We start from the raw sequence: 144,179 nt of genomic DNA, 5'->3' as shown, positions 1-144,179 counted from the left end.
TTGATTTGCGTATGTTGAAGAATCCTTGCATTCCTGGGATAAACCCCACTTGATCATGGTGTATGATCCTTTTAATGTGCTGTTGGATTCTGTTTGCTAGTATTTTGTTGACGATTTTTGCATCTATGTTCATCAGTGATATTGGCCTGTAATTTTCTTTCTTTGTGACATCTTTGTCTGGTTTTGGTATCAGGGTGATGGTGGCCTCGTAGAATGAGTTTGGGAGTGTTCCTCCCTCTGCAATATTTTGGAAGAGTTTGAGAAGGATAGGTGTTAGCTCTTCTCTAAATGTTTGATAGAATTCGCCTGTGAAGCCATCTGGTCCTGGGCTTTTGTTTGTTGGAAGGTTTTTAATCACAGTTTCAATTTCAGTGCTTGTGATTGGTCTGTTCATATTTTCTATTTCTTCCTGGTTCAGTCTCGGCAGTTTGTGCATTTCTAAGAATCTGTCCATTTCTTCCAGGTTGTCCATTTTATTGGCATAGAGTTGCTTGTAGTAATCTCTCATGATCTTTTGTATTTCTGCAGTGTCAGTGGTTACTTCTCCTTTTTCATTTCTAATTCTATTGATTTGAGCCTTCTCCCTTTTTCTCTTGATGAGTCTGGCTAATGGTTTATCACTTTTGTTTATCTTCTCAAAGAACCAGCTTTTAGTTTCATTGATTTTTGCTATTGTTTCCTTCATTTCTTTTTCATTTATTTCTGACCTAATCTTTATGATTTCTTTCCTTCTGCTGGCTTTGGGGTTTTTTTGTTCTTCTTTCTCTAATTGCTTTAGGTGCAAGGTTAGGTTGTTTATTCGAGATGTTTCCTGTTTCTTGAGGTAGGCTTGTGTTGCTATAAACTTCCCTCTTAGCACTGCTTTTGCTGCGTCCCATAGGTTTTGGGTCATCGTATCTCCATTGTCATTTGTTTCTAGGTATTTTTTGATTTCCCCTTTGATTTATTTCTTCAGTGATCACTTCGTTATTAAATAGTGTATTGTGTAGCCTCCATGTGTTTGTATTTTTTACAGATCTTTTCCTGTAATTGATATCTAGTCTCATAGCGTTGTGGTCGGAAAAGATACTTGATACGATTTCAGTTTTCTTAAATTTACCAAGGCTTGATTTGTGACCCAAGATATGATCTATCCTGGAGAATGTTCCATGAGCACTTGAGAAAAATGTGTATTCTGTTGTTTTTGGGTGGAATGTCCTATAAATATCAATTAAGTCCATCTTGTTTAATGTATCATTTAAAGCTTGTGTTGCCTTATTTATTTTCATTTTGGATGATCTGTCCATTGGTGAAAGTGGGGTGTTAAAGTCCCCTACTATGATTGTGATACTGTCGATTTCCCCTTTTATGGCTGTTAGCATTTGCCTTATGTATTGAGGTGCTCCTATGTTGGGTGCATAAATATTTACAATTGTTATACCTTCCTCTTGGATCGATCCCTTGATCATTTCGTAGTGTCCTTCTTTGTCTCTTGTAATAGTCTTTATTTTAAAGTCTATTTTGTCTGATATGAGAATTGCTACTCCAGCTTTCTTTTGATTTCCATTTGCATGGAATATCTTTTTCCATCCCCTCACTTTCAGTCTGTATGTGTCTCTAGGTCTGAAGTGGGTCTCTTGTAGACAGCATATATATGGGTCTTGTTTTTGTATCCATTCAGCCAGCCTGTGTCTTTTGGTGGGAGCATTTAATCCATTTACATTCAAGGTAATTATCGATATGTATGTTCCTATTCCCATTTTCTTAAATGTTTTGGGTTTGTTATTGTAGGTGTTTTCCTTCTCTTGTGTTTCTTGCCTAGAGAAGTTCCTTTAGCATTTGTTGTAAAGCTGGTTTGGTGGTGCTGAACTCTCTCAGCTTTTGCTTGTCTGTAAAGGTTTTAATTTCTCCATCACATCTGAATGAGATCCTTGCTGGGTAGAGTAATCTTGGTTGTAGGTTTTTCTCCTTCATCACTTTAAGTATATCCTGCCACTCCCTTCTGGCTTGCAGAGTTTCTGCTGAAAGATCAGATGTTAACCTTATGGGGATTCCCTTGTGTGTTATTTGTTGTTTTTCCCTTGTTGCCTTTAATATGTTTTCCTTATATTTAATTTTTGACAGTTTGATTAATATGTGTCTTGGCGTGTTTCTCCTTGGGTTTATCCTGTATGGGACTCTCTGTGCTTCCAGGACTTGATTAACTATTTCCTTTCCCATATTAGGGAAGTTTTCAACTATAATCTCTTCAAATATTTTCTCAGTCCCTTTTTTTTCTCTTCTTCTTCTGGGACCCCTATAATTCGAATGTTGGTGCGTTTAATGTTGTCCCAGAGGTCTCTGAGACTGTCCTCAGTTCTTTTCATTCTTTTTTCTTTATCCTGCTCTGCAGTAGTTATTTCCACCATTTTATCTTCCAGGTCACTTATCCTTTCTTCTGCCTCAGTTATTCTGCTATTGATCCCATCTAGAGTATTTTTAATTTCATTTATTGTGTTTTTCATCATTGCTTGGTTCCTCTTTAGTTCTTCTACATCCTTGTTAAATGTTTCTTGCATTTTGTCTATTCTGTTTCCAAGATTTTGGATCATCCTTACTATCATTATTCTGAATTCTTTTTCAGGTAGACTACCTATTTCCTCTTCATTTGTTAAGTCTGGTGTGTTTTGACCCTGCTCCTTCATCTGCTGTGTGTTTTTCTGTCGTCTCATTTTGCTTATCTTACTGTGTTTGGGGTCTCCTTTTCACAGGCTGCAGGTTCGTAGTTCCCGTTGTTTTTGGTATCTGTCCCCAGTGGCTAAGGTTGGTTCAGTGGGTTGTGTAGGCTTCCTGGTGGAGGAAACTAGTGCCTGAGTTCTGTTGGATGAGGCTGGATCTTGTCTTTCTGGTGGGCACGTCCACGTCTGGTGGTGTATTTTGGGGTGTCTGTGGCCTTATTATGATTTTAGGCAGCCTCTCTGCTAATGGATGGGGCTGTGTTCCTGTCTTGCTAGTTGTTTGGCATAGGGTGTTCAGCACTGTAGCTTGCTGGTCATTGAGTGATGCTGGGTCTTGATGTTGAGATGGAGATCTCTGAGAGATTTTTGCCGTTTGGTATTATGTGGAGCTGGGAGGTCTCTTGTGGACCAGTGTCCTGAAGTTGGCTCTCCCACCTCAGAGGTACGGCCCTGATGCCTGGCTGGAGCACCAAGAGCCTTTCGTCCACACGGCTCAGAGTAAAAGGGAGAAAAAATAGAAAGAAAGAAAGAAAGAGGCTATAATATAGTGAAGTAAAATAAAGCTATTATAAAGCAAAGCTATACAGACAAAATCTCACCCAGAAGCATATACATATACACTCACAAAAAAAGGAAAAGGGGAAAAATTAATATATCCTGCTCCCAAAGTCCACCTCCTGAATTTGGGATGATTCGTTGTCTATTCAGGTATTCAACAGATGCAGGCATATCAAGTTGTTTGTGGAGTTTTAATCCGCTGCTTCTGAGGCTGCTGGGAGAGATTTCCCCTTCTCTTCTCTGTTCGCACAGCTCCTGGGGATCAGCTTTGGATTTGGACCCGCCTCTGCGTGTAGGTCGCCTGAGGGCGTCTGTTCCCCGCCCAGACAGGACGGGGTTAAAGGAGCAGCTGCTTCGGGGGCTCTGGCTCACCCAGGCCGCGGGGAGGGAGGGGTACAGAGGAGGCGGGGCGAGCCTGCGGCGTCAGAGGCCGGCGTGACGTTGCACCAGCCTGAGGTGCGCAGTGCATTCTCCCGGGGAAGTTGTCCCTGGATCACGGGACCCTGGCAGTGGCGGGCTGCACAGGCTCCCGGGAAGGGCGGTGTGGAGAGTGACCTGTGCTCGCACACAGGATTTTTGGAGGCGGCAGCAGCAGCCCCAGCGTCTCACGCCCGTCTCTGGGGTCCGCGCTGATAGCCGCGGCTCGCGCCCGTCTCTGGAGCTCGTTTAGGCGGTGCTCTGAATCCCCTCTCCTTGCGCGCCGTGAAACAAAGAGGCAAGAAAAAGTCTCTTGCCTCTTCGGCAGCTGCAGACTTTTTCCCGGTCTCCCTCCCAGCCAGCTGTGGTGTGCTAACCCCTTCAGGCTGTGTTCACGCCGCCAACCCCAGTCCTCTCCCTGTGATCCGACCGAAGCTGAGCCTCAGCTCCCAGCCCCGCCCGCCCCGGCGGGTGAGCAGACAAGCCTCTCGGGCTGGTGAGCGCTGCTCGGCGCCGAGCCTCCGTGCGGAATCTCTCCGTTTTTTCCTCTGCGCCCCTGTTGCTGTGGGATCCGCGCTGATAGCCGCGGCTCGCGCCCGTCTCTGAAGTTCGTTTAGGCGGTGCTCTGAATCCCCTCTCCTCGCGCACCAGGAAACAAAGAGGGAAGAAAAAGTCTCTTGCCTCTTCGGCAGCTGCAGACTTTTTCCCGGACTCCCTCCCGGCTAGCTGTGGTGCACTAACCCCTTCAGGCTGTGTTCACGCCGCCAACCCCAGTCCTCTCCCTGCAATCCGACCAAAGCCCGAGCCTCAGCTCCCAGCCCCGCCCGCCCCGGCAGGTGAGCAGACAAGCCTCTCGGGCTGGTGAGTGCTAGTCGGCACTGATCCTCCGTGCGGGAATCTCTCCGCTTTGCCCTCCGCACCCCTGTGGCTGCGCTCTCCTCCGTGGCTCCAAAGCTTCCCCCTCCGCCACCCGCAGTCTCTGCCCACGAAGGGGCTTCCTAGTGCGTGGAAATCTTTCCTCCTTCACAGCTCCCTCCCACTGGTGCAGGTGCCGTCCCTATTCTTTTGTCTCTGTTATTTCTTTTTTCTTTTGCCCTACCCAAGTACGGGGGGAGTTTCTTGCCTTTTGGGAGGTCTGACATTTTCTGCCAGCGTTCAGTGGGTGTTCTGTAGGAGCAGTTCCACGTGTAGATGTATTTCTACTGTATCTGTGGGAAGCAAGGTGATCTCCGCATCTTACTCTTCCACCATCTATCCCACCTCCTCCAATAAGTACATACTATTAATATATACTAACATAAGTAAATATAATATTTATAAATATGTATATTAGTAAATTGTCCAAGTCTCAAAGCAAGCACATCAACTACAGAGCTCTGCCATAAATTTTCTGACCCTAAAATGTCTATACTCACTAGCTCTTTCTCTTTTTATTTTATATATTTAAAATTCCTGGCATATCTCAAATATAAAGAAATATATAAGGATAAAACAAATATCCTTTTATAAGCCATCCAGCTTTTGTAAATCCACCCAGTTTCCACCATGCATTATAATCTCTCCATTCCTGTGGTCTGTCTACTCAAAGGAATATAATGCAGCCATTAAAGATTAATTTCATGAAGGATGTGGAACAGTGAAAGGCACTTACTGTGTATTTCCAAGGAGGTAAATAGAATACTTTAAATATCTAAGGAATCAATGCAAATGAAATATATTAGGGAATTCTAGTTTCACCTTAATTTAATCCATTTCCCAATTTTTGTAAATCAAAAGATGGGAGGGATGGGAACCTGAAAGAGACTATAAACATAAAAAAGAATCTAACTTTATTTCAAATGAATCATATAATTGGGTTGAATGGGGATAAAAAGAACTAGGTGATGTAACTTTTAAACAGAGTACTTCATCTCTACATATGATCTAAAAAGACCTGTAAAAAAAAAAATTCCTGAACACAACCATGTGTGTGCTTTGCAGTGACATTATTTAGCAACTCTAAAGCTACTTGCTGCGTATTGGAGGACTGAACAAGCAGATTGATGACTGGGAGCCTACTTCCAACTACTGAAGACCTAAATATGGAATAGGGAAAGACCAGAAAGCAACAGTTACTTGAAATGGAAGCTATCAGTATTTTACACACACACATGAAGGACTGCTATCCCAGTAACAAGGAGAACATATAGCCCCTAGATCTTGGTTTCCCCAAAGGATTCAGGGCTCTATAGAATCTGTGGTTGCAGCAGACAATATACAAGATAAACCCAATATCTTATTGACCAGAAAACCAAGAGTTCATACTGATGATAGAGAAAGAGACGTGGGGGAGAAGGCAAAGCTCTTCTAACAGTAGAAAGCCAATTGCTAAATATAGAAGGGAGGATGGAGCAAGAAAGTCATACTTTTGCAATCATGACAGTAATAATTGATTCACAGAAGAATATCCATGAATGCTAAGACTAGTAGGTGAAGGTTATAATGAGGCAGTTATTACATGGTCTCCAAGATTTCCCCACAAATTAGTTACTAATTTCAAAGGCAAACAGCAATTCTACTGTGGAGAAATCTAGTAACTATCAGTGTATCCAAGTGATCAAAGCCACCATCACCAATGAAACAAATACATCTTTCCTGTTCTAATGCACTGAGAAGTATGCATCATTCATGGAACACTCATGCCACAAACAGTTAACTTGAATCTAATCATGATGAGTCAAACCCCCCATTTAGGGACACCCTACACAATAATTAGCTTGTGTTCTTCAAAATTACCAGTTTCATGAAAGACAAAGAAAGGCTGTGGAACTGATCCAGAATTAAAGACTAAAGAAACATGACAATCAAATGCGGGTTATGACACACCTTAAGAGTAGATCCTGATATAGGAAAAAAAAATGCTACAAATATATATATTGGGACAACTGTGGAATTTGAATAAACTGTAGATTAGAAAATATCATAGCAACGTATGACAGTCTTAAAATATGTTTGCAAATTCTTTCACACTCCTCTCATGAAGTAGGGTCCACGTCCCCTCCCCTTGCTCCTGGATAGGATTTTGTGACTGTCTCAATAGACTGGCAGATTGACTGTTACTTCCAAGGTTAGATTAGCAAAGGCCACAGTACTTCCGCTGGTTTTTCTTGGCAGACTTTTGAGCCACCATGTAGTGTCCAGTTAGTATGAAGTTGTCATGCTGGAGGCCACACAGATTTGTAAAGACAGGCCAAGGCTGTCTGGGTTCTCAGTTCAGGTACTAGATAAACAGGTCTGCTTGTAATCACATTAGATACCCAAAGGATATAAAGGAATTCTATTATTCTTACATCTTTTCTGAGTGTTTAGAATGAACTGAAACACTCTAATAAAAGCATTTCAAAAAATTTAAAATTTACTGTAATGGGGAATTCCCTGGTGGTCCAGTGGTTAGGACTCCACACTTTTACTGCCACTGGCCCAGGTTCCATCCCTGGTCAGTGAACTAAGATCCTGCAAGCCACGAGGTGCAGCCAAAAAAAAAAAATTACTATAATGCCCTTAGGTATCTGATACCTATATATCTGATATATATACCTATATATATATATATAATGACATACATGTATGATATTATATGTATGGCTATGATCTGGTTACTTTTACAGGGAGGGCATCACAGTAAATTTATATACCATTTCATAAAAAATTCTATGTCTCTGCCCACTTTCCTCAGCATATTCTGGATATCTACTAATGTCGGTAACTATGAACTTATCTTTTCTCATTTGATTCTGCATAGTATTCCATGAATGGCTAAGCCACAAATTATTTTTGTCAGATCCAACTGATGAATGCAAGGTGTGCTATCACCAATAATGCAATAGTGAACATGCTTTATGTACATCTGTAACACAAGTTTACAGGCCATGAGATAAGGCAGTTAAGATTTAGCTGTAAGGGATTTTCATTCAGTAATTTTATTGTCCCAGTTTTACTGCTTTGGTAAAATGGATAATGGCCATTGTAAATAATTTTTCAAAAAGGTAAAGAAAAATCATCCCAACCCTCTCTGCCAGAGTAAACCAGGTAGCATATTAATCAATATCTTTCCACCTGGGACTTCCCATCTGGCACAGTGATTGAGAATCCGCCTGCCAATGCACGGGACATGGGTTCGATCCCTGGTCCGGGAAGATCCCACATGCCGCAGAGCAACTAAGCCCGTGTGCCACAGCGACTGAGCCTGCACTCTAGAGCCTGAGAGCCACAACTACTGAACCCGCGTGCCGCCAACTACTGAGCCTGTGTGCCTAGAGCCCATGCTCCGCAACATCAGAAGGCACCACGATGAGAAGCCCATGCACCGCAACGAAGAGTAGCCCCCGCTCACCACAACTAGAGAAAGCCCACACACAGCAACGAAGACCCAATGCAGACAAAAAAATAAATATATATCTCTTTCCACCTATTAGTGCTATGCACATAATCGCATCTTCAGGTACACATCCCCTTATTACTTGAATTATACCAGGAAGGCTCTAACCTAGTTTTCTCGTGGATGACAATTTTTTTCCTGTCATTATACATCTATATCATATTTTTTCATGGCTATATATTAGAATACATTTATGTAAATATTTTGCTGATACTTATTTCCTTTTTTAAAAATTCAGTATAAACATCTTTGTGTACAGTCTTCCTTACTGTTGCTATAATCTCCTAAGCAAAACCTCTAATGCTAGGATTTACCAGGGCAGACTATTTTGATACATATTGACCAGCAAATGTTCACTCCTACTAATAGGTGTTGAACACAGAATGCTGTGTATATGACAATTAATCTAAACTGATAACTTTAATGAAATCTCAATCACAATCCAACAGGTTTTTTGTCTACCCCACCCCATTTTTAGAGGCAGAACAATGGGGGTGGAATGTGACAAAATTAATACCCTTTGTTTCTGCCAAAGCTCCTGCTTAAAGAGGTCTGGATGAAGGACCATGCATAGAAAAGGCAATGTGACCTGAGCCTGAATAGAAATAATGCAAAGAAACCGATTATTAACAATTCAAGTTTACTAAGAAACTTTCTGTTACTAGTAACTACTTTTAACACTTTCAGAGTTACAGTAAAACCCTACCTTAAGGAATTAATTAGGGTTCAAAGTTTCCAATCATATAAGTTGCAGTATGTTATTAGATTAATAAAAAAGTCTTTCAGTCTATAAAATACAAACTAATGATGCTAAATATTACACTGCACACAATGGGTGATTCTGTACGTATAACGAGCTGGATGGAGGGTGGCAGCCATTCATAAGCCTTGTCCAAATCTGTACTGTTGTGGATGGCGATATTACACGATTCTGATTTTAGGAAATATTAATTGAAGTACAGTCTCATTAAGGCGACTTGCAGGATTCCTCTTGAGTATGTTATGAATTTAGGATAGGAAGCCTACCAGAATTTTCAAATATTTGTCCTAATTAGAGAGATTTTTCTCCCCTTGGTTCAGTAATTGCCAGGCACCTATTAGGAGCCAAGCACAGTTCTACACGGTAGAGACAGAATGGTGAAAAACAGCCCTCCCTACGTGGAGCGTACACTGCAGTTGACATCAATTGTTTGTCCATCATTACACTTTTGTTCAAGCCCTGCCCATAACCTTCATGTATAAGCCTTCTCTCCTGGGTGGATGCCAATGATTCTACTCTTGTGTCACATCTTGAGAATTGGGGCATTCAGAGCTCTGGTATAACCACTGACCATATTTATAGACTATGTTTTCTCTCCTCTGTGAAACCTGATGTTAGTAAAGAGTTCACCTCCCAACTGGATCTTTAAAAACACAGCATTTTATAGAACTTCTTTCCCATGAAGATTCCTTGATGTTTCCAAGTTCTGCAGGAACTTCCCACAACTACCAGCACAGACTTTCCAAGAGAGATGAAGACGTGGATTATCTGGAGGCCATTCCTCACCTTCCAGTTCTACAGGTTCCCTCCAGTGTGGACCCTCTGATGGTAAACAAGATGTGACCTCTGGCTGAAGCCCTTGCAACATATATCACATATGTAAGGCCTCTCTCCAGTGTGGACCCTCTGATGGGTGTGGAAATGCGAGGCCTGGCTGAAGCCCTTGCCGCACTGCTGACACGTATAGGGTTTCTCTCCTGTGTGGACCCTCTGATGAGCACTGAGCCCGGCACTCCAGCTGAATTCTTTCCCACACTCCTCGCATTTGAATGGTTTCTCTCCAGTGTGAATTATCTGATGGACTTGGAGATTCGACCTCTGGCTGAAGGCCTTACCACACGTATCACATTTATATGGTTTCTCTCCCGTGTGGACTCTCTGATGGGCTTGAAGATGGGAGGCCTGACTGAACCGCTTTTGACACGCATCACATTTGAAGGGCTTTTCCCCCGTGTGGACGCTCTGATGAGCTTGAAGATTTGAGGCCTGACTGAAGCCCTTCCCGCACTCCTCGCATTTATAGGGTTTCTCTCCCGTGTGGACCCTCTGATGGTTGTGAAGATTCAGGCTCCAATTGAAGCGCTTCCCACACACCTCACACTTGTAGGGTTTTTCTCCAGTGTGGACTCTCTGATGGGCTTGGAAATAGGAACTTTGGCTGAAGCCCTTCCCACACACACTGCATCGAAACGGCTTCTCTCCTGTGTGAACCCTCTGGTGGCTCTGGAAGCTTGAGGCCGAACTAAAACCCTTCCCACACTCTTCACATTTGTAGGGTTTCTCTCCCGTGTGGACGCGCTGGTGACTGTGAAGGTTGAAGCTCAGGCTGAAGCACTTGCCGCACTCCTCACATCTGTAGGGTTTCTCCTCAGTGTGGACGCGCTGGTGCGTGTGAAGATTTGAGCTACAGCTAAAGCGTTTCCCACAATCTGCACACTTGTATGGTTTCTCTCCAGTGTGGATTCTTTCGTGGGCCTGAAGGTGGGACCTCTGGGTGAAGCCCTTCCCGCACATCTCACACTTATATGGTTTCTCTCCCGTGTGGACTCTGCAGTGGATGTTGAGGTCTGTGCTACGACTGAAGCCCTTCCCGCAGCTCTCGCATCTGTAGGGCTTCTCTCCTGTGTGAATGGGCAGGTGGGCGTACAGGTGTGAGGTCTGATTAAAGCTCTTCCCGCACTCGTGGCATGAATAGGGCTTCTCCCCCGTGTGGACTCTCTGGTGAGTTTGCAGGTTTGAGCTCTGACTGAAGCCCTTCCCGCACTCATGACACCAATAGCGTTTCTTCCCTGGGAGGACACCCTGTTGAATGGGAATAGCAGAGCTATAACCACTGTCCTTCTCATGTGTCCTGTATGTAGGGGACTTCCTGCCCAAGTGTACCTGCTGATGAAGTTCAAGGCTGGTGCGGTCACTGAATCCTTTCTCACGTTCGTTACACTGGTAGGTTTTCGGTCCAGTTTGAATAATACTGCACGGGGCCAGAGGTGATGCCTTTAAGAGATCTTTACCACACTCTCTGTTGCCGTGAGCTTTCTCTCTTTTGTGCACCGTGTCATCATCGAGGTGGGGGGAGATACAACTGAAAATATCAGCACATGGAACAAACATACAGAACTTGTTTTTCACTGGAGTCAGCTTACAACTTCTCTGATAATTCTGAGTCCCATTCAGATAGAGTTTATTCCAGGAATTCTGAGCTCTCCCAGTTGAAAATTCTTGATTTTCAATAACATTAGAATGATCCTCTAGAAGAGTCATTAAACAGCTGTCTTCCACAGAAGCCTGAATGGACGCTCCTGCAGAGGAATTATGTTGTTTGGCAGACTGAGAATTCTTTCCATGAATATTTATCACGGAGTCCTGTCTTTTGGTTAATTTGCTCACAACGTGTCTCTTGATGTGCCAGCACGAAAGCTCGCCCAATGAAAGAAATCTTACTCCTGTTTCATGAAGAGTCTCCATCTCATTGTGATTCCTGGCTCCTGAAAGGAAAACAGTAAGGAATTAAGGACGGAGAGAGTGACAGCACCAAGATGTTGGACTAGGAAGCTCCAAGCCTTTGCTCCTGCCACGAAAACATTAAATAAACAACTAGAGAGTAGTGAAAATGACTTCATAGGAATTCTGAAAAACAAAGGTCTACAGCAACCAAGAGAATGTCCAATCAAGAAAAAGCCAAATTTGAAAAGGTGGGATATTTGGGATCAGTCCAGAGTGAGGTTGCCCATATCCCTGGCAGATCTCTTAAGGATACAGACACGGGAAAGACTAAGGGCCTGGACTGAAAAGCAGCAGCTAAAAGCCAGCAGAGGCATGGAAGTGTAATACCAAAACATATTTGATCTATCCGAAAGAACGCAGAAAAGGACAGAGATGAACAAAATAGATGAGACCTCCCCCAACAAAAGTAATTGCAAATATACCCGTTTCAATAAGTATATTATGTGGAAGTGGACTCCCCTAAAATCAAAAGGCAGAGATTGGCAGAGAATATAAAAAGCAAGATTAAACTACATGCTGTCAACAAGGGATATATTTTAAATACAAGTAAGTAAAAGAAAAAGGGTAGGAAAAGACGTATCATACAAATATATCATGCAAAGCCTAAGAAAGCTGGAATGGCTAAACGAATATCAGACAAAAAGACTTTACAAAATAGAGCACTTGTATTAGATACAAAGGCATTTTATGACAAAAGGATTAGCAGATGTAACAATTACAAATGTGTATGTATCTAATAAAGGCTCCAAAATACATGAAACAAAAAGAGGGAACTAAAACGAGAAATGGACAAATCTACAGACTTGAAGATTTTTTACACACTTATTAGACCATTAAAAAAAAATCAGCAAAGCCATACAAGATCTGAACCACTATAACCAAAACGAAACTCATAGGTCACTGCACCTAACTGCAGTACATACATTTTTTTTCCAAGTACATATGCAACATCCATCAAGATAAACCATACCCAGAGCTATAAAACAAATTTCGAAAGACTGCAAGACTGGAAAATTAAAGACCACAGTAGAATTAAATTCAAAACCCCAGAATTAAATTCAACACCCAGAAAACTCCTATAAGAAATCACAAGGGAAATTAGAAAATATTTCCAAATAATAATGAAAGAAAATACTATCACAATTTCTGGCATGCAGTTAAACAACTATCAATTTCTGGCACGCGGTTAAACAGCACTCAGATTACTTATAACTTTAAATATTTATATTAGAAAGCAAGAAAGGCCTAAAGTCAATAACCTAAGGTTCCATTTTAAGAAGCCATAAAAAGAAGAGGAAATTAAGAAGGAAGGAAATAGTGAAAAGCAATTAAACAAACAAGGGGGGAAAAATCAAGGAAAAAAAAACTGAATCAAGGAAAAAAATAGAAAAGACAAAACACACCACTGTAAAGCAATTATACTCCAATAAAGATGCTAAAAAAAAGACAAAAACTATCAACATCAGGCATAAAAGATGGGATATTACTAAAGATCATAAGAGGCATTAGAATAAGGGGATATGTTCAACAACTTAGATAAAATATACCAATTCCCTGAAACATACAAATCTGTTACAAGAAAAGCAAAAAATGTAAGTAGTTCATGAACTGAAATCATAAATAAAAACATTCTCACAAAAGGACCAGACAACTTCACTGGTGAATTCCATTTAGCACATAGGAAAGGAATAATACCAGTCCTACACAAACCCTTGCAGAAGGCGGAAGAGGAGGGTATACTTTCTGAGGTATTGTGTATAATAAGGCCTTGATATCAAAATAGGCAAAGACATTAAGTACAAAGAAAATTACAGATCAAAATCCCTACTTAATGTAGGTGCAAAAATCCTAAACAAAGAGAAAATCTTGTTTTTTATAGTAAACAATAAAAGGGTACTACATAATAAATAAGTGGGGTTAATCCCAGGAATGCGAGGTGGTTTTAACATGTGAAATCATCAGTGCTTCATGCTCCTTTAATAGCATAAAGGAGAAGGAGGAAAAGATGGCAGAGTAGAAGGACTTGAGCTCACCTCCTCTCGTGAAAACACCAAAAATCAATTACTTCTCAACAATCATTAACAAAAAAGACTGGGACCTATCAAAAAAGATATTCTACATCCAGAGACAAAGAAGAAGCCACAACGAGATGGTAGGAGGGGCGATTTTGTGATATAACCAAATCCATACCTGCCGGTTGGGTGACCCCCAAACTGGAAACTAATTATATCACAGAGGTTCTCCCACAGGAGTGAGTTCTGATCCCCATGGCAGGCTCCTCAGCCTGGGGGTCTGGCATTAAGAGGAAGAGCCCCCAGAGCATTTGGCTTTGAAGGCCAGTGGGGCTTGATTTCAGGAGCTCCACAGGACTGGGGGAAACAGAGACTCCACTCTTGGTCGCATGTGCACTGGGACCCAGGGCAAAGCAGTGACTCTGTAGGAGCCTGGGCAAGACCTACCTGTGGGTCTTGGAGGGTCTCCTGGGGAGGCAGGGGTCAGCTGTGATCCACTGCAGGGGCAAGGACACTGGTGGGGGAGCCCCCAGGGAATATTCCTCAGCGTGAGCTCTCCTGGAGGTCATCATTTTGGCACCAAGACCTGGCCCCACCCAACAGCCTTCAGGCTCCAGTGCTGGGATGCCTCAGGCTAAACAACCAACAGGGTGGGAACACAGCCCCACCCATTGACAGACAGGCTGCCTAAAGTCATCCTGAGCCCACAGTCACCTTTTGACATGTCCCTGCCCACCAGAAAGCCTGCACAAGCCCCTGCACCAACCCCACCCACCAGGGGGCAGAAACCAGTTGCAAGAAGAACTACAATCTGCAGCCTGTGGAATGGAGACCACAAACACAGAAAGTTGGACAAAATGAGATGGAAGAGAAATATGTTGCAGATGAAGGAACAAGATACAACTCCAGAAGAACAACTAAGTGAAGTGGAGATAGACAACCTGCCTGAAAAAGAATTCAGAATAATGATAGTGAAGATAACCCAAGATCTTGGAAAAAGAATGGAGGCACAGACCAAGAAGATACAAGAAATTTTAAAGAACAAACAGATGAACAATAACTGAAATGAAAAATATACTATCAGGAATCAACAGCAGAATAATAGAGGCAGAAGAACCAATAAGTGAGCTGGAAGACAGAATGGTGGAAATCACTGCTGTGAAACAGAATAAAGAAAAAAGAATGAAAAGAAATGAGGACAGTCTGAGACCTCTGGGACAACATTAAATGCACCAACATTCGCATTATAGGAGTCCCAGAAGTAGAAGAGAGAGAGAAAGGGCCTGAGAAAATATCTGAAGAGATAAGAGACTTCCCTGGTGGCACAGTGGTTAAGAATCCGCCTGCCAATGCAGGGGACACAGGTTTGAGCCCTGGTCCGGGAAGATCCCACATGCTGTGGAGCAACTAAGCCCACGCGCCACAACTACTGAGCCCACATGCCACAACTACTGAAGCCCACGTGCCTAGAGCCCATGCTCTGCAACAAGAGAAGCCACTGCGATGAGAAGCCTGTGCACCATGACGAAGAGTAGCCCCCGCTTGCCACAACTAGAGAAAGCCCAGGCTCAGCAACGAAGACCCAATGCAGCCAAAAATAAATTAATTAAATAAATTTAAAAAAAGAGAGAATAGACAAAAACTTCCCTAAAATGGGAAAGGAAACACTCAAGTCCAGGAAGTGCCGAGAGTCCCATACTGGATAAACACAAGGAGGAACAAGCCGAGACACATATTAATCAAACTGACAAAAATTAAAGACAAAGACAAAATATTAAAAGCAACAAGGGAAAAGCAACAAATAACATACAAGGGAATTCCCATAAGGTTATCAGTTGATTTTTCAGCAGAAACTCTGCAGGCCACAAGGGAGTGCCAGGATATATTTAAAGTGATGAAAGGAAAAAACTTACAACCAAGAATACTCTACCCGGCAAGGCTCTCGTTCAGATTCGATGGAGAAATCAAAAGCTTTACAGACAAGCAAAAGCTAAGATAATTCAGCACCACCAAACCAGCTTTACAACAAATGTTAAAGGACCTTGTCTAGGTGAAAAAGAAAAGCCCACAACTAGAAACAAGAAAACTACAAATGGAAAAGCTCACTGGTAAAGGCAAACATACAGTAAAGTTAGGATATCATCCACACACAAATATGATATCAAAACCAGCAATTGTGAAAAGAGGAGAGTACAAATGGAGAATATTGGAAAAGCATTTGAAATTAATAGACCAGCGACTTATAGCAGTCTGTGTATATATACAAGATTGTTTTATCAAAGCCTCATGGTAACCACAAACCAAAAAAATCTACAATAGATACACAAAGAAAAAGAAATCCAAAAACAACACTAAAGATAGTCATCAAATCACAAGAAAAGAGAACAAAAGAGGAAGGGAAGCAAAAAGACCTACGAAAACAGTCCCAAAAGAATTAACAAAATGGCAATAAGAACATACATATCAGTAATTACCTTAAACCTAAATGGATTGAATACTCCAACCAAAAGACACAGACTGGCTGAATGGATACAAAAACAAGACCTGGATATCAATATATGTTGTCTCCAAGAGACCCAATTCACATCTAGGGACACATAAAGACTGAAAGTGAGGGGATGGAAAAAGATACTCCATGCAAATGGAGATCAAAAGAAAGCTGGAGCAGCAATACTCATATCAGACAAAATAGACTTTAAAATAAAGACTGTTACAAGAGGTAAGGAAGGACACTACATAATGATTCAAAGGATCAATCCAAGAAGAAGATATAACAATTGTAAATATATATATGCACCCAACATAGAAGCACCTCAATATATAAGGCAAATGCTAACAGCCATAAAAGGAGAAATTGACAGTAACATAATAATAGTGAGGGACTTTAACACCCCACTTACATCAATGGACAGATCATTCAGCCAGAATATCAATAAGGAAACACAGGCCTTAAATGACACATTAGACCAGATGGACTTAACTGATATTTTTAGGGCATTCCATTCCAAAGCAACAGAATACATATTCTTCTCAAGTGCACATGAAACATTCTCTGGGATAGATCACATGCTGGGCCACAAAGCAAGTCTCAGTAAATTTAAGAAAATTGAAATCTTATCAAGTATCTTTTCTGACAACAATGCTATGAGATTAGAAATCAACTACAAGAAAAAAAACTATAAAAAACACAAACACATAGAGGCTAAACAGTACGTTACTAAACAACCAATGGATCACTGAACAAATCAAAGAAGAAATTTTAAAAAAAACCCTAGAGACAAATGAAAGTGAAAGCACAATGCTCCAAAACCTATGGGACACAGCAAAAGCAGTTCTACGAGGAAGTTTATAGCAATACAATCTTACCTCAGGAAACAAGAAGAATCTCAAACAACCCAACTTTGCACCTAAAGCAACTAGAGAAAGAACAAACAAAACCCAAAGTTTGTAAAAGGAAAGAAATCATGAAGATCAGAGCAGAAATAAATGAAACAGAGACGAAGAAAACAAAAGATCAATGAAACTAAAATCTGGTTCTTTGAAAAGATAAACAAAATTGATAAGCCTTTAGCCCGACTCATCAAGAAAAAAAGGAAGAGGACTCAAATCAATAAAAATATTTACACAGAAAAAAAACAGCATAAAGGAGAAACCCTTACGATTGTCTGAAAAAATGAGAATAAGCATTTGACAAATTACCATACCCATTCATGATCAAAATGTGCATTAAATTAGGAAGAGAAAGGAACTCAGTCCATTAAGGACACTAAAAAATCACCTCCAGTTAACACCATACTCAGTGAGGAAAGACTGAATGCTGTCTACCTGCATTCAGGCAGAAGGAAACAAGAGGCATACAGATTGGGAAGGAAAGTAAAATAATGTACTTGCAGAAGTTATGAATCTATATATAGAAAAATCTTTAGGAATGTACAAAAACACTTCTAGAACAAGTGAATATACGAAGATTGCAGGCTACAAGATTGATGTACAAAAATCAACTGTATTCCGACATAGAAGCAAATAACTGAAAAACAGAATTAATTCCATTTATATAGCATCAAAAAAATAAAACACTTGTGAAAAATTAGAGATACAATTCCTATAGGCTACATGCTATAAAAGGTGACATTGTGATTTATAATAAATGTTTCGTCTTCTTCCATGGTTCCTGGCTCACAGCTCCCAAAACCCTTGGAATTTCCTGAGATAAGAGCAATCGGAGCATCTTTTGTTCTAATATTTAGTCTTTTATCCTCTGTTCCTGAAATGGCTTCAGAGCCCTAAGGGTGAAATGGGTGTCTTCTTATTCATGATGAGCCCCGGGATGCTGAACCTATGAATAAGGCCAACCAGATCTTCAAATTTACTCAGTTGAATTTTGTTTTTTTTATCAGATTGGTGGCAGTGACAAGATCCCAAGTGGAAATTCTGAGCGCATTCAGAAGAAATACAGGCACGGTGCCCTGGAGAACGATTCTGAGTTCAGTCTTTCTTGCCGTTTCTGAGGGCTGCTGGTATGTGTTATAAGTGTTTCAGAAATTGTGTGATATCTCCTGGCATAAAATGTTGTCTGTCACCAAAATTGAGGCTCATACCAAAAGGACTGAACCCTAGCATCAGGGAACTGCCCTCGCTCTCAGGCAAAGGCAGTGGCAGTAGAATCTACAGATTGTGGGGCATGTGGATGAAGTCCATTCTGCTTCTGCAAAGAAAGACCCCTCAATGCCAAACTTTTGCCACACCGATGTCCTTGTCACCTGGCAACAGTCTGCTCCTGTATCAGATAAACTGAGATGGGTAAACAATGGCTGTAAATGCAACGAACAGTCGGGGCTCTGGGAAAACCAAGATATATGGCCACTTGGTTTTTCCCAGCTCCCCGGAAAACCCCAGTTTTTGGTGTTTGCATTCCTTCACCCAACACGGTGCATTTAAGAAAAACTTCTTTTTATTTTTAAAGTCAAAACTCTCTGTACAGCATGGGAACTATAGTTAATAATACTGTATTGCATATTTGAAAACTGCTAAGAGTAGATTTTAAAAGTTCTCATTACGAGAAAAGAAATTATAACTATGTGTGGCGACGGATGTTAACGACTCATCGTGGTGATCGTTTTGCGACATACACAAATGTTGATTCATTATGTTGGACATCTGAAATTAATGTTATATGTTAATTATACCTCAATTTTAAAAATTAAAAGAAAAAAAAAACTATCTTTGTCCCTGGAGGCGTCCTCTTTCTGGACCCTTTGAACACTTTGCAGCTGGACTTCATTCAAGTGCCACTCACTGTGGGTCATCAGTCTGGATGTTTTCCAGATGGTAAAGCCTTTCCCTGCTGCAAGACCAATGCCCTCGTGGTGGCAAAGAAACTATTAAAGAAGGTGTTTCCTGCTTGGGGTACACCTTGCACAATCTCCAGTGATCGAGGTACCCGCTTCATCGGGTATATCACACGGAAACCTTGTAAACTTCTGGGAATGATCACGGCCCTACTGGCTTCAATCATCAGGGCAAGGTCGAGAGAACTAATGGAAAAAAACAGATTCAAGCAAAATGAGTGTTAATTATGTGGGACAACATGAACTGGAGAGGATGCTCTGATATTTTCATTTTCCAGTTTTAAGGAGACCTTTTCTCTTAAGTTATATATGACTTACAGAAATCTGGTAAAATATACCTTTGTGAGCAAAGATGAAACATCTACTTTTTCTCCCTACCACCTGATCCTTCCAGAATTCAGAAAGTCTCAGTGAGTACCCTTATTTTCCTGACAGTATATTTGTTCACATAAGTTCAGTAAGCATCTGCTCTCCTTGTGACAGGACACAATTAGAAACACTGGCTGTATTACCAAGGCTTTGATTGAAATGTCATATTTGAGATATGCGTAGACTCATATATGACCACACAGCTTCAAGGAACTGCTTGGAAAAATCGAACTGGTACCTTGCTTACACGGTCCCAGGAAACCAATCCTAAAAAAGAGTTTAAATAATCAGGCCAAATTTAATACAAACCTTTGTTTAAAAAAAAAAAAAAAAAAAAGGGAGGTGGAGTAATTGTAGAGAAAAAAAATTATCTTTCCACCTTTGTAGATATTAGATTCTAGTCCTGCTAATTGTCTTGGAGGTTCTGTTATCTGTAAACTGGACTGGATTCTGAATTTTTTCTAGTTTCCTCAAATATCTGGCTCTGACTCACCAAACTAACACTTCCAATTTTCTCCTACCCTTCTGATTTGGAATCAGGAAGAAGGCAGGCAGACCTCGAGCTCCATCAGAAGGGACCTCACCAAGTGCTCCTGCCCACTGACACTGCGGGGAAACCAGAAGGTACTGAACCCTGGATGCACGTCCACAGCTAAAAAGACACCCCACCCGACACCTGGTCCTATACAGACGCTGGGGACCTCCAAATCAAGGTGACAGGGGCGAGAAGTAGCTGACACCAAGGTAGACTGCTTCTGCCCAAGAAGCCAGACCCAGACTTTAACTAAACGTGAAACCCTTTCTTTCCTTTACTCTGGCATTGGCCTGGAGAGATTATGCCCTCATCTGCATCCCCCAGGCCACTGCTAAGGGGGTTAACCTCTGGAATTTAGAATAGATTTTCTCCCAGCCTGAAATATAAGTTAACTGACCCCTGGCTTGAATAGGCCCAGGCAACAATTCTTACAAATGAATCCATTAACAGTGCCACCTTCATGGAAGTAGTTTGTGCCCTGACAAGACTTATCTTTGTCTGTGGTGGTGATGTTTCTCCTTGGGCCTGTGGATGCCTAGATGGCTGGTGCACAGCTGGGCAATGCCTCTTGGTTATCTAACTGCGCCCCTACCCATTCTAGAAAGGACCTACCAGGAGGCTTTTCCTGATTCAGGGTTCGCTTCCTTTGGTAGGGACCTACTTCCCCGCTTAGGAATAGATATAAATGAGACTGTCATCAGAAACCGCTCCTTAACTCTTGAAGAGACTGCAGATTCTATTGCTAAGACATTAGCTGCCCAGCAGAAATATGTGGACCCTCTGGCCAAGGCCATTCCTGATAACAGGACAGCCCCTGATTATCTTTTAGCTGAAGGAGGAGGTGCCTGTGCTGTGGCCAACACCATCTGTTGTACCTGGGTTAACACTTCTGGGGAAGCTGAAACTCAGGTACAGAAGTTCATTGAGGAGGCCACTTGGCTTAAGAAGATGACTCTTTTGATACTATACATAGAAAACCCTAAAGATGCTATCAGAGAACTACTAGAGTGCATCAGTGAATTCGGTAAAGTTGCAGGATACAAAATTAATACACAGAAATCTCTTGCATTCCTATACACTAACAATGAAAGATCAGAAAGAGAAATTAAGGAAATAATCCAATTTACCATCACATCAAAAAGAATAAAACACCAAGGAATAAACCTACCTAAGGAGGCCAAAGACCTGTACTCTGAAAACTATATTTAAGGCACTAATGAAAGAAATGAAAGATGACACAAACAGGTGGAAAGATATACCATGTTCTTGGATTGGAAGAATCAATATTGTCAAAATGACTGTACTACCCAAGGCAATCCACAGATTCAATGCACTCCCTATCAAATTACCAATGGCATTTTTCACAGAACTAGAACAAAAAATTTTTTAATTTGTATGGAAACACAAAAGACCCTGAATGCCAAAGCAATCCTGACAAAGAAAAATGGAGGACTTCCCTGGTGTACAGTGGTTAAGAATCTGCCTGCCAATGCAGGGGACACGGGTTTGAGCCCTGGTCCAGGAAGATCCCACATGCCGCAGAGCAGCTAAGCCTGTGCACCACAACTACTGAGCCTGCGCTCTAGAGCCCGTGAGCCACAACTACTGAAGCCCGTGCGCCTAGAGCCTGTGCTCCACAACAAGAGAAGCCACTGCAATGAGAAGCCCACGCACCGCAACGAAGAGTAGCCCCCGCTCGTCACAACTAGAGAAAGCCTGAGCACAGCAACGAAGACCCAATGCAGCCTAAAATAAATAAATAAAATAAATTAAAATCCAACAAACCTATGGTTACCAAAGGGGAAACGTGGGGGGTAAGAGGGATAAAGTAGGAGCTTGGGATTAACGTACACACACTACTATATATAAAATAGATAACCAACAAGGACCTACTGTATAGCACAGGGAACTCTACTCAGTATTCTGTAATAACCTATATGGGTAAAGAATCTGAAAAAGAATGAATATATGTATATGTATAACTGAATCCCTTTGCTGTACACCTGAAGCTAACAACATTGTAAATCAACAATACTCCAATAAAATTTAAAAAAAAAGGGGGGGGGGGGAGCTTCAAGATGGTGGAGGAGTAAGACGTGGAGATCACCTTCCTCCCCACAAATACATCAGAAATACATCTACATGTGGAACAACAACTACAGAAGACCTACTGAACGCTGCCAGGAGACCTCAGACTTCCCAAAAGGGTCTTGGTGCTCCGGCCAGGTGTCAGGCCTGTGCCTCTGAGGTGGGAGAGCTGAGTTCAGGACATTGGTCCACCAGAGACCTCTTGGCTCCACGTAATATCAAATGGCGAAAGCTCTCCCAGAGATCTCCATCTCAACACTAAGACCCAGCTAGCTCCACTCAACAACCAGCAAGCTACAGTGCTGGACACGCTATGCCAAACAACTAGCAAGACAGGAACACAACCCCACCCATTAGCAGAGAGGCTGCCTAAAATCATAATAAGTTCACAGACACCCCAAAACACACCACTGGATGCAGTCCTGCCCACCAGAAAGACAAGATCCAGCCTCATCCACCAGAACACAGGAACTAGTCCTCTCCACGAGGAAGCCTACACAACCCACTGAACCAACCTTACCCACTGGGGGCAGACACCAAAAACAACCGGAACTACGAATCTGCAGCCTATGAAAAGGAGACCCCAAACACAGTAAGTTAAGCAAAATGAGAAGACAGAGAAACACACAGCAGATGAAGGAGCAAGGTAAAAACCCACTAGACCAAACAAATGAAGAGGAAATAGGCAGTCTACCTGAAAAAGAATTCAGAGTAATGACAGTAAAGATGATCCAAAATCTTGGAAATAGAATGGAGAAAATACAAGAAACGTTTAACAAGGACCTAGAAGAACTAAAGAGCAAACAATGATGAACAACACAATAAATGAAATTAAAAATTCTCTAGAAGGAATCAATAGCAGAATAACTGAGGCAGAAGAACAGATAAGTGACCTGGAAGATAAAATAGTGGAAATAGCTACTGCAGAGCAGAATAAAGAAAAAAGAATGAAAAGAATTGAGGACAGTCTTAGAGACCTCTGGGGCAACATTAAACGCACCAACATTCGAATTATAGAGGTCCCAGAAGAAGAAGAGAAAAAGAAAGGGACTGAGAAAATATTTGAAGAGATTATAGTTGAAAACTTCCCTAATATGGGAAAGGAAATAGTCAATCAAGTCCAGGAAGTGCAGAGTCCCATACAGGATAAATCCAAGGAGAAATGCACCAAGACACATATTAATCAAACTATCAAAAATTAAATACAAAGAAAAAATAGTAAAAGCAGCAAGGGAAAAACAACAAATAACTTACAAGGGAATCCCCATAAGGTTAAAAGCTGATCTTTCAGCAGAAACTCTGCAAGCCAGAAGGAAGTGGCAAGACGTATTTAAAGTGATGAAAGGGAAAAACCTACGACCAAGATTACGCTACCCTACAAGGATCTCATTCAGATTCGACGGAGAAATTAAAACCTTTACAGACAAGCAAAAGCTAAGAGAATTCAGCACCACCAAACCAACTTTACAACAAATGCTAAAGGAACTTCTCTAGACAGGAAACACAAGAGAAGGAAAAGACATACAATAATAAACCCAAAACAATTAATAAAATGGTAATAGGAACATACATATCAATAATTACCTTAAATGTAAATGGACTAAATGCTCCCACCAAAAGACACAGACTGGCTGAATGGATACAAAAACAAGACCCATATATATGCTGTCTACAAGAAACCCACTTCAGACCTAGGGACACATACAGACTGAAAGTGAGGAGATGGAAAAAGATATTCCATGCAAATGGAAATCAAAAGAAAGGCGGAGTACCAATTCTCATATCAGACAAAACAGACTTTAAAGACTATTACAAGAGACAAAGACGGACACCATGAAATGATCAAGGGATCAATCCAAGAAGATATAACAATTGTAAATATTTATGCACCCAACATAGGAGCACCTCAATACATAAGGCAAATGCTAACAGCCATAAAAGGGGAAATCGACAGTATCACAATCATAGTAGGGGACTTTAACACCCAACTTTCACCAATGGACAGATCATCCAAAATGAAAATAAGGAAACACAAGCTTTAAATGATACATTAAACAAGATGGACTTAATTGATATTTATAGGACATTCGATCCAAAAACAACAGAATACACTTTCTTCTCAAGTGCTCATGGAACATTCTCCAGGATAGATCATATCTTGGGTCACAAATCAAGTCTTGGTAAATTTAAGAAAATTGAAATCATATCAAGTATCTTTTCCGACCACAATGCTATGAGACTAGATATCAATTACAGGAAAAAAATCTGTAAAAAATACAAACACATGAAGCTAAACAATACACTACTTAATAACCGAGAGATCACTGAAGAAATCAAAGAGGAAATCAAAAAATACCTAGAAACAAATGACAATGAAAACATAACCCAAAACCGATGGGATGCAGCACAAGCAGTTCTAAGAGGGAAGTTTATAGCAATACAGTCCTATCTCAAGAAACAAGAAACAGCTCAAACAACCTAAACTTACACCTGAAGCAATTAGAGAAAGAAGAACAAAAAAACTCCAAAGTTAGCAGAAGGAAAGAAATCATAAAGATCAGATCAGAAATAAGATGAAGGAAACAACAGCAAAGATCAATAAATCTAAAAGCTGGTTCTTTGAGAAGATAAAATTGATAAACCATTAGCCAGACTCATCAAGAAAAAAAGGGAGACGACTCAAATCAATAGAATTAGAAATGAAAAGGGAGAAGTAACAACTGACACTGTAGAAATACAAAGGATCATGAAAGACTACTACAAGCAACTATATGTCAATAAAATGGACAACCTGGAAAAAAAATGAATAAATTCTTAGAAAAGCACAACCTTCTGAGACTGAACCCGGAAGAAACAGAAAATATAAACATACCAATCACAAGCATTGAAATTGAGGCTGTGATTAAAAATCTTCCAACAAACAAAAGCCCAGGACCAGATGTCTTCACAGGCGAATTCTATCAAACATTTAGAGAAGAGCTAACACCTATCCTTCTCAAACTCTTCCAAAATGTAGCAGAGAGAGGAACACTCCCAAACTCATTCTACGAGGCCACCATCACCCTGATACCAGAACCAGATGAAGATGTCTCAAAGAAAGAAAAGTACAGGCTAATATCACTGATGAACATAGATGCAAAAATCCTCAACAAAATACTAGCAAACAGAATCCAAAAGCACATTAAAAGGATCATACACCATGATCAAGTGGGGTTTATCCCAGGAATGCAAGGATTCTTCAATATACACAAATCAATCAATGTGATACACCATATTAACAAATTGAAGGAGAAAGGCCATATGATCATCTCAATAGATGCAGAAAAAGCTTCTGACAAAATTTAACACCCATTTATGATTTAAAAAACCCTCCAGAAAGTAGGCATAGAGGGAACTTACCTCAACATAATAGAGGCCATATATGACAAACCCACAGCCAACATCATTCTCAATGGTGAAAAACTGAAACCATTTCCTCCAAGATCAAGAACAAGACAAGGCTGTCCCCTCTCACCACTATTATTCAACATAGTTTTGGAAGTTTTAGCCACAGCAATCAGAGAAGAAAAAGAAAAAGGAATCCAAATCGGAAAAGAAGTAAAGCTGTCACTGTTTGCAGATGACATGATACTATACATAGAGAATCCTAAAGATGCTACCAGAAAACTACTAGGGCTAATCAATGAATTTGGTAAAGTAGCAGGATACAAAATTAATGCACAGAAATCTCTTGCATTCCTATACACTAACAAGGAAAGATCAGAAAGAGAAATTAAGGAAACACTCCCATTTACCATTGCAACAAAAAGAATAAAATACCTAGGAATAAATCTACCTAAGGAGACAAAAGACCTGTATGCAGAAAACTATAAGACACTGGTGAAAGAAATTAAAGATGATACACACAGATGGAGAGATATACCATGTTCTTGGATTGGAAGAATCAACACTGTGAAAATGACTATACTACCCAAAGCAATCTACAGATCAATGCAATCCCTATTCAACTACTGATGGCATTTTTCACAGAACTAGAACAAAAAGTTTCACAATTTGTATGGAAACACAAAAGACCCCGAATAGCCAAAGCAATCTTGAGAAAGAAAAACGGAGCTGTAGGAATCAGGCTCCCAGACCTCAGACTATACTACACAGCTACAGTAATCAAGACAGTATGGTACTGGCACAAAAACAGAAAAATAGATCAATGGAACAGGATAGAAAGCCCAGAGATAAGCCCATGCTCATATGGTCACCTTATTTTTGATAAAGGAGGGAAGAATATACAATGGAGAAAAGACAGCCTCTTCAATAAGTGGTGCTGGGAAAACTGGACAGCTACATGTAAAAGAATGAAATTAGGGGCTTCCCTGGTAGCTCAGTAGTTAAGAATCTGCCTGCCAATGCAGGGGACATGGGTTCGAGCCCTGGTCTTGGAAGATACCACATGCCGCAGAGCAACTAAGCCCTTGCGCCATAACTACTGAGCCTGTGCTCTAGAAGCCACGAGCCACAACTACTGAAGCCTGTGCACCTACAGCCTGTGCTCCGCAAAAAGAGAAGCCAACCGCAATGAGAAGCCTGTGCACCGCAACGAACGGCAGCCCCTGCTCACCGTAACTAGAGAAAGCCCACGCACAGTAATAAAGACCCAATGCAGCCAAAAATAAAATAATTTAAAAAAAGAATTAAATTAGAACACTCCCTAACACCATACACAAAAATAAACTCAAAATGGATCAAAAACCTAAATGTAAGGCCAGACACTATAAAACTCTTAGAGGAAAACATAGGCAGAACACTCAATGACATAAATCACAGCAAGATCCTTTTTGACCCACCTCTTAGAGAAATGGAAATAAAAACAAAAATAAACAAGTGGGACCTAATGAAACTTAAAAGCTTTTGCACAGCAAAGGAAACCATAAACAAGACGAAAAGACAGCCCTCAGAATGGGAGAAAATATTTGCAAATGAAGCAACTGACAAAGGATTAATCTCCAAGATTTACAAACAGCTCATGCAGCTCAAGATCAAAAAAGCAAACAACCTAATCCAAAAATGGGCCGAAGACCTGAATAGACAGTTCTCCAAGGAAGATATACAGATTGCCAACAAATACATGAAAGGATGCTCAACATCACTAATCATTAGAGAAATGTAAATCAAAACTACAATGAGGTATCATCTCACACCAGTCAGAATGGCCATCATCAAAAAGTGTACAAACAATAAATGCTGGAGATGGTGTGGAGAAAAGGGAACCCTCTTGCACTGTTGGTGGGAATGTAAACTGATACACCCACTATGGAGAACAGTATGGAGGTTCCTTAAAAAACTAAAAATAGAACTACCATATGACCCAGCAATCCCACTACTGGGCATATACCCTGAGAAAACCATAATTCAAAAAGAGTCATGTACCAAAATGTTCATTGCAGCTCTATTTACCATAGCCAGGCATGGAAGCAACCTAAGTGTCCATCGACAGATGAATGGATAAAGAAGATGTGGCACATATATACAATGGAATATTACTCAGCCATAAAAAGAAACGAAATTGAGTTATTTGTAGTGAGGTGGATGGACCTAGAGACTGTCATACAGAGTGAAGTAAGTCAGAAAGAGAAAAATAAATACCGTGTGCTGACACATATATATGGAATCTAAGAAAAAAAAAATGGTTCTGAAGAACCTAGGGGCAGGACAGGAATAAAGACGCAGACGTAGAGAATGGACTTGAGGACATGGGGAGGGGGAAGGGTAAGCTGGGACGAAGTGAGAGAGTGGCACGGACTTATATATACTACCAAATGTAAAACAGATAGCTAGCGGGAAGCAGCTGCATAGCACAGGGAGATCAGCTCAGTGCTTTGTGACCACCTAGAGGGGTGGGATGGGGGGGTGGGTGGGAGGGAGACGCAAGAGAGAGGAGATATGGGGATATACGTATATGTATAGCTGATTCACTTTATTATAAAGCAGAAACTAACACACCACTGTAAAGCAATTATACTCCAATAAAGATGTTAAAAAAAATAATTTTAAAATTTTTTTAAAAAGAAGACCCTTTCAATGGCGTTTCTTTGACTTACTTGATTTTGACTGGTTTGAGTCTTGGGGACCATGGTTCCAAGCATATCCAAAGAGAGGGAATTATCCTGCATATAGTTATAAAAAAAAAAATCACTCTGGCTCGTGGGATTCTCTCAAAAGCTTTAAATGCGTGTTCACAGCTGCTGACTGCCAAGCAAACGATTTCCATAAGATGAAGAACATCAGAAAAGGAAGAAGAGGGGCTTCCCTCGTGATGCAGTGGTTAAGAATCTGCCTGCCAATGCAGGGGACACGGGTTCAAGCCCTGGTCTGGGAAGATCCCACATGCCGCGGAGCAACTAAGTCCGTGCACCACAACTACTGAGCCTGTGCTCTAGAGCCCGTGAGCCACAACTACTGAGCCCGCATGCTAAAACTACTGAAGCCCACACGCCTAGAGCCTGTGCTCCACAACGAGAAGCCACCACAATAAGAAGGCCGTGCACCGCAACAAAGATCCAATGCAGCCAAAAATAAAATAAATACATTTTAAAAAAAATTTAAAAGGAAAAGGAAGAAGAGTGACTGACTTAAGGATTATGTACCTGGAACCCATGACCTGTGAATGTCACAGGGATTAAATAAAACCACGACCTATGGACCCCATGTCAGGGATCAACAAAGTTGCAAGAATCACAGGGCAGTAGCAGAGAATGGCATTAATGCCTTACATTTTGATGACATCTCTCAGATAAGTTGAGACTTTGATTAAAAGGGGGAAAGGTTAAGAAATAACAAGCCCCAAATGGGGTCATCTGCCCCCATGACAGCAAACCAAGAAATAACTGCAGTTTCAACCCCTCTCAGGAAGGTGACCTTTAAACAGACACTCTGAAATCTCCACATCAGCACCAGTGAGGTAACCCGCATAAGACGCATGCCTCCCTAAAACAATGAGCTGGCCTAACACATTTCTTTTCTTTTGCTAACAACTTCCTTCTCCCACCCCCTTTCTGCCTATAAGAAACCTTCCATTTTGTACAGCTCCTTGGGGTGCCCTTCTAATTGCTAGGTAGAATGCTGCTCTATTCAAGAACAGCTGCAAACTATTATACACAGGATGGATAAACAACAAGGTCCTACTGTATAGCACAGGGAACTATATTCAGTATCCTGTGATAGACCATAATGAAAAAGAATGTATACATATAACTGAATCACTTTGCTGTACAGCAGAAATGAACACAACATTGTAAATCAACTCTACTTCAATAAATTTAAAAAATTAAAAAAGAATTGCTTGATAGGGCCAATTAGATTTTAAAAAGTACTACACCAACGTGAAATTTGTAGTTTTGACAAATTTACCATGGTCAGGTAAGGTGTTAACAATGGGCAAACCGGGTGAGGCATTTGCGGGAACTTTCTACACTATCTATGTACCATTTCTGTAACTCTCAAATTATAAATTTTCAAAAAGGGTGAATTTTACTTTATGTAAGTTGTTTCTCAATAAGGTTGATTAAGAAGCATTTTGACTAAAAAGCATTTTGATTAGTGCACAAATATTACACCATTCTCCACTAAAAGGAACCAGGAGTCCTTGGGCAGATGGCTGATTCCAAGGCTGGGTAAGAAAAATACAAGATGACAGGGAGGACTTTGTAGAGCCAGAAGGAAAGGAAACGCTCCAAAAACAAAAGGATGGGGCGCGGCACAAGGGTATAGGAGCCAACCTGAAAGAGCTCCCAATGGTCAAAGCAGGAACAATTTGACAGCAAAATAAACAATGCCATGTTGGATATAACCCAAAGTAAAAATATATATACCCGCATCCATACTGATCATAGGATAGGCATGAGGTGAGTTCTTGCTGTGGACAGACACTGATGTATCTGTGGGTGATGTGACATACTCCAGCAAAAACAGGAGTGGGAGGATACATAAAACGGGAATAGCAGAAAGTGACAACCGTTGAGATGGTATGAATATACAGACTACGCTATACTATTTTCATTACTTTTGCATTTTAATATTTCCAAAATAAAACGTTTAAAGCCATGGAGAGGAGAAAAACCAGATCATCCAGATGGTGTGTGTATGTGGGGAGGGCAGAGAAGCAGAGAATTAACTTTTTAAATCGTCAGTTCAATTTTCAATAAAAGACATGATGATGAATGTTAGAACTGAACTCAACTGTGGGGTTACACATGGGATCCCATTAGATCATTTTTTTGTTTTATCACGTATGCCCCCAGGTTGGTGGTTTATTACATGATTATCTTAATGAAGCACATACACAATTTTAGGATTAACTAACTTTCTATGTTTTATACGTTTTTGAAATTCTTCCACTTCTGCAGTAGATGCTGCACTTGCAGGAAAATGGCAAATTGGCAGTTTGGGGGTCCACAAAAACGTTAACAGGTTTAAATCAGCGCCTCTACTAAGAGCAAACAGGCTTTAAGGCCTGACTCACCCACTTACAAGCTCTATGACATTTTCAAAGGCCTAAGTTTCATCCCATAAAAAACAGATAATCACCCAGGTGGTCAGGACTATTGAGAGGATTAAATGTATAAGGTGCTTCGTCTTTTTTTTTTTTTTTTTTTTTGGCTGTGCTGGGCAGCTTGCAGGATCTTAGTTCCCCAACCAGGGATTGAACCTGGGCCCTCAGCAGTGAAAGTGCAGAGTCCTAACCCTGGACTGCCAGGGAATTCCCAAGGTGTTTCTTCTAATACTTATGATAAATGAGTTAAGAGTAATACCAAATTACACAAATTATACTTAAACTTACTCAGAATTGCAAAAGGTTCATTTCAGTAATTTCTTCTCTTTTCCTACACAGATTCTCCTTGTCTACACAGCCGCATCTGTGACGTCTATAAATATCACATTTGAAATGTCTACCAGAAAACTTCACCTAGGTCACGTGATTGTTTAAGTATCAGGGGAGAGGGGCAGAGAGGATAAGATAAATGGCAGAGAAGATGACTGCCTGGCTGGGAATACGGATTCCACACACAAAAAACTGTTAAAACCAGTAAATGAATTAAAAGTATCAAGATACAATGTCAACATACAAAAATTAGTTGCATTTCTAGCCACTGTGGAAAACAGTATGGAAGTTCCTCAGAAAATTAAAAACAGAGTTGCCATATGACCAGCAATCCCACTCCTGCACATATATCCAGACAAAACTACAATTCAAAAAGATGCATGCACCCCTATGTTCACAGCAGCACTATTCACAATAGCCAAGACATGGAAACAACCTAAATGTCCATCAACAGATGACTGGATAAAGAAGATGTGGTATATGTATACAATGGAACAGTACTCAGCCATAAAAAAGAACGAAATAGGGGCTTCTCTGGTGGCACAGTGGTTGAGAATCTGCCTGTCAATGCAGGGTTCGAGCCCTGGTCTGGGAAGATCCCACATGCCGCGGAGCAACTAGGCCCGTGAGCCACAATTACTGAGCCTGCGCGTCTGGAGCCTGTGCTCCGCAACAAGAGAGGCCACGATAGTGAGAGGCCTGCGCACCGCGATGAAGAGTGGCCCCCCACTTGCCGCAACTAGAGAAAGCCCTCGCACAGAAACGAAGACCCAACACAGCCATAAATAAATAAAAATTTTAAAAAAACAACGAAATAATGCCATTTGCAGCAACGTGGATGGAACTAGAGATTATCATACTAAGTAAGTCAGAAAGAGAAAGACAAATACCATATGATATCACTTATATGTGGAATCTAAAAAATGACACAAATGAACCTATAAAAAAAAAGAACCTATCTATGAAACAGAATGACAGACACGGAGAACAGACTGGTGGTTGCCAAGGTGGAGGGGTGGGGAAGGGACAGAGTGGGAGGTTGGGATTAGCAGATGCAAACTATTATATATAGAATTGTAAACAGCAAGGTCCTACTATATAGCACAGAAAACTATTGATATATTCAGTACCCTGTGATAAACCATAATGGAAAAGAACATTTTCAAAAAAGAATGTATATACATGTATAACTGAATCACTTTGCTCTACAGCAGTAAATTAACATTGTAAACTATACTTCAATTAAAAAAAATTAATAGCATTTCTATACACAGTGAACAATTTGAAAACGAAATAAAACAATTCCATTTACAATAGCGTCAAAAAGAATAAAATACTTAGGAATGAACCAAGGAGGTGAAAGGCTTGTACACTGAAAGCTACAAAACACTGGTAAAAGAAATTAAAGACATTTAAAAAAATGGAGTGACATCTCATGTTCACGGACAGGGAGATCTAATATTACTTTGTCAATGCTACCCAAGGGGATCTACAGATTCAACTCAATCCCTGTCAAAATCCCAACACAGAAATAGGAAAACTCATCCTAAAGTTCATATGGAATCTCGAGGGAACCCAAATAGCCAAAACAATCTTGAAAAATTAGAAAAAAGTTGGTGGACTCACACCCTGATTTTAAAACTTATAAAGCTAATCAAAACAGTGTGGTACTGGCATCAAGACAGACATACAAACAGACCAAGGGAACAGACCAGAGAGCCCAGAAATAAACCACTGAATAGATGGTCAAATGATTTTGGACAAGGGGGCCAAGACCATTCAATGGGGAAAGGACCATCATCTTTTCAACAAATGGTTCTGGGAAAGCTGGATATTCACATGCAGAAGAATGAGGTTGGACCCCTCCTTACACCATATACAAAAATCAACTCAAAATGCATCAGATCTAAACATAAGAGCTAAAACTATAAAATCCCTAGAAGAAAACAGTAAAAGCTGCATGACGTTGGAGTTGGCAATGGTTTCTTAGATATGACACCAAAGGCGCAGGCGACAACAAAAATAACTGACAAATTTCACGTCATGAAAATTAAAAACTTTTGTGCATTAAAAGACCTTCTCCATAAAGTAAAAAGGCCACACACAGAATGAGAGAAAATACTTGTAAATCATATACGTGATGAGGGATATTCAAAATACACAAAGAACTCCTAAAAACAACAAACACCCTGATTCAAAAACGAGCAAAAGACTTGCATAGACATTTCTCCAAAGAAGATAAACACGTGGCCAATAAGAATATAAAAAGATGCTAAACATCACGAATCATTAGAAAAATGCAAATCAAAAACAATGGGATACCACTTCATACCCATTAGGATGGCTACTATAAAAAACAAACAAAAAATAACAAGTATTGGCGAGGATGCTACAAACTGTAACCCTTCTGCATTCCTGGTGGGAATGTAAAATGCTGCAGCTACTATGGAAAAAAGTATGGCAGTGTCTCAAAAAATTAAGAGAATTACCACATGATCCAGCATTTCTACCCAGGGTATATACACGAAAGAATGAAAAGCAGAGACTTAGATATCTGTACACCCACGTTCACAGCAGCATTAGTCACAATAACCAAAAGGTTGTGAACAACCCAAATGTCCATCGACAGATGAAGAAAATGTGCTATATACATACAATGCGGTATTATTCAGCCTTAAAAAAGGAAATTCTGACACACATTGTAACACGGACGAACCTCGAAGATACCATGCTAAGTGAAATAAGCCAGACACAAAAGGACAAATACTGTATGACAGAGACAGAAGGTAGAACAGCGGTTACTAGGGCCTGGGGGTAAGGAGAGAACAAGGACTTGTTTAATGGGGACAGTTTCTGTTTGGGAAGATGAAAAAGTTCTGGAGATGAATAGTGTTGATGGTTGCACAACAACAGTGTGAATGTACTTAACGCCACTGAACTGTATACTTAAAAATGATTAAAATGATAAATTTTATCTTATGCATGGTTTTCCACAATTAAAAAATATATATATGCTAGGAAGTCTGGAGGTGTAGTACTTAGACACAAATGAAGGTGATGGAGCGAAGACGGTGTTTTAAAAGGAGTGGTCAAGGAAGGCCGTGGGTGAGATGAACTCCCGAGCAGAGACATGAATGAATAAGAGAGAGGGGTTGGAGGTTTGTGGGGTAGCAGCCTCCCAGCCAGAGAAAAGAGAGGAAAAGGTCCTCACGCAGAAGCGTAATCCTCATATTTGAGGAACCAGTGAGGCTGGCAGAGGGCAAGGCAGGGGGAAATGACAGGAGAAAAATGCAGACCGTTAAGGCTGGGTGAACGGACACCACTACAGGCCCTCAGGGGCCCCTTAAATACATTGGATTTTATTCCGAGTGAAATGGGGAGCCAGGGGAGGGCCTGAAGTAGAGGAGTGTGACGTGACTGAGGTTTTCAAAGGGCCTCTTTGCCTGCTGTACAGAGAAGAGACAGATTATCCAGCACAGAGGCAGGATAATGGGACTCTGGCGGCAAGGTCCTCCTCACCTGAATGCCCACCTCTCTGGGTCTGGACCTCCATCATCCAAAGCTTTTCCTCTCTCTCCAACTGGGATATCATATCTGGCTTGGAGGACTGGTGCCCTGAGAAAACATTAAAGGGAAAAAACGTATTGAACAATTTTTGGTTCCAATCCCATGACGGAAGGCTCCATCCCTCCCCCAAAGTTTATTGAACATTTTTGATCAGACCTGTTGTGAGAAATACATTCTCATTAGAAACACGTGACTACCCCCACGAATCACTGAAACAAAAGACTAAATGACCTGTGTCATCACCTCCTTTGCAGAGTCTCACTATATTTACTGCAAGCGCTGCAGTTATTGCTACGATGTGCGCCGTTCTTGCTAAGGAGCTCTGACACTGCTACTTTATTCTACATTATTACAAGACTTATTACTAAATTAATTTCATGCCCCACCAATGGATCATGCCCCACCAATTTAAAAAAGACATAATATGTAAAGCAACTATACTCCAATAAAAACTAATTTAAAAAAATAAAAAAAGATATGAAAGTCGGGGAGAGAGGGATAAATTAGGAGATTGGGATGAAAAAAAAAGATATAATATGAAATAAGGAGCCAGGTGCAGCCAAGCTCAACTGTTCACTTATAGTGCAGTTACAAAAGACAAATGTTTGCCTTGGAACAAAGACTAGAAACATCTTGTCTCTATGCTCCAAAGGGATTGGAAAACTCTGGTCTCTAAGGAGTCCCAAAGCCTGGAAGTCGCGGGCAGAGGCCAGGGATAATACTAAACATCCTATAACGCACAGGAGAGTCCCCATGACAAAGAAACCATCTGGCCCCAAAAGGCAGGAGTACCGACGCTGGGAAACCCTGCCCATGGGGGATGAGGCCAAGTCACAGGGAGGGCGTCCGTCCTCACCCACTGAGAGCAGGTTCCGGAAGTTCTCCAGCATCACCTCTCGGTACAGCTTCCTCTGGGCGGAGTCCAGCAGCCCCAGCTCCTCCTCCGTGAAGGTCACGGCCACGTCCTTGAAGGTCACCGCCTCCTACGACACCAAACACATGTAGCCTCAATCTTACAACCAACCTCCCCTGGGAGAAGGGCAGCACTGGGAAGGTGGAGGAGGCACGTGGGAGGCTGTTCCAGACTCTAAGCGACCTGAACCACCCTTTTCAGGACACCGTCTCCTCTTCCCCTTCCACAACCACACCAAAGATGCTGGAGTGGTGGGGGACGGTGGAGGAAGGAACGACAGGAAAAAGTTTTAAAACCTTATATACATGCAATATGGTGCCCTTTATATAGCTGTGTCTCTAAAACTGTCACGGTTACATCAAGGCATACACGCATTTTACAATTTCACTGAAAGTGCCAAATTTTGTAAGAAATGTTGAGTTAATTTAGTCCCAACGGTATTTACAATAATAGTGCCTATCTCCTTCTCTCACTGGGCAGTACCACTATTTTGTCAATGACTGCCAATCTAACCAGCCTTCAGTACCTCCGTGGGGGCAGGTAGGTAGTTCATTCTGTCTCAGGTACATGCTGTACCTGTCAACTGTGGCAGCATTCAGTGTCAAGTTTAAGAGCACAGGCTTTGGAGACTGACTGCCTCAGTTCACACTCTAAGGCTCTGTCCATTACTACCTTTGTGACCTTGGACAAGTCACCTAACTTCTCAATACCTCAATTTCCCCATCTGTACAAGGGCACAACATCATAGGGTACTTGATGGGATTAAATGAGAATATGCGAAGGGTTTAGGATATTATCTGACACTTTTTTTTTTCCCCCACCTTGCTGCACGGCATGCAGGATCTTAGTTCCCCGACCAGGGATCGAACCCATGCCCCATTCAGTGGAAGCGTGGAGTCTTAACCACTGGACCTCCAGGGAGTATCACGTTAGATACTCAAAAAAATGTCAGCCATCACTATTACTATTATCATCATTATTCATGGCTGCATGGTATTTCATAAAAGTGAAAAAAATATACATTTAACCATTCCAAATAATTAAACAATACAATAATTTAAGATTTTAAACTTACTAATAATGCTGCAAAAAACGCATTTTCACATAGATCTTAGCCAACTTGTCTGGTTATTTCCTTAGGCTAAGTTCCAAGAAGCTGCAACTGCACTGTCAAAAAAATATGCACCTTTGCTAGTAAAATGGCAATTTTCCCAATTAACTCTTCCTGTCACAGATCAAAAGTGTTCCCGATTGTCCATACTCTGGCCCAAACTGGACATTATCTTACTTCTTAAATCTTGGGTAATTTGGTAAGTGATAAAAACAGCTCTTTTTAAAAATTTCCATTTATTTAACTTCATCAAAACATCTCTTTCAATATTTTCCCCCCACATATTGCTTGTTCATTTGCCTTGGTCGTAATCCTATTGAGGTAGCTGATGCATCAGTAAGATTCCTGTGAAGAATATTAAGCCTTTTCTAGCATGTACAAATTCCCACCTTCACCCCTCACTCCTGTTTACTGTGTCTCATGCCTTAGTATACGGTGTTTTCCTTTATGACAATTAAAATTATTTCTCTAGGGAATTTCCTGGCGGGCCAGTGGTTAGGACTCGGTGCTTCCACTGCCAGGGTCCCGGGTTCGATCCCTGGTCAGGGAACTAAGATCCCACAAGCTGCTCAGCCAAAAAAAAAAAAAGTTATTTCTCTAAAGACTTAGCCCATCTCTACATTTGTTCCGACTGGAGTCCTGAGCATATGTGTATTAAACAACCAGTTGACACATCTGGCAAAGAAGAGACAGGCACTAAGAAAAGGAACAAACTGAGGGCAGTGTCATTTTTGGAGTCCTCCAGCCACACCAGGCATACACACAACGTGGCCGCAGGGCCCCAAGTGGAGCAGTCTCTTCTTCTGGGTCTCTCCACTCATCCTCACTGGACACCTGAAAGTCCTGGCTCGGGCAATGGAAACTTTAGTGTCAGCTGAGGACTGAGTGGATTTTCACAGGTATCTGAAAGTTCACAAATCTGTTTCTGTTAAAATGCAGATAAGACCATCTATAGCCTTACACAGCTGCTCCATGGAGTAAATGCCTGGCAAGTCCCTGCTGCTACTAAACTTTTCAAAATCAGTGTGTACCTCTTTAAAATACACTAACATGGCAGTGAACAAAACAGATACTTTTATAATACATACGTGGTGTAACTTAGAATTAAAGAATCTAGTTCTTGTTTGAAAACAAAATATTTTCTCTTAGTTCAGTATCAGCTGGACATTGTGGCCCGAAACCACGTTTTAGACATTCCAGCCACAAAACGTGAGGCTCCCCATGAGAAAACAATTGAGTTCCCAAACTTTTAGGAAGAAAATGGCAGAGCTCTCAGAATTCCTGTTTGGGAAGAAAGGTTATATGTAGGAAAACGGTCACTGCAAACATCTTAAAATGGGAAAATTCATAAACCACATAAATATGGACAATAGAAAAAAATACTAGGTAAACTATGGAAAATGATGTGACCATTTAAGTTGTGGGAGCTATACAATTTTAAAAATCCAAAATGTGGGGCTTCCCTGGTGGCACAGTGGTTAAGAATCCGCCTGCCAAGGCAGGGGACATGGGTTCGAGCCCTAGTCCAGGAAGATCCCACAAGCCACGGAGCAACTAAGCCCGTGTACACAACTACTGAGCCTGCACTCTAGAGCCCGTGAGCCACAACTACTGAGCCCGTGCACCACAACTACTGAGCCTGCACGCCTAGAGCCCGTGCTCCACAAGAGAAGCCACCGCAATGAGAAGCCCGCGCACCACCATGAAGAGCAGCCCCCGCTCGCCACAACTAGAGAAAGCTCACGCACAGCAACAAAGACCCAACGCAGCCAAAAAGCAAAATTAAATAAATTAAAAAAATAAAAATCCAAAATGGTATTGAAAACTGTGATTACAAATCAACACACGTAAACACTAATGAAAAGGAATGTGAGAAAATGAAAACCGATTTGTAAACGTGTTTATAATGTGGGAACTTTTTTTTTTGGGTAATGAATTCATTTTTTATTTTATTTTTTTTTAACTTTTTGTTTTATATTGGAGTATAACTGATTATGGGAACATTTTTAGTTTTAAAAATTATCTATTAATTTTCACATCATTATGTGGAAATAAACAAAAAGCAAGGGGCCGCCATACAACAATTCCTCAAGTGCCTTTGGCTCCCTTTACCCTTCCCGAGCAGGAGAAAAATATGTCCAGTCTTTGTGAAATGAGATGTCATTTTAAGAAACAGAAAAGCAAACCTGACTTACCTGGAATTTGGTCATTTTTTTCCTCTTCCTGCTGGGGAAAGGCCGAGTTCTGGGAAGGCAAAACTGGGGAAGGGAAAGAAAGCCATCATGAGAGAGACGCTGGGAACAGCGCTAGCCCACGTGGTACTTCATGTGATCTGGAAGAGGGGCCCCCTTCTCTAGGCAAATGCAGTGACAACATAACCCAGTGAGAACAGGGGCGGGATTCCAGCTTCCCCTGGGCCTCCTCGGCCAGCTGCCTTAGTTCATGAACAATCCATAAACAGCCCTTACCCACATGTTTCTTGTAGCTCCCAGAGTATTCCCGAGGCTGGCTATTAGAGGAAATGAGAGGCAGACAGGAAGCACCAACAACTTAATGGGGCTGATACCGAGCAGGGCTCTGTGGGGTTCCTGGGCACAAAGCCTTTCTGTGTCCCCCATTTCTTTGACTACAAGAAACTGCCTTTATTCAGCCTCCATGACCCTGAGTTCCAACAGGCAGATTCAAGCAGCTGTTCATTAGGGAAGGGAGGGGATGCGAGAAAAGGGAGAAACAAACAGTCGAGAGAAACAATGATGCAGCCTTGGGGCAAGGTCCTGGTTCCCCACCAATGGATACACACAACAATATCTTTGAGCTGTTTTGCAGATACTGAAACCCCCTCCAGGTGGGAGAAGTTAACGATGGTATGGTGCCCACAAGCATGTAGACCCCAGACCAGCTGGAACCTGAAGGTTGATGATGTCGACTCCTACTTACCTCACCACCAACCCATCAGGAGAATGTCCACGAGCTGATCACGCCCTTCTTGAACAATTACTATAAAACTTCCCACTATCCTCTCCAAGTGGGGACACAGTTTTTCGAGGCAGGAGCCCACCGTGTCCCCCTTTGCCTGGCAAAGTAATAAAGCTATCCTTTTCTACTTCACCCAAAACTCTGTCTCCAAGATTCAATTCCACACCCGTGTACAGAGAAGCTGAGCTTTTGACATCAGGGCCAAAATGCCTGGGTTCAAATTCTGGTGTTTCTACTTATCACGTTCTACTTACTAGTCGCATAAACCTTGAGCAAGTTATTAATCTCTCTGTGCCTCAATCCAGTCTACCTGTAAATGGGTATAAAAATGCCAGAATTCCCTCCTGCAGCTTCAGACAAGCAGGTGCTCTTAAGATTCATAAAACTGCCTTTGCGAATCTGCTTTACAGAAGATGAATCTTAGGAAACACAGAATTCAGAGATGATGACTGTCCCTTTACTTACCCTTACTCTCCAAAAAAAGCCTAATTCTAACTGGTGGGCTCACAGATGATTTGTGCTGTTGTTAATGAACGTTAAATTACCATGGATTTTTTTTCCCTTAATAGGTGTAACTACTTGCACGTGTTACTAAGCTGAAAGAACAAAGTTTCTTCTCGCATATGCATGCAGGTAAACAATGATTAATAAAAACCTAAGACTAAGAAATCGTGTTGCATTTCAATTAACAATACGGGGTTGTTATACAATACTGAACATTTTTAACTTAAGCCTGCTACAACGCAGGCACTGTGCAAAGCCGTGACCACGATCATTTCTCTGTCTGGGATAAACCACAGAGGACTTTTCCCAGGATCCAGCTGAAGATAACTCTCCTTCCTAAACAAGCGTCCAGAAAGAATCCAGGAATCCAAGAACAAACCCACGTCAGTGATCAGGGAAGGGACAATGGGTCTGCAGCTGGAGCTCCGACCCCATCCCGGGCTCGCAGGAGCTTCCCAACAACAGGGCGCCTGAGTATTATCATTGAATTTATAGTAACATCCAACATTTTACCATGCACTAGGCACTGTTTTTAAGCTTTTAAAATATAATCTCACTTAATCCTCAAAAGAACATCATTGGGAAGGAACTAACTGCAGGAAACTGAGGCAGAGAGAGATTAAGCAACCTGCTCAATAATTTACCGCAAGAAACAGACAGAGCTGGCCCATAGTTGCGGTAGGAGGGCTGGGGGAGCAGAGAGCGCGCGAGCCCGCCCCCGACGCGGGAGGTTCGCCGAGGGGATGCACACCGCCGCCGCTGCCCCCTCCCGCCCACCGCCGCTCGCCGCGGCTTCCCTGCCCCAGGAGCGAGGACCGGGTGGCCCCACGCAGAGGCCGAGAAGGCTCGAAGGGATCACAGGGACGCTGGGTTAACTCACCGCCCTGGGAGTAATCTCGGCCCCGACCTCGCCTTCCCGGAGCGGAAGTGCCTCGGGCTACACACAGTTCCCGGACTACACTTCCCAGAATCCCCAGGGGGGAAGCGTCTCGGATTTCACGAACCTCCTGGACTACATTTCCCAGAATGAAGTTCGCAGAACCGCTCTTCCCACCAGCTGTCTCGGGTTTTGACTGTGGAGTGGGCTCGGATTTAGTCACTGTTGGTGGAACTGTCAGATTCCTTTTGTTTTACTCATTTCTTAAAGCTCATGAGAAAATAACGTAAGCAGATAGTTTTTCGGGTACCAATAATTGCGAATTTTTAAAAAATGCGGCCGTATAAGAGAGAAAAGAGAGGCTTGTATTACGAAAGTAAGTTAAAACCTAACATTTTTAGCGGAGGCAAAGGGTAGACTAAAAAGTGGGAAACGTGAAAGTGACCTAGGCTGAACTGCCTAACACAGAACTTAAGGAACACTGGATTTCAAACTTGTTTTCAATGCTGACTCCCCAAATATCAGCAATAAACCTTGTAATGAGACAAAAACGTAGTTTATTGCTACGTGGTGACACCATCTCCACAGAGCTTCCGCACCTTGACACTGTCCGCGGGGCCAGGAAGACAAGGCTGGAAGTCACTGAGAATTGGAAGTTTGGTTTAAGGCGGGGTCTTTCAGTGCAAAAGACGAATGGGACTGCATGGCGGTCATGATGCTGCAGCCCAGGATTGGTGGGAAGAGCAAGGATTTTTGTAGGCGAGGAGCCTACAGGTGCAAACTGCTGATGTTCTTTAAAGAGATGGAAGAGTTGATGGGTGCTGATGGAAGAGTTGATGGGTGCTTGTGGAAGTTCCTTTAATGAACAATCAAGCAATTTGTTTGGGCAGGAATCTTCTGGAATAGTAAAGGCATGCTAGTAAAACTGACCAGTTATGTTAATGTACACAGTAAGTTGTGGGAGGGAAGGTAGGTAGGTAGGAAGTCTTAGTCTTCAGTTTCCAAGCTGCCTTGGGGGGAGGGGAGAGGTTGGAATAAAGTGTTTTGACTCCTTTGCTTCCTTTATTCAGCAAGGCACCTAAGGGCTCTTGAGAGCGTTCTGTGGAATGAGCGGTTCATTCCAATATGCTAAGAATTTGCAAAAAGTCTATACCCACATCGATTAGGCTGTAAAAGCAAAGTATCTTGAACTTCATTTTAAAAAAACATAGTGGTTGTTATGGCAAACAAAAGCAGCTCCATTGCAGGGAATTTAAAAAAATATTGTGATGTGTGCATATATAAAATCCTGAATTGTTTTCTAATTCATTTGGCTTCAGACATTTCAGTACATATTTCTATTCTGCTCCTGATATAAATAGTGTCTGGTGAGTGAATAAGCCAAGTGAACCAGGAAACCATGGTTTTTCTCCTAGGCAGGGAATATATTTTGTAGCTTTTTATTATGAAAGTTTTCAAAAATTGACAAAAGTAGGAGGGGATGGGGATGACAGAAAGGCATTTGTGCCCAGGAGGACCCCAGAGGGTCCTGCTCAGTTTCACTCCATTGTTCATTTTTTGTGTCATTAAATAATTTCTTCTTCTAGCCTATGTGTTTCCTATCAAGTAAAATTTAAATCTAAAGGCCTGATTAGACTTTTTTTTTGCAGTTCACATTTTGAAAAATATTTATTAAATGGCCTGATAAGAAATGTCCTAATTTTTTTTTAACATCTTTACTGGAGTATAATTGCTTTACAATGGTGTGTTCATTTCTGCTGTATAACAAAGTGAATCAGCTATACATATACATATATCCCCATATCTCCTCCCTCTTGCGTCTCCCTCCCACTTTCCCTATCCCACCTCTCTAGGTGGACACAAAGCACCGAGCTGATCTCCCTGTGCTATGCGGCTGCTTCCCACTAGCTATCTATTTTACATTTCGTAGTGTATATATGTCCATGCCACTCTCTCACTTCATCCCAGCTTACTGATTAAATTTAAGTTCATCTCTTTCGACAAAGAGACCACTTCATAGGTAGAACTGGAAACATCTGAACAAAGACCAAATGAAGCCAATACAAATCCTGGGCAAAACACCTTTGAATAGGAAAAAAAAAATAACAGCAAATATGTGAAAAACAGTGGTCTTATTTTATTTTTTTGGCCACGCGGCTTGCACGATCTTAGTGACCGGCAGTGAAAGTGCCGAGTCCTAACCACTGGACGGCCAGGGAATTCCCTAAATTGGGACATTTTTGAAAGTGAAAACGGGTACAGTTTCTAATTACACTAAGGCAACAGATATAATTTGGCACTATTATAAAGACAACTGGGAGATAGGGTCACCGCACTAATGGGGATTGATATAATTCTATTTTCCAGTACCTAGATGTCCACTGTCACCTAGGATGTCCCAATAACCAAGCCAGAAGACTAACTGGAACAAAAAACACACACCTGCAGAAACTGAGCTGCAAGAGGAGAGGGATGAAACTTGAATTTTAAAAAAATGATAATAGGATTATTTCAGGAAACTCAAGTTCAGCATGTATGTGTGCATAAGTGCATGAGCAAGGGCCCACACACTCATCTAAGTCCCATCTCCAATTTACCAATTAAAAGTCTCAGTAGATGAATTTAAGGGGAGGATTACCAATGATGAGGGCAAAGATAGTAATCTCAAAGACTAAGTGAAAGAAATTTCTCAAAATACAGCACAGAAATACCATCAGTTGGAAATCAGTGACGGGAAGAGAGGAGATGTGAAACGTATATCCTGGAAATCTATCATGTGAGTAAAAGGAATTCTGAAAATTGGAGAAGGAAACAACAGAGGCAAGAAAATAATGAACTAGATAATGAACGAACATTTTCTTGATCTGAAGAAACAACGCTGCAGACTGATAAGGCTACCAAAGGTCATGCCTGGATTGACGAGAAAAGGAAAAATTCCCATCTTGGCAGAATTCTGGAATTCTAAGATTAAAGTGAAAATCTTAGAACCCTCCAAGCAGAAAGAACAAGCTACTCATAAAAGCAAAAGAATCCATTGATATTGAACTTTTCCTCTACAAAACAGGAACACAGAAGTAAGTAGAAGCACTTTCTACTTAGAATAGCAAGCCAACAGTTCTGTACTGAAGCTAGACATCCCTTACTTGTCAGGGCAAAAGGAAGGATGAGCATGAATTCAGACAGTATTGCCCCACAGGAGGAAAATACTCAAAATGAAACAGAATTGCTAAGCAGCAAATGCTGTCGCTCCTAAGAGCTATAAGCCTAAAGAGAATGAGCAGCCTCATGACCTCGGTGGAACCAAGGTGCCCTCTGGTTCTGTGCTGGTTCCAGTTATTTCCATATCATCAGGAAGCAGCAACTCCAGAACATCGTTTTATCAACCAGGAGAGGCTGGCAAATAAGACCAGTGCAGTATCCTGCTCATCCAGCAGAGGTCGCACTCCATGAGAAGCGGGTCACTGTCCCAGCCCCCGATTCTAGGCAGTGGTGAGATTCTCCCCAGGAGGAGAGGCAGCTATAAGAACACAGCTCTGTAGCTCTAAGGGGGGATAACCTCACTTGAAAGAGTGTGGGTGAGTTTACTTGATCATTTCAGAGATCCCATTTTACATAGATTTATTGCTTGAGTAAACTGACATTCACTGCAAAATCTAAAAAGTAGAAGAAACATTCCATAAAATCCTCCTTATCAGAACAAGTCGTTGTTTATACAAGGTGTCCTTCACATGCTATCTGATGCACATATACACACGTACATATGTTCATATGTTTTTGATATTAATCTGTAGACAGAACCTATTTTCCGTAAAGCCGATTATGTCCCGTCATGTTTGTGCCATCATTTTAACAGCTCCATGTTATTAAAAGCATATCAAAGCATATCAAATCTTACTCAAATTCTTATTGAGGAACACTCGTTATATCCATTTGTTGAAAACTTAGTGACATCATTCATGGTACTTATCTTTTCTATGCTTTAAATTTCCTAATTTAAATTTAAATTCCTGTTCTAAGATTTGCAGATCGAAGAGAGATACACATTAAACATTTCAAAATATACTAACTCCTCTCTGAAATTTATACATTTTTTTACAGCTACCCATAGAGAAAACTGTGTAAGAATGTCAAGCCTACACCAATAATGAAAACATCTGAAAATAAAATGACCACATGCAACAATTAAGAAAACATTTTTTTTTTCTTGAGGATTAGGAGGGGGAACTTTGGATAGGGAACTTGACAAAATTAATATTCTTCAAATCCAACACAGCCCTACCTAACAAATGTTGATGGGAGAAATGCTATATATATAGCACTCTGAATATAATCACATCAAAGCCTTAATGAAAAGATGAAGAATAAAAAAACTAATCAGTTTAAAGTTTACTGTGACAACTTTTGTCATTAGCAACTACTTTTGACACTTTCTAAGTGTTACAGAAAAATTCTACTTTAACACTCTAGTGGGGTCAAAAGATTTAAGTGTTACGGAGTATTCAGTTAGTGAAAGATTAACGAAAGTAATTTTTTAGCCAGGCTATACCATCACAAAAATCATAAAGGATAGCTGAATTCAGATTGTTTACAAGAGATGGAATATGAAACAGAGTCCCAAATACTAAGAACCCAATTTGAGAACTGTTTTGTAAATTAGCCAACGATAGCCCCTGTTTACTGGCCCTATGTTGTTTACTTTTTTTTTAATTTTGAGTTTATTCTTTTTTTTTTTTTATTAATTAATTTATTTATTTTTATGGCTGTGCTGGGTCTTCGTTTCTGTGCGAGGGCCTTCCCAAGCTGTGGCAAGCGGGGGCCACTCTTCATCGCGGTGCGCGGGCCTCTCACTATCGCGGCCACTCCCGTTGCGGAGCACAGGCTCCAGACACGCAGGCTCAGCAATTGTGGCTCACAGGCCCAGCTGCTCCGCCGCATGTGGGATTTTCCCAGACCAGGGCTCGAACCCGTGTCCCCTGCATTGGCAGGCAGATTCTCAACCACTGCGCCACCAGGGAAGCCCCTTACTTTTTTTTTAATTGAAGTATAGTTGATTTACAATGTTGTGTTAATTTCTGCTGTACAGCAAAGTGACTCAGTTATATATATATATATATATCTTCTTTTTCATATTCTTTTCCATTATGGTTTATCAGAGGATATTGAATACAGTTCCCTGTGTTATACAGTAGGACCTTGTTGTTCTATGTTATTTACTTCTTTATAGCCGCCTGGGACCATGAGCTCAAAAGCCTGCTGGTGCCAAACTGAAATCCTCATGTAATCAATTATTTTAATACAGCCCAAATGAGCACATTTTAAGTCATTTGGAGCCTGCTTATTTTGTACACTCTGGCAAATTGCATCCAACATCTGCTAGCCAGAGATTAAGACAAACCCTGGAGCTGTAACAGACCCTAAGCAGCTGCTGCCTTTCGGAGTTCTCTGACCCCAAGGCTCCACCTTGTACTGCCAAGCGACATCACTTAGACCTGTAAGCCCCCGCCCCCCGCTCCAATCCCCACCTCCCCCGAAGTTCCCTTGCCCTCTTTCTCTTCTCAGTGGTGGTGGTGGCCACCCACCGTAGTCTCTGGAAGGTCTCATGCTCTGAGACTTCCCTTCACACATGCGATCTTATCAAAGCACCAACCCAATGAACCTGATTGGGTACCACTGCCACTTCCTGGTCATTTCTTTTTCCTTGATCAGCCCCGAAATCTTCCGACTCACTATAAGAACAAAGGCTGGGGAAAGAACAGGAGCCAATCACACACCAGTATAAGACCAAATTTGATGATGAATTGTAGTACTATTGGTCTTCTGCATTTTGACTATCTACTTGAATTAGTTTTATTAAGACCATTGGATTCTTCTGAATATATTTTATATGAAAAATTTCAGATGAACTTAATATAATTTTCTCCCTTTTATATACATTTTCTCCCTTTAATCATAAAACAAACAAGTTCTGAGCACACCTACAAAGCACTAAGCAATGCTTAGTAAGGCTGTGTGGCTTCAGCAGTGAACAAAAGCTCTGCCCTCATGGAGCTTACACCCTAGTGGAAATCAATCTTGGCATGTCTATGATCACACTTTTAAGGACCTGATCATAGTCATCCTTTCTAAGGCCTCCCTCCTGAGTAATGTGTGATAAATGCCACCGTTCTGACTGATGCCCTTAGTGTACCACTTACGAGGGTTCTCTGCTGTGTGGGCTCTTAACCACTGGGATGTGTCGAGCTACTCCTGAAACACAGACTTTATTTTTTTTTTGGCCACGCAGCATGCGGGATCTTAGTTCCCCGTCCAGGGACTGAACCCGTGTCCCCTGCAGTGGAAGCGCAGAGTCTTAACCACTGGACCGCCAGGGAAGCCCCTGAAACACAGACTTTAATGAAAATATTTTCTCTTCTATTTGACCAGAGGATTAGATGAATTTAGACCTCACTGAAGTCTTTGACAGACACCATTTCATAGAACTGTTTCCCTACGTGGATCCTCGGATAAAGTTCCTCCCACTCTCATCACTTCTTCAAAATTCATCTTGGATAAATGTGATGATTTACAAAATGTGATCTCCAACTGAAGCGCTGACCGCATAGCTCATAATGGTAAGGTTTCTCTCCTGTGTGAACAGTTTGATGATTCTGAAGTCACAAGAACCATCTGAAAACCATACTGTATACACTTTCATATTTGTATGGTTTCTCTCCAGAGTGGAGACTATGATGAAGTTGAAGTCTTGAGGCGTAACCGAAGCACCTAGTACACATCCCCTATTTATAGTGTTTCTCTTCCACGTGGATCCTCCAATTAATCCAGAGAAGACTTTCCCACACGCCTCACAATTTTATGGTTTTCTCCCCACGCCCCCAACCCCGAGTATGGGCTCTCTGGCAGGCTTGAGGCTATAGATTCTGACATAGTCTTTACCCTTTACTTCTCACATCTGAATGTTTTCTCTTCACTGCTGTCTCTCTGATGGACCAGAATGGCCTGACCGAAGCCCTTTCCAGTCCTTGCAATTACAGGGCTTCTGTCCTGTGTGGATCCTACAATGAATTTTAAGATCTTTGCTATGACTGAAGTCTTTTCCACACTCCTCACATTTGTATGGTTTCTCACCAGTAGAAAACTGAACCTGACATCGCAAACTCCAACTTCAAGCCCTGCCCATACTCCTCACGCTTATATGGTTTCCTTCAATTGGGTGCCTTCTGATGAACTTTAAAATATGAATTGATAGAAGCAGCTCTTTTTTAAAAAATAGGGATTGTCTCCTGTATGGACTACCAGATGAATTTCAGAATGGGAGTTTCTCCTGAAGTTCTTCCCACATGCTCATATTTATCTTGTTTCTCTCCAGTGTGGACTCCTTGACGGGCCTGAAGACTTGAAGACTGAAGCCCTCATCACGTACTTAGCATACACACGGTTGCTCTCCAGTGTGGATTTTATGATAGGCCTAGGAGTGTTAGAGCTGGCTGAGCCCTTACCAGATTCCTCACATTTACAGGGTTTCTATCCCGTGGGGAATCCCCTGATGAATGTAAAGATTTGAGCTACAGATGAAGCCCTTCCTGCTTTCCTCACATTTGGACAGTTTCTCTCCCACATGAACTTTCCAGTAAGCATTCTGTGTGGGTGTACGATGGAAGCTCCTCCCACATACATCAGGGTTGATGGGTTTCTCCTCAGTGTGGATTCTCTAATGGCCCTGAGGATGCAAGGTGTGAATAAAGGCCCTACCGCACTCCTGACAGTTAATAGCGTTTCTCTCCTGTCTGGATTTTGCAATGAACACTAAGCGCTGATCTACAGCTGAAGCCTTTCCCATATTTGTGAGCTCTGAAAGAAGCCCTTACCACACCTAAAGCATTTTCCTCCCATGTGAAGCCTCCAACGAATACAATGAGCTGAGCTGTAACAGAAGCCTCTCCCGCATTCGTTACATGTGTCAAGCGTCTTTCTGAAATAGACTCGCTGATGAAGATCAAAGTCAGAGACATTACTGAAGGCTTTTGCACACGCAGCACACTGGCAGCTTTTCTTTGCTGTATGCATTATTCTACGCTGATCACTGGTTAATAGCTTCATTCTGGCTTTTCCATAATTACTGGAGTTATGAGATTTCTCTCTTTTGCAAACTCTCTGAATGTCATAGTGGTCTAAGATACAACCAAGCTGCCAACACACCAATCATGCTTCGTGGTTCTTTTTTCATGGGAACTTGCTGACATCCACTCTGATTATCCTGTGCTTCGGTCAGATATGTTTTCCACAAAGTTTCTAAATTTAGACAGACATCTAAACGTTTGAGATTTTTTTTTTCAGTTTTTCAATTCACTGTTACATGACTTCAGAGGAATTGTTTTGAGAACTTCACTTCCCTCCCTGTAAGAACAGTCAATTAAAAGTTGTCTCTCCTGGGGACTTTCCCAGTGGCGCAGTGGATAAGAATCCACCTGCCAATGCAGGGGACACGGGTTCGAGCCCTGGTCCAGGAAGATCCCACATGCCGCGGAGCAACTAAGCCCGTGCGCCACAACTACTGAGCCTGCACTCTAGAGCCCACGAGCCACAACTAATGAGCCCTTGTGCCACAACTACTGAAGCCCACACGCCTAGAGCCCGTGCTCCACAACAAGAGAAGCCACTGCAAGGAGAAGCCCATGCACCGCAACGAAGAGTAGCCCCCACTCGCCACGACTAGAGAAAGCCCGTGTGCAGCAACGAAGACCCAATGCAGCCAAAAATAAATAAAATTAAATCTTTAAAAAAATAAGTTGTCTCTTCTGGAACAGACTGGTGGTTGCCAAGGGGGAGGGGGTTGAGGGAGGGATGGAGTGAGAGGCTGGGGTTAGCAGATGTAAGCTTTTATATATAGAATGGATAAATGAGATCCTACTGTATAGCACAGAGAACTATATTCAATATCCTATGAAAAACCATAATGGAAAAGAATATTTTAAAAAAGAATGTATATATATGTACTACTGCACAGCAGTAATTAACGCAACATTGTAAATCAACTATACTTCAAAAAAAAAAAAGTTGTCTCTTCTGTTGTCGTGGCAGGGGCTTGATGAACAGGCTCTACATAACTCTGCAGAGCTGAATGTTTCAGAATCAGGGCCACGCCGCCCAACCTGCACACCTGGACATCAGGGCCCTACTCGAAATAGTTAACAAAATGTTCACAGATGGGATTAGCAGGGGATTTTTCAGACAGAGTTTAAAGTCATTTTTGCCTTAGAACATCACACTGGAAAGTTATGCTAATGTCTAAGGGGCTGTGAGGCCTTGGAATGGTTGGAATAACTCGCAAGCTTGGGAGAAAAGTATCTTTATCACCCACTGCCTGGAATGCAGTGTGAAAGCAGAGAGTGGTCCTTCAGCTCTTGCTGGGATATTTCGTCCATGAGAATTAAGGGGAAAGAAAGCTGATGTGGTAACATATGTGGTTTTAAAACCTAGCAGTAATTCAGAGCTCCATAAATTCCGGGAAAAAAAGAGTAAAAACCTGGAAGCTAATCTTTTACAACAGAGACAGAGCCTGGGAGAATGAAGAGAACAGGGCACAATGCAAACTCTGAAAGCCAACCCTAGAAATGGATTTACAATGTGTCTGGAACCCTCATATGGATGACCCTTCCCTTCCTTCAAGTTCCCCACTCAAATGTCAGCCCATCAATATAAAATTGGTTACTTTACATTGGATGGCCATATTCACCATTCAATGTAAAATAAGAAATCCTCCCCATACCCAATTGACTCCTGGTGGTCTCCATCCCATAATGAAATGTAGGCATTAACAAAATTCTGCCATTAATAATTACAGCAGCTGACATCTATTGAGGACTTATGCATATTAAGGCACTAATTTAAGCGCTTTACATGTAATATCTGATTTAATCTTCACAACAGTTAAGACAGAGATAGGGACAATAAGGAAATTAAGACACAGAGTTAAGTAGCTTCTTCCTGATAATCCAGTAGCCAACAGAAAAACCAGGATTTTCACTCCAAGCCTTAACTTCCCAGATAGTAGCTCTTGACCCTGGCAGCATGTTAACATTGCAGGAGAGCTTTAAAAAATGCTTAGGCCCTGCTAAAACTAAATTAGAATCTGTCAAGGCATCCGTAATTTTGGAAAGCTCCCCAGGTGATTTCAGGATGCAGTCAGGGCTGAGAACCACTGCACTAGGTGATGAACCCAGATGATTTGTGGCCTGAGTCCTTGCTCCCAGCCCTTACACAACCTGCCTCACTAGGAGTAAGGGAACTAACTTCCCAAGGGCTCCCAGTGAGCCAGGAAGGGAGCTGAGCCCAGCATCCAGGCCTCCTGACTTCCACCTTCCCTCTTCTCTCCATTATAGATACCAGTGGAGCAATCTCTAAGAAGAAAGAGAAGCATCATGGTTTCTTAGTGCCACTGGAGGCAAATACCCAGAGTGGAAAGGCAGACCTGATTTTAGATCTACCAGATCAACTTTAAAAAAAAAAAAAATAGAGGCAATTCTTATAAGCCCCTCCCTGTGCCGAAACATTCTGAATTCAAAGGATAAAGGAATCATGTTAAGTAGATTTTTTTTTTTTTTTTGGCCGTGCTGTGCAGCTTGCGGGATCTTAGTTCCCCAACCAGGGATTAAACCCGGGCCCTCGGCAGTGAAAGCGCAGAGTCCTAACCACTGGACCACCAAGGAATTCCCAAGCAGATATTTAAAAAGTAGTCTTCAATAGGCAAGACATGGAAACAACCTAAATGTCCATCAACAGATGAACGGATAAAGAAGATGTGGTACATATATATACAGTGGAATATTACTCAGCCATAAAAAAGAATGAAATAATGCCATTTGCAGCAACACAGATGGACTTAGAGATTAACATACTAAGTGAAGTAAGTCAGACAGAGAAGACAAATACCATATATCACTTATATGTGAAATCTAAAATATGACACACATGATCTACAGAGACAGACTCACAGAGAGAACAGACTTGTGGTTGCCAATGGGGAGGGATGGATTGGGAGTTTGGGATTAGCACTTGCAAACTATTATATATAGAATGGATAAACAACAAGGTCCTACTGTATAGCACAGGGAACTATGTTCAATATCCTGTGATAAACCATAATAGAAAAGAATATGAAAAAGAATGTACATATGTATGTATGTATAACTGAATCACTTTGCTGTACAGCAGAAACTAACGCAACATTGCAAATCAACTATACTTCAATTAAAAAAATAAAAGAAGCCTTCGTATAGAATATTGATGTTTGTTCAAAGGTAAGATAGCATCGAAGTTTCAAAGTGAAGGGGGTGAGAGAGAAGAGGATACCTTGAAATATCTCTATGTGCTCTACATATTCCTTCTGAAAACTTCTTGCTTTTGTCATGCTTGATATTACAAAATAAAATGTCTTACATATATTTAGTTTTTGCCACACTCTAGCACTTATATATAATCCAACCGATGATATATAGTCTCTTTTAACCCATACAATAACCTCATGAAATATGTAATGATATTGTATTTTACATCTTTGACCCTGAGGCACAGAGAGATTAAATAACTTGCCCAAGGTCACTGAGTAAGTGTTAGAGCTCAAAACTAGCCGGTCTGGATCCGGAGTCTGAGCCTTAAGCGCTCAGAATATTATCCCTAATCAATTAGCTCTCCTTCTCACTGTCAGGGTTCTGCCTAAAATGGAAATGTGGTTATGTTCTTGCATGACATACCTCCATGGCTCCCCTGTGCCTTTAAAATAAACACACAATTCACAGAAACTTTCCAGGTCAGACCTTTTCTCTCCCTCTCACCACACGAAATTTCTGGCCTTAGTATTCCACTTGCTTTCCCACAAAAGCCTCCAGGCCTCTCCTTGGGCTGTTCCTCTTCTACCATGGCCCCTTCCTGCTCATCTAGCTTTTAGACTTTAATTATTCTCAGTTTAAACATCCTCTGCTTCAATATGTTTTCTCCTGGTTTTGACCTCATCCTCAAAAACTTCTAAGCCTACTTGACATCCTAATGAAAGCAGAATGTGCTGGCCAAGAGCCCAGGCAATGGAACCAGGCTGCTGGGACTTAACTCTGGCTCTGCCATTTCCTGGCTGTGTGACCCTCAGCATAAGCCATTGTTCAAGGAACCTCTCTGTGCCTCTGTTCCCTCATCTGTAAAACAATAGGGTCTTATGAGGAATACGCAAATTGATAAGTGCAAAGCATTAGAGCCTCTGCCTGTTAATAAGTGCCCAACAGATGCTAATAATTATCATCATTATAATTAAAGTTACCATATGATACATATAGGAGCCGCACATTAGTGCTGGTTTGTTTCTAAAGACATGTGTCTTAGACCATGAAAATATTATCAATAATTATATGTCAGCTTTTGAATATTCTGAAAAAGTTGGCAGATGCTCCAAGAAATAAAGCAGCAGTTCTCAAGGGATAGCCTGTGGACTCCTGGGGGTCCCAGAGACCCCTTCAGAGAGTCCGTAGGGTCAAAACTATTTTCCTAATAATACAAAGGCACTGGTTGTCTTTTTCGCTGTCTGTAATCACAATGATGGTGCAAAAGAATGTTGTTGAAAATCGCTAGCACCTTGGCATAAATCAAAGCAGTGACACCAAAAATGTGAGCAGTCACTGTATTCTTTATTGCTTTTCACTCATAGTAAAAACAGTGATAGTTTTACTTAAGAAAGTTCTTGATGAAACAGTAAAAGTTATTAATTAAAAAAAAAGTTATTAATTTTACTGCATCTTAGTCCTGGGGTATACGTCCTTGTGATAGTCTGCAGTAAAATTTATGCTTACTTACTGCATATGCTTATGCTTACTGCATATGCTTACTGACAACAATGGTTGTCCCAAGAAAAGGCAGCTGTGGCCATTCTTGGAGTTACCAGGAATACTAGGCATTTCTTTCTGGAGAACATCCCTTTTCTTGAAAGAACAACTGACAAACTATGGTTGCTCAGATCTAGGTATCTGGCAGAACTTTTGGAAATGAGCAAAACAAGTCTGTCACCTCAAAGAAAATTACTGGCAGCAAAGTATCAGAATTTTGGAAAACTTGTATCACTGAGAGCTTGACAGACTTAAGGTCTTTAGAGACAGGACTTTTCTGATGAGACCGCTAATGGTATTGACAAATATGATTTTTTAAAATCTTGTAAAATCAAATGTGTCAATATTTGAAATATCTGTAAAACTCGGCCATTAATATTTTCCAAATGAGCGATGCATAATTTCATAAAACCATTAATGGATAAAAGACTCAAAGTACACAAAATACAAAACGGACCAAAGGGCTGTAATGTAATGTAGTACACAAAGTACTCTGGGGGCTTCCCTGGAGGCGCAGTGGTTGAGAGTCTGCCTGCCAATGCAGGGGACACGGGTTCGAGCCCTGGTCTGGGAGGATCCCACATGCCGTGGAGCAACTAGGCCTGTGAGCCACAACTATTTAGCCTACGCGTCTGGAGCCTGTGCTCCGCAACAAGAGAGGCCGCGACAGTGAGAGGCCCGCGCAGCGCGATTAAGAGTGGCCCCCGCTCGCCGCAACTAGAGAAAGCCCTCGCACAGAAACGAAGACCCAACACAGCCAAAAATAAATAAATAAATAAATTAATTAATTAATTTTTAAAAAAAGTACTCTGATATGGTTTCAGATTCCACATTGCAATAACCTTAAGAAACTACCACTTGTGGATCTTGGGTGCACTATCAAAGGAGAATATTATCTGTAAAGTCTATTAAAATAATCCTTTCTTTCCTAACTATAACTGTGGGAGGCTGGATTTTCTTCATTACTTCAACCAAAACAATATCTCACAACAGACAGCACAGAAGAGGCTATGAAAATCCAGCTATTTTTCTTATAAAAAGTCAAGAATCAAAGAGATTTGCAAAAATGTAAAACATCGCTACTCTTCTCATTAAATATGTATATGAAAATACAGTTTTCTCATAAAAGCTAGTTCTGCTATACGTTTATTTTAAAAAATAGATTAATAAAAACTTTTTAAGTAATTTTTTTAAAGTATTACTATTCCTGAACAGTAAATACACTTTTCATAGGGCCACTCTAAATGTAATTTGTATAAAGCCCCTAGACTGGAACTTAACAACTAAGGCTTAATTACTGGCATCGCTCACAACCAAATAAATACACAACCTACCTTTTCTCCCATTTATGTGAATATCTTTTACAGAAGAAGAACGCCAAGTCCTACTCACGTGGGGCCCTGGGCCAGGAGCCAAGGGGTTACTTACTCCCTGCACTTCGGTGCAAGTCCTTCTTGTGAAGTCAGGGCTGGGGAAGGAAAGGAGGCTGTGAAATATCACCATTGCCCAAATGAACCACAGAGGACATTCCAAAGCTATTAGGAAGGTACTGCTATCAACCCATTTAACAGATGAGCACACAGAGGCACAGAGAGATTAAATAACTTGACCAATGTTATACTGCCAGAAAGTGGCTGACAGGTGTGGGAGGCGAATTGGGGGAGCTGAGCGCGGGAAAGACTGCAACCCGGGCCCGCGCCCAACTCCGGGACAGGAGAATCTCCCCAAACTCGAGACGACTTCGCCTAAGTGAACTAAAACTGTCGTCCTTACACCTCAAATATCCGCTTTCCCCCTTAAACTCACAACCGGGTTGCTGTTGCTCGAGAGCAACTCGAGGAAGTTCCAGAAGGTTGCGGGACGCGAAACTGACAATCATTACGAGAGAAGAGATGGTCATAACCTCGCCCACCTGGGCCGGAAGTGCCTGCAACTACCAGGAGCCCTAGATCAACATTTCCCAGAATTCCCCATCACGGCCCTTTGGGAACGGAAGTGCCTGGGACTACACGGAGTTCCTGGACTACACTTCCCAGAATGCCCGAGGAGGACAACATCCACAGCCCCGCCCACTGGGGCGGAAGTGCCTGCGAGTACTCGGAGCGCCTGAGCCGTGTTTCCCAGAATGCCGAGGGGGAGCGCTGTCCACGGTCCTGCCTGCCTGGGGCAAAAGTGCTTGCGGTCATTGGGAGCGCCTGGACCACACTTTTTACAGTTCCCTAGGGCAACAATGACTACAGCCTCGGCTTCCTGGGCGGAAATGTAGATTACTACACTGAGTACATAGATTAAATTTCCCAGAGTCCTGGAGGGGAAAATATTCTATAGACATGTTGTTCTGGAGCCCAAATGTCTCCAAAAGAACCCAGAGCTTCAGTGGACTGAGCGTCACTGACCTGCTTGCCTGGACAGAAGTTTCTTTTTCTAGATCTGGATCTTCTACATTAGTTTCCAGAGTGGCTGCATGGTGGTGCTTCCTGCCATGCAGCCCTTTGGTGTTACCAATAATTGGGTTCAGTTTGGATGAATTCTGTGCCGCTGGTTCAGCCCAGTTTTCCCTTTTCTTTTTCTCACTTCCCCCGCCCCTTTCTCATATAACTATACTAATAAGCGGTTGTCAAGGAAATATGTTGTATAGGAGAGAAAAGTGAAGCTTGAAATATGGAAAGAAAATAAAAATCATCATAGAGTGGGAGCGACGTGTGGGTTAAAAACGGAGATCTTGAAAGAGAATTGGCCTGAACTGCACTGAACAAATTTAAGGAACACAAGATCTCAGTCTTACCTTGACTGGATTGCCTTCTTTGTTCCACGTGTACCTGGATGCATCTGGAACTCTTAACGGTGTCAGCTGGGGTGGGCTGTTGATTCCGAAGTACCAAGAAATCACAAAAAGGCAAATGTTCATCAGGTCATAATGCAGAAACATTAAAAACTTCCAGCATTTCCTTGGTTTTAATTTCTCACTTTAAAAGTGAATGAAAGCTGCACTGGCAGGGAACTGGAATAAACACTGCAATATTGAAAGGGGTAAATCCTATATAAAATCTTGAGAATATTTCTTTTTTGAGTTTATCTTCAGATATTATATCACCTACTACCAACCTGCTCTTTGCACAGTAAATCCAATAAATTAATAACATGCTTTAGTATTCCACAAGCCAGTTGAAATCAGAAAGGCCATGATTTATCCTGTGAGATATGGGCTCAAGTCCAGAAAAACTGTAGAACAACAAAAACTACCACCACCAAAACCAAACCAAAACAAACAAAAAACCCCACAAAACCCCAAACCCAGAAAGGTTGTCCTGTCTACTTTTCTCTTGGATAAGAATGAAATATTCTATTATGAAAACTTTAAAAAACACCAGTGGAGAAAAAAGTTAAATGTGCATAAACTCATCTTACAGATTAAACGTTATTGATGTGTTGCCCCACATGCTTCATCTAACACTTTTTTTCTTCCTTTTTTATTACTGAAATAAAGTACAAATCCATGACATCTTGTCATTTCTCCCTAAAATATTTTCATATATTTCTCAAAACATAAAGACATTTACTTGCATAACGACAATACTATTACCACACTGAACAAAATTAATAATACCTCCTTAATATTAACTTATTCTATCCTTATTTGAAGTTCCAAATTCTTTCAAAAGTCTTTCACACTTGGTTTGTTTGAATCAATATCAAAACACGTCCATTCATTGCATGATTGTTGCATAAGTCTCGTGACTCTCCTGCATCCTCTTGACCTACTGAAGAAATTTTATCAGTTGTCATGTAGGATTCCCATATAGTGGATCGGTCTGACAGCTTCCTGGATCTGTCATTTAACTTTTTCCTCAATTGTTGTTTTATGTGGAGGACTCCAAAGCAATGCACATTGAGAGTAAGAGTGAAAAGGGAAGTAGACTTTCAGCCCAACTCTGAGTCATCTTTATCCCCTGAGAGTGTATTAAGGAAATCCTGGATTGCTGACGGCCTCACAGCTAACTGTCGGAAGAAAATGACATTTTCTATGGAAGAAAGACATTATCATCCCTGGCTACAAATTATCACTACGTTAAAAACTACAACATAGGGACTTCCCTGGTGGTCCAGTGGTTAGACTCTGTGCTTCCACTGCAGGGGGCGCCAGTTCGATACCTGGTGGGGAAACTAAGATCCTGCATGCCGCATGGCAAACAAAACAAAACAAAAAGACAAAAACAAAAACACAAAAAAACTACAACATAAATAATGGACAAAGTAAATTTTAACACCAAAAAACTATGCTGGAACTACTATAGGATACATCATAGTGATAAAAGATTAAATTATCCAAGAACATAACACAAATATATATCTACATACATGTAATAAACATCCTCAAATATATTTTTAAACTGGCAAAACTAAAAGGAGAAATACTCTCTGATTACCTAATAAAATACACACACGCATACACACACACACACACACACACACACACACACACACACAGTAAAAAACAGTAAGTATATGGAAAAATTAACCCTATTAGGAAATTTGATCTAATTATATGTAGAATACACATCTGCTCAGGTACACATAGAATGTTTACAAAATTTGACCATATGCTGGACCATAAAGCATAAATAGCAAATTTCAAAACACTTTAAAAATATAAAGTATATTTTCTGGATAAGGTGCAATAAAGCTAGAAATCAGTAATGAAATCCTTACTAGACAATTGTAGCATGTCTGTAAATTAAGAAAATCAATCTTAACCATGAATTCTTTTTTCTTTTTAATTTTTAATTTTTGGCTGTGTTGGGTCTTCGTTGCTGCCCACAGGCTTTCTCTAGTTGTGGAGAGCGGGGTCTACTCTTCGTTGTGGTGCATGGGCTTCTCATTGTGGTGCCTTCTCTTGTGGAGCACGGGCTCTAGGCACGCAGGCTTCAGTAGCTGTGGCACGCAAGCTCAGTGGTTGTGGCTTGCAGGTTCTAGAGCGCAGGCTCAGTAGTTGTGGCACACGGGATTAGTTGCTCTGCAGTGTGTGGCATCTTCGTGGACCAGGGCTCGAATCCATGTCCCCTGCATTGACAGGTGGATTCTTAACCACTGTGCCACCAGGGAAGTCCCAGGCTAAGCATATTCTACCCTATTCCCCCTCTATTTACAAGTAAAACCCCTACACAAAAAACAGGGAAACTAATAAAATTCTGAAAGGTGGAAAGAAGATTCAGACTGGCTAGGGACATCAGGACTTGAGGAATAATCTGACGGTGAGTTCCGTGGTGTCTGTTGGTGTGCACATCCCTTGCAGGACAGAACCCTTTTGACTAAGTCCATTCTCCTTCAGGTAACCACAAAAAGCTGCACTACTTCCCCTCTTCACTCAGCCCTACTGTCCTGGAGACTGTGGGCAGAGCCTTGTTTTCCATTCCTGCCCTGCACTAATGAGGGGCTACAGTCCCCTTCCTACCAGGGATTTTGGAGACTGTGAGGTGGAGCCCTGTTGACTATCCTCCACATCATGCACATGCACTGAGTAAAAGTCAGCAAAGAGGTAGCACCTACCACATCCCAGCTAGAAAGGGAGAAGGATTTCAGAGAGGATGGAGCTGGAAAAGGGGACTTAAAGTACCTCAGGGGGAAAAAAAGCTAAAGATATAAAGAAAGAAAATTAAGGGAAAGAAGGGATAGATTAAGCAAATGTGCAAATGTGGCAAAAATCTTTATCGTGGTGGAATCTGATGGGAACAGGAGAGTCCACTTTACTACTCTTTTTGAGCGTTGGAAAATTTTACAGCAAAAACTCAAAAAGTAATCAGAGCCCAATTAGTTCAAATTCTTCATTTTTGTGAAATAAAGCAGCCATCTTAATCTCCCTCAGCCTGTTTTTTTCACTTCTGCAATCAGGATGTGTCCACTTCATGAGAATAGGAATACCGTATTCAGGAAAAATAAAGCAAATCCCAAGTTACCTGGAACTTGGTAACATATCCTATTTTTGAAGAAAAACATAGTTGAGGGAGAAGGAAAAACCCATGACATCACTGTTGCCTGCCCAACCCAGGTTAGTTAGGTAGGGTCTACACAGGTAGGATGAGAACATTTAACTAGCTGGGCCTATTTGATCTCTCTCACCTGTATAATTTCTTCACACATCCTTCTTCCCAAGTTTCCCTTTCCTCTTTTCTCACCTTCCAGCCACCTCATGCCCCTATCCTGGACTCTTACATGACTCTCACTTGCTACTGAGGCTTTCGGGTCATGTTCTTTCCCTTTTCTTAATTTCCCAAATGCCATGACATCAGCTAGTTGTAAACAACTTGAACAGGAGGCTACAGAATTGTTTTCTTAGAGACATCTCAGGGAAAATTCCTGTTAACAAAGAGTGGTGTCTTTTCTTGCTTTCATTTTCTAGAACTCTACTATTGTTCTGCTAGTTCTGTAGCCTGAGGAGAAGCTTTAAATTAGCTGAAATCTTAAATCTTGGCTTTCAAAAATCTCCACCAAAAATTTGATACTCAGGTTGTCTAAACTTTTTTTTAGAAGAGTGACAAACATTCATGAGTAGGACATAAGCAATAATACATAAACATAGTAGAATACTATGTATGCAGCCCTTAAAAGGATGTAGCAGATGGGACTTCCCTGGTGGTCTAGTGGTTAAGACTCCACGCTTCCAATGCAGGGGACCTGGATTTGATCCCTGGTCGGGGAACTAAGATCCCACATGCTGCACAGCGCAGCCAAAAAAAAAAAAAAAAAAAAACAAAGAAAAGAAAAGCAGAGGTTTTAAATTTTGATGAAGTCCAATTTATCAAATCTTCTTTTATGGATCATACTAAAAACTCCTTGCTTACTTAGGTGACAAAGAAAACTGTCCCATGTTTTCTTCAAGAACTTTTATTGTTTAGGATTGACTTTTAGGTTTAAGAACCATTTTGAGTTAATTTTTATATGGTGTGATGTATAGGTTGAGATTCATTCTTTTGCACATTGATGTTTAATTATTCCTGCACACTTTAATGAAATACTATTTCTCTCATTGAATTACCTTGGCACGTTTTTCAAAAAACAATTAACCATACATGTGTGTCTATTTCTGGACTCTATCATGTTCTACTGTTCTATGTGTTTATCCTTTTAACAGTAACACATTGTCCTGATTTACGGTAACTTTGTAGTAAGTCTTTTTTTTTTTAATCATATGTTCTCTTTTCTTTAATCTACATGTACAATCTTTGATTCATGTTTGTTTATTTATTTATTTATGGCTGCATTGGGTCTTCATTGCGGTGCGTGGGCTTTCCCTAGTTGTGGTGAGCGGGGGCTACTCTTTGTTGTGGTGGGTGGGCTTCTCATTGCAGTGGCTTCTCTTGTTGTGGAGCACGGGTAGCAGGCACGCATGCTTCAGTAGTTGTGGCCTATGGGCTCAGTAGCTGTGGTGCACGGGCTTAGTTGCTCTGCAGCATGTGGTATCTTCCTGGACCAGGGCTCAAACCCGTGTCCCCTGTATTGGCAGGCGGATTCTTAATCACTGCACCACCAGGGAAGTCCCCGTAGTAAGTCTTGAGATCAGATATTATGAGTCTTCCAACATTGTTCTTCATTTTAAAATATTTTTAAAGCTACTCATTTCATTGCTTTTTGTATAGATTTTAGAAATAGCTTGTCAATTTCTGCAGTAACTCCTGCTGGGATATTGAGTGGGACTATGTTGCACTTATAGATCAACTTAGGATAAATGGCTTAACAATATTGAGTCTTCCATTCCATGGAACAGGTCACATCTCTTTGAGTAGTCTCTTAAATCTTTCATCAGTATTTCATAGTATGCAGCATAGAGATCACACACACTCACCCCCACCCCACCTACCAACACACACACAAATTATATATTTGGGGCTACTGAACTGGTACTGCTTTTTTCTTTCACAATCTCAGTTTCCAGTAGTTTAAGACTAACATAGTGATTTTGTATATTGACCTTGTTTCCTATGACTTTGCTAAACTCACCATTTCTACTAGCTTTTCTGTTGATTCTTTGGACTTTTCTACATAGAGAATCTTGTCTTTTGCAAATAGTTTTATTTCTTCCTTTCCTATCTGTATATCTTTTCTTTTTCTCACTTCAGTGCACTGGCTATTAGCTCCTGTATGATGTTGACATGATGGTGAGAATAGAAATCTTTGACTTGTTTCCAAACTTTGGGTGAAAGTATTCAATCTTTCACCATTAAAAATGATGTTATCAGTATTTTGTCAACATTCTTTATCAGCTCAAGGAAGGCTCCCTTTGATTCCTAGGTGTTTGTTTTTGGTTTTGTTTTAAGTCATAAATGGATGTTCAATTTTGTCAAATGCTTTTCCTTCATCTATTTCTTCTTTTTTTCTGTGGATACAGTGAACTAGGCAGTTTGATTTTCATATATTGAAACAATCTGCATTTCCAGAATCTATACCACTTTCATGATGCATTTTCCTTTTTATAAATTGCTGAATATGATAATATTTCATTGAGGATTTTTGTGACTTTGTTCATGAAGGATATTAGTCAATAGTTTTCTGTTCTTATAATGTCACTGTTGGATTTTGTTATCAGGGTAATGCTAGCTTTGTAAAATAAATTAGAAAGGTTTCACTTCTATTTTTTTTTTTTTTTGAAGCTTTTTTTGGTAGAATTAGAATCATTTTTTCCCTTATGTCTGGCTAGAATTTGCCAGTAAAACCATCTGTCCCTAAATTGTCTTTGTTGTTTTTTAATCTGTAAATTCAACTTCTTCAGGAGATACAGGACTATTCAGGTTGTCTACTTCATGTGTATGCATGGGTAATTTGTGTCTTTCAAGGAACTTGTACATTTTACTTAAATTGTCAAATTTAAAGGCACAAAGGTGTTCCTAATACTCACGGGGACCTCAACACCTAGAAACCATGCAGTGGGTGGACACTCTGGGACAGCTGCTCCAGGTGGGAGGCAACAGGTATCACTTGCTCAATATAGTTTAATTACTTATGGGTCAGAGAACATTGTATAGTTTTACTTCTTTTAAACTTGGCATGGCTTATTTTATGGCCCAGAATATGATTTATCTTGGTGAATATTCCAAATGCACTTGAAACGAATGTGTACTTGATTACTGTTGAAGTGTTCTCTAACTGGCAAATAAGTCAAGTTGGGTAGTAGTGTTGTTCAAGCCTTCTCTGTCTTTACTGATGTTCTGTCATCTTGTTTTTATCAGTTACTAAGATAACTACTGAGGTCTCCAACTATACTTGTAGTTTTCTACCAGGTTTTTCTTCATGAATCTTGAAGCTCTGTTAGATGCATACACATTTGGCATTGCACGTCTTCCTGGTATATCCTTGGTAATATTCCTTGTATGAATTCTTTGTTGATATTAATATAGCTAATCCAGCTTTCTTTTTCTTTTCCCTCCTTCCTTCCTTCCTTCCTTCCTTCCCTTCCTACCTCCCTCCCTTCCTTCCCTTCCTCCCTCCTTCCCTTTATTGCTGTGTTGGATCTTCGTTGCTGCACGCAGGCTTTCTCTACTTGCAGCTAGCGGGGGCTACTCTGTTGTGATGCGCAGGCTTCTCATTGAGGTGGCTTCTCTTGTCGCAGAGCACGGGCTCTAGGCACGTGGGCTTCAGTAGTTGTGGCACACGGGTTTAGTTGCTCCACGGCATGTGGGATCTTCCCAGACCAGGGCTCGAACCCGTGTCCCCTGCATTAGCAGGCGGATTCTTAACCACTGTGCCACCAGGGAAGTCCCCTCCAGCTTTCTTTTAACTAATTTTAGCATGGCATGCCTTTTCCCATCCTAGTCTTTAAATCTACTTATCTCTTTATATTAAAAAAGGTTTTCTTTTAGAAAACATAAAGCATATAGTTGGGTCTTGCTTTTTAATCCAATCTGACAATCTGTTTTAAGTGGTGTGTTTAGAACATTTACATTTAATGTAATTTTTGATATCACTGGATTTGAACCTACCATCATTCTAATTGTTTCCTATTTGTGCCATGTGTTATTTGTTTAATTTTCCTGTCTGCTTTTGGATTATCTTTTAGAATTCCAACTTATTTCCACTACTGGCTTATTAGTTATATGCCACTTAAATTTTTTAAATGGTTGCTCAAGGGCTTATAATATGCATCTATTATTTTTCAGTCTACCTTCTAATAATATGATGCCCATTCACATAGTGTATGACAGCTACTTCCAATTTCTCTGCCCTGTTTTGTGGTATCATTACATTTTATTTTTATATATGCTATAAACTCACAAAACTTTGCTCATTTTTGCTTTAGGAAGTTGTATTTTCCAGTGATTAGAAATAAGAAAAATTATTTTATATTTTACTTCCTTTTTAACCATTTTAAAACTTCTTTATTAGATCCAAGTCTGTTTCTGGTATGATATTCTTCCAGCCTATGGAAAATTCCTTTAATATTGCTTGTAGTGCAGATCTGCTGGCGGTATATTCTATTAACTTTTGTTCATATGAAAATGTCTTTATTTTGCATATTTTTGGAAGATTTTTTTCATCAGGCTTGGAATTTTTGATTCACAGTATTTTGTTGCAGAATATTAAAGATGTTACTCCAATGTCTTCTGGCTTACGTTTTTTGTTTTACTTTTTATTTATTTATTTTTGGCTGCGTTGCATCTTCATTGCTGCACACAGGCTTTCTCTAGTTGCGCTGAGCAGGGGCTACTCTTTTTTTTTTTTTTTAAACATCTTTATTGAAGTATAGTTGCTTTACAATGGTGTGTTAGTTTCTGCTTTATAACAAAGTGAATCAGTTACACATATACATATGTTCCCATATCTCTTCCCTCTTGCATCTCCCTCCCTCCCACCCTCCCCATCCCACCCCTCTAGGTGGTCACAAAGCACCGAGCTGATCTCCCTGTGCTATGCGGCTGCTTCCCACTAGCTATCTATTTTACATTTGGTAGTGTATATATGTCCATGACACTCTCTCACTCTGTCACATCTCACCCCTCCAGCTCCCCATATCCTCAAGTCCATTCTCTAGTAGGTCTGTGCCTTTATTCCCGTCTTGCCACTAGGTTCTTCATGGCCTTTTTTTGTCTCCCTTAGATTCCATATATATGTGTTAGCATACTGTATTTGTTTTTCTCTTTCTGACTTACTTTACCCTGTATGACAGACTCTAACTCCATCCACCTCATTACAAATACCTCCATTTCATTTCTTTTTTATGGCTGAGTAATATTCCATTGTATATATGTGCCACATCTTCTTTATCCATTCATCCGATGATGGACACTTAGATTGCTTCCATGTCCTGGCTATTGTAAATAGAGCTGCAATGAACATTTTGGTACATGACTCTTTTTGAACTATGGTTTTCTCAGGGTATATGAGGGGCTACTCTTTGTTGCAGTGCACTGGTTTCTCATTGCGGTGGCTTCTCTTGTTGCGGAACACGGGCTCTAGGCCTGCGGGCTTCAGTAGTTGTGGCTCGCAGACTCTATAGAGCGCAGGCTCCGTAGTTGTGGCACATGGGCTTAGTTGCTCCGCAGCATGTGGGATCTTCCCAGACCAGGGCTCGAACCCGGGTCTCCTGCATTGGCAGGTGGATTCTTAACCACTGTGCCACCAGGGAAGCCCCTGGTTTTTAACCTCTGTTTTTTTTCCTTTAAGTTGGGGAGAGAAGAAATCTCTCTGGTTTTATTTATTTATTTATGGCTGTGTTGGGTCTTAGTTGTGGCACACGGGATCTTTGTTGAGGCATGTGGGATCTTTGGTTGCAGCATGCAGGCTCTTTGTTGTGGCACACAGGCTTCTCTCTAGTTGTGGTGCATGGGTTTTCTATTCTCTAGTTGTGGTGCACAGGCTCCAGGGCACGTGGGCTCTGTAGTTGTGGTGAGCGGGTTCCAGAGGGCATGGGCTCTGTAGTTTGTGCCATGTAGGCTCTCTAGTTGAGGCACACAAGCTCAGTAGTTGTGGCACACAGGCTTAGTTGCCCTGTGGCATGTGGGATCTTAGTTTCCTGATCAGTTATTGAACCCGTGTCCCCTGCATGGAAGGTGGAGTCTTTACCACTGGACCACCAGGGAAGTCCCTTCTGGCTTACATGGTTTTTGATGGGAAGTCTCCTTTCTTTCTCATCTCTGTTCTTTGTATGTAATGTGGCCTTTTTCTGTCAATATTTCCTGCATTGTTCATTTGCTGCTGTTTGGCAATAACGTGCCTTGTTTTTTTGGTTTTTGCGTTTTTTGTTTGTTTTAAAATTCTGCTTGTTTATTCTTGAGTTCTTGGATTCGGTGAAGTCTTTTATTATTTTAAAAAAATTCGTAGCCACTATCTCTTGAAATATTTTTCTTCTCATTCTCTCTCTCCTTTCACCCTGGGTTTCCAATTATACATAAGTTTGACCACAAAAAGTTTCCCCACAGTTCTTGGATACTTTATTCTGTTTTCTTCACACTTTTTGTGTTTCAGGTTGGATGATTTTGATTAGCCTTTATTCAAGTTTTTTGACACTTTTCTCAGATGTGTTTAGCCTACTTACAAGTTCTTCAAAATCATCCTTTGTTATAAATTTTCTTTTCTAGCATTTCCCATTTGATTCTATATTAATTTCCACTGAAATTCCCTCATCTGTCATGTATATTGTCTGCCCTTTTCATGAAAGCATTTAACACAGCAACCAGTCATATAAAATTCTCTGGCATTTCCAAAATATATTCATCTCTAAGTGTGGTTTTATTGATTGGTCTGCTGTCTCTTGGCAGAGGGTTGTATTTTTTTTTAATCTTGTAACGTTTTACTGAACGCAAGATACCATGTATCAAACAGTAGAGACTGAAATAAATAGTATTTTTGCCTGGAACTGGGCACACCTGTTCTGCTAGGATGTTAGGGTGCACTGTTGAATCAGTCTGGTCAGGAATTAAGTTGAAATTGGATTCTGTTGTTGCAATAGTTATCTTCAGTACACTGCTTCAAAATTTTCTAATGTTACCTTGTGCTTAGGGTGGGGGCTGGAGTGCTGGAGGATTTTCCTCAATGTTCCTTCTCCACCTTCAGCTTTTGGCTATCCCTATGCACCTGTGCCACAGAAGGATTCTCTGTCCATGTTCTTGCCTTTTCCCCAATGTAGCCTGCTATTGCTTGTCACTAGGAGAAAGCTAGCATGTTTATGGGGACCAGAGATGTTCTGTATTGTCTTGGTTTAGTCTTAGTCTTGAGTGGGGATTGGAGAGATCAGAGAGCTTGTGCATTTTGGGGATCTAGGACTACGTAACACTAAAAATGAGACAAACTCTCTTCTCTAGGCTGTGAACAATAAAGCAGGTGATACTTTCATTTGTGAGCAAACTGAAGACAAGAGTTCACATAAAAGGACAGAGGTAAGAGACTTAAAGAAAAGCAATATAAAGTCTCCTTGACTGACCCAGACCCAAGTCTTACCTTACCTGCATCTCTTCACTTACACAAACTGAGAAACATTTTTGGTTTAAGCAACTCTGAGCTACATTTTGTTACCTACAACTAAAAGCATCCTAACTGATAAAACCACCATGAGCTCTCATGATCTTCCTTTGGAAGTGGTCATAGTAAAGAAATGCATTAGAAGCCCTGAATTTCTGATGATACTGTGAAACTTGAACTAGCACCTTGGAAGCCAGGTTAAGCCAGTGTCTTGGTCACCCCATTCATCCAACGGGCTGAAATCTAACAGAAAAACTATGGTGCACCAATTTATACTACTACTGAATTGTATGAGGACATTTAAGGCTGCATGGGCTTTGAGACCTAAAGAAATTTTATATAAAGGTAAAGCTGCTGACACCTAATTTATCTGTATTCTCTAGAGACTTTCTGAAGATTAACTTCAGGAGTTTTATTCTTTAATTTTGGCCATCATGCCATCTAATGAAATAGAGTGATCACATTATGAGTTCTTAACTATAAGGGACAATATCTCAATAGTTTATTGCTTTGGTAAAATGTTAACTGTGAAGTTTTAAAAATAAAGTACAAGAAAGACCAAGCCAAAAGTCTGCTTGCCACAGAAAACCACTGTATACAGGACAGTGAGTAATCTTTCACAGATAATCTATTAAGCATGTATTTGAACATATATGTATACAGAACTAAGATAACTGGATATTATGAAGGTACAATCTGCATTTTTACTAAACAAGATGCATGAGTCTTCTCTGTCGTTTTAGATTGATTTCATACTTTCTGTAGCTCCATATTATAGGAACACAGAGAAATTCATCTAAACTCTTATTAATTTCCAATTTAAAAAATTACCCTTATGTACACATCCTTTCTGTTAAAACTGCTTTATCTTAAATTATTATTCTATGATTTCCAGATGGGTACATACACTTTACATTTTGATACATATTGTATGACTCTTCTCTAACAAACTTGTATTTTTCACTCCCTCCAACAAAATACATTGTTCTTGAAGACACAGACTAGCAAGTAAAAGGAAATCTTATCCTAATAATCAATACATTTGAAAAAATGTTTAGAAAAATTCAATATTTTTCCTTTCTTTACTAAAAACAGAATTACCATATGATCCACCAACCCCACTCCTGGGCATATATCTGGACAAAACTATAATTCAAAAAGATACATGCACCTCATATTCATAGCAGCACTATTCACAATAGCCAAGACATGGAAACAACCTGAATGTCCATTAACAGATGAATGGATAAAGATGTGGCACATATATACAATGGAGTACTACTCAGCCATAGAAAAGAAGAAAATAATGCCATTTGCAGCAATATGGATGTAAGTAGAGATTATCATACTAAGTGAAGTAAGTCAGAAAGAGGACAAATAACATATGATATCATTTTTATGTGGAATCTAAAATATGACACAGAAGAACCTATCTATGAAACAGAAACAGAATCACAGACATAGAGAACAGACTGGTGGTTGCCAAGGGGAAGGGGGTTGAGGGAGGGATGGAGTGGGAGGTTAGGGTTAGCAGATATAAGCTTTTATATATAGAATGGTTAAACAATAAGGTCCTACTGTATAGCACAGAGAACTATATTCAATATCCTATGATATACCATAATGGAAAAGAATAAAAAATAGAATGTATATGTATGTATAACTGAATCATTTTGCTGTACAGCAGTAATTAACATAACATTGTAAATCAACTATACTTCAATAAAAAAATTGATATTTTTCTTTCTGTGAGTGGAAGAAGTATGGGGATGTAAAACTTGATAAAATTAAAGTCCTCCAAACTTGTCACAGATCCTGCCTAAGAAGGTCTGAATTGGACAAAGGTTATAACTCTGAGAAATCAGTCAGATCAAAAGGATTTTGATGGAAATATGCAGACTAAAAAACCAAGTATTATAATTTTGACATTTATTAAGAAAGTATTTGTCATTAGTAACCATTTCTGCCACTTTCCAAATATTACAGTAAAACTCTGTCCTAACACACAGGGCAGGAGTAAAAATTCAATTATGTGAAATGCAGTGTTCCATTTTTGTAAAGTTAACCAGAAACATTGTTTTATCAGTTTGTACTGTCCTTTAAAGTGCACACAGGTGTACATACTCACAGCTAAACTACAATGGATAGTATACTGTAGAGAAAAAGACCAAATGGTAAGAAATTCAGTTCATCCCTGCTTACACGAGGGACAAAGGGAGAGAACCAATCCCAACAGGGTTACAACCAAATTCATGTAATTTCAGATTGCGATATTGCTGATACATTTCAAATAATATTTATTTACTTGAAGTGCTTACATTACTTGCAGTATTCCTCCTCCAAATACATTTTCAAATGATTTTTTGGGGAAAATAAGCTCAATAAAAATTTCAAACATGATACCTTTACACACTTTTAGTCATTTAGCAAAAAGTACTGAGCACCTAATATTGAGTTATGCAGTGTCATGGCTTTGGAGACTTCACAATGCATGAAGCCCCTTCTCTCATTCACTTTACATTCCAGTGGACGTGGATTCAGGCATGCTCATCACTGTGTTTCTGTTAAAATCCTGACTATACTCATATCTTTTTTAAGCCCTAGTGCAACAACTGGTTAAAGTCACGTGCAATGACATGTTAAAGTTCTCACAAAATCCCGTATGGAACCTCTCTTGTTAGATGTCTCTGCTGTGTGGTCTCCTGACTATTGCAAATGTTGATGCTGGGCAGAAACATTACCTTTTCATGAAAGAAATTCTTTTTCTACTGTAAGAACTGGAGTGAATGGAAAATTTCAGCTCTCATTTGAGGACTTCAGAATGCAATAGAATACCATTTTACCGAATTTCACTTTTGTATGGATTCTCTGAAGAGAGATAATCCCTACCATACTCTTCACTTTTATAGAATGTATCACCACTATGGACTCTTTGATGAATTAGAAGACCTGAGCTCCAACGGAAACCCTTACCACATGCATCGCATTTGTAGGGTTTCTCTCCCGTGTGGACCCTCTGATGAGCCTGGAGGTTTGATCTCTGACTGAAGCCCTTACCACACACCTCACATTTGTATGGTTTTTCCCCAGTGTGGACTCTGTGATGGGCTTGAAGACTTGAAAACCCACTGAAACCCTTACCGCATTGTTCACATTTATAGGGCCTCCCTTCTGCGTGGACCCTCTGATGTGCTTGAAGGCGTGAACTTTCACTGAAACCCTTTGTGCACACCTCACATTTGTATGGTTTCCCTCCTGTGTGGACCCTCTGATGTGCTTCAAGGCGTGAGCTCTGACTAAAGCCCTTCCCACACATCTCACATTTATATGGCTTCACTCTGGTGTGGACTCTCTGATGACCTTGAAGATATGCTCTCTGACTGAAGCCCTTCCCACATACCTCACATATATAGGGTCTCTCGCCAGTGTGGACACTCTGATGGCTTTGAAGGTATGATCTCTGACTGAAGCTCTTACCACACTCATCACATTGGTATGGCTTCTCTCCCGTGTGGACTCTCTGATGGGCCAGAAGAGTTGAGGCCTTACTGAAGCCCTTATCACATTCTCCACATTTATAGGGTTTCTCTCCTGTGTGAACCCTCTGATGAATTTGAAGATTAAAGCTCCAACTGAATCCCTTCCCACACTCCTCACACTTGAATGGTTTTTCTCCAGTGTGAACTCTCTGATGGCCTTGAAGGTGTGAACTCCGACTGAATCCTTTCCCACACTCCTCACACTTGTATGGTTTCTCTCCAGTGTGGACCCTCTGATGGCCTTGAAGGTAAGAATTGCGACTGAATCCCTTCCCACACTCCTCACATTTGTATGGTTTTTCTCCAGTGTGGACTCTCTGATGGGCTTGAAGGTATGAACTCCGACTGAATCCCTTATCACACTCCTCACATTTAAAAGGTTTCTCTCCTGTGTGGACTCTCTGATGAACATTAAGAACTGATCTATGACTGAAGACTTTACCACATGTGTTGCATTTGTACGGTTTCTCTCCAGTGTGGACTCTCTGATGATCTTTAGGTTTTGAATTCCAATTGAAGCCATTCCCACACTCTTTGTAAGGTTTCTCTCCAATGTGAATTTTCTGATGGCCTTGAAGATATGAATTTTGGCTGAAGCTGTTACCACATGTATAATGTTTATATGGTTGTTCCCTAGTGTGGACTATCTGAAGGTCTTGAAAATGTGAGGCCAGACTGAAGCCATTACCACACACCTCAGAATTATAGGGAATCTCTTCCATGTGAACTCTGTGCTGAATGTTACAATCTGAGTTACAAATGAAACCCTTCTCACACTCCACATCTGTGTATAGTTTCTCTTCAGTTTGGATTTTCTGATGGGCTCGAAGGCAAGAATTTTGGATAAAGACATTCCCATTCTCCTCAAATTCATAGGGCTCCTGCTCAGTATGGACCCTAAAACTACTACTAAGGTCTAAGCTATGACTGAAGCCCTTCTCATAAATGTTGCATCTGTCGGACATCTCTCCTGTGTGAGTAAGTTCATATGTGTTATGAGAGGAACACTGATTGAAGTTCTCACCATATTCATATTTAAATGGCACCTCCTCTGCGTGTACTTTCTGATGACACTGCAGATGTGGACTCTCAGAAACACAGTTATCTCCTCTACAAACACTTTGATGAGTATGAAGAACTGAACTGTAACTACAGCCCTTTCCACATGGACTGTATGTACGGGGCTTTCCTTCTAAGTGTAACTGCTGAAGAACTTCAGAGCTGAAGTCATTGTTGAAGGCTTTTCTGTACTCATTACCAGGGTAGGGCTTTTGCCCTGTTTGAATTAAGTCTTGATGAAGCAGTGAAACCTTCATGACATCTTCTCCACAGTCATGGCAGCTATAGTTTTTTTCTGTTCTGTGTACACCCAGATTATCATTGTGATGTGAGATCCAACTGATACTTTCAGACGTACAGAAATCATTTTTCATGGAAATTTTCTGACATCTACACTGATAATTACGTGACTCTGTAAGATACATTTTCCTCCAAGAATGCTGGGTTCTCCAAGAGGGAAATTCTTGACTTTTTATGTCATGGGAACCATCTCCTATATGAGTCAGTATGTAGTTCTCATCTTCAGAAATCTGAATCGGTATTCCTGCCCAAACTTGGCAGGGGGAATCACCTTGTTTTTGCAACTGAGAAATATTCTCTTGAAAAATTTTCATGGAATCTTGACACCCGGTTAACCTGCCTGCACCTTGTTGCCAGGTCTGCCAGGTGGAAAGCTCTTTGGAGGAAAGGCAGCTTAATCCCACTTCTTGAATACTTTCCATATTATGTTGACTCTTGGTTCCTATAAGAATAAAGAGATTTTAGACGTGTACACAGTTGAATGCTTTTATTAAGAGATTTCAAGATTTTGCACGTAGACGATGACATGCAACTTCAATAAACTGGAGGAAAATTTATGTTACTAACTCTGACGATACTTAGAAAATGGCTCATCTTTGGCTACACCAGGAATATAAAGAGGATCCACAAAATTCAGGCTATCTGCGTGCCTCAAAATCAGGGCTTTGCAACACATCCTGGACATCGAAGATGGTGGCCCTGTTCAAAATGCCTAGCTAAACCACACACATATTATCATGGGCTGCCTGGAGATTTCAAGAAAACAGAAGGGGACAGTCTCAAATTGGAAAGAGTATAGTTTCAAGTGGATAAATGTTTTTTGCCCTGATAGTAATGGGCATGGTAACGTTTTTGTTTGTTTTTAAGAAGACTGCATGTTAAATGCTGTGCAGATGAAGGTAAAAGTAGATCTTTAATCTATGCTTGAGGCATCAAACTGCCTATCTCTAATGCGTTCTTTATCTTCATGAGACTAATAAGCTCTTCTAAGTCACTGTAAGCCATTATCAGCTTTAACTCCTTTCAAAAGATATTTTGCAATTATCAAGCACCTGCCATGCACCTGCCATGGTGCAGGTCAGAATGTAAAACACGGTGACAGAATTCAACTCCAAAGACATCAGAAAAAAATGGAGGCTGAGGGAAGCATAGGCAAGTTTTATGGCACCAGTAGGTGTCCTTTGTTATCAAACAAAACTCAACGAACACTGACTTTGGCGTGCACCATTTTGCTGGGAAATTACTTTAATATTTAGGGAATTTCAGGCTCCAGAAAAGTTGAAGATGGGTATGTTTGGGTGGAAATGGCTTGTCCCTTAGTTATGAAAGCTCAGATTATCAGCAGGCAGCAGATCTTCATATCCTGGTGAGAAGTATACTCCCTGAGGACCGGTGGTCCAACGGGGTTGGAGTAATAACATGCACTCACTCTCCTAACACTTGGCAGTACATTAATTCTCTTTCACCATCCGGGGGAAAAAAAAGAAGTAAAAGAGGATTTTTTTCATAACATGAATATTATCCTCAAACATAATAATTCTTTGTGTTTTTCTGTCTCTCCACAGTGGGGTGTATTATCCACAAGGACAAGCACTTCGCTGTGTACACAGCATTACCCTCACTGCCTGTAACACTCTTAGCAAATAGTAGTTGCTCAGTAAGCACATAATGAATAGATCACAGCTTGAGTTACTCTCACTCACAGAACTGAAAGTGCATATATGTGTTAAGTTATTTTTCATGGTAAAGGAACTGGTGATGGCAGTTTTACTGCAATGTTGAAAGGCTGTATGAGAGGTAGGGCTACACTCAGATATCACCTGCTGATGAGAAAAGCAAAGGTCACAAGAATCTTGTGGATTGTGCCTTTTAATTTTGAAAATAAATGTGTAGTTTTTCTTGTATAAAATCTTACCTGTAGCCCCACCCTATGCCCAATTTTTTTTAAAATTAAAAATAAAAGGCCTCACTGATGATTGCGTGGCAGCAGGATCTGGGGCAGTGCACTGACTGCAGGGTAACACTTTACGGCATGTCTATGAGTACTCATCTCAGTACTTAAAAAAAAAAATGCCAACCAACTATACTCCAATAAAAAATTAATTTAAAAAATGCCTAGTGATGTCTTTGGTTTCTCAAAAGCAAAGCTTTCAATTACTATATTAATATTTTATATAATAATGAAATGAAGGGACATAGTATATGAGGCACGTCAAATAAATAGCTTTACTTTACTTTTGGCAAATGTGTCTTTCAAGGAATTGGTCTGTTTCATCTAGGCTGTCAAATTTGTGGGCATAGACTTTGTTCATAGTATTCCTTTTTTATTCTTTTAATGCCCACAGGTTCTGTAGTCATGTTCTCTCTTTCATTTCTGATATTAGTAATTTGCATTTCTGTGATATTAGTAATTTGTGTATCTTTTTCTTAGTTACCCTAGCTAAGAAGCTTATCCGTTTTAGGCATCTTTTCAAAGAACCAGCTTTTGGTTTCATTGATTTTCTCTACTGATTTCTTATTTCCAATTCTTATTCTTGTGTTCTACTTACTTTTCTTCTGCTTACAATTTGCTTTTCTTTTTCTAGTTTCCTAAGGTGGAAGCTTAGATGATTGATTTTAGACCTTTTTTCTTTTCTAATACATGTATTCAATGCTATAAATTTTCCTCTAAGCAGTGCTTTTGCTGCAGCCCACAAATTTTGGTAGGTTGTGTTTTCATTCTCATGTAGTTCAAAACATCTTAAAATTTCTCTTGAGATTTCTTCTTTGACCCATGTGTTATTTGGAAGTGTATTGTTTAATCTCCATTTGAGGTCTTCCAGTTATTTGATTTATTGACTTCTAGTTTAATTCCATTGCAGTCTGAGAGCAGGCACTGCATGATTTCTATTCTTTTAAATTTGTTAAGGTGTGTTTTATGATTCAGAATATGGTCTATCTTCGTGAATGTTCCATGTGAGCTTGAGAAGAAGAGTTCTTTCTAATCATGTACAATAACAGTGGCTACAACATCCAACTCTATGCCACAAATCTATCATTTTAGAAGCCATTTTAACTCAGTCTACAGGGAAAAATATACTCCATACCTTGTTTTTATTGTGCTTTGCTTTACCGTGCTTCGCAGGTAGAGTTTCTTATAAATTGAAGGCAACCCTATGTTGAGCAAGCCTACTGGCACTATTTTTCCAACAGAATTTGCTCATTTGATGTCTCTGTGTTACATTTTGGTAATTCTCACAATATTTCAAACGTTTTCATTATTATATTTGTCATGGTTATCTGTGATCTTTGATGTTACTACTATTACTCACTGAAGGCTCAGATGATGGTTAGTATTTTTTAGCAATAAAGTATTTTTAAATTAAGGTATGTGAATTGTTTTTTTAGCATAATGCTATTGCACACTTAATAGACTACAGTATAGTATAAACATGACTTTTATATGCACTAGGAAACCAAAAAATTTGTGACTTGCTTTATATGCAATATTTGCTTTATTGCGGTGCTCTGGAACCGAACCTGCAATATCTCCGAGATCTGCCTGTTTGAAAACAAGAACAGGGTTATGTGGGGTGGAGACAGAAGAAGTGAAATGCAGAAAACAAAGACTATTCTAGCATAAAATGGCCAGCCTATCACAGCCTGAGATCAGATGTCACCACTGTAAATGATCAAAAAAGTAATCTAAAAATTATAAGAAAAAAGTAATTAAACATATGTATAATTTAAAAAACAGATGTATCATATTTTATTAACAACATGCCATTTTACCCATATGTACTTTATGTCTGCAGTTAGTTAATGCAAATGTAGTAAGTTTTCTATTAAAAAGGAAATGCTGGGGCTAAAAAGGAAATGCTGGCAAGGAATTGTAACACTAGATCAACATGATTGGCATGTGTAAGACATCATAAGGTATTTATGAAAGGTTGTATTAAAACTTAAGGTTGGGCTTCCCTGGTGGCGCAGTGGTTGAGAATCTGCCTGCCAATGCAGGGGACACGGGTTCAAGCCCTGGTCTGGGAAGATCCCACATGCCGCGGAGCAACTAGGCCCGTGAGCCACAACTACTGAGCCTGCGCGTCTGGAGCCTGTGCTCCACAACAAGAGAGGCCGCGATAGTGAGAGGCCCGCGCACCGCGATGAAGAGTGGCCCCCACTTGCCGCAACTAGAGAAAGCCCTCGCGCAGAAACGAAGACCCAACACAGCCAAAATAAAATAAATAAATAAATAAATAATAATATCCCCTAATATAAAAAAAAAACAAAAAAAAAACTTAAGGTTTAGTTAAGGTTAACATGTAAGGTTAAGTTATGACTTCAGCAACTCTTAACCCAGTGATGTTTGATATTCTAATTAAGCCATAAAGGAATTAAAATTATCGAAGGAAATTGCTGAGAACAGCTACATGAGAACTACTGACAGGAATGGTATTCAGATCTAGCTGGAACCAGCAAACTACCAAGGAAGGAGAAGAAAAAGCAAGATAATTTGCAGGGAGCACCTTATTACTTGAAAGATGGAGATTACTAAAAGTAAGTATCTCCTGGTTAATGAAGTTGATGGTTTTGCTATAATTAGAAATGACACTGGAAATGAAAAACAGGAATAATCCGCTATGGGGAAAAAAAAAAGCCCAGAAGCCCTTGGTTTACACAGCAATGATGCTTGCCTGGCTCTACGGACCAGAAACTTCCCTTTCCATCCCTGCTGGGAGTTTCAGATCGCATCAGCGGCAGTCAGCAGTATTAAGGTATAGTGTTGGTAAAGGATCACCTTTCAGAGCCCCTGGGGATCGTGATGCCTCATGTCAGCAACAGGTGCAGGTGGCTCTAATAGGTTGCTGACTCTGCACCTCTGATCAAATTAATCAGGCAATTCCATGAAACAGATTTTGTTTGCTTATGTGGACTGACAAGCTGATTGTATGTAAACATGGATTACAAATCATCTTTTTCACTCCAAGTAAAATTATTTTTCTTATCACTTTCCAATAGAAGACAAAATTTAATCACTGGCAGAGAAGGTTGAAAACAGATTATGGAATATTACTGGATGTATTTGGAATGAATAGCCTATAACAGCACAAGAACACTAATGGTGGGAAACCATTAGTGAGGCTTAAGATCAATTTAATAGATTGTGACATGCAATTTTAAAAAGGACAGAAAATATCACAGTTGCACTGCATGTCAGGGTATCACTGCATAAATGCTTGTTTCAGACTTGCAGATATGTATACACACATAGGTCTGTACTAGGTTACATTACATACCGAAGGCCATGGCCAAAAAAGTATGAAAACCACTGGTGCAAATAGTTGAGGAAGGTATAAAGTTTGTAATGAAACAATTATAAGGCTCAAATGCAAAGTTCAAATGCAGAAACTTGGAAAAATATCAATAGGTAGGTTTGTACCTCTTAGTTTCATGCCTACATGGACTGAAGTTTCGAAATACTGTGAACAAATTACCACTTGAGATATATTCTTTCTTTCCCTCAGGATGTATGAAACCTGAGAGTACAACTTCTTCTTTTTTCAGGTTATAATGGTCACCAGTTGAAAATTATACACTAGATCTTTATGGGGATGAAGGCTTGAAAACTGTCTAAAATCTACCTTAACATTTGTTTATTTAATGGCTAACATGTATGAAATAAAGATGAAGAAATATATACTTATTTTTGAATAGGGGATAAAAAGAAAGACAGGGGCTGGTCTTCCTAACTCTTGTTTTTCTCACCTTGAATCTTCCTTGCCTGGCCTGAAAAAAAACTAGGAAATTTATGTAGATGCTGACTTTCGAAGAGATGGATGGGTTGCGACTTGGAACATCTTGCAAGGAGATGGACAGTTAAGAAGCCATTATTGGGACTTCCCTGGTGGCGCAGTGGTTAGGGATCTGCCTGCCAATGCAGGGGACACGGTTCGAGCCCTGGTCCAGGAAGATCTCACATGTCACAGAGCAACGAAGCCCGTGCGTCACAACTACTGAGCCTGCGCTCTAGAGCCCGTGAGCCACAACTACTGAGCCCACATGCCCCTACTCCCATGTACCTAGAGCCCGCTCACCGCAATGAAGAGTAGCCCCCACTCACCACAACTAAAGAAGGCCCATGTGCAGCAACGAAGACCCAATACAGCCAAAAATAAATAAAAAATAAAAAAAGAAGCCATTATTTATTGACATCGTTCTCTTTCGTAGTGGAAATTGAGATAGTTCTTCTGCTAACAGAGTGGTTGTAAGACTATCATTTTAAAAATATTTCTTTGCCCACGTCAATTAAATCAGCTCCTAGAGGATGCAAGAAAGTCAATGGGGGATAATTATGTCTCTCTTGGTTACAACTCCAAAGTTAAAGTTCAGTAAGGGGGCTTCCCTGGTGATCCAGTGGTAAAGAATCCATCTTCCAATGCAGGGGACGTGGGTTCGATCCTGGTCAGGGACCTAAGATCCCACATGCCGCAGGGCAACTAAGCCTGTGTGCCACAACTACTGAGCTCACATGAGAGAACCCACCTCAATGAGAGAACCCGCATGCAGCAAACTATGGAGCCCACGTGCTCTGGAGCCCACGCACCCTGGAGCCTGCGTGCCACAACTAGAGAGAAAACCCGCACACTACAACCAGAGAGAAGCCTGAGCGCTGCAACAAAGAGGCTGTGACATAATGAAAAGATCCCACATGCTTCAACAAAGATCCCATGTGCTGCAACTAAGACCCGACGCAGCCAATAAAAAACAGCTCAGTAGGATGGTTTTTCTCTTTGAATCTCTGAGTCACCAGGTAATTTATTCCACAGAAATAAAATCACTAGTACCCAAGGACATTTGGATTGGGGTTTTTATTGCTGTACTTTCTATATTAGTAGTAAAAAAAACAAGGGGGACGGTGGAAAAATGAATGCCCATCAATTAAAAAATGGGTAAATGATGCATGTTATAGCCACATACTGGATTATGTAGTGATGATTATTTTAAAAAAGAGATAACCTCAGATCGGGAGGGATTTCTTGCTCAAGGTACCATGAAGGAGAAAAATTAGTATATTAAAAATAAGAATGTACATTTTCAAAATTTTGCATTAATATAAGGTATATACATGTTAGTATATGTAAAAAATTAAATAAAAAGATATTTTAAAGTATGACATTACATTCCTACTGATGCTATCAGGCAGGGGGACTGGCACACTATGGCCCTAGCCCTGTTTCTGTGTAGCTTAAGAACAAGAATAGATTTTACATTTTTTTAAATGGTGTAAGAAAAAACAAAGAAGAATATGTGACAGAGACCACATATGGCCAGCAAAGCCTAGAATATTCACTATCTGGACCTTTAGAGAAAAACTTTGCTGACCCCTGCTCCAGAGAGTGTATTGCCTGTTATGACTCTGAATGTTAACTGAGATGGAAACAAAAAATTATAGAAGTGAAGTAATTTGTTTTGAAATTTTCAATTGACTCTCCTTCTCACCCAGGAGCATCCTTAGCTACACAGGTGTGACCATGGCTTCTGACACCAGGGTCTGAGGACTCAAAAACATTACTAAAATGTTTGGACTTGCATAAATGTCCAACTTGGAAGTTCCACTTCAAAAAGAAAATTACAGGCCAATATCTCTGATGAACATAATGTAAAAATCCTAAACAAAATATTAGCAAACTGAATTCAACAACACATTAAAAGGATCCTACACCAAAATCAAATGGGATTTATTGTAGGGATGCAAGGATGGTTCAACATCTGCAAATCAGTAAGTGTGATACACCACATTAACAAAATGAAGGATAAAAATCACTTTATCCTTCATCAAAAGCAAAAGAAACAAAAGCAAAAATAAACAAGTGGGACTACAATCAAACTAAGAAGCTTCTGCACAGCAAAGAAAACCAGCAATAAAACGAAAAGGCAAACTACTGAATGGGAGAAAAATATGTGCAAATCATATATCTGATAAGGGGTTATATCCAAAATATATAAAGAACTCATACAATTCAATAGCAAAAAACAAACGACCTGATTAAAAAAATGGGCAGAAGACCAGAATAGACATTTTCCCAAAGAAGACATACAGATGGCCAACAGGTTCATAAAAAGATGCTCAACAACATTAATCATCAGGGAAATGCAGATCAAATCCACAATTAGATTATCACCTCCCACCTGTTAGGATGTCTATTATCAAAAAAGACAAGAGATAACAAATGGTGGCAAGGATGTGGAGGAGAGGGAACCCTTGTACACTACTGGTGGGAATGGAAGTTGGTGCAGCCACTATGGAAATCAGTATGGAGGGTCCTCAAAAAGTTCAAACTAGAACTATCATATGATTCAGCAATTCTACTTCTGGGTATTTATCTGAAGAAAACGAAAACAGTAACTCGAAAAGATATATGGGGCTTCCCTGGTGGCACAGTGCTTAAGAATCTGCCTGCCAATGCAGGGGACACGGGTTTGAGCCCTGGTCCGGGAAGATTCCACATGCCGTGGAGCAACTAAGCCCGTGTGCCACAACTACTGAGCCTGTGCTCTAGAGCCCACGAGCCACAACTACTGAGCTCATGTGCCACAACTACTGAAGCCCACGCACCTATAGTCCGTGCTCCGCAACAAAGAGAAGCCACCGCAATGAGAAGCCCATACACCACAACGAAGAGTAACCCCCACTCACCACAACTAGAGAAAGCCCGTGCATGGCAACAAAGACCCAATGCAGCCAAAAATAAATAAATAAAAATAAATAAATTCATAAAAAAAAGAAAAAATATATGCACCCCCATGTACACTGCAGCATTATTTACAATAGTCAAGATAAGGAAACAATCTAAGTGTCCACTGATGGATGAATGGATAAAGAAAATTCAGCCATAAATAAAAATGAAATCTTGCCATTTGCAACAATACAGGTAGACCTTGAGGTATCTGAAGACAAATACCGCTCGATCTCTCTCATATGTGGAATCTAAAGTCACCACCCCCTGCCCCGCAACAAACACACAAAACCAACCAAGCTCACAGATACAGAGAACAGATTGTTGGTTGTAAGAGGCAGGGGTTGGGGGATGGGAAAAACAGGTGAACTGTTGTTTTTTTTTTAATTTAAGTAAATTGAATAAAATTTTTTAAAAAAACTGTAGCTAGGTCAAGAGACTGTTTAGGTGTTAGGGGATGTGACGGTGAGAAGAGAGGACAGAATGGGAAGATAAAGAGCTGGGCATCTGAATGAGGAAGTTAATGCAAGAGTGTCTCACTTGAAATTGCTGCATGGGAAGGGTCAATTATAATGTTGGCATTGATCATTTTTGATATTTCCTTTAGCTGACTGGCTATTCATCTTTTAGGAATAATGGCTACCTATCCATGAATACTCAAGGACACCTAAACAGTTAGAATTAGGACAGGCATTCATCAGTTGACAAACAATATTCTGGAGTCTCCATCACACTGATTTGTTCTATACCTATTAGCTGCCTCAAGGAGGATTGAAGACAGTGAAGACCACACATGTATTAACCAATTCACTCAGTCAAGGCACAGAGCAAAGCAAGCCAAGTAACCTGAAGCAGAAGCATATTTCTGACAGGTCTGATGGGCAGCAATGGGTCAGTGCAGCTGGGACAGAATGAATGAGCTAGAATATGGAAAGCTAGAGGGGGTGAGGGGACAGACACCTCAGGGCCTGACATTTTCTGCCTCATGTTTCAGGAGGGGCTCTCTGGCTGCTGGGTCACTGCTGGATGGTTCTCACCTGAACACCCATCTCTCTGGGTCTCTGTCTCCATCATCAAAAGCTCTTCTTCTCTCTCCAGCTGGAATATAAGCTCCGGTTTGAAGGGCTGATTCCCTGTAAAAAGGCGAGGACAGCAAAAGTTTTCAATTTTGACCAAGTCCCACTTGTGTGTTTTTTTTCTTTTTTTCTTTTCTGAATCATGTTTTTGGGATCATATCTAAGACCTCTTTGCCTAAGACCTCTTTAACCCAAGATCATGAAGATTTTCTCCTGTGTTTCCTTCTAGAAGTTACATTTTACATTATGTCTCTTATCCATTTTGAGTTAATTTTTTGGTAGGTGTGAGGCATGCAAATAGATGCATACAGAAGTCCAAATGCTTCAGCACCATCTGTTGAAAAGATGATACTTTCTCCATTGAATGGCCTTGGCACCTGTAGTACATCTAAAATAGTCTCAGAATTGCTTATTCCATATCAGAGCAATAAACAAATCCACTAAAAAGTGTTCAGGATTGCAAGTCATTCTCCCAGCCCCCTCCCACTGTACCTAAAACTAAGGGTATAGAGTTAGACACTGTGTTCCTTAGCTACTTCTGTGAATTCTTTCTTTTCTCTATTCATTGTGGTTAAGGTATTAATTTTAAATACAATTCATTTTTCTTTTAGATTATCATCCCTTTGCCTTTTTATTTGATTTACTTTTCAGAATGTGTTGAACCAACATATTTTCAAAAGTCCAAACTAGACAAAAAGCTGTATTCAGACATGTGCAGCTCTCTCAAACATCCCTTCCACACTACTACCTTCCACCCACTTATAAGAAACTAACTTCATGATTTCCTGATTAATCCTTCCTGTGTTTCTTCTTATAAAGGTCAGCAGATATTCATATATTTACTTATTTTCCTCCTTACACAAACTACTATACTATTAATGCTCTTTTGCACTTTGTTATCTTTAGGGAAAATTCCTACAAGTGAATTGCTGGGAAAGGGTAACTCCATAGTTCTGTTAGATATTGTCAAATTCCTCTCCTTAGGGGTGGTATCAAGTTGCACTCCTAGTTTCAATGCATGAAAGTGCTTTATTCCCCACAGCTTTGCCCCAAGAATAGTGTTATGTTTTTGAATTTTTGCTAATCTCGTGGATGAAAAACGGTGTTTCAGTATAATCTGAATTAACATCTCTCTTATTTTGAATGAAACTGAATAACTATTCATATGTATACATATTTATATCAATATGTGTGCATGTATATGTGTATGCATATGAATATACACACACAGACACACCCCTACCTCCTAGTTCTAAACCCTGAGACCAGGAAACAAAGAAACCACAGTGGCAAGGACAATCCCTAGCATCCAGACCTTGGTGTTAAATACCATTCCCCAATAAATGAAATAAATGATTCCAGGGCTGGGGCAAAGTAAAGGATGAGCCTAGGACAGCATGCTATGCCCCAAAATAAGAGAGTGCTCAAAAAAAGGCTGGGGGCATATTACAAGGGCAAGGAGTCAGCTTAAAGGGGTCAAATTTGGAACAACTTTAGCAAGATAATTATTACAGTAATAAATTACAAATCATTTTTATAAGAGAATTCACAAGTCCCTACAAATAATAAATAAATAAATGGTTAAGAGAGAGGGGCTCTTGCTTTCTGTAGAATGCCAAGTGCTCACTGCTACGTGTGAAGGAAGTACGAAGTCAGAAAATCACCACTTGTCAACTATCATGGTAAAGACTGGATACGGCAAGAATCATCATTGGATGCTAAGTCTATAGGGAAATGTTTGTGTGGTCTTAAAAAGTGTTGCCCTGTGACTGCAAGAGGAAACAAAGCAGTGATCTTATAGTGGAGAAATTGGACATCTTGACAGGGTGATGAAAATTAGCATCACGAATGAGGGACAGATGGTGTGTCTCTAGATGTGATACCCTCAAAAGGACACACCACTACCAACTGCAGAGTTCCAGCCAGAATGGATCATCCGAGTCTAATTATGAGGAAACACCAGGAATGCTCTATTAAAAATGGGGGGAGGGAGTGGCAGTATTCCTTAAAAACGTCACAGTCTGAAAAGGCAAAGCAATGCTGTGAAAATGCTCCAAATTAAAGGAGGCTAAAGAAACACTGACAGCTAGACTAGACCCTAGGCTGGATCTTGCCCTGGAGAGAGAAAAATATGCTTTAAGTTATATAATTGGTTCTACTGATAAAATCAGGGTATAAATGATGGGATAAAAGTACTGAATCTGCACTGGGGATATGTAAGAGAATATTCCTATTTCTACAAAATATACTGTTCAGTGAAGTATTAACCTTGCCCAAAGAGAGGTCTGGCTTTTGCCCTCAGCTCTTGGGAGATGATCTGTAAGCACTGGCAATGTACTGCCTGGTAAGAGTGTCTTTTTTCACCTGGAGGCCCTGGGCCACACCAGAGAGTTTAACAATGTGATTTACGGTGGGGCCTTTAGGCCATGTGTATCAGCTTGATTTCCTCGAGTGAGGGGGCGGGTGGAAACCAAAGTCAGCCACATAGGTGTCCAACCACATCTACGTGACCAAGCCGCAATCAAAGCTCTGGACACCAAGGTCTGTGTGAGCCTCCCTGGTTGGCAATACTCCGCATGTATGGTCACCCGTCACTGATGGGGAGAGCGGGTGCTGTCCACGACTCCACTGGGAGAGAACAACTGGGAGTTTGTGCTGGAAACTCCCCTGGACTCTGCCCCAGGCGTCTCTTCTCTTGGCTGATTTTATTCTGTATCCTTTCCATGTAATAAAGTGTAGCTGTGAGTATAAAAGCTTTTAGTGACTTCTGAGAGTTCTAGCAAATTACTGAGGCTCGGGGACCCCCCCCACCGAGCTTGCAACTGGTGTCAGAGTAAGGGTTGTCTTGGGATTCCTGAACTCTGCATATACACTGAAGTATTTAGAGATAATAGGGCCATGGTGTACGTAAATTACCCTCAAATGGTTCAGAAAAAAATTAGGTATATACATATGTTTTCATACATATACATAATATTTATGGAGAGAGAAGAACATGCACATAAATGATAAATTTTAAATGTGGTTAAAATGTTTTATAGGTGAATCTAGGTAAAAGCTATATGGGTGTTCTTGTTCTATACTTTTGCAAATTTTCTGTAAGTTTGAAGTTATTTACAAATATATTGTTAAAGCAAAAAACAAAATACCTCTGAAAAATCACATTAATAAACAACTACAGTGGGAATTCCCTGGCGGTCCAGTGGTTAGGACTCCGTGCTTTCACTGACGAAGGCCTAGGTTCAATCCCTGGTTAGGGAACTAAGATCCCGCAAGCTGTGTGGTATGGTAACCCCCACCACCAAAAAAAACAAACAAAAACAACTACAGTTACTGAAACCCTGAAAAACAGAAGCTGGAGCAACTCACTACACTGATTTTAGGACAAACCAGTGCGGCAGGACCACAAGCTGCCCATTTATAGTTCAAAGGACAGATTTTTTTCCTGGACAGAAACATCTTGTCTCTGCTGCACAGGGATTATTAGGACTCGTAGGTACCCAAGCTCAGAGAATGATTTTAGGAGTCCCAGAGCTTCAAACAACTGCACACACAAAGACACCCCAGGAAGCTGACACCGCGTTACAGAGGGCGCCCGTCCTCACCCACAGAGAGCAGGTTCCGGAAGTTCTCCAGCATCACGTCTCGGTACAGCTTCCTCTGGGCGGAGTCCAGCACCCCCAGCTCCTCCTCGGTGAAGACCACGGCCACGTCCTTGAAGGACACTGGCTCCTACAATACCAAACACACACAGACGATGTTTATGGAAGAGGGGCAGCACTGAGAAAGTGTCAAGGATGGGAAGCTGTTCCGGATTCCGAGGGACCGAGTCAAATTTCAGTAGCTGCCTTCTGTTTGCTTTTCACACTGCCAATTCCATCCACCAGAAGGGCTGCAGGAAAAGAAATCCTCGCACTTTAAATTGCTGCCTTTTGTGAGTACTCCTATAAGGTAAGTCCCTGGAGCTATGGTGCTTCGCGTGGGCTGCTAGAAAAGCTTTAGTTCCAACAGCGTGTGATGAAGTCTGTTTTCCCTCTTTTATACACTTACACCACTTATTTAATGTGCTCATCTTACAGGGCACGAGTCACCCTTACTGTTCGAGTATGTAGCTCCTCCTCTGTGCCCCATCTAGATATGCAGCATTTATGGGCACAGCTCTGGAGCCTGAATGCCTGTGTTCCCATTAGGATGCTCTGCTGTGGGCCTTTGGACTTGGTCCTCATCCTCTCTTCATTTGCAGGCTGATAACTGTACCTTAGGGTACTGGTAATAAAACGAGTGACTATAGGTAAAGCACTTAGCAGCAGTGACTGGTACATAGCAAGTACCCAGTAAATGATAACTATTATTGTGATGATGATGATGATGGTGATTATCATTTCTGGCATCCCACTTCAGGGCTGCATAGTAATTCAAGAAATTGGGCTTCCCTGGTGGCGCAGTGGTTGAGAATTTGCCTGCCAATGCAGGGGACACGGGTTCCAGCCCTGGTCTGGGAAGATCCCACGTGCTGCGGAGCAACTGGGCCCGTGAGCCACAACTACTGAGCCTGCGCGTCTGGAGCCTGTGCTCCGCAACAAGAGAGGCCACGATAGTGAGAGGTCTGCGCACCGCGATGAAGAGTGGCCCCCGCTCGCTGCAACTAGAGAAAGCCCTCGCACAGAAACGAAGACCCAACACAGCAAAAATAAATAAATAAATAAATTAAAAAAAAAAAAAGAAATTGATGACTGAGAATATAGTGAACTGATCCAAATAATGCATGCTTAGTTTCAGATTATCTGTTATAAACAATGTTGCAAAAAATCTTTCCATATAGACCTTAGTCCCTGGAACTCTGCTGGTTATCTCCTTAAAATAAATTACAAAACGTAGAAATGGTCATGTTGAAGAATAACAAACTTTAAAGTTTTGAAACCATAATGGCAAATGTTTCCTCCAAAAAGATTTTTCTTAACTTATTCTGCTTCCAAGAAAGTATAAATCCCTAAACCTCTATACCCTGGCCAACAATGGACATGAATACTTAAAAAAAAAAAAATCTTTGACAATCTCAGAAGTCAATTTGGGAAGTAAAAACTAGTTATCTCAAAAAATTTTCACGGAACTTCCCTGGTGGGCCAGTGGTTAAGAATCCGCGCTTCCACTGCAAGGGGCACAGGTTCGATCCCTGGTCAGGGAACTAAGATCCCACCCGGTGCAGCAAAAAAAAAATGTTCACGAAGTTGATTAGTAATGAAGATTATTCTCTTTTCACAGGTTTGCTGGTCATCTCTATTTCTTGTTTTGTAATAACATTCATTCATTTGGGGACAGTAAGGCCTTTTCTTCCATGTATGTTATAAAGATTTTTCTTTCTACCTTGCTATTTGTCTTTTAATTTTTTGCTATAGGGAAATTTAAAATTTCTATATGAAGACCTGCTCAGCAGTGTATTTGTTCTGGCTGGAGCTCTGAACATCACAACTTCAAGTCTTGGTCTCTGAATGAGAACTCTGGTTTGTTTTTTGTTTGTCTGTGTATTGGGGTTTTTTGGCCTCTCTTTCCACCCAAATGGTATGCCTGATACTCTTAATCCAGAAGGCAAAGGCTTTGGAGTTGGCCAGATACTTGCCTACTGCAGGAACTTGAACAGGTCTTCAACTTACATGAACCTCTTATCTTCATGTTGACAGTGAAGATGATTCCAAGTCCCTCTTAGAGCAGTGAATAGCATGACAGATGGAAAATGCCTGTGTGTTTTATAGTATGACGAAAATTTTAAAAGTAAGTACCTGTAATGTTCTAATAAATTAATTCATGAATGGTGTGACACACAGGCACACAAACAGACACAGACACACACAAAGAAAGCTTTCAGGTCCTGGAAAGAAAGAATCTAGCTCTTTTTGAACGAAAACAGCTAACACAATTTTTTTCTGAGTTCAGCCTCAGTATGACCCTGTTAGACAAAACCATCCTTTAAGTAGTCTTTTTACAAAGGTACCACTTAAGAAAAAAAATTTTTTTTTTAAGTTTTGAGTCCCTAGAACATAAGAACAAATAGTATCAGAATTCTCTCAGAATTGCTTTTTGAGTAAAGATTAGATGTAGAGAAACTGATATTGTTGTGTAAAACTGAGAATCCTCATGAATTTAAAAGCTTGTGAATGACGAATAGTTAAACAAAATGGGGGAGAGTGTGTAACAGTTCATTGAAATAATATTAGATGACGAAAATTAAGTGCTATAATTTTAAGTGAAAAAAATTCAAAATTGTATCTATTATTGCAAGTATAGTTATGAATGCACATGAAAAATGAGCATGGAAAACACAGGTGATTTGTAAGCAGGGTAATAATGTGTGGGCTTTCCCATTTTAAAAACTTCTATTCTCTTTTACACCATTAGTCGTGAAATACAATGATAATAAAAACTGAAAAGGGAAATTTTTTTTAAATGAATCAAAAGAGCACGGCACACAGATGGTATTAAATGTCTGCTGTCATTCTTTACGCTTGGCAAGGAAGAGAAAAAAGGTGTCCACTTACTGAGAAATGAAATACCTGTTAAGTGATGGAAATAAAAATCCAACTCACCTGGAACTTGATCATCTTCTCCGTTTCCTGGGGAAAGGCAGAGACCTGAAGAGGCACAAAAGGTAAAAAGAAAGAAGCCATGAGAGAGGGGGAAATGCATCCCTGTGCAAATCAGAAAAAGGTATCCCTCCTCCCAGGCACACACACCTTCACAAGCAGGGTGTGGGCTGGGGTCCAGCTGCCACTAGGCTATCCCGGCAGGATGCCCGCGAGCATGGGACAGCCTGCACCGCTATACCTGGCAGTCCTCACACACCTCGAGGCTCCCCAGGTACTCATTCTTATCCTGGGAAATGTGGGAAAGGAGAGACAGTTAAGTGGGAGAGGAGAGGTACTGGTTAAAAGTGGCCTCTGGGGACAATTCGTTTTCAAAACCTCACATTGCTATAAAATTGCTGTATATTGGCACTGCTGTATATTTGCTATATATTTTTAACCACGGTTAAATTAATTAACCTCTCTAGGTGTCATTTCTGCAAGCTGCAGCATTGGGATCGTAATAGTACCAACATTATAAGATTGCTGTTAGGATTATGTGGGTGAGTAGTGGAAAACTGTTGTAACTATACCAATGTTTTCTATTATCTTGTAGCTGCAGAGAAGCAGGTACTATTCTACATCATAAAACTGTCCTTGCAGATGGGGTTGAAAGAAATCTGCATGGCAGAGATTATGGCTTTTCACTTAATAAGTTGTTGCCCTGATAATAACATTTGTTTAGACACTGAGCCCACCCTTCTGAAAAGTTTAGTGGCTGGTGAATATTCCTCCTGAAGCGGGAGGAGGCTCAGCTGGAATTGATACTTCCCTCTTCCCACACGGATATAATAAAGATTAAAGAAGCCCGTGATGCTACTATATCTGTGTAAAGCATTGGCTCACTGCTTGACCCTTGGGAGGATTTGGAGAACAGGAGTTTAATTTCTTGGGTTCTTCCTCAAGGTTATTTACTGTTCTCAATAGTTATTTACTGTTATTTATCTTATTTACTATTCCCAAGCAACTTCAAAGTCATCTGTGGAAGAAAAAGAACTCAAAAAAGGGCTAATCATGGGCTTTGTGGCCACAAACTGTCTCTGTGGAATGCTGTTCTTTTTGTTCTTTTTACAACCTTTCATATGTATTGGGTTGGCCAAAAAGTGCCTTTGGTTTCTAAGTAAAAATAAAAGACACATTTTTCATTTTCACCAAGAACTTTATTGAACAACGTATTCACCCTTTTGTTCCACTACCTTCTGCCATTTTTCAGGCAACGTCATAATTCCATCTTCCCAAAACTTTTTACCTTTCTGAGCAAAAAACTGTCCCAGTGCCTTTTACAGTCTTCCAGGGAATTGGAATTTTTTCTATTAAGAGAATTTTGTAATGACCGAAATAAATGGAAATCTGAAGGTGCAATGTCTGGTGAATATGGCAGATGAATCAGAACTTCCCAGCCAAGTTGTGACAGTTTTTGCCTGGTTATCAAAGAAACATGTGGTCTTGCGTTATCCTGATGGAAGATTTTGCATTTTCTGTTGACTAATTCTGGACACTTTTCGTCGAGTGCTGCTTTCAGATGGTCTAATTGAGAGCAGTACTTGTTGGAACTAGTTGTTTGGTTTTCCGTAAGGAGCTTATAATTGAGGGCTCCCTTCCAATCCCACCATATACACAACATCACCTTCTTTGGATGAAGACTGGCCTTTGGTGTGGTTGGTGGTGGTTCATTTCGCTTGCCCCACAATCTCTTCCGTTCCACATTACTGTACAGTATCCACTTTTCATCACCCATCACAATTTGTTTTAAAAACGGAACGTTTTCATTACGTTTAAGTAGAGAATCGCATGCAGAAATATGGTCAAGAAGGTTTTTTTTCACTTAACTTACATGGAAGCCAAACATCAAAGCGATTAACATAACCAAGCTGGCGCAAATGATTTTCAATGCTTGATTTGGATATTTTGAGTATGTCAGCTATCTCCCGCGTGGTATAACGTTGATTGTTCTCAATTAATGTCTCGATTTGATCGCTATCAACTTCAACCGGTCTACCCAACCGGGGAGCCTCGTCCAGCAAATCTCCAGCGTGAAACTTCGCAAACCACTTTTGACACATTTGATCAGTCACAGAACCTTCTCCATACAGTGCAAAAATCTTTTTTCGCGTTTCAGTTACGTTTTTACCTTTCTTGAAATAATAAAGCATAATATGCCAAAGATGTTGCTTTCTTTTCCTTCCATCTTCAATATTAAAATGGCTACACAAAAATTCATAAGTCTTTTTTTAAATGCACACTGATATGACAGCTGTCACATACAATCTAACAGAATTGTTTGGAATGAAGTTAAAGGCAACTAAGGGCTACTAGAGCCATCTTACAGAAAAAAACCGAATGAACCTTTTGGCCAACCCAATAAAAACCATTCTTAGCTGGGGAGGAAGAGGGGATTTACAAAAATAAGCCATGGGCAGTAGTTTGCCCACCTGCATCCTTGACCCTCTTAGCTTTTAACATTCAGCTGCTCCAGGATACCTTTTAACAGGTTTGGCTGCAGCCTTATTAATTCCTAAAACCCACTTTGCCAGTCTAAAAAACGCAGGGCTTTGGCCAAGAGCCCAGGCTATAGAATCAGGCCACCAAGCTTCAATCTTGATTCTGCCACTTACTGGCAAAGTGAACTTTTACAAGTCAATTAACCTCTTGATGCTTCTGTTTCTTCATCTGTAAAATGGAAATAAAAATAGGGTTATTATGAAGAACAGATGAGTTAATGCACCAAAGCATTAGAAAGCCAGTGAGGTTCATAATAAGCACCTAATAAATGTTAGCTATTATTTGTATCATCCTCATTATCACCATGAAATATACAGAAGCCACACATTAGCCCTGGTTTGTTTCTAAGTATATTTACTTTAGGTAGTAATTATCAATAGGTGTATATTACCTCTGGAATATTCTGAAAAAGCTGGTGGCTTCAGCATCCCACCAAAACTTATTGAGATAAAGGACAGGGAATAGTTATACTGTTTATTCTCCCACATCCATTCTCAGAAAGTTTCAATACAATCTCACATAGCTGAAGGTTCCTATTTTCTGCTGCCTGTTGGAAAACTACACCAACCCCAAACAGATACTGAATAACTCTTTTCTGCTAATCCCTATACTTGGCAATAAGCACAATGAGAACCTGACCTGTCCCTGCTCCATAGAAACCTGCACTGAGTGGGAGAAACAGATCAGAAACAAGGAGCAGAAAACTCCAGTGAACTCAAAGACAGGTCAACAGAAATTGCTAAAACTGAAAGCTTATGAAAGTAATGTGCACTCTGTTGTATTGATAGCATGTTCTATGAAATGTCAGTAAGGTCAAGTTGGTTAATGGTAATTGTTCAGGTAGGAATAATCAGTTTTGGTATTCTTAATGAGTTTCAGTCTGCTTGTATTGATTACTGAGAAGAGTGTTGAAAATCTCCATATTTAATTGTGGATTTCTCTATCTCTCCTTTCAGTTCTGTCAGATTTCTTCATGTAGTTTGAAGCTCTGTTGTTTTCTGGATACACGTTTAGGATAGTTATGTCTACGTGGTGAACTGACGCTTGGTGTAATGTCCCTACTCTTCTCCCTGGTATAGTCCCTTGTTCATGGAAGTCTATTTGTCTGATATTAATATAGTCACTTCCAGCCTTCTTTGATGACGTTTGTCATGGACTTTTTAAAATCCTTTTAACATATCTATATCCTTATAGCTAAGTGGGGGCTTCCTTTAGAAAAGCATATAGTCAGTTTTGTTCTTATATCCACTCGTACCAATCTTTAAACATTAATGTATTTAGGGTCATTAGCATTTCAGGTAATTTTGTAATATGGTCAGAATTTAAGTCCTACCATTTTGATTATTTTTCCCTGTTTTTCCTTCTTGATTGGGGGGGGGGGGGGGGTCTTCCCTCTATGACCCTTTTTCTCGCCCTCTTGTGGGCAGGAATTTTTTTAGAGAACTAAATTACATCTCGTTTTATCTTAGGTGTTGGCTGTTATCAACTGTTAGGAGGGGTTTTTTTTTTTCCTCCTCACGGGGTGCACTTGCAATATACATAGCTTTCACAGTTTACTTTAGTGTTATATTTTAAGCCAATTCCCCCGTTCTTGTATTAGTTGTTGTATGTCATTCTCTATATACAGTGCTCTAGCCAAGAAAGCTATAATTTTTATTTTAAACAGCTGCATTTTAAGAGGAGAAAAACCAATATTTTATATTTACCAAAAAACTTACTATTTTTGTTGCTCTTTTTTAATTCTGAAGTTCCTAGTTTCCATTTGGTATCATTTCTGTTCAACCTAAAGAACTTCCTTTAACACTCCCTTTTAGCATAGGTGTGACATTTCCCCCCTTCTTCCTGAAGGAAATTTTCACTGGATATATATTCTGAGTTGATGATTTGTTTAAGCACCTCAAGGATGCTGTTCCAATGTTTTCTGGCCTACATGATTTCCAATGAGAAATCTGCAGATGTATGAATCATTGTTCTACCACATATAATGTGGCATTTTCTCTAAGTGTACTCAAGAATTTTTAATTTTCAGAAGTTTGTTTATGATGTATCCAGAAGTGATATTTTCTCTAACTATTATAGCATTAAACAAGAAATGAATAACAAAAAGATATCTGGACAATCTCCAAACATTTAGAAATTAAACAGCATACTTCTAGCAACCAATGGACAAAGTCACAAAAGAAAGTAGAGCAGGGACTTCCCTGGTGGTGCAGTGGTTAAGCCTCTGTGCTCCCAATGCAGGGGGCCCGGGTTTGATCCCTGGTCAGGGAACTAGATCCCACATGCATGCCACAACTAAGAGTTCACATGCCACAACTAAGGAGCCTGCATGTCGCAATTAAGGAGCCGGTGAGCCGCAACTCAGGAGCCCGCCAGCCACAACTAAGGAGCCCTTGAGCCGCAACTAAAGAAGCCCACCTGCCGCAACTAAGGAGCTTGCCTGCCACTACTAAGACCCAGCGCAACCAAAGAAAGAAAGAAAGAAAGAGCATATTTTGAACAGAATGAAAATGAAGACACAACATATCAAAGTGTATGAGATGCTGCCAAAGCAGATATTACTAAAAAAAATGTATTCAATGATGTATATATTAGAAAAGAGGAGTCTTAAATCCATTATCTAAGCTAAGAACTAGGGGGGAAAGGGCAAGTAAGTTAAACCTAACACAAACAGAAAAAAAGGAAATAATAAACATAAGACAGAAGTCAATAAATCCAAAATAAACATAAAACATAAATCGCTGTAACCGAAAACATGAAAATACTAGACAAAATCAGGGTTGGCAAAATATGGCCAATTATGGCCAATCTATTCTGTGGCTGATCAAAGTGGTGATTATACGAATCTACACCTGTGGTAAAATTAATAAAATTGTACCCTAAACAGGAAAAAAATAGTTAATTTTACTGTATGATGATTGTCTTAAAAGACCTGCTTCTCATCTGTAAAATGAGGGTAATGATAGGTTTGTTATGAAAAATAAGTTAGTATCTGTAAGTCACTGGAAACACTGCCTGGTCATAAAACACAATCTATAAATGTTAGCTATTATTTCTATCAATGTGTTTCTCAGGAAATTTGTTTTAGATCATGAAATAATTGCTCATAAGCATTTCAATAATCTGAAATAGATGGTGGATTCTATTGCTCACCAATATTAAAGATTAAGGAACATCTCCATGGGTTATTTCTATTCTGTTTTGTTACCTAATTCCAATTTCAGGAATTTTGCACTGCAAACTCTTGATGCCGGCAGTCTGTTGACTAGCTACTCTAACTTCAAACCCTTGCCAATCTTGTACTGTGTGCTGGGCACACAGAGAAAAATATGACATGGTCCCAGCAACAGAACTTTCAGTGTATGAAAAGAGAGAGATGAGAAACAAAGAGCCCCAAGACATAGGTAAGTCAAACTGTATACGGGAAAACAAAAGGCATTGGACTTTGGAACCATCCCTCTCCAAAGTGCAATGCTCTTGTGTCCCCTAGCTTTCTCAAATGAGTGCCATTCTCCAAGCTGCAAAAATAAAAACCGGGCTTCCCTGGCGGTGCAGTGGTTGAGAGTCTGCCTGCCAATGCAGGGGACACGGGTTCCAGCCCTGGTCTGGGAGGATCCCACATGCCGTGGAGCAACTAAGCCCGTGAGCCACAACTACTGAGCCTGCACATCTGGAGCCTGTGCTCCGCAGCAAGAGAGGCCGCGACAGTGAGAGGCCCGCGCACCGCGATGAAGAGTGGCCCCCACTCGCCGCAACTGGAGAAAGCCCTCGCACAGAAACGAAGACCCAACACAGCCCCGCAAAAATAAATAAATAAATAAAAATTAAAATAAATAAATAAATAAAAACCTTGCAGTAGCTGCTAACTTCTCCCTTTCTTGGTCTTGGATATAAACAATGGATGATAATCAATTTTTGGCAGTTATAACAATAAATCAATCACTATCATACTGACTCAATGTTGGGGACTTGCTTTAAAATACTGAAACAAAAAAAAAAATTGGAGCAGGGGTGTGTTGATACAAGACTGACAAATGTTAACAAGGGTTGAATATTTGGGTGATGGTTCCACAGGGGTTCATTATTTTATTCTTATTACATTTGGCTCTGTTTGTAAATTTCCACAGTAAGAACTTAAGGGGAAAATAAAACCTATGATACCTATTTTGAAAAACTTAAGTAAAAGTCCAAAAATAAATCTACAGAACAGGAAAACATTAAAATATTAATATTGTTATCTCTACATCCTGTACTACACCATTCATAAATTTTCTTAATTCTCTATAATATGCAATCATTATTTTTATAATCAGAATATGAATTATAATATTATTTCAAATAAAACTCAATTAAATTGCAGATAACTGAAAAAAATCTCATCAAAAACTCAAAGCTTTCATGGCCCTCTACAAAAATCCAAGCATGCCTTCTCAACCTGACACTAAACACATTAAGAACTAAGGCAGCAGATCGAAACTACCTAAATTCAAATCCCAGCTAAGCCTCTTACTAGCTGTGTGACCTAGGATAAACAACTCAGGCTCTGTGTCTGTTTCCTCATCTTTAACATGGGAATAACAGCATCCCCAGTTCCCATAGGGCTCTTGTGAGGATTAAGTATGTTCATTCATATAAAGCTCCTAGATTAATGTTTAGCACTAAATGTTTAAACATTATCATTATTACTCATGCCCATGTATTTCCCCATCCCTTCCTGCATTTATTCAACAAATATCAGGGCATCTTTGTAGCAGAATTTGCCCATGAGTGATGGAAATGTCTTCTCCCCTGCGAAGAGATGACATAAGAGGAAGAAGGATGATAAGTCCTAGTCAGGTGAGTCTCTGCTGCCCGCGGCCAAAGGGTCCTTCCCTCCTCACTGCAGCCTTTTGCAAGAAGTAAGGCTGGGAGAGGAAAGGAGGCTGAAAGAAATCAGAACTTCATCAGTACTGCCGCATAAATCACAGTGCACACCCCAGACAACAGCCAGAAGTGATCCTCTCCAAAAATTTTAATTAAAAAAGTTAGGAGTCTGGGTTCAGCCCCGATTCCTTCAGGGATCAGAGAAGGGCCAGGGACACTGTAGCAGGAGCTCTGACCCAATCCCGGGTTCACAAAAGCTTTCAGGGAACTGAGCGCTTTTCGGGAAATTAAAAAATACTAGTAACAAGAGACCTTGTGATTTTAAACCACAAGCCAGCCTCTGTTCTAAGTCTTTTCCTGTACATTCTCATTTCACTCTCAAAATAGCCCTATTAGGTAGACACTAAGGCCAACTTTAAAGAAGAGGAGACAGACATGAAGATACCCGCCTAATATACTGTTAGGAAGCGGCAGCGCGGGCTGGTGGTCGCGAAAAGGGGGCGGGGGGGGGGGCAAGTACAGAACCCAGGAGACCCCCAACCCCAGAGACGTACGGCCCTGGCCTGGGCCCCTAAACCAGAGATGCACCAACAGTCCCACGCTCCAGGAGGCTCATTCAAAGGGAGCACCAACCGCGCCCTTCGCCGCTGATGGATTCCTTCCCCAAGGTCGAGGGCCGGGTCGCTATTGGCCCACAACAAAGCGAAGAAAGGTCAGTGTAGACGCGGGGAGAGGGGCCCGGGGGAGGGAAGGCTCACCTTTCCGAGAGGAAAGAAGGCCGCAGCCTCGCGTACCTGGGCCGGAAGTGACTCTGCCTACAGAGACCTCCTGGACTACGCTTCCCAGAATTCCCAACGGGAGCAGGGACACAGCCTCATTCTCCTGTAGCGGAAGTTATCCAACTACGGTGTTCCCGGGCTACACTTCCCAGAATTCCCAGGCACCTCGTCGCCTTTCCAGGGCGGAAGTGCTGGCTGCTATACTGAGCGTGTGGATTGTACTTCACAGCGTCCCAGAATGAATTTCGTAACCCCGCCTTCCTGGAGCCGAAATGCTTCCAAACCTAGAGCGCTCTACTACACAATTCTGTATTTGCTTAAAGGCGCCTTTTTGGAACGTAACTGTCTCTGATTCTATGGATTTTCTGAGCTACCATTACCGAATCTCCTGGGGGGCAGCCCTTTCCGCAAGACTGCCTTTTCTCTTTTGGGTAGACAGTATTTGGATAGTCGGTATTCTCTTTAGGATAGTCAGTATGAATCAACTCTATACTGTTAGTCGAGCTTGGTCTTCCTCTCCCTTTTTTCTTCAAAAAAATTTTTTTTAAAACGTGACCAAAACAAAGCAAACTCAACCAGAGCAAACTCTATTTACCTATCCACCTACCTATTCATAGAAACTACCCATAAAGACAGACTAGAGAAGCTTGAAATGTGAAAAAAGAAGAGAGAAAGGGAAGGAGGGAGGAAGGGAATAGATTATATAAAGAAAGCGATTTGTAGGCAAAAAATGCAATACTAAAAGGAAATTGTGCTGCCTGCACTGGGCACTGAATGTAAGAAATACAGGATCTCAACCTTACTTTGACTCGATTGCTTCTTTTATTCTGTATGGGTGTGAATGCATCTAGAACTCTTGACACTGCTACCTCCCATGAGCTGTTCATTCCAAGATCCACAAGAATGGATATGAATGCCAAGAATCCACAAGAAGCAGATGCAACCACTGACCAGGGCATAAAGCAGCAGCAGCAAGTGTTTTCCACATTTCCTTGGCTTTAATTGCTAACTATGAAATGTGGGTCGTAAGGCAAATGGAAGGAGCTGTAGTGATACAGATAAAACATTCTAATATGGGAAGGGATAAATCCTTTATGAAATCTTGAATTTTTTTCTTTTTTGAGCTTCTAGTATCACATCACCTATTTTCACCCTGCTCTTGATATCATAAATACTATAAGTTGTCAGAAAACTAGCAGAAATAAAGAAAAAAAGAGAGGAGAAAGTTTAATTGCCCACTCTTCTCTTGGGGAAGAAATACATATTATTTTCCTTGGACTTCCCTGGTGGCTCAGTGGTTAAGAATCTGCCTGCCAATGCAGGGGACACAGGTTCGAGCCCTGGTCCGGGAATATCCCACATGCTTGTGTGCCACAACTACTGAGCCTGCACTCTAGAGCCCACACGCCACAACTACTAAGCCCGCGTGCCACAACTACTGAGCCCACGCGCCTAGAGCCTGTGCTCCACAATAAGCAAAGCCACCACAATGAGAAGCCTGCGCACTGCAATGAAGAGTAGCCCCCGCTCGCCGCAACTAGAGAAAGCTCGCACGCAGCAACGAAGACCCAACACAGCCAAAAATAAATTAATTTTTTAAAAAAGAAATGCATATTATTTTCCTTTATGCTAGTACATTAATTGTATTTGATGTTATATCACTTGACCCTCTTGTAATCTAGAACAGCTCCCCTTCCCCTTTTTTGTATGCCCTTCACCTACTGAACTAACTAGGTCAGTTGTCATGTAGGATTGCTTACATTCTGCATTTGTCCGATGGCTTTTTTGACCTGGCATTTATTGCCCTGAAACTTTGATATATTTTGTGAACTGGAGGTTAAAGGTTAGATTTTTGGCAAGAATAAGGAAAATATGGTGTTGAAAATAGCTGAACAAGGTCCCATACAGTGTCCAACTGAAACCAGTTCTAATGCTGGGCAAGTACTCTCACTAAGGAGTAAAAGAAAAATGACATAACAGCCACTATGTGAAAATGCTCAGTGGTTTAAAGAAGGGGATCATTTAAAGAAATTATACCATGTGACTCTTTAACAACCCCTCCCAAAAGGAAATGTTTTTTAAAATACTTATCTAATACGTAGCTTACGTATTAAGGAAGATCAATCTGATAAAAGGTAAGTTTGGGGGATAAAATGACAAGGAAATTTTAAAATACACTAGACAAAATAAAGAAAATGTTTTGTATACTTATGCTTCCAGTAATAATAAAATAGGTAATTTGGGACAAACATCTGGCACATGAAAGGTGGATACATTTTTTTTAAGTATTGGAAGGCATCAAAACACAAGGTAATGGAGAGTTAGTGGACTAAAATTCAGAAAAAGTTGGGGAGTCATGTATTAGGGGCTGCTTTTCTCCTGGGGTGATGGTCTAGTCAAAGAGCCGAAAAGCCTAGAAGCTCTGTAGCACTCTTGACACCCATTTGGGGCTAGGGGAACAAAAGGTGCTGGCAATACCTATAAAATACAGATCTTTTCAAGCACACATAAAATATTTACAGAAAGGGGTCATAGGGTGCGCCAAAAAGAATAACAACAAATTTCAAAATATTGAAATAAAACTAAATGCTTTCTGAATACAATGAAATTCAGCCAAAAATCAATAACAAAAAGATAATTTAAAAATTTCCATGTATGCATTTAATAAATTATCTCAGCTCCAAACCCAACCTTCTTTACAGTGCTTTATGGGGCTGGAATGAGAGGGAAATCTGCAGCTATTCTCTTTACTTTGCCATCTGGGTCTATGTTAGGCTCTGCCAATAGAGGGCGACAGTGATTCACATACTTGGTATCAGGATTTTAAAGTCATGTGTATCAGAATCACCTGAAGAGGGACTTCCCTGGTGGTCCAGTGGGTAAGACTCTGCACTCCCAATGCAGGGGACCCGGGTTCGATCCCTGGTCAGGGAACTAGATCCCGCATGCATGCCACAATTAAGAGTCCGCATGTCGCAAAACTAAAAAAAAAAAAAAAAAAAAAAGATCCCGCATGCCGCAACAAAGATCCCGCACGGCCTAAATAAACATTTAAAAAAAAAAACAACAAAAACACCTGGGGACTTCCCTGGTGGCACAGTGGTTAAGAATCCCCTGCCAATGCAGGGGACACGGATTCGAGCCCTTGTCCGGGAAGATCTCACATGCTGCAGAGCAACTAAGCCCATGCGCCACAACTATTGAGCCTGCACTCTAGAGCCGCGTGCCACAACTACTGAAGCCGACGCGCCCAGAGCCCATGCTCCGCAACAAGAGAAGCCACCGCAATGAGAAGCCCGCGCACTGCAACGAAGAGTAGCCCCCACTCGCCACAACTACAGAAAGCCCGCGCGCAGCAACGTGGTCAAAAATTAAATTAATTAATTAATTTTTTAAAAAGAAGTTAAGTCTGGGAAAGGAAAGGAGGCTGGGGTAATCAGAACTGTGTCTCCCTTCTGCACGAATCACAGAACACAAACTCACACACTATCCTGGAGACACAGACACACACACACCCCCTCCCACTTCTGAAAGAGAGACAGAGAGAGAAAATGAACCCAGAAGAAATTCAGGAATAGCCTGGATTCCTGCAGGGATCAGAGAAAAGGGCTGGTAGCACTGCAAGTGGGACTCATCTCTTCCTGGGCTCATGTGAGTTGTCAGGTAACTGAACATTTCTCAGGAAATTAAATACATTAACCAAAAGATACAATTACCTTTGGCTTTAAACCTTTTATTTGTGACTATCTCACTTAACTCTCCAAACAACTCTATTAGGTAAGTACTATTATTTCCCTCTTCTTACAGAAAAGGAATGCAAGGCACAAACAGATTAAGTTAGCTGCTTAATCTCACACCCCTAGGAGATGGCAGAGCTGCCGGGTCAGTTGGCGATTAGGAACAGACAGCACAGAATACAGGAGACTCAACCCTCAACCACCAGTCTTGGCCCTCAAGAAGGCTCACTCCAGTAGGGCCCAACCCCACCCTCTGCCTCTGGCTGCACATTCCCTCTCATAAGGCCAAGGACATGTCACAGTTGACCCCAGCCAAGCAAAGAAGCATTGCCGTCCCGTGCCTGACTCAGCTTCTCCAGGAGAAGGACTGCCACGACCTCACTTCCCTGGAGGAAGTGACTCTACCCAGAATTCCCGACAAGATACTAGCCACAGCCATGCCCCCCTGTAGCGGAAGTTCACCGCCTACAGAGCTGTTAGACTACACTTCCCAGAACCCCCACGTCATTGCCCTCCTAAGGCGGAAGGTTGGCTACTACCCTTAGAGCCTAGATTATATTTCACACGATTCCAGAGGAATCAGTGAAGAACTACTTGTTTAAACATGTTCACTTGTTTGATAATTAATCACATTTTTTCCATGTATTTACTTGCTATAGCGATTGCTTCTTTTAAAAACTTGACTATTCATATCGTTTGCTGTATTCATATCCATATTCCTATTGAGGTTTCATTATCTTAAGATTCCTGTTAAGGATTTTAAGCAATTTTCTAGCATATATGTCAATATATGTCCAATAGGTCAATATTTTCAGCCCAGTTTACTGTGTCTTCTACCTTTATGTATGTTGCCTTTTTAACATAGGGAAATTAATTTTTTTCCAAACAGACTTAATCATTGTTATATTTGCTTTGCTTAGAACTCTGTGCATCCATAACAAGCAACCTTTTCTGTGCTCCATTACTATTCCACGCGTTTTAAAAGTATTAATTTCATTTAACTCTCACAATCCCACTAAGTACTATATAATTATACCCTGGCAACTGATTCACAGAGATTAACTCGCCCAAAGTTATAACACTAGGAAGTGGCTGTGCTGATTGCGAGTCAAGGAGACGCTGGGGGAGCACAGAACCCAACAGACCATCAAACCAGCGATGCATTACCCCAACCTGGGACGCGCTAACCGCTGCAAACGCTAAGAGGCTCTGCCGAGAGGGAGGCGCAAATGCCTCTACCCCTTGTCCTCCGCCGACCATCGCTTCTCTTCCTCAAGGCAGAGGGCCGGGCCACTGTTGGTCCCTCGTCTAGGCTGAGGAGGTGCGGAATAGTTGGGACTCAAGTCTCCACTCCACATGGTGAATGATGGCCGCAACCTCCCCTGGAGCGGAAGTTCCTGCAACTCACTCCCCTGGATCCGGAGACCATCCGAGAGGTGCCACACCCCGCACTCCTGAAGAGGAAGTGTTGTCGATTGCACGCAGCTTCTGGACTACACTTCCCAGAATTCCCAACGGGTCTACAGCCCTGCCTGTCCGGGGTGGAACTGCCTCAGACTACAACTCCCAGAATGATCTGCGTGGTAGTGCTTCCACCTTCCCTCCACTATTTCTTTTGGTAAAATTCAACCTTGTATTTTTTTTTTTCCAAGAAAAAACTAGAACGTGGGAATTTAAAGGAAATATGGATATTTAGGGGGAAAAAAGAGAAGCATTTCACGTTAAAAGAAAATTAACACATTTTAGCAAGAAAGCTATGCCTATGACAAAAGACAAGGGACTTGGTCTGTGCTGCACTGGATATCGACCTTAAGGAACATGGAATCTCAGACTTGGTTTGACTCCATTGTCTCTTTATTTGTGCCTGTCTTCATCTACTTCTGACTTTGCTGCCTGGCATAAACTATTTACTGCAAATGCCAAGAATCCACAAGGAGTTTCACGCACTGTTCAGGCCGTAAAACAGAAACTGCAGTGTTGTTTCTGACAAATGAGAGGAGCTGCACTGGCAAGGAACTGGAGAAAATACTGTTTTAGGGAAAAGGTCTCTTTCCTCGAAATTTTTTGAGTTCAAACTCAGGCTTCCCTTTGACTACTCCTGTGTTGTTCTCTTTGACATCATATATTTGCTAAGAATATTTCTTTTCTACAGATCTGTTTAAACAAAGTGAGGTCATGATTATTTGAGGCTGTGGGGTAGGTAGGTTGATGTAGGAGATGGAGTCCATAGAACTATAACAAGTGAAACTACAGGAAGTATGTACTTACCGCTTTCCTTCTGGACAGGAAATAATTTAAAAAATGAAACTTCTAAAAATAATATGAAAGTATGGAGAATAGTAATATGAAATATCAATACTAAATACATACACCTTAAATTTAACACTTAACATGCCACACTGGCTTCACTTATCATTTTAAAATTTTGTTACTAAAGGATTTTAAAAGTCTTTGACATAGTCATTTCCTTCCAAATACCATATTGCTTAAAAATAACATTTTACAGCTGGTTTATTCCAGTCACTATCCAAGTAAATCAATTCATTGTATTTGATTGTTATCTCAGCTGAGGCTCATTTATTCTAGAACTATATCCTACATACATACACAAGCAGTGCCATTTTTTAATGTCCTTGAACTGTTGGAGAAATCAAGATGTCGAATTAGGTGTCTGAATTCTGGATTTGTCTAACGGCTTCTCATACTTTCTCCTCTAATCTTCTAAATTTCCTGTAAAGTAGAATTTTGACTTAAAGGCTAGATTAGATACAGGTTTTTTTGTTTTTGTTTTTGTTTTGGCAAGAATACTTCATAGAAGGGACTGAAAGTATTTGAACAGAAATATTCCATTCAACCAAAGCCAATGCAAATCCTGGGCCAGTTTCTCTCCAACAAAGAGAAAAACAAAAAGAAATAACAGCAAATATGTAAAAAAACACACACATGGCTTAAAACAAGCAAACCACTATCACAAATCACATCACATGATCCCCTATATAACAGATTCTATCTTTGTGAGAGGAAAAAGAATATTTGGTAATCTCAGTTTTGGAGTTTCACATATATTAAACAGGGTAAGATAAAAGCAAAGATTTTTCAGATGAGGAAAATAATTTGGGGAAAGCATTACAACACTGAAAAGTGAAGTGTAGAGTGGTGGAGGGGGATGGTTCCCAGTGCTGCTCTGCATTCTAAAAATCTTTTCTGTTAGTCACAGATTGTACTTGATCTTTTATAACTTCATTTTTTTCCCTCCAAACAATATGTGAAAAATTTGTAGGTCTAGATCATTTTTAATGGTGTATATTATTCCATTACATGGGGATACCATAATTTGCTCAATCTTTCTCTCTCTCTTTTTTTTAAACATGAATCTTTTTTTCTTTTTCTTTTTTTTTTTTTTTTTGGCCACACTGAACAGCATGTGGGAATCTTAGTTTCCTGACTAGGGATCGAACTGGCGCCCCCTGCAGTGGAAGCGCAGAGTCTTAACCACTGGACTGCCAGGGAAATCCTTGCTCAATCTCTTATTCATGGATCTTTAGGTTCTTTGCAATTTTTATTATTGCAAAATTCTTAGAAGATGTTCCCTTCTGAAACCATCTTTTCCAACTTGTGCAATTATGTCTGAAAGATAAATTCTGAGCAGTAGGATTAGTGGATCAAAGACAATGCTCCGTATACACTTTGATACATTTATACAAAATCCTCTCCAGAAATGTTACACCTGTTTTTTTTCCCCACTAACTTATGTGAGGATGCTAACTTTTTTCTACTCCCTTACTGACAATGAGCTTTGTTAATCTTTCACTATTGCCCACCTGAATCGGTAAGAAAGTAATACTTCAGGGATGGTTTTATTTGCATTTGAATGGCTGTTTCAGATACAGACAATAACTAGTATGAAAATGTAATGTAAGGAAAACTAGGAATAAAATATGATCCAAATGAAGAAACCTATAAATAAACTAAGATACAAAAAAATATATTGTTATTGAAGAGGAATAAAGATATTGTAAAGGTATCTCCTCCTCCCAAATCCAACTATAATCCAAAACTAAATCACTATTTTGGTAGGAACATGACAAAATGAGCACCTTCTAAAAACCCATCATTAAACAAGACTGCTGAGAAACAGTGGTGTCTGCTTCTGACAATGAACACTTTGGCTTGGCCTTCTATAGTTGTTACTCACTTCAGTAAATGTTAGTTTTACTTAATTTTATTAAGACTATTTGCAGGACACCATTTTTTTTAAATTGCATTTAAGATGTGAGCTGACAAAATTTTTCACTACACATTACGGAGTTTCTCTACTGCATGGGGGTTTCTTATGTCCATAGATTGCACTTTTGGTAAAGTTTTATCACATGCACACCACCTGGAACAGGTCTCTTTTATGTACAGACCAATGAATGAAGATTCTCACTAAAGAAGTCCTACCTACACCACTTAAATGCCTGCACTGCCACAGAGTGCCTCAAAGATTTAAAAGTTTTACGGACCTCCCTGTTGGTCCAGTGGGTAAGACTCCACGCTCCCAATGCAGGAGTCTGGGTTCGAGCCCTGGTCGGGGAACTAGATCCCGCATGCATGTAGCAACTAAGAGTTCACATGTCACAACTAAGAAGTCCGCATGCCGGAACTAAAGATCCCTCATGCCACAATGAAGATCCTGCGTGCCGCAACTAAGACCCGGCACAGCCTAAATAAATAAATAAATAAATATATATATATATATATATATTTTTTTTTTTTAAGTTTTGAACTCGAATTCTAATGTTGCTTCCTTATGTGGACGCCAGTGACTGTGAAATATGTTGCTATTAAATCCCTCTGTACTAGGCAGTACAGCCTAGGCAATGTTGTAACAAATAAACTGCCCAAATCCCAGTAGTGTAACACAATAAATGTTTATTTCTCACTCAAAAAAATAAAAGTCCAACACAGATAGCCACCTTCCCCATCATTCCCGTCTGGAAGAAACAGCCTCCAAAATCACCACGACAGGAAAGAGAAGCCTGGAAGACATCCCAGATGCTTGTAAGGGCTAGTCCTGGAAGTAGCGTATATCACTTTTGCACACACTCCATTGGTTGAAACTCAATCACATGGGCCCACCCTTAACTGCAAGGCCTGCTGGGAAATGGAGTCTTCCTATGTGCCCAGGAAATAGAACCAGTACGAATATGAATACGTATCACTATCTCTGCCACACCCTTAAAATATCACTTCTACAGAGCTTCTCCTGTGTGGAAATTTTAATGGATTTGAAAATCTGAGTATGGCCTAATTCTTACCATACTAATAACGTAGCTCTCACGTCTGAGCGCTATTTTGAATGTTCTTAATGGAGACTGTCTTTCTAGAGGAGACTCCAAAAACAAAAAACAAAACAAAAACACCTAAAGATTATGGCTGGACTGAAGTTCTTACTTTCCTCATCCCAATTAGAATTTCCTTCCTGGGCATACCCATTAATGGGAATTTGACCTGTAACTATTGCCACAAACCACTCATTTGTCAAGAATCACTTTCTAAATTCAAAAAATAAATAAATAAATAAATAAATAAATAAAGCTTCAAAACCTAAAAAAAAAAAAGAATCACTTTCTTTGCCACGACAGCAGATGGCAGTTGATGAGAGCTTCAAGGAAGGTGTTGAGAGCCACAGTGGTTTTCCTGGAGTGCCCTTAAGAACCACGTGCTTCAGTGCTGCCAGCTGACATCATGGGTGGTCTTGTCCCTGTCCTTTGCTCCCCCCGGCCCTCCCAATGTCTGAGTAAGCCTCTGTCATCTGGAACACATAAGTGGCTTCTGTTTTCCTGATTGAACACAGACTGACTACATTTCTAATGTTTCTGTTCTCTTGTGCAGGCTTGGCTGAGTAAGAAGGTCTGAGCTACATATTTCCTGAGCCTTGCCATGCTCATGACATGCATAGTCCATCTCATCCCTATGTGCTGTCTGACGGGCAAGAGGATAAGAGTTACGACGGAAGCCCTTCCCGCATTCCTTACACTTACAGGGCCTCTCTCCTGTGCGGACTCTGAGATGAACGTGAACATCGGAGTTCCGAATGAAGCCCTTCCCACACTCATCACATTTACGCGGTTTCTCTCGGGTGTGGTCTCTCTGATGTAAGTGAAAATAGGAGTTGTAACTGAAGCCCTTACCGCACACTTGGCATGTGTACGGCTTTACTCCCGTGTGAACTCTCCGGTGAGTGTGCAGAAACGAGCTGTAGGCGAAAGCCTTCCTGCACACGTCGCATTTGTAGGGTTTCTCCCCCGTGTGGACCTCTGGTGAATGTGCAGGTGTGTGCTTTGGCTGAAGCCCTTTCCACACTTGCCACACCTGTAAGGCTTCTCCCCCACGTGCAGCCTCCAGTGGACTTGGAGGACGGAGCTGGAGCCGAAGCATTTGCCGCACTTGCTGCATTTGTAGAGTTTCTCTCCAGTGTGGACCCTCTGATGGACAAGAAGGCTGGAGCTCTGATCGAAGCCCTTCCCACACTCTGTGCATATATAGGGCCTTTTCCCTGTGTGGACTCCCTGGTGGATACACAGAAGCGACCTGAATCTGAACCCCTTCCCACACACGTCACATGTGTAGGGCATCTCCCCCCTGTGGACTCGGTGATGGTTGTGAAGAGAAGAACTGCGCTTTGCCACATTCGATGCCTTTATAGGGTTTGTCTCCCAAGGGGCCTTTCTGATTCCTGGGAAGGTCTGAGCTCTGTTTGCAGCCCTTAGCCCACTCCTGACCCTCACAAGTTTTCTCCCCTGAATGGGTGTTATAGTGAACAGTAAGTCCTGAGCTCTGACTAAAGTCCTTTCCACACTGGTCATATTTATAAGATTTTTCTCCTGTGTGAGCGCTGTGATGAACATGAGCTTTTGCATCATCTATGAAACCCATTCTATAGTTATTACACCTGAAAGGTTGCCGCACTGCATAGACCACGTGACCATGTTTGACTGTTGACTTCATAACCAAGTGTTTCCTACAGGCGGTGTATCTGTAAAGTTCCTCTCCTTTACATTCTTGGAAATCATTACCATCACGTGAGGTCTGAAAGAAGCTGCCATCACACTGAGCACATCCATCCAATTTCTCTTCCATATGAATTCTCTTGTATACTTTCCCTGAGAATTCTCAGGCTCGATCAATTATGTTGGCTTTCTTCCAAGATTCCGGGGTAAGGACCTGTGTCAGGCCTTTCCAAGCTGTGATGTCTTGATTTTCTAAATTAATGGCATTTATTACATACCTTTCATTTTCAGACACTCCTGCCCACTCTTCACAGAGGGAAACATCTCCTTCGAAATATTGGGGACAATCTCCTTGAAGACTCATGACATAATCCTGACTCACACTCAATTCACTGATCCTTCGTTTCCAAATCTGCCAAAAGTAGAACACTTCTGGTGAGAGGTAACTCAACCTTTTTTCCTGAAGGTTCGAAATGTTGTTTTTAATCCTGTCTCCTATGAGGAGAAAGAGAATTTGGCTAAGTGAACAAGTAGATCATCTACCCAAAGGCTTTGAGGAAATGAAGTAGGATGGGATGAGAAGTTGCCACTGGCTCCTAGTCATATAGGAAACAATTAGAAACCCAGTAATTCTAATCTGTGAGCTGCTAATTAAAAACCAGGTATTGAAGGGAAATCAAAAGAAATCTTGGAAACAGTTTATAAAGGAAGAAATTCACCTCTCGGCTATAAGAGTAGTTGATAAAAAGCCTTTAATCATTTTGCTACAGAAGGCATGGGGAAGGCTCCCATATGATTCATGTAATATACATAATCATGGAGTTCTGGACATGGTGAGAGGCACAAACGATCACAGGGACCTTCCAGGATCCTGTAAAAGGTTGCAGAAACAAGTAACAAGTCCTATCTCCTAACCATGTCCCTTCCTTTACATCACTGTTATATGGGATAGAACTATCATGTATGTTTGTGTACAACCTTCACAACTGTACAGGGTGGGCCTACAGCTGCAGTGGGGATTGAAACGGGGATAACATTGTGAAATATGAGACATCCTTTTTATCTTTCCTGAGGTTCCCTGGCTTCATGAAGAGACAAAGTCCACCAAAATCCTGCCATCCAATTCCTCAACTTCTCCCCTTTGAGGTTACTGCAGAATCTCAGCCATGGCTATGAGAATTGGCAGCATGAAACTGTCAATGGCCTGGCACCCAGGGAAGCAAGATTGTACTAAAGGGTCATAAGAAACAGGGGTTTGAGGCAGAAGAGGATGGTCACACCCTTGGCACCCAAAAATAGGCTTCAAAATGTCACAAAAACCACGGTTAAAACCAGCTGGACACTGCTTCTGGTTCAAGGTAATTTTCTGAGTCATTTTATTGAGAGTGACTGGTTCATAAGGTGGTGTCAGAGAAAAGGGAAACAGGTTTAAAGCAGCAGTTTTCCACCTGTTTTGACTGTACCCATAGTAAGAAAAGCATTTACACTGTGACCCAGTACCTACACGTAGACACATACCATAAAATAGTTTTATCAGCTGAGACTGACCTTACCAGGTGCAATGTACTCTGATAAATCCTTTTGTGTTCTAGTCCATTAATCTATTTTGCTTTTCAAAAACTGCTAGTTATGACATGGTCACTTGATTTCAGGACTCACCAATGGGGTTGCACCTTGCAGATTTAGCCCAAGGAGCCCTGTTTATAATCTATGGACATAGTGGTACTTAGTGTCACCTGGTTATTACAAGCACAGGGTCTACAGCCAGATTGGGAAGGTTCAAATCCTAGTTCCTCTGACAAGCTGGGTGACCCTGAGCAAGTTACTTACCCACTCTGTGCCTCAGTTGTTTCCTTGGTAAAAGGGGGCCAATGATAGCAACAATCTCATAAACTAAACTGAGGTAATACATATCTGTATATGGGGCTCTGAGAAATTGAAATTAGGTTAGATATTGATCAGCAAGGAAGCAAATCAGCAGACACTTATATTGCACTGACTACCAACCAGATCCTAATTTGGTTCCTTTAACACTAGTTTGTCCAAAACATTGGTTTTGCTCTAGAGGCAACCAAGGGACCAAGGCCTTGGTAATGTGTGAATTTTCTCAATCTCACTCTGAGAAATATGAGGAGAGAATGAGAGCCTAAACGTGTGAGGAGGTCAGGGTAGGCTTGCCAACTGCATCAGATGCCCACAGGGCAGGGGGCGCAGGGTTGACAAGGGCTCCTCACCAACACCTTACAGGGGACCACCTGTTCACAGTTATCTGCTAAAACTCATTAACTGCAGGTTCCCACCTGCACGTGCATCTCTTAGGAGATTTCTCTCTGGTGGCCAAAGTTTCCCTTTGTGCTCCAACTGGAATATTCTATCTGGTGTGAAGCTGACCACTTGAGAAAACAGGACCAGTGGTTTGATGCTTACTTACAGGGAGGTCGCTGTTCTCACCCACAGAGACCAGGTTCCTGAAGTTCTCCAGCATCACGTCTTGGTACAGGTTTATCTGGGTGGAGTCCAATAGCACAAGCTCTTCCTCGGTGAAGACCACAGCCACATCCTTGAAGGTCACAGTTTCCTAAAACGTCAAGCACATGCCACATTCATCATCTGCACAAATGACCCCTGGAAGAAGAGCCACGTTGGAAGCTTTTGTGCCAGTCATTAAGTTGTGGTTTTCTTGCTCCAAACCCTCTTAGTTCCCTGACCAGGGATTGAACCCGGGGACACAGCAGTGAAAGTATGGAGTCCTAACCACTGGGCCACCAGGGGATTCCCCAAACCCTCACTTTTAAACCACACTTTCTAACGCTGGAGCTGAGGCTCTGCAAATCACATTTCTTTCTTTTTTTTTTTAAATTAATTTATTTATTTTTGGCTGCGTTGAGTCTTTGTTGCTGTGTGCAGGCTTTCTCTAGTTGCAGAGATTGGGGGCTACTCTTCATTGTGGTGCATGGGCTTCTCATTGTGGTGGCTTCTCTTGTTGTGGAGCACGGGCTCTAGGCGCCCAGGCTTCAGTAGTTGTGGCACTTGGGCTCAGTAGTTGTGGCTCGCAGGCTCCAGAGCACAGGCTCAGTAGTTGTGGCACACGGACTTAGTTGCTCCGCGGCATGTGGGATCTTCCTGGACCAGGGCTCGAACCCGCGTCCCCTGCATTGGCAGGCGGATTCTTAACCACTGCGCCACCAGGGAAGCCCCACAAATCACATTTCTAATCTGACAACTGGCTCTCAGTTAGGCTCTGGAGCTGGGGGGCGCTAGAGGGATTCTGCAAGGTTAGGGGAGGGAATGGAGTTGGAGGTAGTGAGCCAGGAAATACGTACTGATGTCCTACAGCCCACGTGGCACAGACACTGTAGGGAGAAGGGGTTAAGAATGAGGGCTCGCCCAGCCTACCCACCTTCTCCCTCCATAGCCTCAACTACAGAGTCTGGGAAAACAAAATACCCATTTGCCGGCCACCCTTGCAGCTGGGTGGATCCCTTGCTGGGATCCTATGCAGGGATTGCTATAGGGTTCCGGTACAAGGACAGTCCAAAAATATTAATAAAATAAATGTATAAATCAATAAACATGAATGCAAAAATTTTTAAATCTTTTCCTTAGCACCCAGCACCATCTATGAAGTACCCTTGTAACAGCTTGAATGCTTGCACCTACAGGAGATACTGTGGAAAGAGAAACGTACTGAAGGACACCAAAAAGAAGCATTTTTGAGATAATCAGGGAAATTTGATTATTGTCTGGGTATTAGACAATAGCAAAAATGTATTGATACTCTTAGTCCATTTCTGTTCTTAGAAATACATACTGGAATATACAGGAGTGTGTGGTCAATTAGATTGCTATTTAGAAATATTCTCTCTCATGCTCTCCAATTCCACTAAAAGACCTGAGTGTATTTCCTTGCCTCTTGACTTTGGATTTGGCCACATGACTTGTTCCAATTCTAAGCTTAGGCCTTAAGGGGTCTTGAAAATTTCTGCTTACTCTCTTGCCCCTCTGCCATTGTCCAACACAACCGAGCGAACAGACACAAAAACTGTTACCACAAGCAGAGTGCACCAAATAAATACATATGGCATGGGTTTTGGGGCCAGGCTGCAATAGCTGAGGAAACTATTAGAAGAGGTTGGGAAAGTGGTAACCTGGGTGATGTAGCCATGAAACGTTTTGTAAAACTCTTGCTGGCAGTTAACTTAGAAGACAGAAAGTATAACCTAATGAATTTGTGAACTTGGGCAAGATGTTTTCCTGGCAAAGGGTGAAAGTGTGAGCTTGTTTATTTTAGCTGCATATAGTAAGTTACTTTAAGAAAGTGAGGGACTTCCCTGGTGGCACAGTGGTTGAGAATCCGCCTGCCAATGCAGGGGACACGGGTTCGAGCCCTGGTCCGGGAAGATCCCACATGCCACGGAGCGACTAAGCCTGTGTACCACAACTACTGAAGCCCGTGTGCCTAGAGCCTGTGCTCCACAGCAAGGGAAGCCACCGCAATGAAAAGCCCACGCACTGCAGTGAAGAGTAGCCCCCATTCACCACAACTAGAGAAAGCCTGTGCACAGCAATGAAGACCCAATGCAGCCATAAATAAATAAATAAATTTATTAAAAAAAAATTAAAAAAAAGAAAGTGATAAACTCAGAAAAAAAAACAGTACAGTATGAAATAACATGCTACCTGCATTAGTCTTTAAAATTCTCTGAAAATACTTTGGGAAAGAATAAAGAAAAGTGAGAAAAAAGATTAAGCAAATGTGGCAAAATGTTAATTGTTGAAACTGCATGACAGGTGTTATATATGGAGATTCATAGTACTATTTTCTCTTTTTGTGTATTTTCATAATTAAAACATTGCTCATGATTTTAAAAAATCCTTGCCTCCACCTCATGATGGTCTTTTTGATGTATCAGCTTGGCTAGACTACAGTCCCCAGTTATTGAATCAAACTTTAATCGAGGTGCTGCTGTACAGATATTCTGTAGATGTGATTAAAGTCCATAATCAGTTGACTCTAAGGGAGGTTACTCTACATAATCTGCGGGGGCTGGGGGCTGCTTCAATCAGCTGAAAGGCCTTAAGAGCAGAGCTAAGGCTTCCCTGAGAGGAGAACTTTCACCCGCAGACAGCAGCTTCACTGGGTCGAGAGTTCCAGCCTTGACCTTCCTAATGGGCTGCCCTGTAGATTTCTGACTTTCCCAGCCCCCACAATCACATAAGCTAATTCTTTATAATAAATCTTTAGGGGCTTCCCTGGTGGTGCAGCGGTTAAGAATCCACCTGCCAATGCAGGGGACACGAGTTCGAGCCCTGGTCCAGGAAGATGTCACATGTCGCGGAGTAACTAAGCCCGTGCGCCACAACTACTGAGCCTGCGCTCTAGAGCCTGCGAGCCACAACTACTGAAGCCTGTGTGCCTTGAGCCCGTGCTCCACAACAAGAGAAGCCATTCTCAATGAGAAGCACATGCACTGCAATGAAGAGTAGCCCCTGCTCTCAGCAACTAGAGAAAGCCCGTGCACAGCAACAAAGACCCAACGCAGCGAAAAAATAATAAATAAATAAATTTATCTTAGGGACTTCCCTCGTGGCGCAGTGGTTATGAATCTGCCTGCCAATGCAGGGGACACGGGTTCAACCCCTGGTCTGGGAAGATCCCACATGCCACGGAGCAACTAAGCCCGTGCGCCACAACTACTGAGCCTGCACGCATACAGCCCGTGCTTCACAACAAGAGAAGCCACTGCAATGAGAAGCCTGAGCACCGCAACGAAGAGTAGCCCCCGCTCGCTGCAACTAGAGGAAGGCTGCGCGCAGCAACGAAGACCCAACACAGCCAAAAAATAATAAATAATAATAATAATAAAAATTGAACTGCAGGGAAAATAAATTATAAAAAATTTATTTTAAAAATCTTAAAAAAATTGTTTTTTACGGAAGTATAGTTGATTTACAATGTTGTGTAAATTTCTGCTGTACAGCAAAGTGATTCAGTTATACGTATATATACAGTCTTTTTCATATTCTTTTCCATTATGGTTTATCACAGGTTATTGAATATCTATAGTTCCCTGTGCTATACAGTAGGACCTTGTTCTTTATCCATTCTATGTATAATAGTTTGCATCTGCTAATGCCAAACTCCGAATCCTTCCCTCCCCCACCCCTCCCATAATAAATCTTTTAATATTTATCTCCTACTGGTTCTGCTTAGCTGGTTGAACCCAGATTGTTACATGTCCATTCAAATCTTACTACTCAGAGTGTAGTCATGTATACTGATCGTGCACTCAAATGCTGTGGCAATAGCAAATCGCTATAAAAGTTTCTCAACGCTTACTCCTGATTTCTGTATTTCTGTACTTATCTCTTGTGGACCAGGGACAAGCAGCTCATCGACTGGGACTGGTGTGCAAACTGCACTTGGAGCAGCTCTGAACCAGACATCTTGACCTTCCTGAGCCTGTTTCTTCATTTCTCCAAAGGGAATAATGCCACTACCTCTCCCAGCTGTCATAAACAAGGTAAAGTGCCTACCATACGAGTCACTCAAAAATTGCTGTCTTCCTTTTGGAAAATAGAGATATCCAATGGACATGGCATTTAAGAGAAAGAAAGGAAACTTTAACTTACCTGGAGCTTAATCATACTGTCTTCCTCTTAGAACGGGCAGGAGCCAGAGAAGGCAGAACTGCCAAGAAGAAAGAATCCATGAGACCAAGGGTTTTGACAAGTTGTGAATGAATATTGGTTCCTTCTGATCTGGAAAATTTTCTCACACATTCTTCTCTCCCAAGATATCTTTTCCTCTCTTCTCACTCTCACCAGACCGAATTCCCACCTCCTCAAGCCATCCCCCCACATCCCAGACCCTTGTGTAACTCCTGTCTCTCTCCTCAAGCTTTTGGGTCAAAACTGACACATTCTTTTTCCTTTTCTCAGACGTGTGAATGTACTGACATCACTTACATCCTAATGACTGGAAAAGAGGCTCCGGAATTGCTCACTTGGAGAGAGATCTAAGGTGACAGGCGGCTTCTTCTGCTCCCTTTTTTGTTTGTTTGTTGTTTTGTTTGGCATGCGGGATCTTAGTTCCCCGACCAGGGATAGAACCTGCGCCCCCTGCAGCAGAAGTGCGGAATCTTAACCACTGGACCACCAGGGAAGTCCCAGGGTTCAGTTTTTTTAAGTAAACTTTTTATTTTGAGATAATTGTAGATTCACATACAATTATAAGCAATAATACTGAGAGATCCCATGTATCCTTTATCCAGTTTCCTTCAGTGGTAGCATCTTGCAAAACCATAGTACCGGGATATTGACAATGATACAAACGAGGTACAGAACATTTCCATCACCAAAAGGATTTATCATGTTGCCCTTTTATAATCACCCCCCCTTCCCTTCAGCCCTCCCCTCTCTGGCAACTGGCAACCATTAATCTGTTCTCTATTTCTATACTTTTTTCATTTCAAGAATGTTATATAGGGCTTCCCTGGTGGCGCAGTGGTTAAGAATCCGCCTGCCAGTGCAGGGGACACAGGTTCGAGCCCTGGTCCGGGAAGATCCCACGTGCTGCGGAGCAACTAAGCCCGTGAGCCACAACTCCTGAAGCCCTGGCGCCTAGAGCCCATGCTCTGCAACAAGAGAAGCCACCACAATGAGAAGCCCGCGCACCGCAGCGAAGAGTAGCCCCTGCTCACTGCAACTAGAGAAAGCCCGCGCGCAGCAGCAAAGACCCAATGCAGCCAAAAATAAGTAAATAAAATAAATAATAATAAAATGGAAAAAAAAGAATGTTATATAAATGGAAACATGCAGCATGTGCACTTTGAGGATTGCTGTTTGTCACTTGGCATAATTCTTTGGAGAGTCATCCAGATTGTTGTGTGTATGCATAGTTTGTTCTTTTTTAATTGCTGAGTCATATTCCATGCTATGTACGTACCACACTCTGTTTAACTGTTCACCTTTGAAGGGCATCTACATTGTTTCTGGTTATATTCAGTTTTCATATTACTGTGACTGCGACATTTTTTTCACAACCAAGTCATTAGTACACTATTATTGTATTTCCTTCTTAGTATATGAGGAGCTGTAACTTTTTGTTGAGAAGTGCAGCCAACCTGTGACAACCCGGCAGAGAGAGAATCGAGGGATTACATACGCCAACTCACGCGTCTTCCTCTCTCCAAATTCTCCTGTTGTGACTGCCCATTGGCCAAAGACAAGCCAGGCCAGAGGGCAATGGCGGCCTCTCAGGGCAGAGAGCAGGGTGGAAAGGTGGGGAGTGGATCCTGAGCTAGAAAACCAAAGATAATATGGCACATGATGCCTCAAGACCCTTGCTTTTCCTCACCTGCCAGAGCCCACACACTCTCCCCCCACCAATGCCTCTCATTCACTTAATCCGATCATCACTCTGATCTGAGTTACTGCAGCAGGAAGGAGACCAGGTGCCCATAGCAACCTCTTGATGCAGAGAGGACCTAGAGGGCAAGCTGCAGCTGAATTTGGAACTGCAGATGCCCAGAAATACAATTAGAAATATAAGCCCCTGGGACTTCCCTGGTGGTCCAGTGGGTAAGGCTCTGCATTCCCAATGCAGGGGGCCCAGGATCGAACCCTGGTCAGGGAACTAGATCCCGTATGCATGCTGCAACGAAGATTCCGCATACCACAACGAAGACCCGGCTCAGCCAAATATATAAATAAATATTTTTTAAAAAAAGAAAAAGAAAAAGAAAGAAAGGCTGCAGAACTGAGGAGAGAGACTAAACTGAACTCTTCTAGATGTACCTAGCAACCACGTGGAATCATCTGGGGACCAGGATAAAGACCATTTCCTCTGTGTGTGGGAGGGTCAATGTCATGTGATCAAGTCAGAGTTGTAGATCTGTGATCTGTGACTCTCTGAGCCAAAGGACTCTATGAAATCACTTTCAGCCCTTAGGCCTGTGGCAGGACTGCAGACAGGGCAGTCCCTTATCCACTCTTATTTGCCTTTGGACAAATTAGGAAAACACACCCCTTCCTCAAGACCCTTTCCTTCCACCTGTTGGAAAATTACTATAATACACTGATTTTGTTAAAACAAGACACTTTTACTGCTACCTGCTGAAAAACTGTGTGTGTGTGTGCGCATGTATTCCTTAACATGAATAGCACACTTTAGATGTGGTCTCTTTGCGCAGTACCCAACCTGCACAACTGTATACTGCAGTCCTAACCTCAGAAAGCCCATTCAAAAACCTAAGACTAGTGAGACACGGCTTGTGCACAGGACAAAGCCTATTACTGGCTAGGTTCAAGTGACTGTGAACTATGGGACTAGGGAAGGTCTTTTCTAATGACCTTCTCGTATACCCCACCCAAGGGGATCATTCTACTACAGTCAGACCACAGGATCTTGTACAGACATCCATTGTTAACACGTTTCACACTGTACGGCAAGTTTTCTGGTTACTTTTTGCTTCCTCTCCTGTAACATGTGCTCCGTATGAATAGAGATTGTATTATTCATGTACATGTGGCAAGTTTAGCATGCAACAGGTGCCAAATAAGTGAATGAATGGGGAAGTCTGGGCCTTGGCCAAACTTAATTTTTAGACTGAAGAGGTCAGATTGTGAGATCAAAAGTGCAAGGAAAACTGCTCATATTTGACTATGAGAAAAGGTAGCAGAGCCTGGCTGTTGAGACAGTAGACTCTGAAACCAGACTGCCTGGGTTCCAGGCTTGGCTTTGTCATTCACTGGTTGTGGGCCTCGAAGCTTGGCCTTGTCATTCATTGGCTGTGGTGCCTCAGTTCCTGCATCTGCACGAGACAGGATATTAAGAGAACCTATTTCATAGTGTGGTTTTGGGAATTTGATAAGTTATCACATGTAAAGTGGTCAGAACATTGCCTCACATAGAGTGAGGAGTCAGTAAGTGCTGGCTATTGTGCACTGGGCTGTGAGCTAAGAGCTGCAGCTATAAAAGTAAGATTGAGTCCTTGATCTAAAGGGGAGGCAAAGTAGGGGGTACAGAAGTGAGCCAATTCATTCACGGGAATGTGAGAAGGGCTGCAACAGACACTCCACAAAATCGAAGAAAGACACAGGGAAATAGGAACCCAACACTCCCTGAGAGGGGTCCAGGCAGTCAGGGAAGGCTTTAGAGAGATGACAGTGGAGCTGTAGCTCATGTCTGAAGAAACAGTAGGCATCTGCCAAACTGACAAGGAAGGGAAAGGATAAAGGGCCACAGTGGCAGTGTGGGCAAGAGAACAGATATGGGAAATACTGTGGTCCAATCAGAGACAGGAAGCACTGGGTACAGACAGGAACACAGAAAATCACAACAGGGCAGGGTGGCTAGGATGGTGCCGGAAACATCACCAGCGGCCAAATCCCGAAGAATCTTGGATGTCATGTTAAAGAGTCTGAACACTGTGTTGTTGTTATTATTATTATTATTTTCTTTCAGGTCTCAGTTTCAATGTTACTTCCTCCAGGAAGCCTTCCTTGATAACCCCTACTACATTAGATACTGTGTTAGTCTGTTCCAGCCACTACAACAGACTGTGTGGCTTATAAACAACAGAAATTTACTTCTCACAGTCCTGGAGGCTGGAATTCCAAGATCGGGGTGAGGACCCCCTTCCAGGTCGCAGACTTCTTGTTGTATCTTCACATGGCAGAAGGGGCAAGGGAGCTCTCTCAGGCCTCTTTTAGAAAGGCATGAATCTCATTCATGAGGGCTCTGACCTCAGGACCTAATCACCTTCCAAAGCCATACCTCTTAATACCATCACTCTGGCCCTTAGGATTTCAGCATATGAATTTGAGGGGGACACAAACATTCAGACCACGGCAGGTACCACGTCTCCTACCATACCGCTATATTGTAGTGGTTTAATTATCTTCTGCTTTTGGCTCTAAGCTCAGAGAGGTCATGGACTGCATTCCCTCGTGCAACGCATATTTATTAAGTACCTACTGGGTGCCAGGCAGTGAGCTGGACGCTGAAGATACCGCAGTGGTCAGTGCTATGGAGCAAAAAAAAAAAAGGGGGGGGGAAGGGGGATGGGGAGTGAAACAGGGTGGTCAGGAAAGGGCTCACTGAGGTGATATGTGAGTAAAGATAAGGGAATAAGTAAGTAAGGGAGTGAGCAATGCAAGTATCTGTAGAGAATGTTCTAGACAGAGGAAACAGCAAGTGCAAAGACCCTGAGGTGGCAGCATTCATGGCACACGCCTAAAGTGGAGTGAGGGAATGAGCAAGAGGAGATGAAATACAGGTAAATGAGAGCCAGGGGGTAGATGGTGTAAGGTCACTTGAAGGATGTGGGCTGTTAGTCTCATTAGTTCAGAGCAACGGGAGGATTTTGAACAGAGTGACATGATTTAACTTGGGTGTTAACAGGATCATGCTGGCTGCTGTTAAGAAGGGACTACCAATGGCAAGGGGAGGAGCAGGAAGACTAGTTAGGAGGTTTTCACAAAATCCCAGCCAGGAATGACAGTGCCTTGGATCAGGGCTGTAGAGGCGGAGGGAGTGAGAAATGTTTGGGTCCTGCATTTATACTGATGATCTGGTCAACGGGATCTGCTGATGGCTTGCATGTGGGCTGGAAAAGAAAGACAGGAGAGAAAGCCTTGGCCTCAGTGACTGGGAGGATGGGGTTGCCGTTTACAGAGATGGGGAAGACTATAGGAGGGGCAGGTTTTGAAAATCAGGAGCTCAGTTTTGGAAATATTAGGTTTGAGATGTTGAAAAACACACCTATACTTACAGAGATAGAAGAAAACAATTATTCCATTTGCAAGAGACAAAAGACATGAACGACCTATGAATCAATTTCACTAACAACGAAAACTACAGAATTTTATTGAAAGGCCTGAAGCTCTGACTGCACCTTGGAGCTCACAGTGACTCTCAGGGCATAGGGGTCTAATCTGAGGGGGAATCCCCAAGGTCTGGCCCCATATACTATGTGTAACTAAGAGGAAAATGGAACCTTCCTATGCTTCAGGCACTTCCTAGTTAGTTAACTGGAAAATTGTTTCCAAAATATTTAATTACGGAAATTTCTAACACACACAAGGCAGGCAGAATAGCATAATGAACCCGCAGGTACCAATCACTTGGCTTAAACAAGTATTAACACTTGGTCACTTTCGTTTCAACTACACCTCTACCGGTTCCCCACATACTCACATATTATTATTATTAATTTTTAACTAGATCATTTCCTTTTTATTTATTTAATTTTAATAAATTCATTTATTTATCTATTTTTGGCTGCATTGGGTCTTCGTTGCTGCGCGTGGACTTTCTCTAGTTGCGGCAAGCAGGAGCTACTCTTCATTGCGGTGAGAGGGCTTCTCATTGCGGTGGCTTCTCTTGTTGTGGAGCATGGGCTCTAGGCGCGCGGACTTCAGTAGTTGTGGAGTGCGGGCTTCAGTAGTTGTGGTTCGCGGGCTCTAGAGCGCAAGCTCAGTAGTTGCGGCGCATGGGCTTAGTTGCTCCGCGGCATGTGGGATTTTCCCCGACCAGGGCTTGAACCCCTGTCCCCTGCATTGGCAGGCGGATTCTTAACCACTGCGCCACCAGGGAAGCCCTCACATATTATTTTGAAGCAAATCCTTGACATCATATTATTTCGTCCATAAATATTTCATTAAGTACCTCTGAAAGATATGAAATCATTTAAAAAATGCTAATATTACACTTCAAAAATTAACAGTAATTCTCTCATTTTATCAAATGTAGAGGCAGTGTTCAAATTTGTTGACTGCAATTTAACAATTTACTATGTGCCACAATCCCCAAAGATTGCACTCCCTGGCTCATAGCATGCGAGGTGAGGATGGGGTTAATAATTTGGGGCAGTTCTTTTCAAACTGTATTCAGAGACATACTCCAGATGTATCCCCGTAGAGAAGGGATGTACAGTCTCAGCTGCCCCCCTATTTCCAGAGGCCAGAACTTCCGCCCTAAAGTCAAGAATGCCCCGCTGGGGCTTCCCTGGTGGCGCAGTGGTTGAGAATCTGCCTGCCAATGCAGGGGACACGGGTTCGAGCCCTGGTCTGGGAAGATCCCACATGCTGTGGAGCAACTAGGCCCGTGAGCCACAACTACTGAGCCTGCGCGTCTGGAGCCTGTGCTCCGCGACGAGAGGCCGCGATAGTGAGAGGCCCGCGCACTGCGATGAAGAGTGGCCCCCGCTTGCCGCAACTAGAGAAAGCCCTCGCACAGAAACGAAGACCCAACACAGCCAAAAATGAATAAATAAATAAATACATTAAAAAAAAACCTCATAAAAAAAGAATGCCCCGCTGGAGTCAGAGCTGCCAAACCCAAACCTAGCGCTCAGAATCCAAGACTCCAAGAATCTAGGCGTGCTGAGCCAAAATCGCCCCCCGCCTAAGTGAGGAATGAACAGCCCAAGCCGTCCCCCATATCGGAGATGAACTGCTTGAGTCAATTCCTCTCCCCAGTCAGGGGCTCATGGCCGAAAACCAGCATCTCCAAAACCTGAGCCAACGTCCCCAGTCCCCGGTCTGGGTCGAGATGCATGTGCCAAGACGGACACCAAGCCTGACCCGGAGATGCACATCCCAAGCCATGACCCAGCAGCCTGCAGGGGAACCACCTGAATCAATCATCGCAAACGAGCCCAAGCTCTCCCGACTGCACCTCAGGGAGGCCGGGCCGGAGCCCCTCACCACCCCGCCCCGCCGAGAAGGCCCCTTTATCGGTCACCAGTACCCGCTTCCAACTCCTCCTATTCCAGTCGATAGGGCCGGTTACAGCTTCCCACCTCCCCACCCCCATGCCCAGTGATACCTCGGAAGGGAGCGCGGTCCGGTCCGCACTCACCTCAGCGCCCCAAAATAAGTCGCCCACAGCCCCCCCTCAGGAACCACGGCGCATGCGCAAGGTAGCCTGCGGACTACAACCCCCAGAATCCCCTGCGCGGCACCTGCGTCCGCGCCCGGTTGCCAGGGGGTTCATGGTGTCGCTGGGTCCACCCGGACTTTATTTTTCTAAAATAATAGTAACAATCACAATAGCGATAAAATAACAGTGAAATGTTCATAATAATTTTAAAAAACCTCTCTCTACCCATGATAAAAAAAGGAGAGGTAAGATTTGAAGACATATCCCTTAGTTTTATAAACACGTAACTTTTCAATTAAAATTTACTTTCTTTTTTCACGGGTTGTTTCTATTGAAGGGGACTCTGGAAAATCTTCCATGCTTAAGACCTGACATAACCCTGTAATTTCCCCCTTTGGAGAAGCAGGAAGAAGTAACTAGTAAGTAGCTGCTGTCCTTTATCAGAGGAATAGTACTGAGTCTGGGGTTCTCTTTAAAGAGACCAATTTCAACAAATTACGAAAACTTGTAAAGTTTTCAGATTCTCTTTGAGAAGTCTCCCTTGTTGGGGCTTAATGCTTTCTCTCAGTTTAAGATTTCTATTACAGAAGACGTCCTTTCTGATGCCCTAAATTTGAATTGGGATTAATTGAATTGGGCCCTAAAATTGAATAAGGATTACATTAGAGCCTATAATTCTGGCCTGTAGGGAAAGAGCCAAAAACAAAAACAAACAAAAATGGATGAGAACAATCTGTGTCAGCTCTAATCCTAGATTAGACAGTTGGTGATTGGCAGGAGTTGGAGGAAAAATATTCAACTATAGCTTGACATTGCAACTTCGGGCACATAAAGAGAACAGTGCTTTCGGCCTGTCTCTTGTCATTTGATGTCTTGACATTTCAGTTTCTCTGATTAAAAAAAAAATCTAGTAAAATCTGCCACAGACATGATAGTCAGCCTTCATTTTGGCAGATCCTAACAGTCTTTTTTTTTATCAGATGGGGAGGAGGATGTTTTCTTTAATATGCCTCAGTGATATTTGTGATAAATATGTAGATCCTCCACATTTGAGTTCATTTATTCTCTTTTAGCCTCTCCTCTTTGACCTCATCTTCCACTACTTCCTCACTTGCCCATTCTGGTCCAACCACACTGGGCTTTGTGCTGTCAAACCTGATCACTGTTCCCTCTGCTGGTATGTTCTTTTCCTTGGTGGCCACAAAGTTTGCTCCACCTTCTTTATTCTTTGCTCAAATGTTACTCTCAGTGAGGTCTACTATGACATTCCTATTTAAAACTGCAACAGCCCCCAGCACTTCACCATCTGCCTTACCCCACTTTACCTTTCCCTTCTTGGTACTTATCACCTTCTAAAGTGCAGGCACACCTCATTTTACTGCACTCCACAGATAATGTGTTTTTATTACAAACTGAAAGTCTGTGGCAAGCCTGTGTCAAGCAAGTCTATTGGCGCCATTTTTTCAACATCATTTGCTCACTTCGTGTCTCTGTGTCACACTTTGGTAAGATCAGTGATCTTTTTTTTTTCTTTTGTTTTTTAAAATTCTTTTATTGTGATCAGTGATCTTTGGCGTTAACTGTTGCAAAAAGATTACAGCTCACTGAAGGCTCAGATGATGGTTAGCATTTTTTAGCAATAAAATACTTTTGTTATTTATTTATTTATTTAGGCCATGCCACGTGGCTTGCAGGATCTTAGTTCCCCAACTAGGGATCAGGCCCACGGCAGTGAAAGTGCTGAGTCCTAGCCACTGGACTGCCAGGGAATTCCCCAGGAATAAAGTATTTTTAAATTAAGTTGTTTTTTAGACATAATGCTATTGCATACTTAACAGACTACGGTGTAGTGTAAACATACACTGGGAAACCAAAAAATTCGTGTGACTTGCTTTTCTTGCAATATTCGCGTATAGCAGTGGTTTGGAATCAAACCTGCAATATCTTTGACGTATGCCTATAACTTAGATTCTTTTTCTTGCAGCCGTAGATAGCAGAAAGGAACTCAGCACAGTCTGAGGTCTCAGGTCTCCTGAGTCACCCAGATGCAGAAGTCAGATTGGAGTCATGGTGCGCCGTCCTCTATGAAGCCAGGCTTGTGGGCTCACGGGTCCCAGAGGGCCAGAATGTAGAACAGAAGTGCCAAACGGGTCCTCCCAATTATCCAGGCCACCTCATCTCCTACCAGCCAGCAAAAATGATGTAGCCTCTGAAAGTATCTAAATCACAAATTTCACAGTTCATTTGTATAACTTGTATTTGGTACTGGGTGCTAAGTGAACAGTAGAAAAAGAAAAAAAAATTATAGAGATTATAACATGGATCCTTGACTATAAGGGATTGTTCCAGCAGACTAATTTTTAAAAAATAGCTTTACTGTTGCTATAAAATTGATATATACTCTTTGTTATAAAGTAAAATATGTAAAAGTGGGGCTTCCTTGGTGGCGCAGTGGTTAAGAATCCGCCTGCCAATGCAGGGGACACGGGTTCGAGCCCTGGTCCGGGAAGATCCCACATGCCACAGAACAACTAAGCCTGTGCGCCACAACTACTGAGCTTGCGCTCTACAGCCTGCGAGCCACAACTACTGAAGCCCATGTGCCACAACTAGTGAAGCCTGCGCGCCTAGAGCCTGTGCTCCGCAACAAGAGAAGCCACTGCAATGAGAAGCCCTCGCATCGCAACGAAGAGTAGCCCCCGCTCGCCACAACTAGAGAAAGCCTGCGCACAGCAACGAAGACCCAACGCAGCCAAAAATAAATTAATAAATTAAAAAAAAAAAGACTGAAGTTTGTGACTGAAGTGTTTTCCCTATTTACCAAACTTCCAGATTTTCCCTTCCTAGACAGACCAGCTGCTATGAAAAGGTCAGTCTCTCCTGCAGACCTCCCTACACATCACGTCCATGACGTTTGTCCCTTGCCTTGGTGCTGAGATGAATGTAAAGTTCTGAGTTCTGATGGGAGACCTCAACTCAGGTCTCCTTGTAAGGTTCCTCACTTAAATGCGCCCTCTGGTGATTTCGCAGACCTGAGCTATAACTGAAGCCTTTCCCACACTCTGCACACTTGTAGGGCTTCTCTCCAGTGTGGACCCTCTGATGGACATGGAGACAGGAGCTTCGACCAAAGCCCTTCCCACACTCTTTGCATTTATAGGGCTTCTCGCTAGTGTGGACCCTCTGATGGCCTTGGAGATGTGAGCTCTGACTGTAGCCCTTCCCACACACATCACATCTATAGGGTTTCTCTCCAGTGTGCACTCTCTTATGACTGAGGAGACCTGAGCCGTACCGGAAGCCCTTTCCACATTCGTAACAAGTGTAGGGCTTCTCTCCCATGTGCAGTGTCTGGTGGGTGAGAAGGTTGGAACCATAGCTGAATTTCTTGCTCCACTCAACACGTGTAGGGCTTCTTGCCCGTGTGGACTCATTGATGTTTGTGGAGGTTCAAGGTGCATCTGAAGCCCTTTCCGCACTCTTTGCATCGGTATGGTCTCTTGTCCGTGTGGACCCTGTGGTGGATGAGAAGTCCTGAGCTGTAACTGAAGCCTTTGCTGCACTCGGTGCATTTACAGGGTTTCTCTCCTGTGTGGACCCTCTGAAGGATGAGGAGGTCAGAGCTGTAAATGAAGCCCTTCCCACACACATCATAGATGTAGGGCCTCTCCCCCGTGTGGACCCTCTGGTGACTGTGAAGGTCTGAATTCCGCTGGAAGCCTTTCCCACACTTGGTGCATCTGTAGGGCTTCTCTCCCGTGTGGACCCTCTGATGGACATGGAGGTCTGAGCTTCGGCTGAAGCCTTTCCCACACTCGCATCTGTAGGGCTTCTCTCTTGTACGCAGTCTCTGATGTGTGAGAAGCCCCGAGCTGTAGCTGAAGCTCTTCCCACACACATCACACTCGTAGAGGCGCTGACCCGCGTGAACCCTCTGGTGAGCCTGGAGGTGCGAGTTGTGACTGAAACCCTTGTCGCACTGGTCACGCTGGTAGGGTTTCTCTCCTGGGTGCGTTTTCTGATGACTGCTGAGATGCAAGCTACAACTGAATCCCTTCCGGCATTTGACACAGCTATGGGGCTTCTCCCCCAGGTGGACATGCTGATGCTCACGTAAGGTGGACTTAGCATAGAATCCTCTGCCACGCTCGCTGCATGTGTAGGGCTTCTCCCCCGTGTGCAGCCTCTGATGGACCTGAAGCACCGAGCTGTAGCTGAAGCCTTTCCTGCACTTGCTGCATTTATACGGTTTCTCCCAGTGGGGACCCGGTGATGGACAAGCAGGTTGGAGCTTCGCCCGAAGGCCTTGCCGCCCACCTCGCATTTATAAGGTTTCTCTCCCGTGTGCACTCCCTGGTGAATGAGAAGGACTGATTTATACCTGAACCCCTTGCCACAGACATCGCATCCATAGGGCATGTCTCCTGCGTGGGCCCCGGGGAGGCTGTGAAGGTGTGTGTTCTGCCTGAAGACCCGACCGTGCTCGGTATTTTTAAAGGATTTGTGTCCTGTGGGGATTCTTTGAGGTCTCTCCAGACAGGCACCTGGCCTCAAGCTCTTAGCAAACTCTTGATATTTATAGGGTTTCTCTTTCAAGGGCACCCTTGGCTGAGTGGGAAGGTTTGAGTCATCCCTGAGGCCATTTCCACGTTCATTTCTTTTAAAGCCGTTCTCTCCGGAGTTAGAGTGTTGAAGTACTGACTTTTTAATGCAGTTTTCTCTACATTTATCACAGTTACGTGGTTTCCCTCTTTCAGGTTTTCTGTGGTCATCATGACCACATGATATCCTGAAGCCATAATCACCCCAGTCACATTTATATATTGTATTTTCCATGTCGACTTTTTTACACCTTTCCTGAACATTCCATGGCTCATTCACAAAGGCTTTTATCCAAGATTCTTGAATGGAGACAGGTGTCACAGCTTTGCAGGCTGGAAACTCTTGATTTTCTAAATTGCTGGACCCATCCCCTTGAAGACTGTCTACCAAATTTTCCATGTGAGAACCCTGAGTAGATGCTCCTTTCCCCGCTTGACAGAGAGAAGCATCTTCTGAGAACTGGAAATCCATCCCTTGAAGATTTACTCTATGGTCTTGATTCTGAGTTAATTCACCAGCCACCTGTTCCAAGATTTTCCAGTAGGAGAGCTCTCTGTGCAAAAGCAATCTTAATTCCTTTTCTTGAATATACTCCATGTCCTTTTCATCCTTGTCTCCTATGGAGTTAAAGGCAACTTGTGAGAACAAGTACAAGACTGGCTCAGGGATATCAGGCTTTCAGACTTGGACTGATAACGGCCTAGAGAAAAATTCTGCTTTATGTATCATAACTATCGTGGTGCTTCATTCTGTGTCTGAAAAAAGGAAGAGGCTCCTATTAATAAGCTTTGAAGCTAAATGGTTTTTTGTTGTTGTTTTTAGTTTTTTTAAGTTTTTCTTTTTTTAAATTTTTATTGGAGTATAGTTGATTGACACTGTTGTGTTAGTTTCAGGTCTACAGCAAAGGCTAAATGTGAATATGATCCTATTAGCTACAGACTCTGTCTCATCATAGAGCTGCCAAGCAAAAAAGAAATTCTGGAGGGTATTTTACACACGCAAAAATTTACTTCTTTACTTGATAATGCTGTTGTTGATAACAACAACAATAATATCGAATGCTCTTATAACACTTCCTATGTGCCAAAGAGGTACACATATTAACTTTTTAACCCTCAGAATAACATGGAGGTAGGAACCATCAATGTCTTCATTTTACAGAGGAGGAAACCCAGGCACAGAGAGGGTAAGTAGGCTAGTTAAGTTAGTCCGTCGTGCACGAGGAAGTGCGGAGCTGGGATGCCATCACACAAGCCTGATTTTAGAGCCCACGCTTGTGGGCACTCTCACCACACTACCTCCCAGGGTAACTGTGATGCTGGGATGTGTGAGCTGCACTTGGAAAGGGAACAAAGCCCCCAATCCTCCGAAGTGCTCCATCTGTGCCGGTGTCTTCTGTGAGCATATTCAACAGGAATCCAGGGGCTATGGACAAGGTCTGGAGACATAAAAATCTCCGTGTATTCCCGTCACTGCTGGCGAGCCAGCCAACTGTCGTATTTACCACAGAGCTCCACGTGATTTGAAAGATGTGTCCACACTTTCTGATATTCTTTATTGGCTATCGTTTTTATCTTTTAAGGTTGAGGTAACATGAACCTGTTTATAGCCACGAACTTGTAGGATACTGGAGTTAAGCGAGAAATCCATCAGAGGATTGTCAACCTGCTGGAACAGTCTCTCTGCTACTGGCTTGCTTGTCTTACACTGCCGGTCTCCTTCTATCAGAGGGAAGGAAGTCCGGAGACCCCCTCACTCCCTCTGGGTATATCACTCTCTGGAAATCATGAAGGAAGCATGAGAGGATCGGGACTGAGTAACAGAAATGCAGTCGCACAACAATCACCTACTACAGTACCTGCCGTATCCACAGGCAAGACCAAGGGTGGGGGACGGCCGCTGCACGGCCAGCTCACCCCTCACTGCCCGGCCAGGACTCTAGACTCCATGGTTCTCACCTGGATGTGCCTCTCTTGGAGTTTCTCTGTCACCCAAGTCTCTTTGCCTTGTTCCAAATGGGACAGCTTATCAGGCTTGAAAAGTTGTTGCCCTGAAATCGCAAGAAAATGCAAGGCTAAGGCTCGTTTTTGAGGTGTAAAAAATAATTGGAAAATGCAGCCCTAATCCCATGATTTCCAGGCATTTGAAGGACAGATGAGGAAAAGATTCAGGACTAGTTAAATGAAACTGCTATAACATTTCTATATAAAAAGGATGTAACCTGTATTCTAAGACCAAAAATAGCCTCTCTCCAGGGAACAAGAGCACACCAATAAGTTAAGTTTCAATTGCTTAGAGGTTCCTCTCACCCACAGAGAGCAGGTTCCGGAAGTTCTCCAGCATCACGTCTTGGTACAGCTTCCTCCGGGTGGAGTCCACAGCCCCAGCTCCTCCTCCGTGAAGGTCACAGCCACGTCCTTGAAGGTCAGTGGCTCCTAGAATGTGAAGCACCATGATCACCAACACCCACTGGATGAAAGGTAAACTTGGCATCACGAAGAAAAGTAGACAGGAGAGCAGGAAATTGTTCAGGGTGATGAGTCAAATCCAGTTTTTTAAACGTTTGGTGCCAATAATTTTGATTCTAAGCAACTGATCTTCCATGGTTATCCAAAGAGTTAAAGCAAACATCCTTTGCTCAGTGTGAGCACTTCTGAGGGCCACTTCCTCGAAATGGAATGGCTGCATCACAGGGTCTGCGCATTTTACAATTTGACTCTAACTGGCAGATGATCGACTTGTCCTCCAAAAAGACTGTGACAACTTATAGCTCCAACTGTGCCTAATTTTAACATGGCTGTGTTTGCACACGCCCCCAAATTACCTTCTCTGCCAGAATGACTGTTTTTCCCCCACCAGCCCCTCACCCCTCCATCAGCTGTTGGGCGAATCCTGCTCTTTGCTGCCATAGCCCTCCACCCACTCCACACACACACCTTTTAGGGGCTTCCTTGTCAGCACTTGACAGAAGCAACCAATGTGTGTTAAAGCAACCATCGCCCCGTGCAGAGGAGACCTCTAGAGCAGCGGTTCGAACTATGGGATTTAAAATCATACTGCGGCGGGCTTCCCTGGTGGCGCAGTGGTTGAGAATCTGCCTGCTAATGAAGAGGACACGAGTTCGAGCCCTGGTGTGGGAAGATCCCACATGCCGTGGAGCAACTAGGCCCGTGAGCCACAACTACTGAGCCTGCACTCCGCAACAAGAGAGGCCGCGACAGTGAGAGGCCCGTGCACTGCGATGAAGAGTGGCCCCCACTTGCCACAACTAGAGAAAGCCCTCGCACAGAAATGAAGACCCAACACAGCCATAAATAAATTAATTAATTAAAAAAAAAATCATACTGCGGGACTTCCCTGGTGGCGCAGTGGTTAAGAATCTGCCTGCCAATGCAGGGGACACGGGTTTGAGCCCTGGTCCGGGAAGATCCCACATGCCGCAAAGCAATTAAGCCTGTGAGCCACAACTACTGAGCCTGCGCTCTAGAGCCCACGAGCCACAACTACTGAAGCCTGCATGCCACAACTACTGAAGCCCACATGCCACAACTGTTGAAGCCCGTGTGCCCTAGAGCCCGCGCACCACAACTACTGAGCCCATGCATCGCAACTACTGAAGCCTGCGTGCTCTAGGGCCCGTGCTCCGCAACAAGAGAAGCCACCTCAATGAGAAGCCTGCACACTGCAACGAAGAACAGCCCCCGGTTGCCGCAACTAGAGAAAAGTCCCTGCGCAGCAACAAAGACCCAACGCAGCCAAAAATAAATAAAATAAAATTTAAATAAATAAATAAATAAAAATAAAATCATACTGTGTCATCCTTAGTTATGAACTGTGGCCCAGGATTTTGTTTTTTTCTTTAATCATTTAAGTACTTTATTTTTTTAATTGAATATATTTGACATATAACATTGTGTAAATTTAAGGTATACAAAGTATTGATTCAATACATTTATATACTGTAATATGATTTCCAGGGTAGCTATATTTAGCACCTCTATCACATTACATACTTATCCTTTCTTTTTACTGATTGGGCTAAGTCAGTTTTAGTCTTTTAACAAGTTTGATGATTGTAGCACAATATTGTTGTCTATATTAATTATACTGTACATTAGATTTCTATGGTTTATTTACACCAGTTGCAAGTTTGTACCCTTAAACAACATCAATATTATCACCCCACTCCCCCATCCCCTGGTAACTACCATTCTGTTTTTTTATGAGATTGACTTTTTTAGATTCCACATATAAGTGACATCATATGGTACTTTTCTTTCTCTTTCTCACTTATCTCACTTAGCATAATGTGCTCGAGGTCCATCCATGTTGCTGCAAATGGCAAGATATTCACCTTCCTTGTGGAAGAGAGAAGCCCAGGTTTTTTAAGAGAATTGCTTTGGTCCAGTGAGAAAAAAAAATGGCCGTTATAAATTTTGAAATGTAGTAATCAACTATATTATCGTCACGGACTTCAGTTAGACTGTGACATGCTTTCTTAAGAGGGAGACAATTGTACAGGAGGGCTTTGAGAATGATACTTTCCCTTCAGCCTGCCCCTGGAATACCCGTGACAAGGTATTACAAGGTAAGAGTGAGTTGTGATTCCTATTTCACTTTTAAAAAAAAATTCAAGGATATATTTTTAATAAGAAAATATTAAGGCAAGGTAGCTGTAGTAAGGTTTAGTGCACACAGGTCAACACATTCAAGAATTATTCAGTTCCTATAAAACAGTATTAGGCCCCAGGAATCAGAGAGATGAGGAAGAAAGACACAGCCCGGCCTTCATGAGGCTTGTGTTGGCAGTCCCCAAGGCCACCTCCAAGTTCTATGATCCGCTAGAAGGACTCAGTATATAGTCCCACTCATGGCTAAGACTTATCACTGTTTAAAAAAAAAATCAGCAAAGGGAAAAGGCATGTGGGGTGAAGTCTGGAGGAAGCCAGGCACAGCCGAGGGTGGTGTTGCAGTAATCTCAGCCATGAGTAAAACTATACACTGAGCCCCTTGAGTCCTGGAGAAATCTCTGAACACGGGGTAGTCTTGGAGACCCCGATGCAGGAGGTGAAGCAACTTGGCCAAGGACACACAGCTTGTAAGAGACAGAGCTAGAACATTAACACACAGAGCCTTGTTCCAGAGAGACTATACTTTAACAACTGTCCTTAGAAAAGCCAAGATGTGTGTTACCAGGGGACAAGAAAATGAGACGAAACTTCCAGCTATGAAATGAGTCAAGGGGATGTAATGTACATACAGGGAATACAGTAAGTAACACTGTAACAACTCTTTATGGTAATGGATGGTAACCAGTCTTATTGATCATTCCATAAAGTATAAAAATATCCTTATTGTGGTCTTATTGATCATTACATAACATATAAAAATATCGAGTACTAGGCTGTACACCTGAAACTAATATAACATTGTATATCAATCATAACTTAATTATTAAAAAGGAAAAAGAAAGAGAAGATACAAAGCAGATAATATCAATACCTTATATTTATAACTCACTTACTATAAGGTGGGTACTAGACTAAGTATTTTTTTGTTGCTGTTTTTTGGTTTTGGGGTTTTTTTGGCCATGCTGCGCAGCAAGTGGGATCTTAGTTCCCTGACCAGGTATCGAACCTGCACCCCCTGCATTAGTAGTGCGAGTCTTAACCACTGTACCGCCAGGGAAGTCCCTAGACTAAGTATTTTTATATGCCTTATCTCATTTAATTGTCTCAGAACTCACCAAAAGTGAGAAATTTCTGGAATGTCAGAAACCCTCTATTATCTTGGTTAGGTCAGTAACTACTCACAAGGTACTTACTATAGCTCTCCCTTTTCACAGTCGAGAAAAATGGGGACTCAGAGAGTTGAATATTATTTATCCAAGAACATACACCTAGTAAGTGTCAAGTCAGGACTGAGCTTGGGCAGCCTGACTCACCACGCTGTAACCACCATGCTATCCTGCCGCCCAAATGAGATCAGAGGAGCACAGCCTAGAGGAACCCATATTCCCAGTTTGGAGAAGGAGCGTCATCAGCCGAGTACACTTCCAGGCAGAATCCTAGATCGATCTAAAGACCAGAGGTGGGAGAAAGCTCGGGCCAGACGTGATCAGTTTGGCAATTAAACAGATGTGGACCAGCCACTAACTTCCAAATCTTCATACCCAGCTCTGCCTTCCACACTGAGCCCTGCCATATCCAACTACCACTTGCATGTCTAAAAGGTATCTTGAGCCAAAAAAAGCCCAATTAGCATCGAGTTTTTCCTCCCAAATTGTTCTCTCCTTACCCTCTGGGGGTAAACAGTACCATCTACCTTAAAGTTATCCTGTATTCTTCCCTGTTCCTAATTTCTCTTATCTAATTCATTTTTTAAAAGTCTGCTAAGAATAACGTTTGGCCCATAGCAGGTGTGCAACAAATATTTGCTGAAGGAATAAATGGAATGAAACGTGAACAGACGAATGACCACACAAATAACTGAAAAGAAGTCATTCAAGATCAACCATGAGAAAGGGCACCTGGTTTGGAGAACATTACAATTAAGTTTCACCCAAACTTTCATTTTAACATTATTCATTTTTTCTTCATAATTTTGAATTTCCGAAGTATGTGTTCAGTATGAATAGTAAAATAATGCAGAGATGTACAGGTAACTCAGTAGACCAGAGTACAGAATGCAGGAACAGTCAGGTCATGTGAAATGTGAATCAATTGATATATTTCTCCTCTCTTCATACATATAATATATATACATATATTCATTTATGTATTTATATATATAATATATACACACATAAATACATAAATGAACACATAAATGATAAAGACGGTATTTCCGTTGACTTGCAAATAAATCATTAACGTAATAAATGGCATTGTCATAATTAGCTATCCATCTTGAAGAAAATAAAGTTAAACGTCAACCTTATGCCATTTACAAAAGTAAATTATAGTCACATTAGAGATTTAAAAAATTTTAATGTAAATATTAAAAAACCATTTAGGTGCCTTTTGGATTAAGCTTTGGATGGGTAAGGTCTTTTGAAACTAGATATGAAACCAGATTTTCAAAAGAGAACAAATCATTTACCTATATAAAAAATTTAACCTTCTTTATGGTCAAGTCACCATTCAGAAAGTAAAGACTGAGATAAAACAATGGTAAGACTTTTGATAGGTGAGTGAACAACGCTACTACTGAAAGAGCGCCTAAAAACATAGTTAGAAATAATGCAATAATGGGCAAAAGTATTTCATAAGCAATTCAGATGAGAAAATACAAATGCAGCCAATAAACACAGGGAAAGATGCTTATCATGCATCCACTATGCAGGAAATTGCAAAACAAAATGGGAGATCTTTGCCACACACCCCCCTCCATCAGATAAGCAACAATGTTTCATACTGATATATCCTTGAAGATGTGGGGAAACGTGTGAATGGCTATGATTTCCTGTCAAATACTCCAGAAATAATACATTAAAAATTTTAAAAAGAAGTGTGTTCCTTTTGGCCCAACAATATTTAGAAATCTATACTAGTGAATTTAAAGATTAAAGCAACAGGATATAAGGACATATGTGTTTGTGTGTATGAAAGGAGATTTATCGCTGTACTGTTTTTAGTGCTAGAATTGGTAATGATCTGAATGGAATAATATAAGTAGTAAAATATGGACTACATGTACAACATACACATTTCCATTTGTTTATAAAGGGGGTGACCTACAGATGTCTTCTCACATGACGAAAGGGCTGATAGGTACACATCCTTTTGTTAATGCTGGGCATCTCGGGGAGGACAGAATTGGAAGAGAAAGACTGATTTTTTTCTTCTAGACCTTGGTATTATCTGACTTAAGTTTTTATTTTGAAGATTATAATAAAATATATGTAAACTAGTACTATTAACTATTAACTAGTACTGTTAGTATTAAGCTGCACAGGCTTAATATTATGAGTTAATAAGACAGACAATCCAAAAAATATCTACATGATAGTACCCTTCTATGTGGTATAAAAGGTGGGGTCAGGCAGGAGCAAAGTCTCATAACTGTGAACCACAATGGCTTTTGAAGAAGATAAGAAAATAGTCTTAACACCCAGGACTCAAAAGGTACATTCACTTGATTTTTTTTTTTTTGAGGGAAAAAATTGCTAGAAAAAAAAAATAACCAGAATTCTTAAAGTGTAAAAAAATCACTGTTATGATTGGAAAAAACAAACAAAATATTTCAAGAGATGAGCTAAACAGCCGAATGAACATCACTGAAGAACAAGCCAGTGAACTGGAAAACAGATCAGGCTCCTGGAACACAATGAAAAATTCTGAAGAAAAGAATAAAAGAAAAGTTAAAGAATAGGGAAGATAGATCCAGAAGTTACACCATTTATAGCATGAGTTCCAGTAGGTCCAAATGAAAAAAATCATAGTAACAGTAGACATCCAGGGAGAAAAAGAACTAATCAATGCCAAAAGATCACAGAGCAAGGGCAGTAAAGACCAAGGGTCACTGGCTTTCAAAAATCCTTGAAGATGACACCCAGCCAAAATATTGTCAAGTATAAACACGACAGACCTTTCTGGGGAAAATGACCAGAATAAACTTAGCTCACCAGGAGATGAATGGAGAAGGAATGATAAAAAGGCCAGCACTGGATTTAATGCCAGTAGAAAATGAAGCAACTTATACAAAGTTCTGAGAGTGAATTTAAGAATTCTAAGCCCAGACAATTTGCCATTTAAGCATAAAGGCAACAGACATTTTTAAGCATGGAAAACTCAGAGGATATGGCATCCACAAGTCTTCTTTGGAAAAGACAACAAACTGTGGAGGAAATTAAGCCAACTGACAGATAAATCAAACTAGTCAGGCATGAAGAAACCGTGGTAAAAGGACAAGTGGTGAGCAACGACTTATATAAAGAGAACTGAGACAACCCAATGGTGGGAATAGATGGTGACAGATGAGAACGGAACCATGATAATAATAATAATATATCAGGAGATGGTGGGAAGTTAAAAAGTGCTAATTTCTTCAGCTCTCATTACAGGGAGTTCATCAATAATATTTAAAATTAAAGCAAATGACTCAAACTTGCAAATTTTTTTTTCTTGGCCATGCAACCCGGCTTGCAGCATCTTAGTTCCCTGACCAGGGATTGAACCCAGGCCCCTGCAGTGAAAGCACCAAGTCCTAACCACTGGACCGCCAGGGAATTCCTGCAAATTTTTTTCTATAATCTCTTTTCATTAGAGAAAGCTTTATAAAATAATATCATGTATTGAAAAAGGTACTTAAAATTCTGCATTCACTTTGACTTCTTTTCCCCCAATTTAAAGACAAGTTACAACATACACATGTATATATAATGAGAGAGAGAGAGCGTGCGCGCGCGCACATATTTCCATGTCCTAATATTTTCACCCACTTTATCTCACTTGATAGCAGCACAGGATCGAGACAAGAGGACGAATGAAACCACAATAATCCATCAATCCAACACCAATCCAATAGATGGACATGGAGTCCACTCCACCATCTTTTTTTTTTTCGCTGTTATAAACAATGCTGTGATGATCATTCTTTGAACACTTGCTCTGACTTAGAATTCTTGGAGTGGGAAATACTGCAGCAGAGATTTGCAGAACTTCTGCAAGGGCTGAAATGCCCCTGCAATTGTGTGGATGTACCCATTCCTCCATATGTCAGCTAACAGTGAACACCGATCTTTCAAATCTTTGGTCATCTGCTAGGAAAAGAATCACATCTTGTTTCAATCTGCATCACTTTGATTACTAGAGGCTGATCATCTTTTCATATGATTATCGGTCATTTGTTTTTCCTCTTTTCTCCCTTCCTGAACACGAAGGCTCAGGTCTTTATTCCCAGCTCCTGTTTTTAAAATAAGGATATTAAAATTTTGTTGTCCACGAAGCTTTTTTCACCCAATATGCTGTCTTTTAACTTTGTTCATGGTATAAGTTTTGGTAGCGTGTATTACATGGAGAATACAACATCTGGAAATGAATAAGAAGAAATGTCCCACTGAGGAGAAAAACCTGGGCAGAGAAGGAGGATGCATTATTTGGAGTCACCTCTCTCCATAATGCGGGCTCAGGCCCTTAGATGAAACCATTATTGACAGGCCGCATGTAGAGCAAACAGGCACATTACAGAGTCCTACAGACCTGGGCTCAAATCCAGGATTCAACACTCATTTCTTCATCTCTAAAGCAGAATCATACCACCTCTCTCACACAGCTATTTTGGAGATAAATGCACTGAGTAATGTAACGTGCTCACCTAATATGTTTTTTTCCCCTCTTTTTCCTTTTACCAAGGGAGGGAGGTTATGTTTACTCTGATGCCTTACGTTGTTATTTCTGGAGAGAAAAGAGAACTCGACCCACCTGAAACTTGGTTTTGTCTTCCGCATCTTGGGAAAGGGCTGAGGCTTGAGAACGCAGGGCTGTAGGAGAAGAGAGAAGCCTTAAGAAGGGTGGGGCCTGCCTGGGCGCTCTGACTACCCACCTGGACCTCACGAATGTCTGCCCCCTTACAGACTGGTTTCTTTTCACTGGATGCAACTCCTCATCCACTTCACTTTTCCTCTCTCCACACCCGGCTTAGATTCTCCCCCACCCTTCGTAAGCTCTCACCTCTTTCCTCCCGCCTTGAGGAGGAAAAAGTCTCCATGGTGACCCCTCCTAGGTTTCTGGAGAATCAGCAGTTTTATTTATCCTCTGATCTTCCTAAACTGGAGAAGCAGAAGATCCAGTGGTTCTTCATTCTTGAGACTGTCCAAGCTCTGATGAGGAGCTTCAGATGGATACCCAGGGTCCCAAATACCTACCTCCACCTCCACTCTCCAGAGCCTGCTTCTTGGTTTCCACGTTCCAGGGACCTGTGGGCTCAAGAAGGAACTTGACTTTATCTGAGTTCTTTCTTCTGGCCCCAAAGTTCACACCCTCTGGATGCCATTCATGCAGAGGACATGTACTGAGCGGCTATACGCACAGTCCCTGCTCTGGGGGAACTCACAATCCAGAGAGCCATGCATGTCGCAGATGGCTGTACAGTCAGAGGAGTGTCTGCAGGGAGGGCCCAGCAGCAGAAATCTCGCAGTGAGACACAGGGCCTTACAGAAGGGTACAGATCCCACAAACATACAGGACCTGTGCCCTGTGAAGGAAAACCTGGAGTGTAAAAGCTTCACTAACGCAACAGTCTGGGGATTGCAAAACTAAAACATCCACATCCCTGTCCTGAAGGATTCTAAAAATCAGGATATGACAGTGGAATGCTATTCAGCCATAAAGAAGAATGAAATAATGCCATTTGCAGCAACATTGATGGACCTAGAGATTATCATACTAAGTGAAATAAGTCAGACCGAGAAAGACAAATACCATATGATATCACTTATATGTGGAATCTAAAATACGACACAAATGAACTTATCTACGAAACAGAAACAGACTCACAGACACAGAGAACAGATTTGTGGTTGCCGGTGGAGGGGGCGGGGAGGGATGGAGTGGGAGTTTGGGATTAGCAGATGCAAACTATTACATATAGAATGGATAAACAACAAGGTCCTACTGTATATCACAGGACCTATATCCTGTGATAAACCATAATGGAAAAGAACATGAGGGACTTCCCTGGTGGCGCAGTGGTTAAGACTCCGTGCTCCCAATGTAGGGGGCCCAGGCTCGATCCCTGGCCAGGGAACTAGATCCCACATGCATGTTGCAACTAAGAGTTCGCATGCCACAATTAAGGAGCCCGCCTGCCGCAACTAAGACCCGGCACAACCAAATAAATAAATATTAAAAAAAGAAAAGAATATGAAAAAGAGTGTATATGAATGTATAACTGAATTGCTTTGCTGTGCAGCAGGAATTAACACAACACTGTAAATCAACTATTCTTCAATAAAATAAATTTTAAAAAATAAAAATAAAAATCAGGATATGGGTGAGCAAATGTCTTCTAAATCAGAGATTGTAACCTTTCCTGTTCCATGACCTCCTTTGACAGTTGGGTGATATTTATGGACTTCTCTTCAGAATAATGTTTTAAATGCATAAAATAAAACACAGGATGATTTTAAAAGCTAATTACACTGAAAGACAACCTTCAAAAATATTAAAACATCAAGTGTGTGCTTGTTTATTAATTATCAAGAATGAATCAACTACTGTAATTTCAAAATAGTAATGAGCAGAAGCAATATTTTGAAACATCTACACAAACTGTATTATAAGAATATCTATGATTTATGGGACTTCCCCGGTGGTGCAGTGGTTAAGAATCTTCCTGCCAATGCAGGGGACATGGGTTCGAGCCCTGGTCCGGGAAGATCCCACATGCCGCGGAGCGACTAAGCCCGTGCGCCACAACTACGGAGCCTGCGCTCTAGAGCCCGCAAGCCACAACTACTGAAGCCCACGCACTTAGAGCCCGTGCTCTGCAACAAGAGAAGCCACCGCCATGAGAAACCTGTGCACTGCAACGAAGAGTAGCCCCCGCTCGCCGCAACTAGAGAAAAGCCCGCGCGCAGCAACAAAGACCCAACGCAGCCAAAAATAAAATAAATAAAATAAATAAATAAATTAGAAAATAAATGCTAACCATCGTTTGCGCTTTCAGAGAGTAATAATATTTTGGCTGGTGGAGGGTCCTGCCTTGATGCTGACGCTGTTGACAGATCAGGATGGTGGTTGCTGAAGGTTGGGGTGGAGGTGGTAATTTCTTAAAATAGAACAATGAAGTTTTAAAAATATAAAGTCATGTCACTTCTGTGGCCAAAACCTTCACCTGACTCAAAACCTTCGTCCTTTCAATGGCCAAACGACCTTACACTATGAGGCCTCCCAAGACCCCATTTCCTACTTATCCTTCCTCTTTCTCATTCCCGTCAGCCTCTCTGGCCTTCTTACTGGTCTTCAAATAGACCAGTCATACGCCCACCTCAGGGCCTCCACTGCCGTCCCCTTTCCCCAGATGTCCGCGGGCCCCCTACCTCCTTCGGGTCCCTACTCAGGCACCACCTTCTCGGTGGCAGCATCCCTGGCTACCCCACTTAAAGCGGCCAGTTCCTCCGCCAGCACTCCTACAGCCCTCTTCCTGCTTCGTTTTTCTCCATGAAACTTATCATCTAAACTTCCATCTGTTTTTCTTGTTTACTGTCCTTCTGCGCCCACTAGAACGTGAGCTCTCTGAGGGCTGGGATGTCAGTCTGCTCCTGGCACAATGTAGGTGCTCAATAAATATTTATTAAAAAAAAGGTTTTTTATTATTGAAGTATAGTTGATTTACAATGTTGTGTTAACTTCTGCTGTATGGCAAAGTGACTCAGTTATACACATGTATACATTCTTTTTTATACTCTTTTCTATTATGGTTTTTTTTTTTTCTTTCAAATTAATTAATTGATTTATTTATTTTTGGCTGTGTTGGGTCTTTGTTTCTGTGTGAGGGCTTTCTCTAGTTGCGGCGAGCGGGGGCCACTCTTCATCGCAGTGCGCGGGCCTCTCACTGTCGCGGCCTCTCTTATTGCAGAGCACAGGCTCCAGACACACAGGCTCAGTAGTTGTGGCTCACGGGCCTAGTTGCTCCGCGGCATGTGGGATCTTCCCAGACCAGGGCTCGAACCCGTGTCCCCTGCATTAGCAGGCAGATTCTCAACCGCTGCGCCACCAGGGAAGCCCCTCTATTATGGTTTATCCCAGGACATTGAATATAGTTCCCTGTGCTATACAGTAGGACCTTGTTCTCCCTCCATTCTATAGACAATAGTTTGCATCTACTAACCCCAAACTCCCAGTCCATCCCTCCCCCACCCCTCAATAAATATTTAAATGGAGACTGGGACTTGCCTGGACTCAGCCTGCTGCTACCTGGATCCTGGGTCTGCTGATACCAGTTATAGAGCAGAATGGATTTTGTTCCCCAACTCGTTCACTTAGTAAATTACAAGCTAAGGACCAGGCGGGGTGTGTGGGGACACCACGGTGATCAGGGCAGGAAAGGATTCTGCACTCAAGCTGACATTCCAGCTGGGAAGACAGCACACATTCACTGAAATTCTACCATGTGGACAGGTGCGTGGGATATAAAGAAAGATACCGTCCTTGACCATGTGTGCTCACACTGCAGGGAGAAAGAGGATGACAGAAATAATTGGTGACAAAGGCAGTGGGATGAAGAGGTAACGGGAATAATAGATACTGCAAAGGTAGAAATAACAGATGAATAAAATTATGATGAATAAGATTATGTATGGGGATGAAAAGGAGGAGAACTCAAATGTGAGTCTGGGTTGAAGCTTGAGGAAAATGGGGAAATTATGATGTTTTAACCTAGACAGCAAAAGGAGCAAGGTTTTGGAAGTTACAGCGCTTGTCTCTCAACATTGGGAGCTGTGCAATGATTTGGGTTCAAATTCTGGCTCAGCCACTTGGTAGCTGTACTAACACTAGAAGAATGACAAACCTCTGAGTCTGTTCTTTCTTCTGTTAAATGAAGATAATATTCCTTACTTGCAGAGTGGAAAGAATGAATTCTTTCTCATACACATACACATGCCTACCTATTTGAATAAAGCTCATAGCCCAGTTCTTGGCACAAAGAAAATCCTCTATAAACTATTATCATTGCTGTTATTCATTCATCCCCAGGCACTAACCTCAGAATACAAGCATCCCTTCATTTAACAAATATACGTTCAGTGCCTAACTACATCTTGGATGCTACAACAAATACTGGGGATGCAGCAGTAAACAAGACAGGCAAGGTACTTGTTCTTATGGTGCCTGCCTTCTGGTGGGTAAGCAAATCTACAAAGGTGATCAGCGATTACAAAAAGGGCAATGAAGAAAAGGAAACACATGTGACAGATTCTTGTTTATCCCCCAGAATGTAAGTTCTCTCAGACAGAACATTGGAGGCAGGTTTGGGAGGGGCAACATTAAATCAGGTGGTCATGGAAGGTCTCTAAGACCCGCATGAAAGTAAATCAGTTGTGTAAAGATCCGGCATGAGAAGAGTACAGAGGGAAGTGCAAGGACAAAGGCCCTGACTTCTGGTGATAACATCTCCTGGCCAAGTGACACTTGTTAAGTTTCTTAACCTTTCTAAGCCTCAGTATTCTTATCTGTAACATGGGACTAATATTATCTAACTTCTGCAGTTGCTGAGCAAATTAAATATATATTAATTTACTCAGGGACTTCCCTGGTGGTCCAGTGGCTAAGACTCCGCACTCCCAATGCAGGGGGGGCCTGGGTTCGATCCCTGGTCAGGGAACTAGATCCCACATGCCACAACTAAGACCCCAGTGCAGCCAAATAAATAAATAAATAATAAATAGAAAAATTAATTTACTCATTCACATATTTATTGACAGGCTACTATATGCCACACACTGTTCCAGGGACCAGGGATACAGAAGTGAAAGCCCTCAACATAATAACTGTCATATAATAAGCGCTTAATTAATGCATACCATTACAGTTACTGTTACCTCTTTCCTATTACCTCTTTCCTATACGTAGCACATCCTTGAAAGAGTGTAAGCCTGAGCAATCTACTGACCAAATGAACCACCACTAGGAGCCAAGGAGAGCACATACTAATAAGACACCAGGAAATTCCCCAACCTTAGAAGAAACCCATTTCTGAGTGAAGGCGGTAAGGCTGAGGGGCCTGAACGGGACATTTGTCAAAACCATGGGATGAACAATGAGGTCGGGAAAACAGGCCTCTATTTGGGAAGACAGCAAGCATTGACATAAAACAACAACAACAAGAGACCAAAGTCCTACTCACCTGCAGCTCCAATGGCAAGAGACCTGGGATTATTCCTTCCTCTTTTATGCAGTTCTCTCTGGCAAAGGAACAGTTGGAAGAGAGCCAAAAAAAAAAAAAAAAAGAGCCATGAGATAACATGATTTTATCATAATTCCCAACACACCACAGGGAAAAATCTCTGAGCACCAGTTGGATGTAATCTACTCCTCCCTTTAACCTACCCTTCCTGTAATCAACTCCTATTACCTCCTTCAGGTGTCCTGGAAAGGGACCACCCTCCCTACAGGACTCAGAGAGAAGGGCCCATGCCAGCCCTGCTTTGTGCCTTGTCTACAAGCCTGCACTCACTGTAGCTCCCAGGAGACAAAGAGAATCAGGACACGGTCTCGAATTGAATTCAGAGCTGTGACTCCCACATGCTATGTGACATTTTAATTTTGGGGGGAGGGGGAAGGATTTTTTTATTGAAGTATAGTTGATGTACAATATTATATGTTACAAGGTGTACAATATAGTGATTCACAATTTTTGAAGGTTATACTCCATTTATAGTTATTATAAAATGTTGGCTATATTCCCTGTGTTGTGTAATAAATCCTTGTAGCTTATTTTATACACAACAGTTTGTACCTCTTAATCCCCTACCCCAATCTTGCCCCTCTCCCCACTGGTAACCACTAGTTTGGTCTCTATATCAGCTATGTGACATTTAGAGTGGAATTCAACCTGTGTGTACCTCAGACGCTACAAAAACCAGACGCAGCAACAATACATCAGCAAAAGAATCTTTCACAACTTGCACAGTGCTTTAAAATTCTCCAAGGAACACATACAGAACATGAAGATTCAACTTCAGCAGCTCTTTACAGAAATGCCTTCACAGACAGAAATCTCTGAAATTGGTACAGAAGTGGGTGGGCGGCTACCATGAAAGAATTCAAGATACCATCAATCCTCGACTGCCTGGATTGGAGTCTCCCAAACGGGAGATGCCCGTCTCAGAGTCGGAGCTGCCGGCCTCAAACTGCTCCTTCCGAGCCTGAGGCGTACAAAGGGCTGCCGGCCCGGGCCCCGCCCCCCATCCCACCCCGGGATGCTCGGCGACCCGCCTCCTCAAACCCTTCCTTCGCCAAGCCGAGCTCGTTGAAATTCCCTGGTTCCGACCCTCCGCCATTCGCCGCTCTTTCCCCCTCAGATCCTTGAGATCTGGCCCCTGTGCCTGCGGCCGGAACAAAGACCTCCAAGAACACTCACGTCCCTTTTCGTCCTCACCACGGCATAAGAAACCAAAGCAGTGGTGTGCCGACCGGAAGCGGAAGTGGGCGACTACGGAGGGCCCGGACTACACTTCCCAGAACCCTCTGCGGCGCGCTGTCTTAGTTTGAGTCCAGATGGTGATGGAATTAAGCGTGCACCTGGAGCTTTGCCAGACGAGTGCCGGAGGGCGGGGGGCGCTCAAGGTTGCAGCGCTCAGCTTTGGGGCGCCGCTACACTCTTCTTTCCTCAAAAAAATAAAAGTTAGGGACTTCCCTGGTGGCACAGTGGTTAAGGATCCGCCTGCCAATGCAGGGAACACGGGTTCGAGCCCTGGTTCGGGAAGATCTCAGAAGATCCCACAGGCTGCGGAGCAACTAAGCCTGTGCACCACAACTACTGAGCCTGCGCTCTAGAGTCCGCGAGCCACAACTACTGAAGCCCGCGCGCCTAGAGACCCTGCTCTGCAACAAGAGAAGCCACAGCAATGAGAAGCCCACGCACCACAAGGAAGAGTAGTCCCCGCTCACCACAACTAGAGAAAGCCCGCCCGCAGCAACGAAGACCTAACGCAGCCATAAATAAATAAATAAATAAATTTATTTTAAAAAAGTTACCGGGACTTCCCTGGCGGTCCAGTGGTTAAGACTCCCCTCTTCCAATGCAAGGGGTGTGGGTTCGAACCCTGGTTGGGGAACTAAGATCCCACATGCCACGCAGTGTGGCCAAAAATAATAAAAAAAAATTTTTTTTTTAAAGTTACCACTCACTACTAACACGTTCACATTGTAGAAAGTCTGACAATATTCTCAAATCCACAATCCCTTACAGGGGATACAAAGCATTACTGATGCTTTGGTGTAAACTATATATAATATATATAATTATTATATATTTATATATATATTAAATATATAACTTACATATAAAATCATATGTATTATATATGTATACATATTGTATTATATTACATATTTATATATATACATATATACATAAAATTCCAAAATAGTGCATGGTCAATGTTAAGAAAACACGGGAGAAAAGTAAGAAAAAAAAAAGGAAAAATGTAAGAAAAAAGGACGAAATTAAAGTCGTCTGTAATCCTAGCACCCAGAAACAATCATCATTAATATCTTGGCCCATTTACTTCTTGATCCTCTATGAGAGTAAATATGTATTAAAATTATTTTTTCTCCCCACAAAATTGGCATAATATTTTGGAACTATTTTTTCTCTCACTTTATATATCATGGGTAGCTTTCCATGTTACTAAATAATGGAATCATTTTAAGTGGTTG

At 41.5% G+C, this 144,179-nt stretch overlaps 4 protein-coding genes and 1 non-coding gene across 10 annotated transcripts; 1 reads left to right on the top strand and 4 right to left on the bottom strand.

Annotated features, from left to right (window-relative positions):
- Positions 1-8,716: 8,716 nt before the first annotated feature.
- ZNF235 (zinc finger protein 235) lies at positions 8,717-55,076 on the bottom strand. Of its 2 annotated transcripts, none has more exons than XM_036832355.1 (5): positions 40,811-40,858; positions 38,646-38,708; positions 35,283-35,409; positions 34,379-34,474; positions 8,717-11,613 (listed from the first exon to the last, which is right to left on the bottom strand). In XM_036832355.1, exons 2-5 carry the CDS (start codon positions 38,658-38,660, stop codon positions 9,644-9,646), a joined length of 2,208 nt encoding a protein of 735 aa, XP_036688250.1. In that variant the 5' UTR covers positions 38,661-38,708; positions 40,811-40,858; the 3' UTR covers positions 8,717-9,643. The 2 variants fall into 2 exon arrangements, with proteins under 2 accessions (XP_036688250.1, XP_036688249.1); XM_036832354.1 differs by lacking the exon at positions 40,811-40,858 and adding an exon at positions 55,008-55,076 and having other exon boundaries at positions 8,767-11,613.
- Positions 55,077-69,031: 13,955 nt separating this feature from the next.
- ZNF112 (zinc finger protein 112) lies at positions 69,032-96,618 on the bottom strand. 4 transcript variants are annotated; one of them, XM_036834701.1, is made up of 7 exons: positions 96,551-96,583; positions 91,043-91,097; positions 88,539-88,677; positions 88,392-88,436; positions 85,416-85,542; positions 81,772-81,867; positions 69,032-72,459 (listed from the first exon to the last, which is right to left on the bottom strand). In XM_036834701.1, the coding sequence occupies exons 4-7, from the start codon at positions 88,404-88,406 to the stop codon at positions 69,959-69,961; spliced, it is 2,739 nt and encodes a 912-aa protein (XP_036690596.1). In that variant the 5' UTR covers positions 88,407-88,436; positions 88,539-88,677; positions 91,043-91,097; positions 96,551-96,583; the 3' UTR covers positions 69,032-69,958. The 4 variants fall into 4 exon arrangements, with proteins under 4 accessions (XP_036690596.1, XP_036690597.1, XP_036690599.1 ...); XM_036834702.1 differs by lacking the exons at positions 91,043-91,097; positions 96,551-96,583 and adding an exon at positions 96,587-96,618; XM_036834704.1 differs by lacking the exons at positions 88,539-88,677; positions 91,043-91,097 and having other exon boundaries at positions 96,551-96,594.
- A 2,814-nt stretch (positions 96,619-99,432) lies between these two features.
- Positions 99,433-99,505, top strand: TRNAG-CCC. The gene has a single exon. It is a non-coding gene; the product is annotated as a tRNA-Gly (tRNA).
- Positions 99,506-108,076: 8,571 nt separating this feature from the next.
- LOC118885548 (zinc finger protein 806-like) lies at positions 108,077-121,196 on the bottom strand. 2 transcript variants are annotated; one of them, XM_036834256.1, is made up of 4 exons: positions 121,138-121,196; positions 113,937-113,994; positions 109,731-109,881; positions 108,077-108,174 (listed from the first exon to the last, which is right to left on the bottom strand). In XM_036834256.1, exons 2-4 carry the CDS (start codon positions 113,949-113,951, stop codon positions 108,101-108,103), a joined length of 240 nt encoding a protein of 79 aa, XP_036690151.1. In that variant the 5' UTR covers positions 113,952-113,994; positions 121,138-121,196; the 3' UTR covers positions 108,077-108,100. The 2 variants fall into 2 exon arrangements, with proteins under 2 accessions (XP_036690151.1, XP_036690152.1); XM_036834257.1 differs by having other exon boundaries at positions 109,735-109,881.
- A 2,971-nt stretch (positions 121,197-124,167) lies between these two features.
- Positions 124,168-136,550, bottom strand: ZNF229 (zinc finger protein 229). The gene is given in 9 exon segments (XM_036834082.1): positions 124,168-124,591; positions 124,593-125,508; positions 125,736-126,315; positions 126,369-126,410; positions 127,752-127,843; positions 128,103-128,171; positions 128,174-128,228; positions 136,218-136,276; positions 136,467-136,550. Coding segments are annotated over 9 exon segments (2,274 nt in total). The 5' UTR covers positions 136,504-136,550.
- Positions 136,551-144,179: the final 7,629 nt, after the last annotated feature.

Source organism: Balaenoptera musculus, chromosome 19 (assembly GCF_009873245.2).
Source record: "Balaenoptera musculus isolate JJ_BM4_2016_0621 chromosome 19, mBalMus1.pri.v3, whole genome shotgun sequence".
NCBI classification, from domain to species: domain Eukaryota; kingdom Metazoa; phylum Chordata; class Mammalia; order Artiodactyla; family Balaenopteridae; genus Balaenoptera; species Balaenoptera musculus.
Note: the sequence above shows the minus strand (reverse complement) of the source record. Positions and strands in the feature narration are given on the sequence as shown.

What these genes read in the sequence shown, in the direction of transcription:
- ZNF235 (XM_036832354.1), bottom strand. An exon ending in CCGGAACCTGCTCTCAGTGG is followed by an intron (nt 34,475 to 35,282) that starts GTGAGGACGGAC and finishes ATGTTTTCTCAG; the next exon opens with GGCACCAGTCCTCCAAGCCA. An exon ending in CCAGAGAGGTGGGCATTCAG is followed by an intron (nt 11,614 to 34,378) that starts GTGAGGAGGACC and finishes TTTTCCTTTCAG; the next exon opens with GAGCCAGGAATCACAATGAG.
- ZNF112 (XM_036834702.1), bottom strand. An exon ending in CCGGAACCTGCTCTCTGTGG is followed by an intron (nt 81,868 to 85,415) that starts GTGAGGACGGGC and finishes GCCTTTTTACAG; the next exon opens with GGAATCAGCCCTTCAAACCG. An exon ending in CCAGAGAGATGGGTGTTCAG is followed by an intron (nt 72,460 to 81,771) that starts GTGAGAACCATC and finishes TTATTCTTATAG; the next exon opens with GAACCAAGAGTCAACATAAT.
- LOC118885548 (XM_036834256.1), bottom strand. An exon ending in GAACAGCGACCTCCCTGTAA is followed by an intron (nt 108,175 to 109,730) that starts GTAAGCATCAAA and finishes AACCTTTTACAG; the next exon opens with GATCCTGGAAGGTCCCTGTG.